This window comes from Xyrauchen texanus, chromosome 24 (genome assembly GCF_025860055.1).
Source record: "Xyrauchen texanus isolate HMW12.3.18 chromosome 24, RBS_HiC_50CHRs, whole genome shotgun sequence".
In the NCBI taxonomy this organism is placed as follows: Eukaryota; Metazoa; Chordata; class Actinopteri; order Cypriniformes; family Catostomidae; genus Xyrauchen; species Xyrauchen texanus.
The window spans coordinates 11,774,410-11,892,314 of NC_068299.1; the positions used below are offsets into that span (position 1 = coordinate 11,774,410).

The following is a 117,905-nucleotide window of genomic DNA, read 5'->3' on the forward strand; positions in this document are numbered from 1 at the left end:
TACAGTACAGTATGTGCTATTTGGGGTGTCTGTTTTTTTAACCATAATATTGCTTTTTTTTTTTTTTGTTTTTTTTTTTTTGCTTAATGATATCCAGTGTTGGGTCTAATCTGATTCATTAATTAAAATAATCCAGTTTCTTCCAAAAATGTAGCACATATTTAAACTTCTTATAAGAAGATTAGTTGTAATGAATTAAGCTGACTGTAAGCTGATTTATAATAAAGAAAAATACTTGGATAACACACATTTGTAAAATATAATTTATGATGAATACATTGATTTAAAATTTTATTTTAAACGCTATTTGCGTTTCTGTGTCAGCTGTTTTAATTTAGTATTATTTTAAATAAGTGGAAAAACTAAAAGATTTCTGTGAAAAGTGATTAAAAAATATCATTTTTAATGTGATTGCTTTGTCAATGAAGTAATCAGTAAATTAGTATTGTTTTACAATTTACAATTTGACTTTTTTTTTTTTAAATGTTGAGAGAAGTAATGACTCATTTGTAGTGGATTATTGTGGATAATACTACACTGTTGTGTAGTTGTTAGTAATTTAACCAACACTGATAATATTCAATATAGTATGGGCCTTATTAAAGTTGCACTGAGTACTACCTAGGGGCATGGATGCAGTATCATTCAAATAAAAGTTTTCAGTTACCAATACCATTGGAGAAATTCATTGTTCCCAGTCAGCCATACTTAATTTAATCCATGAGCGAGTGTCCAATAAGTGGGCAGTTACTTAGATTAAGCAAGAAGTATTTGGCTGGTCATGTGGTTCTATGGCAGCTCCCATGAGGGGACCCTCTCCATGTAGAATAAAACAGATTTTATAAGGTTATATTAAGGCTTTTATAAGAGTCCTCATTTCATATGAGTGGTCTTGATTTTATGCATATGTTTCAAAATTACTATTAATTTTTAAACTTTTTGAATGAGGAAAAAATTGCTAAGAGCACCTTAAGAATTATAGACTTGAGACTTATTGATGGGTGTGCATACTGTCTGTGTTATGTACTTGCGTACAGACAAAGAAGACAAAAAAGTTTGGGAAATGCTGGCTTAAAGCACTCTTTCCACTTTCTTTTCTTTACCACCTGTTTGTCTCTCTCTGACAGTCAGAGGGCGCTTTCCATGCCTCCCCTCCCTTCAAAAGCACAGACAGCACTGAGGAATGTTGCATGGCTGCCGCCACCCCCTGGAGCTCACCTGCCCAATTCAAGGTTGAACACACAGTCATGACCTAACCGCATACATAGCAACACCTCAGTGAGACTTGTGTCTAGTCCACACCTGTTTACTTGTTTTAATTATCTAATGACTTATTAAAGGAATGTATAATGTTGTTCCCAATAACATTACTATTGCAAATGTTGCTTGTTTCAAAGGGGCTGAAAGTGTACTCTATGTGCTACTAGTTTGAACTAGTTCTATATTCTTTTTTAAATTGTTTAGTGTTAAGAGAAAGTACAGTGCTTATGTCATACTTATTTTCGCTCCAAGAGACTGGAAATGAACAATATGTGCTATGTACTATTTTTATTTATTATTTTTGTTTTACTGTGTGGTAAGAGAGAGAGAGAGGAGAGAGAGAGAGAGAGAGAGAGAGAGAGAGAGAGAGGTTTTAAGGCTGAAAGGCTTGACTAATGTGTAGAATATATGAGTGGATTTTCACGTTGGAACATATCACTGACTTTTCTATAGTTTTTATATAAATCTAGTTATTATTACAATTGACTAACCAAACCCACACCCATACTCAGAGATAAAACATTTTATGCAGTTTTCAAAACAGTGTTTTATTTATGAATCGCATTTACAATTGAAGATGTCCCTAAATGTGTCAAAAGGTTTTGTCAGATTTAACTCACTTTTGGAGAGAATTTAGTCCCAAAACTATAGCTACTGTAAGTGCCAACACGCAAGCACACACACACACACACACACACACACACACACACACACACACACACACAGTTGTGTTTCCATGTTTTATGGGGACTTTCCATAGACATAATGGTTTTTATACTGTACAAACTTTATATTCTATCCCCTAAACCTAACCCTACCCCTAAACCTAACCCTCACAGAAAACTTTCTGCATTGTTACATTTTCAAAAAACATAATTTAGTATGATTTATAAGCTGTTTTCCTCATGGGGACTGACAAAATGTCCCCACAAGGTCAAAAATTTCAGGTTTTACTATCCTTATGGGGACATTTGGTCCCCACAAAGTGATAAATACACGCTCACACACACACACACACACACACACACACACACACACACACACACACACACACACACAGACAGACTGCCATATATAGAAAAGAGTTCAAAATCTCTCGTCTTTTCAAAATTATCACGTACTACAAGAGATCCAAATGACATACTATAACATGAATTTGTCTACATTTCTGTACCATTTAACTTTTTTCCCCTTGGTGCTTGAGGAGGCTGTCTTGAAAATCAGGTCAGACCCAGCTGATGAAGAAATTATGTGATTTAATGGCCCCTGAGGGTCAAAACAAATATAGCACTGCATTAACTCCGGCACAGAGCAGCAAGGACATCACCCATAAACATCAAGAGCAAGATGTGACATACACAGGCCTGTATACAATGCCTTTCATTTCAGATCACATTTTCAATTCCTTTATGAATACTATGATAAATGGTCATTTCATTATCTGATTAGATGCAGCACTTAACATATTCTATATTTTAAAAATCATAAAAATCCTCACTGGAATGTGAACTACAAAATTTCATCACTACTTTTCTTCTATTGAAAATACAAGTGCACAGGGTTGATTATGCACACTTAACTCTTTGCTTTGAACACTAGGTGGAGGAGAAACTCTTTCCTATATGTGCACAACTTTTTGACCTGTTGTAACTTGTCATAAATGACTCACCACAATGAATGTACTATGGAATCTCAAAGAAAACAAATTTAGTGTCATTCCTCCAATTTTTAAATTCATTATTGATTGCATAAAATTGAAAACATGCACTCATCATATATGAGCCGTTTTTGGAAGTGGCACAAATACTGTGAAATGAGGTCAGGAGGGCTCTAAACAGCAAGGTTTCCAAGAGTGTTTAAAGTGATAAACCAACTTTTTTTTTTAATTATTATTAGCATGACACCTAACTTACAAAATAGAACATGGAAGGGTTTGGTTAGTGGTCAGGCAGACTGACCAGCAAAATAGGAGTGTTTTCTGGTAAAAGCATGACAAAGACTTGTATTTCAAATTATGCATGTCTTTCAGTTCCTAAAAGCCCTCTGGAGATGGACTGATGCACGTCTTTGTAACTACTTTGAACTTTAGATAAAAGTTGCAATCAGTAATTTTTTCCCCATTGAAAATGTTTTACTCCTAAAGAAATTAATAGTAATTTTGAAACATATGTATAAAATCATATCCACTCACATGACATTAGGTCTCTAGTCATATTAGTAACCTTATTAAAGCTGTTTTATTCTACATAGGGGAGGGGCACCTTCATGGGGGCTGCCATTTTAGAATGACATGACCAGCTTAATCTCAGTAACATCTTGATATTGGACAATTTCACTCTTGGATTAAATTAATCATGACTGATTGTGAATAGTGAGTTTCAACAATGGCATCTGTAACTGAAAACTATTGATTATGAATGATGCTGCATCCACACCATTGGGTGTCATTGTCAGTCCAATATGACACAAACAAAAAGTTACTGAGTGCACCTTTAATACATTAGTTAAAGGTAGTATAATTTCTGTAAAACTAATGTCACCTAACGGAATCACAAAAGAATTGAGTCCTTTCAAACAGGTTTCCCAAATACTTCCCCCATCTGCTGTTGGTGATTCCAATACTTTAGATATACAGTATATCCCTGCTGCCCCAAACTTACACCATTGGTCGATCTATTGTTGCTATATTGGGCTGGTTGGGATGCTCAAATTGGCCACAGTGTTTTACTTTTTGGGGAAATCAACCTGTGAATAGCTTACTAATAGTTTTCTCTATATACTAATTTGAAATGGGAAAAAGTATTTTAGCATAAAAAAATTACATCACCTTTTGTGAAATTTTAAATATCTATAATAAATTAATAACAAACATAATAAAAACAATCAAGTGTCAAGTCCTCTGCCATTTCCCATTTCTGCCACCAGAGGTCACAAAACCTGCATTTTGACTGTGATGATTCTCAGGTGTTTCTCATCAGCATAATCAGTGTTGTCTATTTAATCAATGACTGCTTACTCACTCAGTGCAAAGTATTGTTTGTTTCACACTAATTCTGAGTGTATATATATAATTTTACCAGTTGCCCTCTGATATGGAGGAGATGAACAGACGTTTCTCTCCCTCTACACCTGCTCCCTCCAAAGGCAGAAAATATTCGTCCCGCTCCTAGCATATCTCCGCAAACTATATTTAATCCTCCGGCTCTGCCAGAGAAATGTAATCGTACCCCAGAGGCTTGTAGAGGACTTCTGCATCAATGCACTCTTTATGTCACCCACCAGCCGCATGCCTTTCCCACCGAGGAATCTAAAGTGGCTTTAATGTCATCTCTTCTCACTGGAAGATCTTTGATTGGTCAACCGTGATTTGCCGCAATTCGATCCTCATTGGAGGAATTTAAGAAATGCCTGCGAGAGGTTTATGATCATTCAAATGAAGGCAAGGAAGCTGGTGAGCAATTGCATGCTCTACGACAGAGACATCAAACAGCTACGGATTATGCGCTTACCTTTCGAACCCTGGCAGCTCAGTGTGGGTGGTCGGATGATCCCCTGAAATTGCTTTACCAAAAGGGATTAAACATGGACCTTCAAACAGAGATGCTTACCGAGTTGATAACCTGACTCTGGAACAGTTCATTAAACTCTCTATCTGTATTGAAAATCTTCTCCGTGCTCGCAAATCCATTGATGGATGCAATTTCCACAGTGAAGCTGGACTTGAAGTTTCTTCCGTAGAGCCCGTACAAATCAGATGGGCTCATCTTTCTTCTGAGGAGACAAAGAAATGGAGATGACTGGGTTTATGTCTATATTGTGGGTTAACTTGCCATTTCTCACTTTGTGCCCCACTCAACCAGCACCTGAGAGACTGAAGTGAGTACAGAATTAAATTTTCCACTAGAAAAAATACAATTGACTGTACTCACCACCCTAACTGGGGACGGGAGGGATCTCACTATTGAAGCTTTGACTCGGGTGCTGCTGGTAATCTTATTGATGAGGAGTTGGTGGCATGTCTATAGATTCCTTCTCATTCCTTTTCCTCTGTTCATGTTTCAGCATTAGATGGACAACCTCTCGACTCAGGAATGATTGACCGTTTTACCTCTCCCATAAAAACTCAAGTTAGTGCCATTCATGCTGAGAACTGTGTTTTTCTGGTCACTCAAACTCTACTACACCCTTTAGTCTTGGGATGTCCATGGTTGGTGTTTCCCAACCCCCAAATCTCCTGGAAGGAGGGACAGATAGTAAGTGGAGTTCCCATTGTCTTCGCTCCTGTATTCAGGCATCAGAGGTAATTTACAGAGCTGCGGTCAATTCAGACGATGAATCTGAGTTGTTCCTTCATATTCCCTCAAAATATGATGACCTTAAGGAAGACTTTAGTGAAGTTTGTGCCACTTAATTACCTATTCCCAGAATATATGACTGTGCCATTGACCTCTTACCAGGTACTGCACCTCCCAAGTCCAAGATTTACTCATTATCACTACCTGAAATTCAGCCCATGGAAAATTACATTGACAAGGCTCTGAGGCAGGGTTCCATTCTTTTCTCCAAATCCCCTGCATCGGCTGGGTTCTTTTTCATGGAGAAGACTGCAGTCTAAGACCTTGCTTCGATTACCGGGGTCTTAACAACATCACAACAAAGTATACCTATCCTCTACCATTGGTGACCACAGTCCTAGTACAGTTGTGAGGAGCCGTGTTTTTCACTACGTTGGATTTACATAATGCCTATGATTTGATTCAAATTTGAGAGGGAGATGAGTATAAGACAGATTTCAGTAAACACCGTGGGCACTATGAATATCAAGTAATGCCCTTTGGCCTGTCCAACTCACCATCTGTTTTTTAGGCTTTCTTGAATGACATCTTCAGAGACATGATTGGACATTTCATCATTGTGTACATTGACGACATCTTAATTTACTCAACCATTCTCGAAACCCATGTCAAGCACGTCCATAGGGTTCTAACCCGCCTAATTGAGAACCACCTGTACATCAAGGAGGAGAAATGTGAGTTCCACAAATCTGTCATTACATTTTTAGGGTATGTCATTGGACCTAATGGAATCCCATGGACTATTCCAAGGTTCATGCAGTCCAGAACTGGCCGACACCTAGAACTGTTAAGGATACACAGGGGTTCCTGGGTTTCGTGAATATCTATCATAGATTTCTTTGCAACATCAGCAGTGTGGCTTCCACTCTTACCGCTCTTCTCTGAGGCAAACCTCACAAACTTCAATGGTCTGACACTGTGTAACTTGCATTTGAGGATTTCAAGCACCGATTCATTCATTGTGGAGGTGGATGCATCAGAGTGTGGAATTGGCGCATCCTGTCCCAATGCCAAGAACCTGCTCACAAACTCTTCCCTTGTGCATTCTTTTCTCGCAAACTGAATCCCTCAGAATACAATTATGATGTGGGGAATAATGAGTTACTCACAATTAAGGTAGCCTTTGCGGAATGGAGACACTTGCTTGAGGGGGCTAGACACACTTTTCTGGTGTTAAATCACCAAAATTTCTAGTATATTCTGAGCACTAAGTGACTGAACCCACATCAAGCACGCTGACTGATTATTACCGCATCTCTCCCACTTTTCACGAGTCCCTCTTGAAACTGGTCTCTCGCGGGCGAGGCATAGATAATACCAACAACCCACCACCCCCACCTATCGGAGTTGATGGTGAAGAGACATTCTTGGTCAAAGAACTGTTGGACTGTAGTCACAGAGGCGGAACCATCCAGTAACTGGTGGAATGGGAGGGATACGGCCCCGAGGAATGCTCTTGGGTGGTTGCGGATGACATATTGGACCCCTCTCTGATATCTGAATATCTGAATTCTGAATGTGATGATTCTCAGGTGTTTCTCATCTACCTAATCAGTGTGGTATATTTAAGCAATGACTGCTCACTCACTCAGTGCAAAGTTTGTTTCACACTGCAGTTCTGAGTATTCACTACATAATTACTGTGTTGATTTTGTCCACTAACTTCGTGCCTTTTGGATTTTGTTCTTGGATTTTCCCAGTGTATTGTTTTGCCTCTCTTTTTGACTACTTGATCGTCAGATTTTCTTACCATTCTCTGGATTACCATTATTGTTTGGCTTAATAAATCTCTGCACATGGATTCCAGCACACACTCTCCGTCTGGTTCATCACACCAAGGCCTTGTGCATCACTGATTTAAGACTAACTGATACGTCATTAGAGGTCTACAGGGAGAGAGCTCAGAAACACCTGCCATGCAAATATGAGATATATGATAAATAATGAGTGCTAATATTAATAAACGTAATGATGCTTGACAGATCTAGTGCAGCTCCCTTAACACAGAAGCTCGGCAGAGGATTGGGGAGCTTAGTGGATGTGAAGAAATGAGGGATCGAAGTGGACAGAGGGGAGGGTTTAGGGCTCAGTGTGGAGAGAGAAGGGGAAAGAGGAAGATTGAGGGAGCTGTGGTTAATTTGCAATGACAGTTCCACGGTTAATTCAGACAGCTGCAGGCTGCTGCCAGCTACCAATGCCACACTCATTCTCTCTATATAGCCATTTATTTTTTCAATTTTTTGGGGTAAATCCAAGAGTCTAAACCTTTTGGAAAGACCAAAGGAATGTTGAGCCAGTGGATGCCAGCTCCACTTTATTAACACCTACAGTAAAACTCTTTCCTCTTTAAATCTCAGACACAACCGGTTTTACCATTTGTGCAAACACAATGACTTCCTTGTAATGTGGTTAAGACTTCCTACATTCTGCTGAATGCAGTTAGTGTGGCAGACATGGACAAGGCAGTAAAGAGATTCAAATAGTTGGAGCAACTGCAGTGACCCAGAGAAGAAAAGAATGTCGCAGTAGAAGACCTTTGCAAACTTACCAAAATCGATGAGTTTACTTTGGATGGATGGCTCCTTAAACTCCCACTTATATAAAAATGCCACATTTCTACAATGAGGAAGCAGTCTAGTATCAAATACTGTAATCTTTCCAAATTATTTTAAGATTTTAAAGATGGCCTTAGGTCACTTATTTAGAGGTTTCATCTGTCACAAAGGCAAGTTACACTCATCCCTTTAACAATGAAATTTTAATTTTAGAAACCAATCAACACAAAATACAACACTATCAGTTACCCAATATCACTAATGGATCTTGGCTTGTAATAGGATGGTTGCATGTTTAAAAGCTGCATGAGGTGACCCTAAAGTTGTACCTTTGTTGTGCATGTCTTAGCATCATGCTGACTACAATGTTCGCTGAGATTATGGACTGAGGGGCATGTTATGCTAGGCCTCATAACATATTTTAATTTATAACTGTTTTTATGCCCCTGATTTAATAGTTATTTTCTAAATATTAAACTACAAATGTATAAAAGGAGATATTTGTCAATGCAATAATACAATACAGGTTTTATTTTTGCAAGTCTTTATTTAACATTGGTAGGGTACAAGGGGGCTAAAGGCCTCCTGGGGTAAAAGGCACATTTGATAATACAGTATATCTCCCAAAATAAAAAGGAACGAAAAATACCTATTTGTTGCCATGCAATGCAAAATTTTCCTGATCCATGAAGTAATCACATGCATTATCTAAAGGTTGATATGGAGGTAATTTTACCTAACATTTAATATATTATATAGCATTTTATGTAGCTAATGAGAATCCCTGAAATTATATTTAATTCAAGACAGTGTACTTCATTTTCAGTTTTGTTCAAGATAAAACGTTTTTAATAACAGTCCAATATGTGGGAAAAAGCTGTATATTAATCTTTTGAACAAAACAACAAACAGTACATTATAGGCCTTTACAATTTTTAGGTGAAATAAAAAGTTTGAAATGTAAGCATAAAAGATTCTTCAAGACAGATGTTGTTTCTGTGTGAACATTTGCTAACAGGTAGACTGATCACCAAAATACACAAAAGAGATCAAGTTGAAAAATATATAGGAAATTGTTATTCATTTCTACATACCACATAAACCCCATTTAGATATCACAAGACGCTTCATGTAAGTAGAACCTAAATGGAGCACAGCTAGAAAGTGTTTGTTCTTAAGATGTTCTGAGGACATTACCATGCAATGTTCTAGTAATGTTTTCAGCGGCAAGTTCTTAAGTTGTTCCTAGAATGTTCTCCTAAATGTTAGGAGAACTTTCTCTAAAAACATTCTAAAAATGTTTAGTGATTTTTAGAACATTATCATATATTCAAAGTACTTACATACCCACGAATTCTTTCCAACTATCCGTGGTTTTCTTGGCTATGACTTTCATAGTTGCGGATGAAAAATGATGTTACAGTCACTGGAATAAATGTTAGTAAAGGTGTTGATGTGTATTGTGTAAAGTCTTATAACTGATGCCGGTGCTGGGCAGCAAGTGATTTCTCTTGCCCTCATTGGAGCTGTTCAGAATGGCGTTTTTCGCATTTTAAGGAGCGCCCGGTTGATGTGCTCGCACTGATCCCCTCACTGGTCTGGAGCTCACATTTCGCGGGAAGCCTGGTTAACGCACACAGGGATATCAGAACATAATTTCAAAGCTTCATAGGGCTTCAAAGACTCTGCAACATATCCTTGTCCCACATGAAAAGCATTTAGCGCTCAAAGTGAAATTAATAAGGTTGCTTTATTGCCTGACGTATGGATGTGGCTAACATGAGAGTATTAAAATAAAGGTACATCTTAAAATAAATTCTAGATCATTATTTACGCATTATATTGATAACATTGGATCGTTGGTTATTGGATCAATTAATCCTTTCACCCCTACATACAGGCCTGTTTTGGGAACCAAAACGAAGATAGAAAGAAGTTTAAGGTGTAAGGAGATCTAAAGTACATCCCATATGCTGATTAATGTGCTGTTGTAACTTCAGCTACAGGTAGGTGCTGCTGTAATGCTCCATGTCCATTTCTTGTCTTATAAAATGTGTAACACATTCTTGATGAGCACTGTTTTGCCAAATACGCCTCCAGACTATAGTGAAATTTTGCTAAAGTTAGATCATGAGAGCTAGCATAGCTTGTCCAAAGATGTTGGTACCTACAATAGAATTTGATATTAATTTAAATGAAGTTAAATCATCTTCAACTTTTCTTGCCATACGGCCAACTAAATGAATGAGATCCATCAAGTTTATTTTACAAGTGGAACTCTAGCATAACAGAAGCTGCTCAAACACGGAGTACAATAACGCTAGTTAAAAAGACATAACATACATAGCCTACAGAGCTAATGATATTAAAATTCAAAACCATACAATAGTCAGCCAACAGAAAAAGGCGAATGTCAGTACCTCAGGTGATGTCGTTACTTGCCGCTCAAAATAAGCCATACATTTTGAGGCGAAATACAGTGCAGGGAGCGGTGCGTTCAAAGGCAAACTTTCTAGCATTTTCTGCGCTGTGCAAATGTGATGTAATGTGAGGTTCTCGCAAAAGGGTCAGACAGATGAGTTGAATTTTGTGCTCAATGCAAGTCACTCATATGAGCATGACAGAAATACACTGTTGGAATCTTTAAAGAGATTGCCCCCATTTGGACGATTCACACAAGTCACACAAATTGACATGTACAAAGCAACATTTGCTGAAAAGTGAGTAGTTTGCACCCCTGTTTTTTGAACAAATTATTAAAAGCAACGTCTTTCGGATGAGACGTTAATCTGAGGTCATGGCTCTCTGTGGTCATTAAAAATCCCAGGACACTTCTCGTAAAGAGTGTCCAGGCCAAATTCCCCCCATTGGCACATATCTATCATGACCTCCTAATAGAAAGTAAAAGCAGTTCACTGAAAGAGCACTTACATTTTGACAGTTTCACTGGTATATAACCTAAGAAAGGCTCTACAGGGGCCGGCTGCACCATCTGAATACATAAAAGTCATGGGGAAAGCCCTAAACCGGCTTTAAATTTGACTATCATGTTTACATGAATTTGACAATTCATATTTACAACTGTTGCACAAATAGGTGTACTTGGTGCCAGGGGTGAAAATTTCATCAAAATGTTGGGGGGGACAATAAACATAACAATTCTCAGGAGCAATTTTTGAAGGGGACACCAAGGGGTTTTTTGTTGTTGCCCCGTTTGCATTTGTATAATTTTATTTCTTAAACAATTATTTTAAGAATATATCATTATATTATTTACAATACACATATTTTTATGATATTTTAGGGGGGGACAACCCTCAGATGGGGGGTTCTGACCCCCGACCCCCGCGATTTCCACCTCAGTAGAGCGCAAACCCCCACCAAGGAGACAGATCTGGTATTTGCCTCAACGCTGTGTATGGTTAACTGATGTCATGAAGGGGAGACGCAGAGGGCCATTTACGCTAATGTTAAAACTCTATAATAATGTTTTTATTAATGTAGTTAACAGTAGAATAGCTCATTCTGTCATTATGTAAAATCTACTTTTTCATTGTTTTTTAACATAATTAATTGTCCCCAGAGTGTCTAGAGACCCACAACATATGAGAAAAGAACATCCCCTCTAACACAAGAGTCTTCATGCACTCCCAGCATCTGAGAAACTGAAGACCCAGTGGATTACTTTTATTCTTGATGGCTGTGTCGCCACAACAATAGGAAAATCCCTATATTTCAGGTAAGATACATTCATAGCTACAGCCATTAAATAGCCCATTTGGAACAGAGCTAAAACCAGGGGTTATAAAAGTATAGTATAATAAACAATCTGTAAGGTATTTTGAGCTGAAACTTGAGAGACACATTCTGGCAACACCGGAGACTTAAATTAACTAGTGAAAAAAAATGGGCAAAATACGTCCCCTTTAATTTAGGTGGTAGTCTATTCTGATACATATTTAATGCCTGTCACAATGAGCTACCTTACTGTTAACCAAATGTATATATGTGTAAAAGCCCATTCTGATATAAGCTGGGCTACTGTACTATGATTTTTAATAGGGTATCTCACAGGATGAGCTGCTGGCTCATAGGCTCATAGCACAAAATGTCATAATACCAGTCCTTTTCATGTAGGCTACTGAGCACCAGCACAGTTATGCCAGGCCTATGCAAAATTCTGAGGAAAACAATGTTTTACCAATTCAGCAAACATAGACACAAAGATTATATACAGACATCAAACACTTTGTAGTTACTCAGCAACATTTACTTACAGGAAGGCATTGTTGGCATCTGTGGTACTGACCCATTGTGACAGATGTGAAAGTGTTTTTCTTCACTCTCTTGACTAAGGGCTCATCTATATCTGTATCTAATGGAGAGATGTTCATACATATCTATCAGGTAAGCATATACAGTAGATCTTTTCTAGAAAAAAAAACAACAAAAAAAAACAAAGATGAAAAAAAATATATATATTTTACTTGAGTCGAGGTAGCGAGCAGGAGTAACAATCTTCCTGCCAGTTGCCATTCCTGGTCACTCTCCAAATTTGAAGTTCTTGTTGCTTGGTTGACCTTGTCTCTGACTTTGTTGTAGGTGTCTACAAAATATGAGTAGAGATCAGAGCAGAAAAGCAGACAAAATATTACACATTACAGAATTACAACCGGTCAGTGCGTTAGTTGCTTATGTAAATTGTACTTTAAAAAGTTTAATGATAAACAGACATGTATTTGGAAAATTATTGGAAATAAAGGAATTTGTGGATTTCTAATGTCCCCTTTTGATATTTCTAATTACGATTAATTGTGATTAATTCTATTAATTAATTAGCATATCATTTAATTAATTTGATTAAAGATTTGATCAATATAATATACTAGTTTTGCCACTTGGTATTAGGCACAAACTATGGTTCTTGGGCTTCCCAAACTCCTATAGATTAAATTCCCACTACTTAGTAGGTCCTCATGGTGGTGCGGTTAATCACCTCAATCCGGGTGGTGGAGGACAAGTCTCATTTGCCTCCGCTTCTGAGACCGTCAATCTTATCACGTGGCTTGCTGTGCATGACACCGCGGGGGACTCCAAGCAAGTGGAGGCTCATGTTAAACTCTGCAATCCATGCACAACTTACCAGGCGCCCCATTTCCCCATTGCTGTTTCCTACCCGAATCTCTCCTCCTTGTGCTGTCAACGGACACACTGGGGGGATGTCTTCTTAAATGGCTCATCAAATTGGAAGTATTGACGCTAGCATAAATGTGGCACAGTGCTTGCATACAGCCGCTATTTTATCCACTACTTTTTTTTTGGCATTATCATAGGTAAAACTAAATCCGTACGGTTCTCATACAGCAGACTGAAACCATGCTGGCTGATCCTCTAACTGTACTTCCCCTTCTGTCGCTCTCTTACGTTGTGTCAGAGAACGACACTAGGGGTCTCTCTTGAGCGCCGATATTCACCTCTGTACTATGAAAAAAGGCCAATGAGAGTTGGCAGCCAGTATTTGCATGTCCCGCCCCCGGACATACGGGTATTTAAGCGGCGCAAATACGGGAGTTCATTCAGAAAATTTCTTCGGAGCCGATGGTCGTGTTTGCAGTTTGCTGCGTGACTACACACCGAGTTCCTGCTATCCTCTGCTGCATGCTGTTGGATTCTACGGCGCACAACAGCGGCTTTCTCCTGGTTGCACGGCTGTGCACTTCCTGCCCCTGAGCGCATCGACAGTTGCAGATAGAAAGATCTCTCACGAGTCTTTCATTCATAAAAGAGTGATTTTATTTAAAAGAGTAATTTCCTCTAAAAGAGCAAAACACAGCGGCGTGAACGTCCTTTTAAGGACGCCGTCTTTTTAAAGATGCCCTTCCGCCTCTGTGTTGTTCCTGGATGCGGTAGAGTACTCTCCGCTTCCGACGGCCACAGGCGTTGTCTCGTGTGTCTGGGCAGTGATCACACCGAGGCTGCGTTTGTGGATGGTTCATGCTCTCACTGCGAGAACATGACCATGACAACGTTAGCGGTCGCGGCTTGCTTACAATCGTAAGCAAGCCACTCCAGCCGCCCGTGTCGCTCCTTCTTCCCACGGGATTGAGGACGATGCGGCTGGCGATGGAGGCGATTTGGGGATGGCAGCGGTGCAGCTCGCCGGTACGCCCCTCGGACCACCAGCGCCCGGCACGCTCGTTGACTCCGTCTTCGCTCGAGGTGGCGGCGACTCGCCTCACAGCCAGTCTGCCTACCCTCAGGCGATGGAAGCAGATGAGTTCGCCGCGACATCGGAGGGCGTAGGCTCTGACGCTGAGGGCTCCTCTGGGCTGCCGCCTCGGGCTTGCACGCCCAGCAGGAGGCCGACAGCGCAGATGTCCGATATGCTTTCCGGGCAGCCAATAGCGTGGGCCTGGATTGGAACCCTCCATCCTCCCCGCAGCCATCACGGCTAGATGATTGGTTTTGGGCGTGGGCGCGCTCACAGCCTCGCCCCCAGTACCTTTCTTCCCGGAGGTGCATGATGAGCTGACGTCTTCGTGGAGAGCACCCCTCTCCACTCGCCGTGCCACCTGCTCATCCGCCCTCGCCACCCTCGACGGGCGAGCGCCATGGGTACACGGAGATCCCCAGGTGGATAGAGCTGTTGCGATCCATCTATGCCCCGAAGCACTACCACCTGGCGGGGCCGCCCTGTACTCCCTTCCCGGTCCTGTAGAGCAACATCCTCGCTCACCGCGAAGGCCTACAGCGCTACCGGACGCGCCGATTCCGCCCTGCATGCCATGGCTCTCCTGCAGGTCCACCAAGCCAAGGCACTCCGCAACATGCACGGGGTGGCCCTGATCCCGACACGCTGCAGGAACTGCGCTCAGCGACCGACCTCGCCCTGAGAGCTGACGAAGGTCACAGCGGGCACTCGGGCAGGCGATGGCCACTCTGGTGGTCCAGGAACGTCAGCAGTGGCTGGACTTGGTCGAGATGCGTGAAGCCGACAAGACTCGCTTCCTCAACGCCCCTGTCTCCCAGTTCGGCCTCTTCGGCGACACCGTGGAGGACTTTGCCCAGCAGTTCTCCCTGGTGAAGAAGCAGACGGAGGCCATTTCTCACATCATGCCGCGCCGCAAGCCTGCCGCCACGGCCCAGGCCCCATCTGCTCGCCGAGGGCGTCCTCCTGCGGCCAGAAGATCTTCTGCTCCGCCCCAACCTGGGCCCAGCTCTCAGCCCCAGCGTCGAGCAAACCGCAGGAAGCATACGCCCCTGCCTCACGGACCCCGCCGAGGACCCGGAAGGCTCCCAAACGCCCCTGAGACAGCGGACCCAGAGGACGAGAAGTTAGCTCCGGAGATGGTGAGACCGCTCCGTCCCCGGTGGAGGGCCGGGAGGAGAATCCTGTGTTTTTTCATTTGCCGCACTCCTGACGGGGCTGCGGTACCCAAATTCTCAATAAAAGAGCTATTTCCTTTACCTCTGGGTCACATGGCCCGCAAATGCCGTTCTCACGGCACTTTTGTTTCAGGCCTCAACAGTCCCGGCGCCCAGGATGCGGTGCTCCCGCCCTCAGCTCCACGACTGTTCCCCGGCCGGCCGGTTCAGACGAGCCCAGAGGACGCCGACATCAGACCTCCTCCTCTGTCACTGAACCCGCCCCTGCCGGGCGCTGGAACAAGGTAAGTGCTTTGAGCTTATTCTCAGCACCAGAGCCTCGGACGCCACAGAGCCTCCCGACCCTGCGTTACCTGTTCCGCACCGCTGCGAAGCCCCGCCGGGTACGCCCAAAATACTTGTCCCCTTGGTGCCCCTAGCACAGAGCGCAGAGGCATGGCTTTCTCTGCCCAGCTCGTCACGCTGGCTGCACCGACCATTCGACTCGGTTACGCAATTCAGTTTGCCAGGTCTCCGCCCTCTTCCTGGGCGTTCGTTCCTCCGCAGTGCACGGCGAACATGCCCTCTCCCTGCGCTGAGGAAATCGCCTCCCTTCTAATCAAGGACGCGATAGAGCCTGTCCCTCCAACCGAAACGAAGAAGGGTTTCTACAGCCCTTACTCGTTGTACCCAAGAAAGGCGGTGGCATACGTCCGATCTTGGACCTGCGAAGTTTTCAATCGGACCCTGTCCAAACTCCCGTTCAAAATGCTCACCCAGAAACAAATTCTATCTGGCGCTCGGCATCTAGATTGGTTCGCAGCGGTAGACCTGAAGGACGCCGTACTTTCACGTCTCAATTCAGCCCTCGACACCGACCCTTTCTACGGTTCGCATTCGACGGCCAGGCGTATCAGTACAAGGTCCTCCCCTTCGGCCTGTCTCTGTCCCCTCGCGTCTTCACGAAGGTCGCAGAGGCGGCTCTTGCCCCGCCACGAGGAGCGGGCATACGCATACTCAATTACCTCGACGATTGGCTTATTCTGGCCCCTCGCAGGAATTACTATGCGCACACAGAGACCAGGTGCTCGAGCACCTCCGCCGCTGGGGCTTCAGGTCAACTGGGAGAAGAGCAAGCTCACCCCAGTCCAGAGCATCTCTTTTCTCGGTTTGGAGTTAGACTCAGTCTCAATGACAGCACGTCTCTCCAACGAACGTGCTCAGTCAGTGCTGGAATGCCTCGCTTCCTTCAAGCCAGGCACCGTGGTCCCATTGAAGCGTTTCCAACAGCTCCTGGGGCATATGGCATCCTCCGCGGCGGTCGCGCCACTAGGGTTGATGCATATGAGACCACTTCAGCATTGGCTCCAGACTCGAGTCCCGAGATCGAGCATGGCGCCACGGCACGCACGGCGTGGAAATTACCACTGCCTGCCTCCAAACCTTCAAACCCTGGATAGACCTCTGCTTTCTTCGGGCAGGGGTACCCTTGCAGCAGGTGTCCCGTCGCGTTCTGGTTACAACCGACGCCTCAAATTGGGTTGGGGCGCCGTGTGCAATGGGCGCGCAGCCGCAGGCCGGTGGAACCAAGGCCGCTGCGCTGGCACATCAACTGCCTAGAGCTGCTGGCCGCTCGTCTTGCCCTGAAGAAATTTCTTCCGATGATTCGTGGCAAACATGTCCTGGTCAGGACAGACAGCACCACGGTGGTGGCTTACATAAACCGCCAAGGCGGAGTACGCTCCCCCCACATGTCACAGCTCGCCCGTCGTCTCCTCCTTTGGAGTCAGCAGCGACTGGAGTCGCTGCGCGCCACTCACATCCCCGGCAAACTCAATGTGATAGCGGACGCGCTGTCAAGACAAACCTTGCCTGGCGGAGAGTGGAGGCTCCACCCCCAATCGGTCCAGCTGATTTGGGACAGGTTCGGCAAGGCCCAGGTAGACCTGTTTGCCTCCCAGGAAACCTCCCACTGTCCGCTTTGGTATGCCCTCACAGAGGCTCCCCTGGGGACAGATGCTCTGGCACACAGCTGGCCCGTGGGGCTGCGCAAGCACGCTTTTCCCCAGTGAGCCTTCTTGCACAGGTGCTATGCAAGGTCAGGGAGGACAAGGAGCAAGTCACTCTGGTGGCCCCCTACTGGCCCAACCGACGTGGTTTTCGGATCTCACGCTCCTTATGACAGCCCCTCCCTGGCGAATTCCCCTGAGGAAGGACCTTCTTTCTCAGGGACGGGCACGCTCTGGCACCCGCGCCCAGACCTCTGGAAACTCCACGCCTGGTCCCTGGACGGACGCGGAGGGTCTAGCCGGCCTACCTTTAGCCGTCATAGACACTATTAACCAAGCCAGAGCCCCTTCGACCAGGCATCTTTACGCCCTGAAGTGGCGTCTGTTCGCGAACTGGTGTTCTTCCCGAGCCGAAGACCCACAGAAGTGCGCAGTTAGGTCAGTGCTCGTGTTTCTTCAGGAGAGGCTGGAGAGGAAGCTGTCCCCCTCCACCCTCAAGGTGTATGTTGCTGCTATCGCGGCCCACCATGACACGGTAGACGGCAAGTCTCTTGGCAAGCATGACTTAATCGTCAGGTTCCTAAAAGGTGCCCGGAGGATGATTCCCTCCCGGCCTAACCTATTTCCCTCCTGGGATCTCTCGGTCGCCCTGATGGGACTCGGAGACCCCCTTCGAGCCGCTTGACTCAGTTGGACTCAGGGCCCTCTCTCTCAAGACGGCCCTGCTGATCGCGCTCGCCTCCATCAAGAGGGTCGGGGACCTGCATGCGTTCTCTGTTAGCGACGCCTGCCTGGAGTTCGGTCCGGCAGACACTTTCGTGATCCTAAGACCGCGACCGGGCTACGTGCCCAAGGTTCCTACCACACCCTTCAGGGATCAAGTGGTGAACCTGCAAGCGCTGCCCCGGGAGGAGGCAGACCCAGCCCTCTCACTGCTGTGTCCGGTCGTGCCTTACGTATTTACCTGGACTGCACACAGAGCACCAGACGCTCTGAGCAGCTCTTCGTCTGCTTTGGGGGACAGCAGAAAGGGAACGCTGTCTCCAAGCAGAGACTCGCCCACTGGGTTGTCGATGCCATTTCCCTGGCTTATCACACCCAGGCTGTGCCCCCCCCTTTGCGGGTCCGAGCCCACTCCACCAGGAGTGTGGCGTCCTCATGGGCACTGGCTAGGGGCACTGCCCTAGCAGACATTTGTAGAGCTGCGGGCTGGGCAACACCTAACACTTTTGCGAGATTCTACAATCTCCGAAGTTGAGTCAGTTTCGATCCTGTGTTCTCTCAGGTACCGAGCCCGTAGAACTCGGTGACACGCCGACGATCTGACCGGGTGGATCGCTTGCACCCAGCGCCTTCCCCTAACCAGGGGAAACAGTGCGCCTTCTTCCCAGGAGATCCCAGGCTTGGGACACTGGTTGGCTCCTCCCCTAGCCCTTGCGGGTCGCAGTTCTGTGGAGGGACTCACGACCCAAACCACTGCGTGGTACCGCTAGCTACCCTGTACTGGTATAGGGGCCCCACAGGTAAGGCCTCCTGCTCGGACTCCCCTGTGTGTAAAACCACGGTTCTGTCCCCTCACGTGAGTTGACGCCGTGTTTCCCTTAGGCAGTCACAGCTGCCCCAGGTGCCGTGCTGTATGCTCCCCCTCTTTGAGGCTGGTGCTACCACCGCACTACTGTTCAGCATAAGGCCTAGGTATAGGCCATGCGATGTATGTGCCACTCAAATTTGCCTCCCCTCTGGGTAGGTGTGGCCTCCGCGAGGGTCTTCCCCGCCCTACCAAGGGCTAAGACCCCCTTCCCTCAATCGCGTAAGGGCCCCGGCCGTAGTTGCTCTATGCGAGAAACATAGAGAGAAAAGAGGCCCAGCCAGGCTGGCCCGTTCCCATGTTGGCGGCTGTCACCTTGTTCCCCCTCCGGGTAACGATAAGGAGTCCTGATGGCTTAAATGGGGCATTGGGGAAGGGTACGTGCGGCTGATACAGTTGGTCGTTCTGCACGTAGGAATACCTGCTCGCTCCTGTATCAGCGGATCACGTACACGGCTCAGCACATGGCGCTTTTAAGTGGACCCCTAGTGTCGTTCTCTGACACAACGTAAGAGAGCGACAGAAGGGGAACGTCTAGGTTACGTATGTAACCTCAGTTCCCCGATGGAGGGAACGAGACGTTGTGTCCCCCTTGCCACGTCGCTGAGCCGAGCCCCTGTTGTGGCCGGACCATTTCCGGCTCCTCAGAAAAATCCTGAATGAACTCCCGTATTTGCGCCGCTTAAATACCCGTATGTCCGGGGGCGGGACATGCAAATACTGGCTGCCAACTCTCATTGGCCTTTTTTCATAGTACAGAGGTGAATATCGGCGCTCAAGAGAGACCCCTAGTGTCGTTCTCTGACACAACGTCTCGTTCCCTCCATCGGGGAACTGAGGTTACATACGTAACCTAGACGTTTGTCTTGTCCACTTGCCATTTCCAAGACTGACTGACAACTGCACTCGATTCTTCATCCGTGCCAGTTGAGATGTTTCCTAGACGCAAGCCTTTTACCCCAATAACTTTATTTAAATTTTTTTTCTGTGCATGCCTCATAACCTATTCCAAATTAACCAAACAATACATACATGCCCTGAACCATGACTAGTGAACCGAACTGGTTGGATTTTTTGGTTGAACTGTTCCACCCTGAACTCCAACCTAACATCACTAACATCAGAGCTACATTTGATAAACCGGTGCATAGCATATTTTAAACTGAGTTTGTAACCACCTTGGGCTAATTTGAAAACATTTTATTGACCCATTTAAAATGGACAAAATCATCCCTGTTTACCTTCAAAAAAAAAACTGTAAAACTCACAGACAGATGTAAAGCATGACCAATAGCAATAATTTATGAAAAAAAAAAAAAAGAAATTCAGAAATTGGGAGATACGAGTTTTCTACCTGACAGCAACAATATATTGATAGGTAATAACTTTAATCATAACAAACATTTAGCAGAATTCATGAGAATGCTAATGAAGAATAAATGATCATCAGTTAGCATAACTTTCTGGAAGACTGCACAAGCTTGTATATACACATACATACATACACACAAGTTAGGAAATACCTTGTCAGCTGTCTTTAGCCAGTTAGTTGGCACAGCATCCATTGTGTTGGTCTTCAGGAATTTCACAACCGCAAACTGTTTGTCAGTGTTCTGGAAGTGACAACTGAAATGATGTTGTCACATTCTAGTCTTCCTGCCATGCACACCCCTGATTTATATTCATATAAACATTCATATACTTACTGCTTGGATATATGGGATCTGACAGTGTTTTATTTCCACATTTTGGAAAACGGGAGCAAAAAGTATATTTGAGGAAGGTATTAGATTGAAATTTGGGGGGGGGTTTAAAACACAGACACAAAAAAAGCAGACTGGCAGTTGTAAGTCACACAGCCAAGTGTCCTCTGAAACCACACTAGCTATCACTATTAATTAGAAAGCCATTGCTCAGAAAAATATTTGGTGAATGATACATAAACAACTATGTAACTATGTATTTATAGTACGGCTGTCAATTTAACGCGTTAATAACGTGCGATTAATTTTACAAAAATAACGCGTTAAACAAATTAACGCAATTAATCGCAATGCTTTCCTGAGAAATTCCTGAAAAAAATGCAAGCTTGTAGTACCACCATCAAAAAAAGAAATGTTTGACGCAGGTGTAAATTGACGGGTCCTTAAACAAGCCCTCCTAATAAATCTCCAACCGATTGACAAATTCACTTGTGTAATGGATTGCTGTGAACTGTGTGCCAATTATTGACTTATGAACAATAATATGGAAGTAAACAATACATTGTATTCTAAAGCCGCTTTTTGTATTGTCTTATCAATGATGAACTATTCTGCCACAAGAATGTAATGCATTTTAATTATCTGAATATTTTTTAATTTTATATATATATATATATATAATTTGTTAATATTTAAAGATAACTATGTATAATTATTTCATCATTATATATTTAATTATTGTTATATGAGGGGCTTTCTCAGCAAATATTTATATATGCGATTAATCACAATTAATTAAACAGGACACCATGTAATTAATTCGATTAAAAATTGTAATCAATTGACAGCCCTATTTTATAGTTAAATGAAGTCTGTGAACTCCTTAGAATGAATGGATCATGGTAACTACAATCCTCAAACCATTGTCTGCCTCAGTCATAAATGCTTGCCTGCCCAAATGGCTCTCAGGTAGTGATTTCATCCGAGTGTGACTGCCTTTGGCTATGTAGACACAAATCAACCTTGAGTCACAGGGCTGCATGAATTATGGCTCAAGTCGATCATAGACACGACAGAGCAACATCTTTTCCCCGTGCTCTGTCTCACCAGATACTGCAACAACTTCACAGCACTCTAGATCACTAAGAGTGTAGATATTGTTGGGTTTTTGTAATTTCTACAGTCTTTTTTGTTTCAGGATGTATCTTTCTCAGTTTTTCTGCTTCCCTAAACCGCCTCACAATCTGTGAGAGAGGATTTCTCCCTGAACGAACCAATCTTTTCAGCTGATGCAAGTAATTCTCAAAAGAGAAAGCACTGCACTCATCAAGACTACCATAAAGGTTTGCGTCCGATGCAAGGTGTACCAAACTGTGGACATTGTAGGCAAGGAACTCATCCCCATACAAATGCCTTCCCTGTGCAAAGAAGTCCACCAACAACTCCTCTGCATTGTGATTGTACTGTTTTGCCAGTCTTGGACAAACAAGGATGGATGATGCCACACTAAAAACCAGGAAGTGCTCATAGAGCTGTTCTGAAATAATGCCCTTAAGCACAATTTGTCCTGTATAGAGGGCAAACTGTCTCAGTTCTGTGGCCTTCCATCTGTCAATATCTTCCAAGCCTCATGGTTTCCTTGCATGTTCTAAGCTTCAGAAGCTGTAAACTGACCTGCTTAACATGCCCAGATGACAATCTGATTCCCAGTGGTCCCCTCAGACACAAAAGGATCATTTTGCGCATGACCCCAAGACAACACTGGTGCATATAATCTGCAGGGAATTACTCTATCATGTTTATCGGGAGCTGGCAAAATGGCGACACAACTGAATGCAGGTGGTGCTCCTCCTGAGACTGATCTCGAAATGTTGTATCAGTTCTCAAAGTTAGATTGGTGATTTCAGTATAGATGGCATCCCACACTCATTTTTGTGTACATTTGTCACACCCATAATAGCCTGAACACAGCTTTATGGACTTCACAAGAGCCATGGCTGAGGCATCACATGTAACACAAATGCAGCTTCACCCTAATCAAACCACTGTCTGTCTCTAGTCCATTTTCCATAATACAGCAAAGGTCACCAACAACATCATCAAGAAAGTCAAGATTAGTTGGCTTTGACAAACCAAAACAGAAAGCCAATGGGAATACTGAGGGAGGAGATGAATTCAATTGGCAAAATACTGGCCACAGTGTCTGCTTGCTACTTTTGAAATGTGGCAAGCCATCGATATTGATGTAAATGTAAATGATCAAATCTAACTACTCAAACATTACTAACTAATGAAAATAATAATATGAAAGGAACTTTTGAGTAGATTTCAGCTCAGATTTCAACACCATCATCCCTGCTCTCCTGTGGTCTAAACTGACACCTCTCCCATCCCTATCTGTCAGTGTATTACCAACCTTCTGACAGACAGCAGTCTGTCTGGAAATTCACTTCCAACACCTGCACTATCAGCAGTGGCATCCTCAGGGAAGTGTGCTCTCCCCACTACTCTTCTCCCTGTATACCAATGATTGCACCACCAAGGACCCTTCTGTCAAACTCCTGAAGTTTGCAAATGACACTACTGTCATCGGCCTCATCCAACATGATGATGAGTCTGTATACAAAAGGCAGTAGTAAAATTGTGGACTTTAGGAGGAACACCTCAACATTGACCCCCATCACCATTTTGAACAGCACGGTGGCAGCAGTGGAGTCATTCAGGTTTCTGGCACTACCATCTCACAGCCACATAGACTCTATTGCAAAAAAGGCCCAGCAGAGGTTGTACTTCCTCCGACAGCTTAAGAAGTTCAACCTGCATGCCACAAGCGCTGCTGATACAGTTCTACTCAGCAGTCATTGAATCTGTCCTCTGCATTTCAATAACATGTCTGGTTTAGTTCAAGTACCCAATTGGACATCAGAAGACTACAAAGGACAATCAGGACTGCTGAGAGGATTATTGGGGTTCTCCTGACCACCCTACAAGAACTTTACTCCTCCAGAGTGAGAAAAGGGACTGCAAAAATCATTCTGCCAACATGGACTCATTGTGCAATATATCTATTTGTCTATAATATATAATTCACATTTTTAATATAATTCATACATATTTATTCACTTATCTATCTCTGCACATTAATTTCACCTCCATTTGCACATAACTGTATATCATATCTGTCATTCTGTCTATTGTGTATTTTTATTTATTTATTTTTTTAATGTTGCAGGCAAAATGTTATTTCCTAGTTTATAAAAAAAAAAACGTTCTGTCATCTCAGGTGCAAATATCATCCTTTAAAGTTTTTCCGATTGTTGCAGTGAGAATGTTCTACCTTTGATATTATGAAACATTGTGCCAATGTTTTATAAAAGACCATTCTACAATCTGTTACCTCAACAACGTCCCCAAAACATTCTTAAAATGTTGTGGGCAAAATGTTCTACCTTTGTTAACACATCACATTACAGAAACATTTTTATAAAAACCATTCTGTCATCATAGCCTCAATAATATCCTCAAAACATTTTCCGAACGTTGCAGTTAAAACGTTATATCTTAGTTAACATTTAACCTTATGGAAACATTATTCGAAATGATAAAACATCCTTAAAACCTTCTTTACATTCGATTAAAATGTTTTCTTTAAAACATTAATAGAACTTGTAAGCTATGTGCGTCTGTGACGGAGACCGGTTTAGGATTCAGTTTGGGTGTGAATAATTAAATTGTCATGGAAACGACGCCAAAGTTCCTGTTCAGCAACGCCCAAGCTAGGTTGGGCCACACATTTGGACACGCCCCTTTACTATCTAACTTTAGTGATATTATGATTAGCCAACGTAATGATAGCATCTAGTTAATTTTTAACATTGTTAGTGTCCCGACTATACATTGTGATCAGTTGAATGTCACTTTGATGAATATAAGTAGCCTACCAATTTCTTTCCATTAGAGCAAAATCTGTACATTATTCCAAACATTTGGCCGCCAGTGTGTGTGTGTGTGTGTGTGTGTGTGTGTATTATAACTAATAAGCGTAATACTAAATAAGTGTATAAACAATCATATAGTGCCCCTCATGAAATTGATAGTAATTTCGCAATAATAACACCATCTGTTGTAGGCTAACTATGGTATTTTGGAATACATTATTTTGTCCTTACAGTAAATATTAAAAAAAAAAAAAAAAGATACCGAGTTGCTTTCAAACCTTGTGACAATTCTGCTCATCTAGTTTATAAAAATGGAGAAGTAAAATTAAAACAGCAGCTTTAACTGAAACTTATTGATGCAAAATTCCCATAGCTAGTGCAATTAGATGTCAGTGATATAGCATATTTTTGGGCAATATGAAAACCTTTTTTTTTCATAGTAAAAGTTAAACTGTAGTGGTATTTGTAGTAAAACTATAGTAAACACGTTTAATATGATGGATGGGTTACCGTGGTTAAATTATTGTCTGAGGTGTTTGTTATAACGAGTACTAGTCTAAATATATTTAGAAACAATAAGACATTTTCCATCACTCTCTTAAGCAACAATGTATCTGTACTGGACAACACTCGAACCCCCCACGCCATTATGATAAACGATCAGTCAATGGGAGCGTCCAGTCGCGTGGCGTCGCGTTGTCGCTCCTCTGATGACTGTGAACACTTCCTGGTCCAAAGTTGTATGTGTACATAAATCAAAGGAAATTGAGTATGCAGTCGGATGGTAAACTCTCGTTTGGGAATTACACCTCAACGGACCGGTTTCGCACACGCACGTCTCTAAACTGGGTGAGCGAGAAGAGAAGTTAAATGTTATAATTAATGTCTCAGTGTTGACACTTCGCGAACATGATACCAACAGCTGAACATCTTCCAAGCAACGGAGCCCTAAAGTCTCATTGTGAACCGAAACTACTGAAAAATTACATTGGTGTGAAAAATGGATATCACAAAAATATACAGGTATGTCATGGCTTCACCTTTGCTTCTTTACATAACAAATGACATAAACTTTGTATAAGGTAAAACTTGTTTTGAAAAAGAAAGTTAAAGAAAACCGCTGTCTTGTAAAGCTGAAGTTTTACAGTTAACACTGTAACTTTTCTACAACGGTAAAACGTATTCTTTGTTTTCAATTCCTAGAGTTGATACACTTGTCCTGTAGCGTCAGGGAGTCCGACTCGGTTCGCATGAACGGTTCGTTTTTACGGATCGCTTCAGAGAAATGATTCATCCATTCGTTTGAGTCATCGCTCAAAATTGTTCCCAGAAGTTATTGCTCGCGCATAATTCATTTACCAATATGAAAATGTATTTAATGCATAGTAATCTCAGGTTAACTGGCACTATGGATGACTTTTCATTACCATGGTTCTATCATTACGAGCCATTTCTACAAAACAAACTATGCTAATTGTAATGTAACAGCCTATGTGTAGGCTATTTTGTGTTATGAAACATTAAACACATTTAAAAGATATATGTTTATGTTGAAGTTATAAGTTAGGGTGCTCTAGTTTATTTATTTTTAGTATTTTGTGTAAATTTGAGTTCCATTTAAGTGCTGTCACCACAAGTGAGACCCTGACTGTGTTTGTTTGTTCCAGCTATATTACAGTAGCATCAACATGATATTAACCATGTTTTTGGATAATAATATCATCATCATCATCATGTTATGTTGCAGGTGCAAACAAATGGCAAGATTAACGGCTTTCATCAGCCTCGACCTAGGGGTGAAGATTCATTCGAGCAGGCCCCCATGTATGTGGCTGTCCTGACTTACATGGGGTTCGGGATTGTCACCTTATTTGGCTATTTCAGGGACTTCTTAAGAGCTGTTGGCCTGGAGAAGTGTAATCAGGCACTGGAGAGAGAAGAGCAAAAGGTAGGTTTACTCTTTATAAGAATATTTACCATCTTAAAGTTACCCTCATGTATGGTAGAGTTTACTGGAAAACAATGTTTTTTTTGCTATATAATTCATATAAATTGTATTCATGGGATTTCGCATTGGGACGTCAAGCAGTATTCTATGTCCTGATGAAAGCTGTATAGTCTGTCGATAAGTGATGGCTTTTTAATATTTGTTTCCTAATAAAATAACTTTGCATCAGAGATTGAGTGCCTTGCACATTTTCTACTTCAATTTGATGTTGACAGCTGCCCCACATGATGGCAGTGAGCACCTCTCCTTATTGTATTCTTTTTGGATATTTTTTAAACCAATATAGCAGTCTTCCAATTGGATTTTTATTCAAGCAATATTTTATATTTAAATATTTTACCTTTATCTAATGTAAAATCTAATGTGTACTGCATTTGAAGGAATGGGTTTATTCAACTTTATAGGCATCAATGGCAGAGATTCAAGTACCGTAGTTAAGTACTTCATATTTAAAAAAAAAACTTAATGGAAGTATGTGTATTTGGTCAAACAAAACAAACAAACTAGATTATTGATGCTATTCTGTAAATGTCACATTGTGCTGTCTTCCTGTCATTTCTTTAATTTGCACACTGAGTATTATGGAAAATCTCTATGGCTGCATTCACACCGCAGCTGAATGTGGCCCAAATCTGATTTTTTTCACACACACACGTGACACAGACCTGTAAATAGGACGACAGTGTGAACAAACCAAAAGCACTTCAAATCTGACTTTTTAAAATTTGATCTGGGCTACTTTCATATGTGGAAATAAATATGATGCGTATCTGATTTTTTCCAGATGTGTCATCAATCTGAACCATACCTGTCAACACTCCCAATTTTACTGGGTTTCTCCTTATTTTCCACCCCTTCTTCCACTGTACTCCCGATTTACAATTTCTCCCGATAAATTCACGATTTTCTGCATCCACACTTCACTCATACGGGATCGTCCCTTATTTAAATATCAAATGATGCATCCCATAATTAATAAATACGGGCCGAGATTTGTCCCGTAAGCTGGTCAGATGTCGTCACGCCGAAATCTTTCCAGATCGTTAATTTAACATTGATATAATTTGAATTTATTTTCTGGTGGGTAAGGGTCATCTTAAAAGTCCACACATTGTGCTAAAACTGTAGATTTTTTTTTTATTGAAAAACAGAAGGTTCAATATAAATGTTCAATAAGATTGGATCCAACAATGTATGTGAATGTATGAATACAATCACTGAGTCATAAAGACAAGAAGTACAGGTGAAAGATAAACATAAATAAAATAAATAACCAAAAAAACGTAAAATACATGTAAACCAACACAGATGTATACGTAAATAAGATAAATATGTTAAATGATCGAAGAAAATATTTTTTTATAGGTCATGGGACAATAAAGTTCTAAGCATATGTGAAAGGATATATACACTTTTTATTATTAACTCAAAAAGCATTTATTGCTATAACTGTGAAGGATGTGGAATTGGTCCATCTGAATACATGGTCAGTTTCTTGGTATTATTCATCTTCAATGTAGTATCACTGACCGGTACTGTCACTCACTATATGTAGGTTACAGTCTGCGTGGTGCACCTACTCCCTACAGGGGAACCATCTTACCCTAGGGGGGCACCAGAAACTCCACTGATTGCTGTTCCTCGCACCACGATATGACTGTTATGGTTTAAACCTTTCATTTCAAATCATGTCTTTTCTAGTTAATGCATTCAGTTCCTTTTATAAGATTCAGTGGTTCGTTTGAATTTAACGTGGTAAAAAATGTGCGTGATAACATGCAGATGTATATTTAGCCTAGAGGTAGATGTTACATTGCTCTTTGCTCATGTCATTCGTGCAGAAAATATAGTTTCTATTTCTCAAATAGTATCAAAACGTGAATGTAAGCAATGGTAGGCTAATCAGAAATAATTACAGATAACAACTCCGCTTACATATTGCCATTGCCATATTGCTGTTCTTTTATTTATGAGGTCTCGCTTCAGTGGTAATTAAATTCCAAATGACTATTTAAAATTACTTTATCCATCTGGTCTTCCATCACCTGCTGATATTTCATTAGATAGTCATTAAGTGTCCTATTCAGGTTAAATAATAATAATGATAACTGCCAATAACAATTTTAATATGATAATTCATTATACATATTAAAATAATTGACATGGGTTTGTTATACGCATGTTCAGGGAGTGTAATATGCATGCAGGCCAGTTAACGAGCATTGGCTGTTCAAAATTGTGTTTGATATGGGCTACATTTAAAATGCTGTGTGAACAACCTTACAAAAAAATCAGATTTGAGTAGAAAATCAAATTTGGGCCACATTCAGCTGCGGTGCGAACATAGCCTATATTGAGTTCTGTCTTCACTCAGATGCCTCTTTTATCATAATTCACTTGAGTCTTTTGACGTTGAGCTTGTAAGATTGTGAAATGATATTTCATTTCACGGGCAATATGAGCGCAAATCAATCATCTGTGTTCCGCAACAGCTTTCGGGTCCTTGAATAACGTATAACGTGCGAATAAGGGCAGCCGGTGGACTTTCTGGTGCCCTCCTAGGGTAAGATGGTGCCCCACTAGGGAGTTGGTGCCCTAAGCAGACTGCATAGTCTGCTAATAGGGAGAGGCAGTGCTTTCAACGCCTATAGAATGTAAGAAATGCAAGTGGCTTTAAAGTTTTCCATGTTGCTGTTGTGTGGATTTTGCTGTAGCTGACTTCTTCAACTCACTACTATGATGCAAAGCTTCAACTGGGAAAGGTATACGTCTCTTCCTCGGCTGACGTAATTTCTTCAGCGATTTGATTATGCATGGAGTCATGTATACTTGGACAGAGAAATGACTACTGTAGCAAGACAACTCAAAAAGGCAGTTTGATTATACCTGCCCATGTAAATGTACTAGGTGATGCTGGATATGTTGGCATCCCATTAGCATTTAAGAGAAAATGTAGGCTACATATGGACTCAAATGATCTCACAGCATTTCTATTCTCCCTATTTGAAATAAACGTTCTACATCAACGTTTAAGTCAAAACACCAGCAAAGCTTTAATTAGTGTACAGCTCTCTATTGTAATAAATTAGAACAAAACTTGGGTGAAGTAATGAGAGCACAGTTTTTTGTTTGAGCTTTAAATTTCATGTCTTGGTCTTTTAAAAGAATGCTTTCTAATGTGAATTTACCTGAAACAATGGGCAGATATCAGATACCTCCTAAGTGACCAGCAAAACTAATGAGTAACAGTCAAGAGCTAATGCAAAACATGTAAAAGTCACATCGCAATTTGTTGGGCCTATGTTATTATCTGTTTTCTTAAATGGATAATTCACCAAAAATGACAATTCTGTCATCATTTACTCACCCTCATAGTGTTCCAAACTTGTACGACTGTCTTTCTTTCATGAAACACAAAGGGAGATGTTAGCCAGAATGGAAGTCTCTGTCTCCATTCACTTTCATTGCATCTTTTTTTTCTCTCTATACAATGAAAGTGAATGGTGACTGTGACTAACATTTTGCGTAACATTTCCTTTTGTGTTCTGTGGAAGAAAACATTTAATAAGAGTGTTGAACAACATGAATGTGTGTAAATTATTACAAAATTTTTCTTTTTGTATGAACTATATTAACATAAGCTGTCTTCAGAGCAGTTCAATATGGTTAAATAAAGGAAACACAATGAGGAGTTTGCACAGCCTCTCCCTTGGAGAGTTTACTTAAGGGCAGGTAGACTGTGGGTGAGTTTCACAGGACTCTGATACTCACTGAATGGATGGTTTGAATAATTTACTAGTTTGTATCTCCCTCCACACAAACTATTTTTATGGCTGATCTGGGCTCATTGCCTCTTTTTTTATAATTGATAGTGCAGATTGAGGAAGGGCAGCACACAATGCTACTTTTATAATTGCATCTGGTCATTATGTTTAATATTGATTTCTTTGTATTACAGGACTTTGTTCCTCTTTACCAAGATTTTGAAAACTTTTACACCCGGAACCTGTACATGAGAGTCAGGGACAATTGGAACCGGCCCATATGCAGTTTACCCGGTCCAGTTTTTGATCTCATGGAAAGGGTCACTGATGATTACAACTGGACTTTCAGGTATATTAGGATTAATGCATTGCATTAAAACAAGCAGTTTTGAACAGGCCCAAATACAATCTGCACTTCTTTTTTTTTTTTTACCGCACAGATTTGGTTGGGAAATCTTAGGAATTCTGCAGACTGGAATGTCTTAAACACATTTTAAAGTACTACACTCATTAGTCACTTTAGGCATAATCGAATTAGCTGATTATACTTTTAAAAGCAGGCACGCAATATTGTATGTCAAACTTTGCAAACGATTGTCACTCCAATTCAGCGGAAATACGCAGAGTTGCCGTTACAGATTCTATGTGGGCCTGGTTATGAGGAAGTGTATTTGTGATAAACTGAAGTGTTAGATCCCAAATGAATTGTTTTGTCTCATTTCTTCCATTTTGTTTTGAAAAACAACACTGCAACATTTCTTGCACCAGCAACCCTAACTGCTTCCTCTGTAATACACACAGTTACTCCTTTATTATACCCATTGATTTCAGTTCCTGCCTGGGCTACGAAAGAACTATGTACACAATAGGCTTGTCACTCAGGATAAATCAATATTAATAACGGCTTGGTTGGTTGATATGTTACTACTTTGACAGGTTAACAGGGAAAACGATTGAGAACGTCATAAACATGGGCTCTTACAACTATCTGGGTTTCGCTGAAAACAATGTTGACTTCGTGAAAACCGTAGCAGAGAAGACCAAGCAGTACGGGGTGGGGGTCTGCAGCACAAGACAGGAACTAGGTATGTGTGTGGTTGCACCACAACTGAAATGTACTTACAATCACACCAAAAAAAAAACTGGTTACACAGCACCCAGTGAGTGTGTGTGCCTTTTTTATGTGTGCTTGCTCAAAAACAAGCATGGTAGGCTCTTTAGCATCTCATAGCAAATTCTTTACATTCAACATTCATGCCATTGTGGTTCAGTTAAAGATTTCATAAGCATGACAAAAGCATTTTTTCTGTTGTAATCAGACCAGATTTGAGCAGTCTTCACAGAATTCCTCCTTCACATTTAGATGTGAAAAGTTGTTCCTTGGTAATTTATTAAAAGGCACAAACTTCCGGTGGTTTTATAATGCAAGTTGATGATTGACTGGACATATGGCATATGTCTCTCCATAGATTTATTACATCACATTGTTATGATTAGACAAATGACCCTGAATTGTCTTTCAGGGGCTACCATGCATACCACTTTTTTTTTAATCTGGTGCAGTTTGTTTAGGTTAAAGGGTTATTTAACTCAAAAAAAGAAAATTCTATCGCCGTTTACTCACCCTCATATTGTTTCAAACCCATCTGACTTTCCCCTTTCAATAAAAATTTCACTGAATGGGAAAAAGAAGCAATGCAAGTAAATGGCGACTGAGCCCTATATTCTGCCTAACATCTTACTTTGTGTTCCACAGAAGAAAGTCATATAGTTTTTGAACAACATGAGGTTGAGTAAATTAATTAAAATTTGCAAACAAAATTTTGTTTGCACTGAAGGAAAGAGGTGGAATGGTTTTCTAGGTATATCTATTGTTTTGTTTGGTTGCATGTTGGGGTTGGCATCTGGACATAATTGTGGAATTTTAAAATTGTGTGTTCCAGGCCATGTCTTCAAAATGAATGAATGTCTTTGTTGAATATAATTATTTTATTTGAGCTCAGCAAAATAATAGTCATAAATAATCAAAGTGATTTTTGAAAACCTTTATCCAGTAATCACAAACCACTGGAGAAATAATGGAAAAATCATGGAAATGTGTTTGTTAAAAGGTTTGGGGCCCTATATGATGGTGGTTTAGATATTATCTGTGCAATGACACTGTTGGAAATACTTGTGATTGACGAATGGCGTGACTGGTGTTCTACAATCTGGTTATTCTTGTTTGAGTATGTGAAATTTTTTAGCTGCTTGAGAACTGTTGATACCTGTTCTGAGATCAGCAAGCCCAAAAAAATATCACATGTCTGATTCACGCGTGATCTTACACACACCCTTGCTCGTCATACATACAGTTGAAGTCAGAAGATTACATACACTTAGGTTGAAGTCATTAAAACTAATTTTATAACCGCTCCACAGATTTCATATTAGCAAACTATAGTTTTGGCAAGTTGTTTAGTACATTTGCTTTGTGCATGACACAAGACATTTTTTCAACAGTTGTTTACAGACAGATTGTTTCACTTTTAATTGACTATATCACAAATTCAGTGTGTCAGAAGTTTACATACATTAAGTTAACTGTGCCTTTCAGCAGCTTGGAAACTTCCTGAAAATGATGTCAAGCCTTTAGACAATTAGCTTAGCCTATCTTAAAACTCAGTGCCGCTTTGCTTGACATCATGGGAAAATCAAAAGAAATCAGCCAAAACCTCTAGTCTGAACAAGTCTGGATTATCCTTGGGAGCAATTTCCAAATTCCTGAAGGTACCACGTTCATCTGTGCAAACAATAGTACGCAAGTACACCTTGGGACAGCGCAGCCATCATACTACTCAGGAATGAAACACATTCCGTCTCTTAGAGATTAATGTAGTTTGGTGCAAATCAATCCCAAAACAACAGCAAAGGACCTTGTGAAGATGCTGGAGGAAACAGGTAGACAAGTATCTATATCCACAGTAAAACGAGTCCTATATCGACATAAACTGAAAGGCATCACCCAGAAGTTAAAACTCGACTGGAAATGGTTCTTACAAATGGACAATGATCACAAGCATACCTCCAAAGTTGTGGCAAAATGGCATAAGGACAACAAAGACAAGGAATTGGAGTGGCCATCACAAAGCCCTGACCTCAATCCAATATAACATTTGTGGGCAGAACTGAAAATGCGTGTGCGAGCAAGGAGGCCTACAAACCTGTCTCCGTTAAACCAGTTCAGTCTGGAGGAATGGGCCAAAATTCCAGCAACTTATTGTGAGAAGCTTGTGGAAGGCTATCCAAAACATTTGACCTAAGTTAAATTCTTTTTTAAAGGCAATACTAACAAAGTGTATGTAAACTTCTGACCCACTGGGAATGTGATAAAAGAAATAAAAGCTGAAGCTGAATCATATTCTCTACTATTATTCTGACATTTCACATTCTTCAAATAAAGTAGTGATCCTAACTGACCTAAGACGGGGAATGTTTTCTACGATTAAATGTCAGGAATTGTGACATGGTGCATGTAAACTTTTGACTTCAACTGTACACACCAATTGATATAATCTGATCTGATATCAAATCATTTCCCAACTAAAGTAGGCAATCTATGCAATGACTTCACTACTTTAGTTAACCTCAGCATGAATGTAGTCACAAAAACAGACTCAAAACCACATGTCAGGATCAATTGTCATGTTGGTATTATTTGTTATAAGAGTGTGAGCAAAGTCCTTTTCCCATCATTAATTATTTATTTGAGGGATTAATTTATTTTCTGCATCACTTTGAGGTTGACTGTGTATTTGGATACATTTCTGCTGGCACTCTGTGATATGAGCAATAACAGCTAACCCCATGACTCCTTATTAAGACTAATTTTTTAATTAGAAGGCTGTGTACTGTATGTGTACATTTGCATGTGCATTTTTGCAGATTTAGGAACCACAGAATGCATCCCCACTCTACATAAACAACTACTTCTAAATTTGTACTACAAAGTGGTACTTTATATCCCAAATTTACATCAGAGTACTGTTTTACAATGTTGGGTAATGGTTTTTTACTGTTCATTACTGTGACCGTTGAGACCGTGTTCCTACTGAAGGATCAGTAAGGTCCCTGTTTGCTTTTAGTGGTAGGTTTTAAAACTTTAGCAAGAATCATTTACAGAATTCTGCATGTAGTCGAGTCTCGTTATCTTTGGAATTCATTGTGTGTGTGTCTTTCAGTCGCCCAGCACTAATTGAATGTACAAGTAGACAATCAATTTTAACATTGCTTAGAGTCAGAGTTGTCAAATGGCAGCATCACCGACTCAAGTATGTGACACTTAAACATGGAGGAGTTGACAACATAATAAGCCATTTAGGTGTCAGATTTATTGTTTCATAAGAGCTGAATGTTTCACATGGTGATGTATTTAGTGTGCAATCAGTAAGTGGCAAATAACTTTCACAGATTTGACAAAAGTTGTCTTCCTGGAGGGGTGCATAAGCAGCTCAGAATGTTTGTTTAAGATTGACGTTTTTCTTTTTTTTATGTTGTGTGTGTGTTCTAGCTGTAAAGTTCTCTAAATCATCCTTATAGCTGTTGGACTGCTGTTCTAAGTGGATAAACCTCTGGTTTTATGTGTTACTTTCCTGTGGTTGGATTTATAATAAGGTTACCAGGTTTAAAGAATTTACATGATCACAACAAGACTCATTGTGATAAGTGCAGAAAAGATTAGGAAGTAATTTTATCACAATTCTCATGTTAACATGTATAAAGTCTTGTGGCAATGCTTTTGAGATATCTGTAACTTTCTGTATTTAAAGTTTATTCCAATGCATTGATGGACTTCCACTATGTGTATTACTGAAAACATGATATTTACTTTTTTGTACAAACTGAGAGACTGTGGTAATTGGTGGCATGCCACAGAAGCCATCAATATCATAGAGCGTAACCTGTATTGAACCAGGAACATTCTTTTAAGTTTTCAAAGCTGAAATAAAACAATTTCAATCCATTTAAGTTATTTACATACTTTGTTCCTTGGTGCTTTAGAAATCAATGATGTTAGCTTCAGATGTTCAGAGAACTTAATGTTTTATGGGAAATTTCTGCTGTTTCTGCCTTTGTTTACACTCCAGCCAGGTGAATGAGATCTCCGTGGGTTTTTCTCTCATTTCCCACGTAATTGGACTTCTATAATTCCCCAGTTAGAAGTCATTATACCCATGTGGGTTTCTTCTGTAAAGCAAGCTTCCTGATATCACACTCAAAGTGCAGTGTAGTTGCCCAGCATTGATTCAGGTTTAATCAATCACATCACGCTTCAGCATATGCTGTGAGTTGGAATGATCAGAGAACCTGGAGTAATTGATGGTGTTTGAAAGTCCAAAGCTCTCTTCAGGAATAATTTTAAGAGAAAAGCAGGGAGATGCAACATGTTCTCACAGCGTAACACTCAGTGTTCTATCCAAGTCAAGTCAAGTCAATTTTATTTGTATAGCGCCTTTCACAACACACAGTTTCAAAGCAGCTTTACAGAAGATCAGCATTAACAGAAGATAAAACTGTAATGTCTATAAGTTTGATGAATCATCATTCTGTAATTTAGATAAAATTCGATTGTAATCATGTTTAAAAATAAGTAATTAAATAATAATTGTATTAATAACCCCAGTGAGCAAGCTGAATGCAACTGTGGCAAGGAACACAAAACTCCATAAGATGTTGATTTAATGGAGAAAAATAACCTTGGGAGAAACCAGGCTCACTGTGGGGGCCAGTTCCCCTCTGGCTAACATCATGAATATAATGCTAATATTACTTATGTATAGTTAAAGTCATGGTTTAAAATTATTAAACTAAGTAAGTGTTAATCCACTGTTGGCTTCTTCAGTGAGAGATGCTCTTTGCCAGGTTTTATTGCTTTAAAGCACTTAAATGTTTTAGCTGGGTCAGATGGAAATTTTTAGCCTTTTTTTATGGATGGAGATTGTAGAGAGAAGACAGGAAATGATAGGAATAGAGGGGTGAATGAGAAATGTTTATTCAGTTAACATGCTCCATTAACATGTTCACAGGAAGTTTACAAGACAAAATGTCCTTATGCTGATGCAGTGCCATTTGGGATGAGTAAAGTTAAAGGAAGTTCATCCAAAAATTATGTGTAGGACTTTCTTTCCTCTGTAGAACACAAATATATGTATAATAATATCTCAACTCTCCATACAATGCAAGTGAATGTTGACCAAAGCTTCAATTGTTTCAAATGTTACTGATTTTTCTGTGTACATCTTGCCATTGCAGTCTTATACAGATAATACATCCTAGGGCTTGAAGCATGCACAGAGTGCTGGATTGCACTAGGAAGTGTTATCAAGCATGAAATCATGATTGCCAAGAAGACCACCAATGTCATGATTTATAGTGAAAAAGGATACATTTTGGCCTGTTCTTGCCCAAAACCATTCGGACCACTTTGGCAGACATGGATTAAACCACTGGAGGATTATTTTTATGTTGCCTTAATATGCTTTTTTGAGCTTCAAAGTTTTGGTCACGATTCACTTGTATTGTGTGGACCTACAGAGCCAAGTTATTCTTCTAAAAAGCTTTGTTTGTGTTCTGCAGACGAATAAATTCATACACAAATGGGATGGCATAAGAGTTAGTAAATTACGAGATCATTTTCATTTTTGGGTGTATTAATCCCTTAACATTAGTGGACTGAACAGCAAGATGCATTTACACTTGGTCGAGTTGTATGCATTTAGTATTGCTAATCCTCTTTAATGCGTCTTGAAGGGTATTTACGCTAGGTCTTTTCATGATTGGATAGCTTCAAGTTAGAAAAACAATAAAGTGAAGAATTGTAAATGAAAAACATTGCTTTCCATTATGTGCAGAATATAGGTTACCATTTTAAAAACAAGTTGAAGTGCTTTGACTCTTTATATTCTGTTTATTTGGGTCTTCCATTTAGGAAGATATCACACTGCTATACTCGTAGTAATAAAAAGAGAACACGAGAATATGGATATACGGTGCATACCTATAGCCTATTTATGTATCTATATTTGACCTATGATGTCCAAATTAGTCTGTTGGTTATAAGAGTATCACATGTTCAGATTTTTCTGTCTTCACGTTTAGTCACCAACATTGTGACAGTATTACATGTCTGGACATTATGTTGATCCCTGAAGGCACCTATAGAATGATTAATAACCTTTTACACAACACATTCTGACAGATCTAATGTATTTCCCCTAAGTTGGCTCTGTCTGAGAAAATTAGAATTACAAAAGCTAAAGGAGATGTGCAGAAAATTCCAAGCTATTTGACCTTTCGCGAAGCTCTGAGTTACCCAGAGAGGATACCCGCAGTGTTTTCTTTTAAAAAAAAGAATCTTTCAATAAATCTGGAGAAGAGCATGTTATGAATTAAACTGTAAAAGCCCTCATTCCCAAATGAACATATAACATCTGCAATGACACATTTGCTCCAAGGTAAATTAAAGCTAATAACAATGTTAATTCGTTTAAATATTGATTCAATTCACAGTCGCTACAGTTTTTAATCACAATTTCTTTCACTAAAAACTTTAGATAAATATGCAATACAATATCACTCTTCATACCAGCCCATGTATAAATATTATTCATTCTGTTTACGAGAATATATTGCCAAAAACCACGTCGTTCACGGCAATCACCCATTCATTCCAATGTGGAGTTCTGTAGGGCTTGTCAGAGCAAGTAACTGTAACCAAGGGGGGGCGGAGCTTAGCGAAGGGTCAAGCATAATCCGTCCAGGATTGTGAATGTGGTCAAATCCATTCTTAAAGTGCAATACTATAGAACTGTGTTTTCCGCCAGCTGCTCTGCTAGTGGTATGGAAGTCTGATTTTTCTTCTCCCACATCGTGCTTCGCTAACCTAAAGAGCTGCTGTGAGGTGGTTTCTATTGAAACTGACAGGTCCGAAATGGCTTAATTTATCTGTTTACCAATGATTGTTCAGGTGTTTTTAAATGTTATTTGTATTTATTTTTCTTCCAAGGAAAAATAAATGAGACTATTGTTCTTGATCCCATCAAAATGAACCCATCGTTCACGGGTATTGGTCCTGAATATCTTTTGTGCTGGATGTGGAGAGTTATGGCCTTGGATTGTATATGTTCAAAAGGGTCCTCGAGCTAAAAAAACCTGTTGACGAATAACCCATTTTCTCACATAGAGACTCTTGTAATTAGTGTAATCTAAGACACTTTAGGTAAGAGCATCTGCTAAATGACAACTTCTATTTCTTGATCAATTGTATCTATTTTACAGGCAACTTCAGCATCCATGAGAAACTGGAGCGACTTGTTGCGGAGTTCTTGGGCATGGAATCTGCCATGGCATTCGGAATGGGCTTTGCCACCAATTCCATGAACATTCCTGCTCTGGTGGGAAAGGTTAGTGTTTAAAAATTAACCATTAATCCTTGTCGGTGCCTCTTTTTTTTACATCTGTCTGAAATATTTCGGTTTAAGAAGTGAGCACACAACTGTAGTATAAACGTATTTTCTTGGGCTGTCTGCCATTTAATAGCACTATAAACAACTTTTCACGCACCACAGAATAACCCAGTGAACCAGTACACAAAACATACCCTTGTTAAAATTAATTCGTAATCAGATAAACCATTGAGAACTGACAGTGATTGTTTAGGGCATCTCATTAGTGTGTTTATGCTGGGCCCAATGATGTGTTCGCCGTAAGCTGAAATGAGAAGACCCCGGTCACTGATTGAGATGGGGACTGAAGGATCTTGAGATGTCAAGAAACTGGTGGGAATGGTGTTGAGGGGGTGTTTCTCCTCAAGGAAAGCCACCTTGCAGCCTTGAAGTATTGTTTAAGCAATGGGTCGTACTACTTCTGGCATGTGGAGGAGGGGTCAATTCAGAGCCTCTCAAGGTAAAGAGGAGGTGACCACAGCTGTTATTGTTAGATCAGGCCATGTTCGCCCAAGGGCAAGCTCTGCAGAAATAAGGACATCATCATCAGCCCTGCCTGTCCAGTTCCCATTGGCAAAGCCAAACTCTGGCTCACACAGAGAGTAAAGTGTCTACTTTGTCAATTACAGTGTTGGGGAGTAACTAACTAAAAGTGATGCTACTAACGTACTATATATATAAAAAAAGAAAAGAAAAACGTGTTTCTAGCAATGAGCTTTTTGTCTAACAAGTAGCAGTGAGTCATGACAGAACACTGCATTAGTGGGTTTTTTTGTCACATTGTATTGTACACACTGCCTTACAACAGAGCGTGCTGAGGCAATTATCAAATGCACTCTGCTGTGTCCTCTTATGTAGAATTATGATGTCTTATTCATTCTTGTGAAACAGTTCTTTAGATGGTAGCTTGGATGTAGTTTAAAGTCAATGTGTAACACCATTCGCAACGCATTTTACTTATGCAATCTAAACTATTGTACAGTGACACAATATATTCTGTGAGACTTTATTTTATTCATCATAAAATGATTGGAGAATGAAAAGTGGCTGTTACATGCCAGAATGGAGCCAGGTGGATGGACATATACATTTTTAGTTGGAATAACATGCATAGATAAATTGTGCACAATAAGACTGGGAATAAGTAAATCAGGTCCATGTTGACTTCAACTACTTTAAATAATGAGTAGTAGGTTTTGCAAACTAGCTTCCTCAACAAACCTCCCTTTTTGAAGTGCCATGTTTCATGGCTGTCACAAGTTTGCTTAGTGTTGGGTTTATGCTTAGAAGGACTTTATTGAGATGGTACAAAAGATGGTAACAATCACAAATCAACTCTCACAATGTGATTCTGTTACTTATAATAACACTACGTGTTATCTGTGCATTGCTGCTTCAATATGTGTTGCAGTAACATGTGTCTGTTTCCAGGGCTGTCTGATCCTGAGCGATGAGCTAAATCACACTTCCCTCATCCTGGGAGCCAGGTTGTCGGGGGCAACCATTAGAGTCTTCAAACACAACAGTGAGTACAAACACACAATATTATTTCACAACAGGGAGGAAGAGCACTAGAGAGAGACTGTGTCTGTAATTATGAGTGTAATTATCTATGCACTGTAAAAATGTTTTCCTCATTGTTATGGCATCATCTCTGTTTCCATGCTTTTTACTCGTCACTATATTCTGTCATTTAGTTTCACTGAGTTGTAATCAAGTTGTCATCCGGTTTTGTTTTCATACCTGTGTTAGGCGCAGCACATAGTCGTACCGCAAGGCTTATCCAATTGAGAGCAAGTGCCATTTTCATGCCTGGGTAACACACAACAGGGCGTGGTTGGTCTGTGGATGTATGTGCACAGGTCCATGGGTGTTATTTGTGAAAAATAAGTAATTGCGCTTAAGACGTCTATTTTCAGAGTCTAAAATCAGTCAGTGCATCTTTACTCTTTCCTTTCTTCATGTTTGCTGAAAACTGCTGTTGCAGTAAGTGTTTTTAATCTTAATTTTAAAGGGATAGTTCACCCAAAAATGTAAATTCTCATCATTTACACACCCCATGTCATCTCAGATGTGTATGACTTTCTATCTTCTGCAGAACACAAGTGAAGATCTTTAGAAGAATAGTTCATCTCTGTAGGTCCATATAATAAAAGTGGCCAGAACTTTGAAGGTCCAAAAAGAACATAAAGGCAGCATAAAAGTAATCCATAAAACTCCTGTGTGTCCAGAGCTCCACAACACACATGGTTTCAAAGCAGCTTTACAGAAATTCATGCATTAACAAAAAATGTATAAAAAATTATATCTATAAATTCTTGGATTGATCATTGTGTAGTTTAATTAAAAATAATTGTAAATTGTGACTAAAATTTTAATTAAATGTTTTTTATAATCAAATAATTCTTTTTTTTTAGAACCCCAGTGAACAAGCTGAAGGCTACTGTGGCAAGGAACACAAAACTCTGTAAAATGTTGTTTTAATGGAGAAAAATAATCTTGGGAGAAACCAGACTCACTGTGGGGGCTAAACAAAATGAATATGCCAATATTAGTTATTTGTCTGCAGTGCAAGTCATGGTTTAAAGTGTGTAAATGAAGTAAGCGTTAAGGTCCAGTGTTTAAAAAAAAAAAAAAAAAAAAGGACAAAACGGGACATGTTTGGTGATTTGGTGACGGTTTGGGGATTCCAACTCAGGAATTTTACTTTTTATTAACAGAAAATAAACGTGATCACTTAAACCACAACGTCGAAGCTTCAATTTAAACACTCAAATGTTGAAACACTGCAGCGGCCAATAAACAAACCGCACCTTAGCTGGGCTCTCTCTCCCTCCTTCGGTGGACTGGGCTGTCTTTTCTCCCCCAACTCTCACTGTGAACATGGAACAGGTAATTAGTGGCAATTCATCTCAGGTGGATGTCCTTACTGCTTTCCCTCTCCCCAGATGGGTGCTTGACCACGCCCTCACCTCCACAGTGACTAATGTCTTTGAAGTCCATCCTGGATTAACTGCAGAAGATGGCATTGATGAATTGTCCTTTGTTAGGTGGATGATGAAGGCTTTTGTTGGCAATGTTTCATGCATTCAATTTCAAAAGTGTAGTCCATCAAAAGACAAAGGTGATGCAGGCAGAGATCAATGAGGTGTATTTAAGTCCTTTTTTTACTGTAAATCTAAACATTTACTTCCAGATTCTGGTTTGAAAGTGACTTAGACTTTCACATTCCACCACCTACTGGTTGGGGCTGGCCAAAGTTAGAGATTTATAGTAAAAAATTTTATAAATATTGAAATGTTTCTCACCCTTGTCTATCAGATCACTTCTGAAGACATGGATTTGACCACTGGAGTCATATGGATTACTTATTCGCTGCCTTTTATGTCTTTATGGACCTTCTGAGTTCTGGACCAACAGAGCTGAAATATTCTTCTATAAATATTTGTTTGAGTTCAACAACAGAAAGAAAGTTATACACATCTGGTATGGCATGAGGGTGAGTGAATGAGAGAATAAAATTTTTTTTGGTGAGCCATCCTTTAAATTTGATAGAAGTAATCTTTTTATTTCAGTCTGAATCCTCTTACCAGTTAAACTTTATCATGTTAAGTATAATGCCTCACAATTCAGTTGGTATCTGATCCAGGATCCTCTCGATTGTTCAGAGCACCCAGCTGTAAGGACATAAATCGGAACCTATGCATATAGCCCATTTACACAAGCTACCAACGTCTAATGAAGGAATGTCTTCATTTATCGCTTAGCGTGCACTTTTTCGCCAACCCACTTACACCTAACCATAACCCAACTATTCCTTTGAGGCAGCATTTAAAATGTTTTCTTTCTGGGTTAAACAGTTACAATGTACAGTATGCATAATCGTTTCAGTGGGTTCACTTATAACTGTTCAACTGAAAATCCAAGGCATTTGTAAATACTGAGGTCATCTTTTCTAAACGTATAATGCTGAATACAAGCATTAGCCTGCAGCAAGGAACATATTTGGTATTCCTTGTTTTTGGATTAGCTGTGCTTTAGGGAATCTAGTGGTTAATGGTGTTCTTGTGTAGCTGTAGGAGAACTGTTTTGCATCTTTCTCCAGAGGAATGAGGATAATACATGATGCATGAACAACAGAAGCTGGAATGAATTCTGACAACTACATGTAAGACTCGCTAAGGGCTCCTCACAGCAAACCCCGGAGACGCCACTGGATTCTGTCTGACCTGGAAACAGTCTTGATAACAAAGTTCAAAGATAATTTGCAACTTTCTCAAATTTTACGGCAGAGAAAGTTTTCCTTTTTTTAAGGAAAAAACTTCCTACAAAGTGCTTACTCTTGGAGATCTACATTCTGGCAAAAATTTTGAAGCAGAAATTGAAGACCTTGATTAGCTGGTTCAGATGTATTAGATTCGGTGGAACTAATGCTGTGTCCCATTTTAAGTTAATAGGCAATATTCCTATATGGGATATTGATATGGTCTACTCTACATTCAATTATAAATACAAGAGAGCATAGAAGTTCATGTTTATCATTGTGTACATCTCGCTAGCTGCCTCCATGTTTGTAATACATCAGACAACCAGAGTTAAGTGGTATTCTAAAGCACTTTTCCAAATAAGTTGGAAATTCTGACTTTGACATATATAGACTTAATCCAGCATGAATATTTTACCTGATAGAGCATTGGATTGGAGTCTAAGGGCTGCGGTTCAAGTTCAGCCATGAACTCAAGCTGACACGTGACACAACAGTGTCATAGAAGCGGTGCAAAATCGGGTGGTTGCTTCAGAAAATGTTATTTTAATTTCGCTTCTGCATTTTAAAACACTAATGGTTAGATTTAGGCATTGGTAAGGTTTGAATGTATTTTTTAATGTCACATTCATATTTTAAAACACTAGTTAGGTTCAGGCAAAAGTTCTAGGTTAGGGAGGTACGTTTTAAAAACATCTAAAATTCACCTTAAAACCTTGTCTGAATATGACACCATTTTACTCGCCCAGCTGGATATTTAACTGGAAAACTGCAGCCAAATGTGTTATGCAGCATGTCAATTTTGAATTGCAAAAATTTTGTCATGTTCACATACATTTTATGAGATCAGGCTGCAAGTTTGCATCCATATGAATGGAAGTGAATAAAACACAACGTCTAGTGTGATCAAACATTCCTTAGATTAGATATTCCATCATACAATGATTCTTGCATACATGGCTGTGGCAACAGCCATAAATGATTGCTTCTGCATGCTGTTTTCTGAATTTAAAGGTGTTGTTCACCCAAATAAATTCTGTCATTATTTAGTTGCCCTAATGTTGCTCCTAACATGTATGATATGTATCCCTGAAAATAGTGTTTTTTGTTTGTGCTTTTAGGAGCTTAAAGCCCTGTGTTGCTATTCACCTCTGTTAAATGGCAAAAAAATAAGTATATATATTTTTTAATTTCCCCTTTGTGTTACATGAAAGAAAGGATTTCATGCAGGTTTGGAGTGACATTAGAATAAGTAATAATGACAGAATTTTCATTTTTGGGTCAACTGTTTCTTCGATTCGATTTCCCTTTCCTTATGTATTATTAAACACTCACAGGAGTTGAATGAGAGTTTAAACTCCAACTCAATTCCTGAATTTGAAAGGTAGTCTCACTTCACTTCTCATTGGTGTGTTAACCTGCTGTTCACATGGCATTGTTCATTTATTGGTTTATTTTTCCTCTTGGTCTTTTACATGCATGTTAGCATTGGAACCAGGAAAGATGATGTCAGAGCATTATTTGTCACCATTTGCCTGATTGGTGTCAGCTGCTGCTCATTTGCAAAAGCACATTTGGATGCAAACAGCCAATTTGTTCAAATTACCATTACACTGAGAATGTACTGCTGAAAATGTGGAACACATTGGAAATATTTCAGACATTGTTTTAGCTTTTTACTTTTAACTTAAACTTACACAAGGTTGCTAAAACTTGCTGTTATTCTTTAAGGAGAAATATTACAGCTGTAACATATTTTACATTTTAGACAAAGACATTGAGTGTCAGTTTGCAGTTTCATTTAGAAGCCCTTGCACTTCACTGTTTTAAATTACAATATTTTTAAATTGAGTGGGTCAGTTTTAACTGCACGCTAAATACATTGTTGTATTACAAACATAATTCTTCTGGCTCAGACCTCCTTTTTCCATAACCAAGCCATAACTTACTGCCATTTTTAAATAACAAGTGACCGCATAACACACCTGTAGACAAAAATGTAGACCCATTTTATAACTTTTTTTCATTTAAAACTGAAATATGTGTGTTTATGTGAGTGTAATATTTGGACTGCTGGGGCATTTTAGATGTTGAAAACAGGCCACATCCATTTGGCCTTCACTGGCCTAAATTCATCCACCTGTTTGAAATTAGGCCACTTTAATGGGAGACCATATGGAACATTAATTTATTTGGGCTTTTTGACACTTTATAGAGATAGTACAGAAAGGCATTCAGGGTAAGAGAGGAGGAATGGGATAAACAATCAAACCTCCACCTCATTTCAGTGTCTACAGCACATGCTCGACTACTAGAGCATAGCTCGAAAAAAAAACAATTACGCTGGCATTGTACAAACATACTGTACATTTAGGGTTGGTGATATGACTTAAATTAACTGTTTCTGGGCTGTATTAATCTACTTTGACTGATTGGTTAGTCTGTCATACATGTACAAGTGTTGTGTGCTGTAAGTCTCAAACAGGTGTTTTTGTTGTTGTTGTGATTGTTTTTTTTTTTTGGATGTTTTGTATTTCAACTTTGTATTACTGTAGATATTTGTTTGTCAAGATTCAATATGCAATATCAATATGCATCTTGAGATCTCAAACCTTTCTTCATATCCTTTATATAACAAGTTACATGTTAATTCCTCTGTAGACTTGCGTAAGTGTGAAACTGCTTTCAAAATCTCAGATTTTTGTAGTTGAACTCTGCCATCTGCTGGCCAGTTTGTGTTCTAGCGTCTGTAAACATGAACCTGAAATCTGTGTTTTTCAATCCTGCCCCTCAGCGTTCCACATTTTAGGTGTCTCACTAATCTGACACATGCAGTACAGGTTATGGAACCTCTACTAATGAACTGATGTGTTCAATCATGTGTTCGATATAGAAGACAACCAAAAGTACAGAGCTGGGGGAATATACAGGAGCTGGATTGTCCTACATCCAAGAACAACAGCGGATAGCCACACACTGGCCAACATTAGCCATTAGGTTAGGGGTTTGTTCAAAATCCCTAATCCTATATATTAAACTTCTGTAATTAATTTGGCCAGAGCTCCATTTAAATGAAATATATTATTAATTAATATACCCTATTGACTTGCATTCAAAACCTACATGGCACGTTATTGTGACATATTTGTAATGCATAAAAAATTGCAATTGGTCTTTCAAATTACATTTCTGAATTGTGATTGGTCTTGTCTTCCTTGCATATATTTAAAGGAATATTGAACTAAAAAAATTAAAATTCCATAATTGACTCGCCTTTAACCTGTTTCAAACCTGTTTCTTTTTTCTGTGGAACACATAAGATGTTAAAGGAATAGTTCACCCAAAAATCATTAATTATCATTTAATTACCCTTATGCCACCCCAGATGACTTTATTTCATCTGCTGAACTCAAATTAAGATTTTAGAAGTGTTTCTCTTTTGGTCTATACAATGCTAGTGAATGGGTTCCAAAATTTTGAAGCTCCAAAAATCACGTAGGTCATTTTATCCATAAGACTCCAGTGGTTAAATCAGTTGTAACCTTAATAGTATATGATATAAGAATCAGTATGTCTCAAATGGTAGTATGTTTAGAAAAAGGGTTCCGAAGCAGCCCGGATGGTCTTCTATTTCCAGCAGATTTGCGATGTGTGGATCTGTGCATGCTTTTTTTTGTCTAATATTGCCCACAATCCCTTGCTTGACAGAAGAGGGGTTTGATGGTTTACTTCAGAACTACAACTGTGAGATGTGAAAAACTACAAACATGGTGGTTCATCAATGGTGCTTCATCAGTTCTTAAATGTTTTCACATCTTAAGCGTCAAGTAAGTTTATTTGTTAAATGATGTGAAAAGAAACTTCATTGACACTGTAAGACAATGATGCTCCCATTTATTGTATTACACTGAAATAGCAGAGATCAGATTCCCTTTAAATGGACTTGAATGATGTAATCGTGTGCAGGGGCGGGCTTAGCGCTAGGCAAAGGTGGGCAAATGCCTATGGCCCCTAAAAGAAGAGGGCCCCCTAAAAATTATACAAATTTTGTTTTTTTTATTATTATTATTTATTTAGATTTCTCCTCAATTTGGAATGCCCAATATGCTCTAAGTCCTCGTGGTGGCCTAGTGACTCACCTCAATTCGGAGGACGAATCTTAGTTGCTTCCACATCTGAGACAGTCAACCCACGCATCTTATCATGTGGCTCGTTGAGCACGGTACCTTTTATCCGCTCTCCTCATGCTACTGCAATTAGACACAGGTGTTAGGCTTAATTTTGCTCAGGTGTAAGCGCCCTTACCGCTTTTCTCTCCCGGACGGGCGCTTGACCATGCCCCCGCTGCCACATTGCCAAAGCTTGAAAAGTGTATGGCCTTGGTTGATGAAGCAACTTGTGTGATGAAGTGATTATTTGAATGAGCTACCACTTTTGATGGCATAGCACAGTAAATAATAATAATAATAATAATAATACAAATAGATGTGGGTTTGAAACCGATCAATATTTAAGTCCTTTTTTTTTTACTATAAATTAACCTCCCTGCTCGATCAATCTCCACTTTCACATTCCTCTTGTGTTTCTAATGATTCACATTCTTCATGCATATTGCATTTCATTTACGGTGAAACAAAGTCTAAAACCTTAGCTTATGTACAACTTTAACACAATAGTTTTCTGTTTTGTAAAATGTAAAAGCACAGTCAAAAATATTCCTTACAGTGCTTTCCATTTAAGCAAATGTCCTCAGTCTGTGACTGCCATGAGACAATGTCAAAGTCTAGTCTATAAATGTGTCTTTCTCACTTTGCTTTGGGAAGACCTAAGAAATAAGCTGCATCATTTTGATTAGGGTACAACACCAAACAGCAGTGTGTATTAACTTTAATACCTGATGCTGTCATAAAGTTTGTTTGTTCTTTCTGGCCACAGATATGCAAAGTCTAGAAAAGCTGCTGACGGAAGCAATTTGCTCGGGGCAGCCTCGTACCCATCGCTCTTGGAGGAAGATCCTCATTGTGGTGGAGGGTATTTACAGGTAAGAGGGCACACTTGAGCCTAGCATGCACTGGACTCAACCAGATGTCTTCTGGAACTGTTTATTAGTCTTTATTATTTGGTGTCATTGGGGCCTTCTGAAGCATTATCCACTTTTCTGTTGGAGTCATTTTAGTCGAGCAGTTATGGTTAGTAGTCCTAACCAGAGAGTGTAACTTTGGTGTGGAATGTCACCATTCCTTATTGTTGATTTATTGAGGCCAAGGTCTTTAGTCATGGTTGAATGACCCTTTCTAGACTCCCTTTTGCCAAGGTCATGTATTGCATAAATCTGTAAAATTACCCTGTAGGTTCAAATACAGATGATTGTGAATGATTCACAGAACTGCAATCCTGCCACTATATAGGTAGTCTATATTCATAAACATCAATTCAACAAGTTTTGTTTTAATATTGCATATTATTTTATATTATATTTTCAGCAGTAATTAGATTGTGTATGTTTCTATGCATCTGTGTGCATATGTGAGTCCAATACAAGGCCAAGGACTATGTTGAATTTCAAGCTGGAGGACATGAGTTTTTGTTGGTAGTTACTTAGAGTTTTAAATATTACAGATTAAAAGTTAACCCTTTATTTTAATACTCTCTAATATACCTATTTTTTACCTTATTCTTGTGGTTAAAGGTGTAATGTGTCATTTCTGTGCCATTAGCATCCACTAAAAATTACTGATTTCAATTATGTTTTACGAAAAATTAAAAACAGTCTTCCACTGCAAACAGATAGTCCCACTCTAATCTAACATCATTGGTTGATCCAATATTGCTATTTCAGACCACTCAAGCAAGCAGAGCAATGATGTGATGGCACCACAAATCCAGAGTGTTTACACTTGTTTCTCGCTGCTTATTATACTGGGATAGTGGAAAGTATACCACAGTGTGTGGTCAAACGTTTATGGACACATTTGGTGTTTCAATTCACCCCAAATATGTTCACTGGGATTCAGGTCTGGGCTTTGTGCAGGCCAGTCAAGTTCTTCCACACCAGACACAGTAAACCATTTCTTTATGATCTCATTTTGCACTTAGTGGCATTGACATGCTGGAATAGAAAATTGTCACAAAATTGGAAGCACACAATGCCCTAGAATACCATTGCAGGAAGCAGCATTGAGTTTTCTTCACTGGAATTAATGGAGTAACCAACCTCGTTAATTAGTAAGGCTCATCCATATACTTTTGGGCATAAAGTGTATTTTATCACTGACACATTTTTTTTAATCACTTTTTATTGTGACTAACCTTTTATTTACACTGCTAACTTAACTCGATTCGTCTCTGTCTGTCTTTCTTTCAGTATGGAAGGCTCTTTGGTCCGGCTGCCGGAGATCATAGCACTAAAGAAAAAGTATAAGGCATATCTCTACCTTGACGAGGCCCACAGCATTGGGGCAGTGGGACCCACAGGTCTGGGAGTTACAGAACATTTTGGGGTGGACCCGAAAGAAGTGGACATTCTGATGGGGACCTTCACTAAGAGCTTCGGAGCTGCTGGAGGGTTCATTGCTGGCAAAAAGGTGGGCGCAATGTAATGCTTTCAGTAGCCTTTTTACAAGGCATGTTTCCTAAGGCAAAAACCATGCTAAAGTTATAAAGAATTATGTCTCTTTGAGCTAAATTGAATCAGATTTGTTTAATTGCTAAACAGTTAAGCATTAAAATATGAGAGGCCATTTATGTTGTGAAAATGGTCACAGATAAAGGGCATTTGTTAGGAACAACACTCAGCCCAACCCCTTTAGCCGTGATTATATTGACAATACAAGCCAGCGTGGCATTGAGTGCGTTATTGCTCTTATAAAACTACATAATTAAAGGACATATTTAGGACACAATTTTTATTTAACTCACTAATTTATTAGTCAAATGTATTAAGTGCCATCCTTCCACTATTTTTCTATGCTTACTGCACATTAATATACACCGTAACTAGTTGCACAGGTGTTTTGTGTCATAGCCATTACTATTTCATGTATTTGAGTTCAGCTGGGACTGTATTTTAGCATTTGTAAAAACTTTATTTCTGCTCCTAATTGAATCATTTTAACTTTGTTTTATACTCCGCTTTTTTATACTCCACTTCCACACCATACTACCTTCTTCACACACACATGCTCCCGTTTTGTCTACATATGTTCTCCATATGTCTCTGAGGCTCCTGTCACATCACCTCTCTCATCTCATTACTCCATTAAAAAAGACCACTTCAGTTCATAACCACATCACGGACATGGCAGTTGATTATAAAAGAATGAAAATGAAAAAGACTGCAGGTTTTTTTAATTACACATGCATTAGAATGGGAAAGAAAGGGAGAGAGACCCCCTCCATGTGTTGTGTAATATTAAGATTTTAATAAGGTGAGTTTTGGCTGATTGCCAGCTCTGTTTTATTGAAAGAATCAAAATTACAGGCTTTCATGGTATGCTTCCTAACACGCAACTTGTCTATAATGTTTAGTGCAGTGGTTTTCAACTTGTTTTGCTTCAGGACCCAGATTTTACATTTGGAAATTAAGTAACAACCCACCACAGCACCAACATATTTTTTAAAATACAAAAGTAAACATATACACCCTTGAAATAAATAGTGAAATGTAATGTTACTATGAACTTCACACAGCCAGCATTTTATTGATGTTTGGTTTGTAAATGTCTCTTGAATTTTGAGGGCCTCAGCAGCCTTTAATTCACTGATTGATCAGATAGATTTGTTTTAGGTTTTCGAGAATGAGGGAATATTATGCAACCTGTCCATATTGGCATCTGTGTAATTTGGCTAGCTTCTATCAAATTTGATTTGGATGCTTGGGCTTTGAGATTAAAGAGTTACTTCACCTAAAAATGAAAATTCTCTTATCATTTACTCACCCTCATGTCAACCCAGATGTGGATGACTTTCTTTCTTCAGCTGAAAACAAATTAAGACTTTTAGAAGGATATCTCACCTCTTTTGGTCCTTACAATGCAAGTAAATAGGTGCCAACATTTTTAAGCTATAAAATCTACATAAGGGCAACATAAAAGTACTCCAGACATCTGTCGTGGTGAAATCCATGTCTCCTGAAGCATTATGATAGGTGTGGGTGAGAAACGGATCAATATTTAAGTCCTTTTTCCTTCACTTTCACTTTCTCTTTCTCTTTTTTCTTTTTTTGGTGATTCACATTCTTTGTGCATTTCACCCCCTACTGGGCAGGGAGGAGAATTTATGACAAAAAAATTCTTCAATATTGATCTGTTTCTCACCCACTACGATTATATCATGTGAGTGATATGGATTAATTTTCATATGGATTTCGGAGCTTCAAAAGGTTGGCACCCATTCACTTGCATTGTGATGCCCTTCAGAACAGAGATATTCTTCTAAAAAGCTTCATTTGTAGTGTGCAGAAGAAAGGCAAACACATCTGGGATGCCTGGAGGGTGACTAAATCACGAGAGAATTTTCCTTTTTGGGTGAACTACCACTTTAGCAACAAAAGATATGGGATTTGCTATCTTAATTATGCATCGTTATATGGTTATTAACATTTTATTATTTACATGGTCCCTGTTGACTGGCACTCTATCAGAACATAACTGCGGCTAAGTTAAGAACCACCTATTAAGTGTATTGCGAACAAATACACATGCACACATAGTATGTTTGATGGGAAAGGATGTGGGATAAACAGATCACGGTTTTGATTTGGCTTATTTGTTGTTGTGTACAAAATCTCCAAATCCTCTGCATAAGCAGATTCTCTTTCAGCCTCCAAAAGCACAAGAAGCAGATGTGCCTTTACGGGCAGCCAGTGTTACGAGTTGTTTTTTCATGTGCGGCCTAAAAATGAGCATGTTTATGATCACGCTTCCGACTGGCCTGGGCTGTAAATAGTCCCCAGATCTTTTTGATCATACTTGTCAACTTGGGCCTCTAAAGGAATTTCTTTATCCTTCCTTGTTGGTTTACTTTTTCCCTTGATAAAGGTACACAAAAACATATTGTTCATTTTCTTCTCACAATAAATTGAGAAACAGGTTTGAATGATTGAGCTTGAAGAATACAAGCAACAATATCATGGTCAAGATGCTCTGAAGTAGGACAGGCCAAAATCACCATTTTAAGGGTTGGTGGGGCGTTTTATCGTGCACTTAAAATCAGCTACTTTTTATGCCATGTTAATTTTAGAAAGAAATGTATTAACATACATAATAGTTCTCTTAATATAAACCAGGGGATTTGTGCTTCTAATAACAGTAGAGTACAACACATACTCTCTGCAGCAATAAGAAAACTATACACAAGCTCAGTGGGAGGTACACGAAGAGAGCCGCCAAATGGCCACAGCCAGTCCCTTACTGCACAGATGTGGGTGGATTTCGAACACGTTCTCTTAACTGAGTTATCTTGTGTTGTTTCCACAAAGCTCCCAGGACCTAAAGCACTATCGTGTGCTCTGATTGGAACCAGATGTTTGGTTTGCAGTATTTTCCCCTGAACCCCCCCCCCCATCATCATCCTCAAAGCAAAGCAGTTGACACATCTGGATGGAGAGGCCCATTGCACTGCGAGGTGCGTCCCCTCCCCTCACCCATCCACAGTGGATGCAGATGTCGAAGGACAGAGATTAAGATCTGGAGATTGGCCCCGGCTTCTGCTCAGAAGCCTTTTAATGGATGCAGGTTGGGCAGGGCTAAATCTCCAAAACCGCTTGTTTGAGATACAGAATTACAGAATAGGTCACCTGCTTAAGTGACAGCTACTATAAATATGCAACAGATAAGGCTGTAATAGTGACTATATGTACAGTATGTGTAATTATATGCCTATTCTGGTTAGTGTAATAATTCCACAGACTCAAAAACAAGTGGTTTGGCAAATCTACATCCTGAAAAGTTGGTATGTAAAAACAATGTATATACAGTAGAAGCTGTCGTTATCAGTGGACGGTCAGTGCCTTTAGTGTGCTGTGCGGTTTCATCTCCTTTAGTGGTATAATTTGGACGGAACAGTGTTTTCTAAATGTATATGTATGAAGTAGTCATTTTAAGTGACCTATAATACACTTACCACTTTAGTTCCTCTGAAGCATCTGGTTGCTAAATATCTAGCTCAATGGTGCAATTGATCATGTATTAACATGGGTTTTCTTATAATATCCCTTTGTGTTCAAGGGTTCAGACCTACAACCAAATCTTAAACCACAATTCTACTCCAGCTTGTGAAGTATTTATATTGATGTATATAGTTCACCACCCACCACTCTATTTGATCATAACATTTTTAAAGTAATTGTGTGTGTCCAAAAAAGAAACATTTTGTCATTCACAGAATCGGGGCCAGGATGAAATATGTGGGGGGCATGTGGAATTTGAGAGGGGGCCACATTTTGAAAATGACCTCACCCCCACCCTCCCCCAACGCACAATGCTTTTCTTTGGCCGAACAAAGTGCATATATGCATAGAGATATACAGTACTTGATACTTAGCACCCCTTAATTATTTATTTGAAATAGACTCCATGAGAGCTAAACTGTATGATCATTTAATACCATTATACATATGTCAGAGAAAGAAGGAAAACATTTTAATTTTAAAATTTTTTAACTTGCAGCCGTGCACGAAAATAGTATGTATATTGACTCCTCAGCCTCGTCTCCTCTTCATCTCTGACACTCAATGGACTCTCACCCGCACCATGCATTGCTGTTACCATTATCGATTTTGGGAGTAAAATGCAGTCCTCTTTGATTGGTGAATGTCCCTAAAGTGCAGCTTCCATGTGTCTCCTTATTTTGCACTCTACAATAACCGTGAACCACGTTAGATTCTAGTTAGAATCAACTAATCAGAGATTATATCTGCTCTGTGCTGCCTCCATTGGTGATGCCATTGCATCTACACCACACACTGCTCTCTCCCACCTGGAAAAAAGGAACACACATATGAGTGCTGTATGTAGACTACAGCTCAGCATTCAACACCAGGTCTCTGGGCTAAAACAGATCACTGTGTAGCTGGATCCTGGACTTCCTGTCAAGCAGAGGCCAAGTGGTTAGAATGGGCAGCAACATCTCCATATCACTGACCCTCAACACTGGAACCCCGCAGGGCTGTGTTCTCAACCCACTCCTGTATTCCCTATACACACACACATGACTGTGTGGCAACACATAGCTCCAATGCCATCATTAAGTTTGCTGATGATACGATGGTGGTAGGTCTGATCACTGACAATGATGAAACAGCCTACAGAGAGGAGGTGCACACACACTCTGGCACGGTGTTGTCAGAAGCACAACCTTTCCCTCAACGTCAGTAAGACCAAGGAGCTTGTGGTGGACTTCAGGAGAAAAGACAGAGAACACAGCCCCATCACCATCAATGGAGCACCGGCGGAGAGTCAGTAGCTTGAAGTTCCTCGGTGTTCACATCACTGAGGAACTCAGTGGTCCATCCATACTGAGGCCGTTGTGAAGGAAGTTTGGAATGAACCACCTCATCCTCGCACGGTTCTACACCAGCACTTTAGAGAGCATCCTGACTGGCTGCATCACTGCATGATATGGCACCACCCTCAACCGCAAAGCCCTATAAAGGGTGGTGCAAACTGCCAGACACATCATATGAGGTGAGCTTCCCTCCCTCCAGGACATCTATACCAGCAGTGTGTGAAAGTTTGGAGGATCATCAGAGACTCCAGCCACCATGGTCTGCTCTCACTGCTACCATCAGGAAGGCGATCGATCTGACTTCATGATAGCTTCTTCCCCCAAGCAATCAGACTTTTGAACTCTTGATCGCTCAAGATACCATATCAGCACCACACTTTATTAGCCTCAGACTGGACTCACATGTTATACTTCTCTTAATAACACACCGGCAACTGACCACTTAATGTCAACACAACACTTCATATTTATTTCCACTGATTACATGGGGGTAACAGTGTATTTTGATTGTATACAAATACTATTTTTTCTTATTTTGTGTATACTGTATATTTTATATTATTAGGTCTATATTGTACAGTGTTGTGTAACAGATGTGTAAACTTGATATGTGTAAATCAGATGTTTATTGTATTTGTCATAATGTTGCTTCGAACTGCACCCAATACTTTCACCCACTATTGCACTTGTGTATATGGTTGAGTGACAAAGGGATTTGATTTGATTTGATAATGCTTGTCATTGGCAGGACCGTACACAGGGACTCTCTCGTACATGGACATAACTCAAGAAGTACTTATAGCGCATCCTCATGCGTTTATATTAAGTGCAGTTTTGGGAAAGACATGTAAAAAAATAATGAACGTTTGTAAAATTGCTCATCGAAAATGCTCTTAAAAACTAAGATCATGATTTCATTATCGGGGCCCAGATCAGAACAGTGCCTTTTGTAATACAGTTTAGGACTCAAAATTCAAAACGCACCATATAACTAGCCTAGCTAATCATTCACAGCAGTCAATTCAGTTCACCAAATCATATCACATATCAAACTAACCAATAATGCTGTGCAACTGCTATGATCTATAGTCCTGAACACATATTTTTCAAATGTATTCCCACCGTTACTTGAACACAAATTCCATGCATCCCGCCTTGATAATCTCCGCAGATTTGTTTTAAAAGTTGTTATGTTCGCCTCTTATCTATTGAAATCAGAAATTAGCCACAGCTGACAGCAACATGTTGTCTTTCTGAGTGAAAAGGCCCTTTTAGCTCTGAAATTAACATTGTTTAATTTCCCTCGTATTAAAGACGAGCAGTTAATATTTTCCATTTTATTTGAATATATGTTTTGTCTCCCCATCTGTTAAAATAGACTTAAATAAAATTAAATAAGCATACTTAAACAAAAAAAAACAGGAAAATCAAAGACAAAATACTTTATATATTTTAAGCTAAATATAATTAACATATATAATTTACCTACATGACTTCAGCTGATGTGAACTGCGCTACAGCGTGACAAAGAGCTCAAGTTCAAACACTCAATTATTTCTTTCTTGTTTTTAGGGGTAAGAAACTGAATATCAATGTATGAAGACTGTATGCACATGGGGCACATCTTATTTTGTGATTTGATTATCTTTTGATTATCCCTTTGTTCTCTACAGCTCTATTATCATCTTTTCTTTTTTTGCTTCTATTAAAGAGACTTTTTCATGGGCAGACTGTTAATTTTAAGTGGTGTAGATTTATGTTTGAAGTTCGTTGTATATATGCCTATAAGGGACCATCTGAAAAGTCCACCCACTGCACTAAAACGTCAGTGGTTGAAATGTGGTCGAAGTTGGGGGCACAGTGGTTCCCCCCAGCGCCAACACTGTTACGTGACCAATCGTGACCATTTGAATCTTGAACCATAAATTAGATTTGAGAGCTACGGTCAGACTTAATGACTTCTAGACTTTTTGGTCTGTTCTTTGCACAAAGCTAGCATATGGCTTCAAAAGACTAATTGGACTAATGTTATGATACGTTTATGGTAGCTTTTTGTCTTTTTTTGATCTTGGCAGTTTAAATCACGATCAGCTTTCCTCCTTGTAAGGAAAAGCATGGACGTTATACCTTAAATCATCTTTTGTGTTTTATGAAAGAAAAAAAATAATGAAGGTTTGAAATGACATTGGGGTGAAACTTTTCCTTTTAATGATGATTGTATTTCTGTGTTTGTGCAGGAGTTGGTGGATTACTTGCGGTGCCACTCTCACAGTGCAGTCTATTCTACAGCCATGTCCCCACCTGTCGTTGAGCAGATCATCAGAGCAATGAAATGTATAATGGGAGTTGATGGTACGACAGAAGGTGAGTAACCCAACACCGGTACAAGACATGAAAAGAACATCAAGCCATATTTTATCAGTCGGAGGTATAAAAAATGTAATAAGGGCTTACCAGATGGACCCTGCAAAAGCAAATTTTTAGATGCTCCACTTTACACATCCTTGAACATTTTTCACAGAGACCATAATTCAAAACAGTCAGTCAGCATGTTTTCATGCACGTTTAAAGTTTGATTTCAGTCCAAGTATTTATAAATGTAATGTTAAAAGTCAATGTAGCTTCAGTCCAACTGAAATCGTAGCAGTCCGATTTTTGCAAAGTTGGACTAACAGACCTAGACAAATAAGATTGTAGCTTGGCTTCACCAAGCCTGTATACATGTTAATCGCTGCACATGTACATGAAATGTCTGGAGACACTGAAATTGTGGATTCTTCACCCTAATACTCCTCCTGAAATGTGGGGAACAAGATAGGAGGGCCATTCTTGGGATTCGGTAATATTTTAAAACATTGTGGTGGTTGACTAAAATGACTTGTTAACATTTTTTTTCAAGATGTCCAATATAAGGAATAAGATAATTATTTTAAATTATCTTAAACATAAAATAATAAGTTCTTTCTTTCTGACACCAAGCATTTTCACATGTCCCTGAGGCAATTCACTGAATTAGCTTCTAGAAAATAAATAAAATGTGCACACTATCTATAATTTTTGTCATTTGCAAAAATGTTTTGTGTTCCTATGCTGAGAAAGATATTTTACCAAAAAATGCACGTTTTTATATATATATATATATATATATATATATATATATAAAAACAGACTATAAAGATTTGTTGAACTCAACACTCACACCAATAACTTATTAGCCATAATAATGTTAATTAAGAAATTATGGTATTAAATCAGTTCACTTCAAAATTATTTTTTAATCCATAAATATATAGAGATAATTTATTCATTTCAAGCATGCTATGTAGTGTTATGTGTCGCAATTTTCAGAAAAAAATCACAACTCCATCACACACAACTGTTCACTGTCAACCTGAGTTATTCACAACATTAAATATTTGTTTTACAGAAATATGGAATAGTCAATATATTATACATTACAAATTGTATATATTTAATTGACTTAAGCATGATGTGTTAAACAAATGTGGGTGCAAGTCACTTACTGGTGGGAGAATTGTGACGGGGTTGAAGTAATAGTGAAAATATTGGATGATTAAAATTGGAGCACAATTTAAAAAAAAACAAGAATCATCTTCAAACCCCTTCCATTATGTCCATGATGGGGTTGAGAACAAATGGTGTTCAAATCCAGAAAAAATACAAATAAAACTATAATAAAAGGGCATTGATGTCTGAAGTGGGAAATATGATTTGTTAGAGGTTTAAATGTGCATAATGTTGTGGAGTATTCACACAAATCAAATAAGTTAAAATATATATAGTATTATTTAAGTTGAAATATTACCAAATTCCAAGAATGACCCAGGAAAGAAAATCACATGGGTTTAATTACCACATGAATGTATTCTGCAACAGCATATAACTCATGGAAAACTGACTTCAATAAAGCAAAGGGAAAAGTCTATAGATCCTCCAGACCTTTAGTCAAGGAAAGATCACATATTTCCAGGTATTTAAAGTCAGCAGAATGGCACCAGATGTTATAAAGGTTTTCCCAAGCTGCCTTCTGTTTTTGATCTGTGTTAATCCAGAAATGTATGTTTTTAGAAAAGACATCATGTTTCATTTTAGTTGAAATTCAGTTAAAAAGCTGCAATTCACAACATACTATAAGTTCAGACCATTATGGAAGGCAGAGCTAAGTGAGGTGCATCAAGCGAAAATAAATTCAGCAACGTTTCATTTTTAAAAGTACGAATTGTGCATTTCCAATAAAACTTGTCTTGAAACTCAAAAATAAATTGAAAATGTTGATGTCTATATCTGACTTGGACAAGATGCCCATGGGTGTCATTACTAGCACAATGTGCTGCTCTGTGGGATGTGAGTCTTGCTATTCAGAGAGTTCATGTTGCAATCCACCATCATTACTCCGATGCAATCCAATCTTATTCTTTTACATTGGTTACATTTACATTTATGCATTTGGAAGACGCTTTTATCCAAAGCAACTTACAGAGCCCTTATTACAGGGACAATACCCCCAGAGCAACCTGGAGTTAAGTGCCTTGCTCAAGGACACAATGGTGGTGGCTGTGGGGATCGAACCGACAACCTTCTGTTTAGTGCATTTGCCCACTACGCCTCCACCACTCCAACACAATCCTGTGTCCTTTTGCAACACAATAGGTAGCTTCTGCCAATGTTCAGTGTTTCTTTTAAACATTTTCTAATGTAATGAGGGTTAACAGGGGTTTGTTCATTCTGCTGAGATAATGTCTTTTGTATATTTTTTTTTAATTTATTTTTTTCTTATTGAAGCAAAAAAGTTATCCAGCACCTTTATCACCCATGCGAAAAACGAACTGCCCCCTTAAACTTAATAGCTGGTTGTGCCACCTTTAGCAGCAACAACTACAGCCAAACGCTTCCGATAACTGGAGATCAATCTTTCACAACGCTGAGGTGGAATTTTTGCCCACTCTTCTTTGCAGAACTGCTTTAGTTCAGCCACATTGGAGGGTTTTTGAGCATTATCTGCCTGTTTAAGTTACTGCCACTGTATCTCAATTGGGTTCAAGTCAGGACATTGACAAGGCCACTCCAAAACTTTAATTTTGCTTCTTTTGAGCCATTCAGAGCTGGACTTACTCCTATGCTTTGGATCATTGTCTTGCTGCATAATCCAGTTGCGCTTGAGCTTCAACTCAGACTGATGTCTGGACGTTCTCCTTTAGGATTTTCTGGTAGAGAGCAGAAATCATGTTTCCCTCAATTATTGCAAGTTGCCCTGGCCTCACACCATCACACTACCACCACCATGCATGATGATCTTTTTGTGGAATTCTGTATTTGATTAATGCCAGATGTAACGGGACCCCTGTCTTCCAAACAGTTCCACTTTCGACTCATCAGTCCACAGAACATTCTTCCAAAAGCTTTAAGGATCAACAAGGTGTGTTTTGGCAAAAGTAAGATGAGCCTTAATGTTATTCTGGGTTAGCAGGGTTTTTTGCCTCGCGATTCTTCCATGGATGGCATTTTTTGCCAGTGTCTTTCTGATAGTGGAGTCATGAACAGTGACCTTTATTGATGCGAGAGAGGCCTGCAGTTTCTTGAATGTTGTCCTTTGCTTTTATGTGACTTCCTGGATGAGTCATCGCTGTGCTCTTGGAGGAATTGTGGCAGGTCGGCCACTTCTGGGAAGGTTCACTACTCTAAATGAACTAGCTCTCACTGTGGTTCTTTGGAGTCCCATACTGATTTATTTCACCTTTTTCCTCATCATTTCTGGAATTTCTTTCATCCAAAGTTGAAATTCATAGATTTAGTAACAAAGGGGGTAAATACTTTTTCACATATGCCCAGTTGGTATTGGATAACTTTTTGTTTCAATAAATAACATTATCATTTAAAAACTGTATTTTGTTTTTACTCAAATTGCCTTTTTATGTTAGATTTTGTTTGAAATATTAGATATTAAATAGATCATTAATCAACCAAAAATGAAAAGTCTGTCATCATTTACTCACCCTCATGTTGTTCCAAACTCTTTGTTATGTTAAAATATGACTTTGTTTTATTGGGCACAGTAATCTCAGTCACTATTTACTTTCTTTGTTTATAAAAAACATGGAATGAAAGTGAATGGTGACTGAGTCAAACATACTGCCAAACTTTCCCATTTTTGTTCCATGGAAGAAAGTCATGCGGGTTTGGAACAACATAAGTGTGAGTAAATTATGACTGAATATACATTTTTGAGTGATCTTTACTGTGTTACTGTTTTTCTTCCTGGTTTTGTTTGTTACTATATTTTTGTATTGTTTTATTAATGGATCTGCTCTGTCTCACCTAACTACTTAATGGTCTTAATGATGGGCTATTAAAAGACTGATCCTGGGATTGGAACAGCAAAGCAGATGATGTCATTTCCCGGCTCCTCCTTTGGGCCTCTTTCCTAGTCTTTCACATTAGTTTAGATAATCACTGTGTGCCAAAAAACAACATGTATCATGTATTAAACATGTAATAGTTTATTGGATAAACTTCTGTATTCCTCTTAAACATATTAAAGCAGAAATATGAAAAATACTTTTTATGGGGAAATTGTAAAAGGAAATCTATTCTAGAAAATTTAATCTATTATTTACATTGTAGTATGCGTAGGAAAAGTAAAGTTAAGCTATTGCTAAAAAAAAAATGTGTAACAGTAACTGCTGGTTATGTGGCTTTATGCCACTACACTAAGTCGAAATTCCATGGCCATTTTCCCATTGTTATCATCTATATTTGGTAAAACAACCATGAACTTGCAGGAAAACAGTGAAGTCAAAAAGAAAAAAAAGAAAAGAGATGGACTGATCTTTGTGCCAGCAGTTTTTAGGAACATTTTTTAGACATATTTGTTCTATGGTTTTGCATGCTTTGCCTGACATGGTCTGTTTGGCATTCATGCTACCGCAGAATGGGCAGAGTCTCTCAGTGCTACAAATTACTGTGACAACTACTCAAATGTATTTTCAAATCACCATTCTCCAGAATCATTTAGCTCTTGTTTATACAATATATCAAACAAGACCATTGGATATCTGATTTCTGACATCTGAAGACAAAATCATAACAATACATTACACTCTGTGCATTCTAATAAGGTTACTTTGGATGGAAGGCATCTGGCAGAAAATAAATTGTTATAACTGTACCAAGTGTGGAATTGGCTTTTTACAAATTCAAGATGACAAGACTGGTCTAGATCACAATCAGAATTCTGATTGAGATCTACACACTTGAACATTGAGCATGGCTGACTGTTTATAATGTTGCTTAGCCATTTAATTACTGTTAAAGAATAGTTGATCCAAAAATGGAAATTCTGTCATATTTACTCACTTTTCATGTCGTTCCAAACCCGTTTCCTTCTACTGTGGAACACAAAGTAGTGCACATCAAAGCTCATCTTTTCAATACAATGGCAGTTGATAGTGCTTTACTTTAAGGGCCGAAAAGTGTGGACATGATGATTAGAGCTGAAAATGTACTTACATTTTTGGTTACCACCAAAAACTACTGTATGATTTCAAAAGACTTGGAATATGGCACACGTGCCGCTTAGGCTACTTTTATAATACTTTTGGGTCCTTTTTTTAAGCTTTAATATGAGGCACTATCAACTGTAATTGTGTTGAAAAGACAGCTATGATATTCATCAAAACATCTCCTTTGTGTTCCATGTAAGAAAGTCATGTAGGTTTGTAGGCGAGTATATGATGACAGAATTTTCATATTTGGGTAAACACTTCTTTAAAAACAAAACAAAAAAGTTTCTTTGTTGATTGATTGGTTGCATGGTAAAGTTTATTAAGTTTATTTGGCATTTAAATTTTAAACTGTGTTTGCTAGTGCATGTAAATGCTCATAAGGTTTCGCTTTATCTTGGAAATCGGTATATAAATAATAAGAAACATCTTTTACTAAGATTTTCATAACCTGTATCCTGTCCAGTAGAGAGTAAAATAATTTTGTCCTTTTGAGATCATTTGCACTTTTCCTTTTGACCCACAATTGTTCTGTTGTAAATCATGGCCTTTATCGTAGACTCCCCTTTTATGTCTCTCTTCTTTTCCAATGAAAGCAAAATAATTCTACATGATGATGCCTCTGTCTGCATCTCCCCCACAGGCCAACGTAGAGTTCGGCAGCTGGCTGAGAACACGCGCTACTTCAGATCTCAGCTGCAGGAGATGGGCTTCATCATTTACGGCAACCAGGACTCTCCCGTGGTACCACTCCTGCTCTATCTACCAGGGAAAGTTGGGTAAGCAACTTCCCAGCCAGGGGAATCTATACACTCACCTAAAGGATTATTAGGAACACCATACTAATACTGTGTTTGACCCCCTTTCGCCTTCAGAACTGCCTTAATTCTACGTGGCATTGATTCAACAAGGTGCTGAAAGCATTCTTTAGAAATGTTGGCCCATATTGATAGGATAGCATCTTGCAGTTGATGGAGATTTGTGGGATGCACATCCAGGGCACGAAGCTCCCGTTCCACCACATCCCAAAGATGCTCTATTGGGTTGAGATCTGGGGACTGTGGGGGCCATTTTAGTACAATGAACTCATTGTCATGTTCAAGAAACCAATTTGAAATGATTCGAGCTTTGTGACATGGTGCATTATCCTGCTGGAAGTAGCCATCAGAGGATGGGTACATGGTGGCCATAAAGGGATGGACATGGTCAGAAACAATGCTCAGGTAGGCCGTGGCATTTAAACGATGCCCAATTGGCACTAAGGGGCCTAAAGTGTGCCAAGAAAGCATCCCCCACACCATTACACCACCACCACCAGCCTGCACAGTGGTAACAAGGCATGATGGATCCATGTTCTCATTCTGTTTACGCCAAATTCTGACTCTACCATCTGAATGTCTCAACAGAAATCGAGACTCATCAGACCAGGCAACATTTTTCCAGTCTTCAACTGTCCAATTTTGGTGAGCTCTTGCAAATTGTAGCCTCTTTTTCCTATTTGTAGTGGAGATGAGTGGTACCCAGTGGGGTCTTCTGCTGTTGTAGCCCATCCGCCTCAAGGTTGTGCGTGTTGTGGCTTCACAAATGCTTTGCTGCATACCTCGGTTGTAACGAGTGGTTATTTCAGGCAAAGTTGCTCTTCTATCAGCTTGAATCAGTCGGCCCATTCTCCTGTGACCTCTAGCATCAACAAGGCATTTTCGCCCACAGGACTGCCGCATATTGGATGTTTTTCCCTTTTCACACCATTCTTTGTAAACCCTAGAAATGGTTGTGCGTGAAAATCCCAGTAACTGAGCAGATTGTGAAATACTCAGACCGGCCCGTCTGGCACCAACAACCATGCCACACTCAAAATTGCTTAAATCACCTTTCTTTCCCATTCTGACATTCAGTTTGGAGTTCAGGAGATTGTCTTGACCAGGACCACACCCCTAAATGCATTGAAGCAACTGCCATGTGATTGGTTGATTAGATAATTGCATTAATGAGACATTGAACAGGCGTTCCTAATAATCCTTTAGGTGAGGGTATATAACCAATGTGATGCTTCTCTTTTGAAGATTCTGGCAGTGTCCAACTTGAAAAGTGTGTATCAAAGAGTGTCAGTTTACACAACGGCATCTCTTGGCTTGCATTTACACAAAAGCTATTTAGACTGTTTCAAAAATCTTAGCTTAGATCGTTGGGGCAGAGAGAAACACAACATGAAGGTTCTTTGTGAGCTTAATCGTGCCTATGAGTCTTCTTTGTGATTAAGGACAGTTTCCACTGTCTGGACACTAAAGTAATCCCCCTTTGAACTTGTGAACCTGCCCAGATTTTGGGCTGCCAATAAAACAACAATGTGAGGCTTACAAAGGTGATAGCTTTGAATGCCATGTGGACAATGTACTGACTGCATGAGGACACCACAACAAAAGCTGCAGTCATCTCCACTGGTCAATCCAAAGGAGGTGATGTGGTCTTTTCAAGAGGACATTGGACCGTGGCCATCTTGGATGGTCTGGTTGATCCATGAATCAGTGGTGAAGAAAAAAAACAAGAGAGGCAGAAAGAAAACATGACATGCAAGAGGCTCATCACTGCACAGGCGTTTCAGACTCCTCCAAAGATAACAGCTTCCTGGCACACCAACAAAGACGACGGCAGCTGTGAGGCCTTTTAAATCCAGCTTTCACTCTCCGCTGCGTCTCTGTTCTCTCGCTGCTGTCTTCTCTGCTGACAAAGTGGAGGCCTTCTCCTCTCGCTCTCAATCTTTTCCTCCTCCATTATACCTTTGCCTTTCTCTCCTTGTCAATCCATTTCTTTTTCTCCCTCTTGGCTAATGCAAATGACAGTCCAGCAGTGCGGTGTAGAATGGATTTGCCTTCAGTCAAAGGGTGAGGAAAATGTAGCAGACAGTGCACAAATGAATGGGAATCTTAACAGCTTTGCCCTGTAAAATGTGTTTACTTGGAGTTCTACTGTAGAAATGCTAAAAGACACCAGGCAAACAGGGCAATATCTGGCCTGGTATCATGAACTTATCTGGCCATGACCAGGTGATCTCTGATCATATCTATGTTCTATCCGTGTGTAAATAACAGACACTGTTAAAGATTGTCATACTAAGAGTATGTAAACTCAGTAAAACAGAAACGTCCTTTCACTTTTAACTGCATTTATTTTCAGCAAAGTTAAAATGTGTAAATATTTGTATGAACATAAAAATATTCAACAACCAACACATAAACTGAACAAGTTTTACAGACATGTGACTAACAGAAATGGAATAGTGTGCCCCTGAACAAAAGTAACAGTCTGTATCTGGTGTGGCCACCAGCTGCATTCAGTACTGCAGTGCATCTCCTCCTCATGGACTGCACCAGATTGGCCAGTTCTTGCTGTGAGATGTTACCCCACTCTTCCACCAAGGCACTTGCAAGTTCCGGGAAATTTCAGGGGGAATGACCCTAGTCCTCACCCTCCGATCCAACAGGTTCCAGACGTGCTCCATGGGATTGAGATCCGGGCTCTTCACTTGCCATGGCAGAACACTGACATTCCTATCTTGCAGGAACTCATGCACAGAACGAGCAGTATGGCTGATAGCATTTTCATGCTGGAGATTCATGTCGGGATGAGCCTGCAGGAAGGGTGCCACATGAGGGAGGAGGATGTCTTCCCTGTAACGCACAGCGCTGAGATTGCCTGCTATTACAACATGCTTAGTCCGATGATGCTGTGACACACCGCCCCAAACCATGATGGACCCTCCATCTCCAAATCGATCCTGCTCCAGATTACATTCCTTCAACGATAAACCGACCATCACCCCTGGTGAGACAAAACCACAATTTGTCAGTGAAAAGCACTTTTTGCCAGTCCTATCTGGTCCAGCGAAGATGGGTTTGTGCCCATATGCGCCATTGTTGCCAGTGATGTCTGGTAAGGACCTGCCTTACAACACGCCTACAAGCCCTCAGTCCAGCCTCTCTAAGCCTATTGCAGACAGTCTGAGCACTGATGGAGGGATGGTGTGTTCCTGGTGTAACTCGAGCAGTTGTTGTTGCCATCCTGTACCTGTCCCGCAGGTGTGATATATGGATGTACCGATCCTGTGCAGGTGTTGTTACATGTGGTCAGCCACTACGGGGACAATCAGCTGTCCTTCCCATCTCCCTGTAGCACTGTCTTAGGCGTCTCACAGTATGGACATTGTAATTTATTGCTCTGGCCACATCTGCAGTCCTCAAGCCTCTATGCAACATGCCCCTAAGGCACGTTCACACAGATGAGCAGGGACCCTGGGTATCTTTCTTTTGGTGTTTTTCAGAGTCAGTAGAAAGGTCTGTTTAGTGTCCTACGTTTTTATAACTGTGACCTTAATTGCCTAACGTCTGTAAGCTGCTAGTGTCTTAATGACCGTTCCACAGGTGCATGTTCATTAATTGTTTATGGTTCATTGAACAAGCATGGAAAACATTGTTTAAACCCTTTACAATAAAGATCTGTAAAGTTTTTTGTATTTTTACAAAATTATCTTTAAAACACAGTGTCCTGAAAAAGGTTTCTTTTTTTGCTGATTTGAATACTTCTGGAAACTTGAAAGCTGTAGTTCTAGCTTATTAACGAAGATACAATGACTAGAATATTTCTAGTGGTGCTTGGTAAGGCATCACTGTTACTGTTGCTCATAGGGGATAGAGGTTTAAACAAATCCTTTACATGAAGTAACTTTGGTATGGAAATTGTTCTGCCTCATTTGTGTTCAAGTACTTAAAATCGATTGGTTTATTAAGGAGAGGTCTGCTAATACTTTTCTAAACAGTCAGACTTCAATAAATAAAACTGTATAACTGGCGAACAAATCCCATAGACTTTGGAGGAACTTGTGTCATACGTATGGACCAGAATAAAGTGCAGTAAAAAGTAAAGTTCCCATTCATTTTCTCCATAGGGAAATTTATTTTTAACAATATAAACCTTTAAAGACAGACGTACCATGTGCTACGAGGTTGTTAATTGACGGTATATACTTTTGTTGAAGCCATTGGCCCCCATTGTTTCTTTTAAAATTTTTAAAGCTGTGTTTAATTGCAGACTTTGTTGAAGAACTACTCGACCCATGATTCTGAAGAGAAACGATACACCAATCGAAGAATCGCGAATGACAAAGCTCGCTAAACTCTCAAACTGCCATATTTATATCTGGATATTTTGTTATGGAATGAAAATATGTTGCAGCTATACTTGCAGTCAACAAGGTCAAGTGAAAAAAATTATATTTTCATTTGTATTTCAATTACACATTTCACAATGCTTCATGGGATTGTAGTTAATTATGTTAAAGTCTTGTATCTTTGTCATTTTGTCAGATTTTAAACACATTTTTCAAAATTTTATATCAAAGTTTGTAACGTTGTGATTCACCTCGGGGTTGGTTGATTTGGTTCATGGTTTAGTATTCTTTTATTAAGGATTTTATGAAATCTCCATAGGAAAAGGAATGGGAAAAATACTTCAGGAACCAAGATGCTGAAGAAGTTGGGGGTAAACAACCATGTAACAACCACCCAGAATTTCCCAGCAACTGCATAGCAACGTGCTAAAACCCATTCAGAACATTTTAACAACTGTACAGCAATGCCCCAGCAACCACTCTAGCATTATGGCAGTGACTCAATTATTTATTTATTTTTATTTCCCAAAAAAATGTTCAGAAAAAAACCTTCAATTATACATCTACTGTTACCATGAATCCTTTAGTTCTCCCTTTGTTTATCAGTCACCATGACAGTATATAAAAACAAAATGGGAGATGAAAGATGCAAACTGTTCTAGATTATTTGATTGTTTGGCAATTGAATTTTTTTTTGTGAGTTTGCATGTTCATTTACAGTCATACTGAAGGTGAGACAAAAAGTTAACAAGTAATTGTCTGCTCACAGGGCGTTCTCACGGGCCATGTTGAAGCGAAAGATTGGTGTTGTAGTTGTTGGTTTCCCAGCTACACCCATTACAGAAGCCAGGGCTCGCTTCTGTGTGTCTGCCGCCCACACTAGAGACATGCTCGACAAGGTAATAAACTACACCACCCAAGCTCTCATAGACCCATCAATCTCTCTTTATTGTTCTTCATCTGTTTTATTTTGGTTTGAACCCTTACACTTATACTTACATTATTACTTTGGAAATGTGTGCTGATATAAGTGTTAATGTCAGTGTTAATAAAACATTGCAATTATTAGCCAAAAGTTAACAAGAAAATTGTCTGCTCACAGGCTGCTCTCAAGCAAATATTGTCTCCTTTTACCTGTAACATTCCTCACTGTGGCATCTGACAGTGGTAGTTATGGCATATTACATGCTGTATTTATTATTGCACATTTTCTTGTACCTCTCATTATTTGACAGTGTACATTTCTAAATGATGAACTAGCTATAATGCCATTTAACTTGCTGTTAAATTGTGTTATATGCCTTTGTCTGTACTGTTTGCATATTAACAAGTCAAATTCATCGTTTATCTTACACTTGTTGAATTAAGTCTAAAGTTTTAATACCTACTGTACAGAGTGTTAGACAAGTAATGAAAGTTAATCTTTGAATAAACCACAAATTATAATAAAAAAAAAAAGTGAGTTTCAAAAGTGTTAGTGGAGGAAAATGGTGTCAAAATCAGTCAGTTTTCAAACTAAAACGTATAAGTGTGGATGTGGCCTTATTTACAAAGGGAAACTGTTGGAAGTTAGAGTGATTGTGGAGTGTAGCCAAAGCTCATTTCCAACAAACACCAAAATGGCTTGACACCTCGAAAGTACTGACTGATAGAGTGAAAGTAACTACTGTTTGACATGTTTGCAACTAAAACTGAGGGCTTTGCTATGCAGACATGTAATTTAGAACATGGCTAAGGCCACATCCACACTAATCCATTTTCATTTGAAAATGCATTTTCTTCCAATGAAAATGAAGACTTTTGTTAAAAGCTCTCCATAACTGCACAATTTGGAAGGAAACTTGAGTTTCAAACTCAAACAGACTAGTTTTCATGTGGCCTAAATGATCCCAAAACCCAGAATCCTTCGAAACTAAATCTGTGTTAGAATGTGATATTGGTCTGAAACATTTTTCACTCTTTTCTCATCTGAATAGGTGTATTTTTCATTGCTTTAGTCTCTCTTTAACCTCTGAATGGCCTCATTTTTTACTCTTGCTTGTTACAGGTTCTCCAGAGCCTTGATGAACTTGGGGACGAACTCAGGGTGAAGTTCTCTCGCCACAGACCTTCCATTCGACCAGTGCTGTGCAATAAAATTGACTTTGAACTGGACCGCTGATTATTGACGCTCACTGCTGTAAGAGTGATCACTTGTCCTCCTTGAGAAACTGCCCCACAGCGAGAACGCCTGGGTAGTCTTACTGTTCCACACAGGACAGTTCTGCTTTACCAAAAATGTGTTCAGTGTTTGTAATTAGCTTGTCAAATTTGTCCTACCATGTTAAACAGGACCTTACACGTTTTATATATTTTAAAAAGTTTTATTTAATTTAATTTTATTTTCTTTTTTATTTCTTTTTGTGAAGTTTGTTAAATTATCTTTTCTCAGAGGATTTTGGGGAAAGGGAGGGGGTCATGATGGCTATGTTTGTAGAACATATATCAAAAGCTACTCTAAATATATCAAACGATTAACTCCCTTAACACTGACCTACATCAAAACCATAGCGGTGGATAAGAAATCCCTTGATGTGGCCCTATTTTTTACCCTGCTGCTAAGATGGTCTGATGAAAGACCTCCGTGCTGTGCTGGATTATGTGTTTGTGTGATCCAGAAGTACTGTACATTGATTGAAGGAGATTGAACAAGGCTGGGTGTTGCAGACCAAGTCCAACTCATAGTCATTAAACATTCCTGAATTGCATCTTGCAGATCTCAGCCCTTATGATTTACACTGTCAGACATTTATTTGAATTTCATGTGAAGGGAAGTACTACTGATTATAAAATGAATCAAATTACTTTATGAACTAATTATATGTACATGTAAAGCATGTAATTTATTTGCTCTGAAAGTTTGAAGGTGTTTCATGTAATTGTGTTACCACATTTCAAACACAAGGCTTCTGCACATTTGCAAGCATAGTAATTTGAGTGTTTACTTAGCAAGCACCACTAATTAAGGCAAAGATTTTTGATTGGCAAATGATAAGGTGGGTAGAAAAATCCCATAGAAGGATTTTGTCATTGAAGGATGGACCCGAGCCATACCTAGGGACAAGAATATCATAGAGAAAACACTAACAACCACTTAACAATGCCCTGGAAATCACCCACAATGCCATATCAATAATTAGATTTATATAGCACCTTTTAGTGATTAAGAACAAAATGCTTCACAAAACATAAAATCAAATGCTCACAGTAAAACCCAACATATTCACATTGTAATAAAAGCAACACACACAGTAAAACAACACATTCATAGTGGTCAACTTTTGCATGGGCAAGCACCACTCACGTTTTCTTTAGAAAATGTAAAAATATAAAATAAAAGGTTAATGGGATAGTTCACCCACACATTATTTACTCACCCTCATGCCATCCCAGATGTGTATGACATTCTTTCTTCTGCAGAACATAAATTATTATTATAAGAATATCTTGGCTCTGTTGGTCCTCATAATGCAAGTGAACAGTGACAAAATGTATAGTTAAAAAAAAGGATTTAAATATTGATCTGTTTCTCATCCTCAACCATCATATCTCTTCTGAAGACATGGATTAAATCACTGGAGTCATATGATTTACTTTTATCCTGTCTTTATGTCCTTTTTGGACCTTCTGAGTTCTAATCACCATTCACTTGCATTGTTTACACCAATAGAGCTGAAATATTCTTCTAAAAATAATTTGTGTTCTGCAGAAGAAAAAGGCATACACATCTGTGATTGCAAGAGGGTGAGTAAATTATGAGATAGGTCACCTAAAAATGAAATGATCTCTTTAATAATAAAATCTTAACAGCTCCTCTAAGATCTAAACAGGCTCTGCTACCAAAGTAAATAAAGTATATAGTAGAATTAAATCTTTAACATTCATTCTGTGAAAAACTATATTTTTTCTAACGAAAGATGGTGTTTGGTCAGGTTGTACTAATCTTTAAACATCTTTGCTTTGGATGAGACAAAACGTAAGTGTGACATTTGAAAGAAACCCAAAGACCAATATCCTCCTCTGATACTTTCCTGTCTGAATGTGCTGGAGCCAAACATGCCAGCTATGTTTTGCATGAGCCAATATTCACCTTAACCTAGCAACTGGTGCCAAGATTCACATTCTGCAGGTGTGGGGTAACCACTTGATTAATGCTGGGAGGAATCTAGACAGATAGTAAATGCCGCAGACAGATGAGCTCTAGTCTGCACTTGTTTCACCAGTGTTTCAAACAATGTTTGTTATTTGAAGAATACCGACACCATAGTGATGAAGATTTCTTAAGAGGCCAGGAAGTAGGTAGATGTCTCGGGGCCTAGGCTCTGTATGTTTTTGTTCCAGTTGAGGGATGCATAGGGGCTAACTTCACAGAAAATCTTTCTCAAATAGATGGGAGAATATTAGAACCTCACTGCTAATGTAATTATGGTCTGAATGCCTCCCTTGTTAAGAATTGTATTAACGTGAATCCAGCATCTTGTTTTCTTTATCGGACTCTTGCACAATCAGTAAGTTTACATGCACAGTTATAATCGAGCTACAACAGTTTTTTGTGTTGTCAAGCTACTATCTTTACCCGTATGTCCAAATTTACATGACACAACACATAATCAAATATTTGAAGGACATCAGTTATGGCACTTTTCTACTGCACGTTACGGTTCGACTCAACTCTACTCGCTTTACTTTTCTTAGCTTGCATTTACATTTCAGCTTAATGCCACCTCAACGTGGGTGATATTATAGGCTGATCGTCATAGTTGCACCGCTTCTACTGCCGTGACATCATTTTCAACATGACACAAACTGACCAAAACAATAACACGACCGCTAGCTGTTGGCTACTAGCTCATTGTGCTGCATAAAGCAGATGTTGCATGGTGATTTTACACAAGTGTAACAGTTAAATTGGCCTGGTTGTTTTAGAAGCAAGCTTCCAGTAGCTGGTCAACTAAATAAAGTAAAGCTTTCAAGCAGAGTATAGAGTTAACATAACAAAACATACCATCCTCCATCATGAATCAATGCCAGTCCAGGGCACTCTCCCTCCCATTGCTCGCCGGTTTAGATAGCGTCCAGTTGGTTGAACCACTTCCACTTTTCCTTGATGGTTCTGTAGTCACTTTTTTTAAAAAATTACTTTCCCTACACTGTTGGTAGGTCCGGTGGTTGCCGTGTGCGGCCAATAGCTGAGACACTTCCTGAGAGACTTTTTAGTTTTGTTTAAAAAAGGGTTTAAAAGCCTTGATACTTCTACCTTGTTTGTGTTGCGTTTGACTCCCGGGTTAATACAATTAAAGTCAGAAGTTTACATAAACCTTAGCCAAATTTATTTCAGGTTTAATTTTTTTCATCACATTTCCAGTGCATCTGAAGTTTACATACACTGTGTTAGTATTTGGTAGCATTGCCTTTAAATTGTTTAACTTGGGTCACACTTTTTGGGCAGCCTTCCACAAGCTTCTTACATAAATTGCTGGAATTTTGGTGCAGTCCTCTAGACAGAACTGGTGTAACTGAGTCAGGTTTGTAAGCCTCCTTGCTCACACATGCTTTTTCAGTTCTGCCCACACATTTTCTATCGAGTTGAGGCAGAGCTCTGTGATGGCCACACCAATAACTTGACTTTGTTGCCCTTAAGCCATTTTTCCACAAATTTGGAGGTATTGTCCATTTGGAAGACCCATTTTCCACCAAGCTTTAAATTACTGACTGATGTCTTGAGATTTTGCTTCAATATATCCACATAATTTTCCTTCCTCGTGACGCCATCTATTTTGTGAAGTGCACCAGTCCCTCCTGCAGCAAAGCACCCCAACAACATGATGCTGCCACCCCAATGCTTCATGGTTGGGATGATGTTCTTCAGCTTGCAAGCCTCACCCTTTTCCCTCCAAACATAACAATGATGATTATGGCCAAACAATTTTTGTTTCATTAGACCAGAAGTAATTTCTCCAAAAAGATATTTGTCCCCATGTGCACTTGAAAACTGTAGTCTGGCTTTTTTGTGGAAGTTTTGGAGCAGTGGCTTCTTCGTTGCTGAGCAGCCTTTCAGGTTCTATCGATATAAGACTTGTTTTACTGTGGATATAGATTCTCGTCTACCTGTTTCCTCCAGCATCTTCACAAGGTCCTTTGCTGCTGTTCTGGGAATGATTTGCACTTTACGCACCAAAATAAGTTAATCTCTAGGAGACAGAATGTGTCTCCTTCCTGTGCAGTATCATGGTGTTTATACTTGCATACTATTGTTTGTACAGTTGAACGTGGTACCTTCAGGCATTTTGAAATTACTCCCAAGGATGAACCAGACTTGTGGAGGTCCACAATATTTTTCTTAGGTCTTGGCTGATTTCTTTTGATTTTCCCATGATGTCAAGCAAAGAGGCATTGAGTTTGAAGGTAGGCCTTAAAATACATCCACAGGTACATCTCCAATTCAGTAAACCTCCTATCAGAAAATAATTGCCTAGGCTTAACATTTCTGGAATTTTCCAAGCTACTTAAAGACACAGTTAACTTAGTGTAGTATGTAAACTTCTGACCCACTAGAATTGTGTCAATTAAAAGTGAAACAATCTGTCTCTAAACTATTGTTGGAAGAATCACTTGTGTCATGCACAAAGTAGATGTCCTGAATGACTTGCCAAAACTACAGTTTGCTAATATTAAATCCATGCAGTGTTTAACGTTTTAATGACTTCAGCCTAAGTGTATGTAAACTTCTTTCTTCAACTTTACATGCTGGGCATCACCTCTTGTCTTTCGGAGCATGCGTAGAATGCAAAGGCCAGTTGTGGTCTGATTAATCCGTATACATGCTGGAAGAAGCCGAGCTACAGTTACATTATATTGGTCTATTTGTCCGACTTTGCAAAAGTCGATTTCAGTCAAACTAAAGCATTTACATGACATTTTAAAAAGACAAATTATTCTTTTAGCAAATATAAAACTTTTAAAGTGCATTTAAGTATACCGATTGTTTTGTTTTTTATATGTGTTTGGGGTAAAACATTTGGGCTAGTAACCGAAAGGTTCTAGATTTGAACCACTAAAAGGTGACCCATAACCTTGAGCAAGGTACTTAAGTTAACCCCACATTGAACACTTAATCTTTGAGCATTTAAATGAGGTGATTTGTAACAGCCCAACCCAAACTTCCCCTGTTTATGTGGAAAATGAAAGGCAGACAGATAGTTCAGCAGAAGAGCACAAATGGTGGAGAACAAACACATATGTACATGCACAGGATGGGCCTCTCTCCATCAGTTTACCCCCACCCCTGTGTCAAAGGGTCTAGCTGATCTGGAGAGCAGATGTCCAGCCAAGTCTTCTTCCTTCTACTTTGCAAACAATCCAGCGATATGCTATAGGAAAACATCTGTCTAAGCATTGAGCATCAGTGAAGGGGCCCCACTAGCTGGCTCATCCAACCTTTGATACCACAAGAAAATGTGTGCCACACTAACTACAAAGGTATTCTGAGTCATGCCAGTGGATCCTTGGTTGTTAATTCCTCTTTGTCCAGATTGTGCTTGAGAGATTTGGAGATGAACAGTACCAAATGCAGACATTATGCATTGTAAATAGACTGAATAGGATAATTGAATTTTGTTACTGAGAAATTCAGTGTAACATAATCATTTAGTGAAAAAGCTGAGCATATTAACTTTTCATGGTTGCAAATGTCTAAGGTATCAATGTTTCCAAGTTAAGCCGTTCCTGAAAAAAACTAAAAAACATTTAAATGAACGCCTTTGAACTACACAATGCACAAGTTCAGGCCAAGTGCTAAACATTTGTCACTCCTCATGTGAGCTTCCAGACGAGCTATAAAGAACAAACAAATGCAAATCATGACACACCTCATCTCCTTCTCTCAACATTCCTTGAAGTGTGAAATTTGGACAAGGAGGAATATAGACCCTCAATTTGTTAAATCAACTCTCACCACTTTCACAACCCACAATCTACAATGAGTTCATTAGCACTACAATCATTCAAATGTAATGCCTATTAGACTTTACAAACTACAGTATGACCCATCAATCATTTTTAATTGAATTAATCACTCTAAATTGTTTGCAGAAAACATAGGGGTTGAATTGTCAAATAACCTTTTTTATCCCAAGGTTAGGTTTCAGTAGAGTAACTCAATTAAACCCTTCATTTGTAAATATACACAAAATAGTCTACCATAAAGCGAAAATATAATGGCATACAATATAAGACTAATTGATTTTTGTGTTCCTCATTTGTAAGTCGTTGGATAAAGGCATCTGCGTAATGGCAATGTAAATATAAAACATAACCGTAGTAGTAAGAGCATGAAGACATTGTTGCAATAGTTTGGTTTTAAGTCTAAAGTCCAATTTCATAAATCAAAATTTTGTCTGGCAGTGGTTTTCTATGTAGTTTTCAAATACCATTTCTTAAACTTGGACATTTTTATGAATTATATCCTCCAAACTTCAATAACATATTTTCAAAATAGTTGTTTGTTAAACACTGGTATACATATATATATATATATATATATATATATATATATATATATATATATATATATATGTATATTATCTAAATGTATACCAGTAATATACACTAATATATATATTAGTGTATATTACTGGTATACATTAAGATTATATATACATACAATTTTACAATATATAACAAGTTTAAGTATGCATACCCTTGACTTGTTGATTAAACCCTCAATACAATTACAATTATTGATATATAATCTAAATTTATACCAGTAATATACAGCAATATTAGTGTATATTACTGGTATACATTTAGATTGTTAGATTATTTAGATATATATATAATTGTATTGAGGGTTTAACCAACAAGTCAAGGGTATGCATACTTAAACTTGTTATATATTGTAAAATTGTATGCAGCGAATTACAATGTTTGTTGGCCAAAGCAATTGTTTGATATTTTTGTGTGTTACTGTATGTTTGTTGTATCATTTTTGCTTTTTTCGCTCTTTAAAAGTATGTTCTGTGTGACAACTCCACAATAACGATGAAAACTTTCAAAAGCTTTTTTTGTTGTCAAAATATGAAGGTAGTTAAATATACACAACTGTATTTTCGAAGTAAACCCTGAGAAATGTTCACTGCAGTAGAAAGTGTGACAAGTAGCCCCAGTCTGACAGTGTAGGCTACAGTACCATACATATGGTAAGCTAGCTATGTTTTTAACCTTTTTTTTTTTAATAATCTACTGTACAAAGGTTTCTTATATGTATGTATATTTGCTACAATCGCTGTATTCAAAATAGATCGCACATAAGAAAAAGAGCATCTCGCGAGTGTGCGAGTGCGTTGGGTGGGATGGGGAACGTGAAGGGTTAAATCAGTGGGGAGGGGAGGTGACAGCAAACTAAAAAGCAGAGGGGGATATAAAATAAACAAAGTCTTCGTGGGCACGAGTCTGACTAAGTTTGTGCTGGACTAAAGACACACAACCGACAGAAGGGAACACACACTTGATACTTGACAGTGCACTTTTACGCAGAAGGTGTGTGTGGATACTCTTGCGCAAGAGCGGCTCATACACCCATTCCAGAGGACAGCTCAGTGGAGTTAGACAGAGGAGAAACATTTGATCTTGATCACATTGAAGATGTTCTTTTAGTGAACGAGCCTTCATCCCTGAAGACACAGTAGCGCTGGGAGAGGATGACAGCACACTTTGCGCAACTCACTGGAACCCATTAATGTTTCCAAACTCGAAGTTTTCTACTAAACGTGAAACAGGAGAGACAGCAAGGATCTGAATCTGTTTGAGTTGGGGATTTTATTGCTTCTATGTTTTTTTTTTTGTTTTTTTTTTTTTTTTTTTTATGTTATAAAAACTAATGGGAATGTTGCAGAGTCTCAGAATTGTATGTCCTGTGGCCAATTTACCTGATATACCTGCGCACCATTAAAACTCAACTCCGTTTTTGAATGGAATGAAGTAAATATGGACTGCTTTCAACATATAGTTTTTTTCATGTGTGTGTATCACTTTTGCATTTTAAACTGATGTTAAAAGCAATGTGAACACCCCCATGGAATTCTACTACAAGGCTTTGGAGTATGAAGTTCATATTGGGACATATATATATGTTTTTGCAAAGTAATTCTACTTCTTTTTGGACATCAGCAAAGCATTTAAAGGATTAAACTTTCTTTTCATTATTATTATTATTAATAATAGTAATAATAGTTATTATTATTTATTTATTTATTTAATTTTAAGCCGAACCACCACCTAGGACCTAAAATCACTCGATCTGATCAGTTTTGTCAATCCAACGTGGAGTGATTGGGCTTTTGTAGACCTTTTCCAGCCTGTTACTGTTTTCCTGTGAATATTGTTCTTTTGGACCCAGAGGTGGCTCCGCAGTGGTGTTGCGGCTCCTCGTCCGCGGCGGATCCGGAGATCGGAGTGTCTGCGGCGGCAGGAGGCGGCAGCGGGAGCCCAGCCGCACCGCAGGGTCCTGAGAGCGCTCGAGTGAAGAGGATGGTGCGGCTTGCGGCGGAGCTGCTGTTGCTGTTGGGACTCCTTCTTCTGACTTTACACATCACGCTGTTGCGGAGCAGCCCGGTTCAGCAGGGGAATGACACTGTGAGCGTGGAGCAGGACTCGCAGGTGGCGGAGGTGAGTTTTTTGGCTCTGTAGCCTATGGGTGAATAAAAGGAAAACATTCCCAAGTCACATTTAGGCTAGTCCCCAAAATTAGGAATATATTTTATGTAGGAATATATCAAAAATATTTTTGTTTTTACGTAATCTTCATGAAAATTTCTGCTTAAGTAAGGCAAGTGTAGTTACTGTAATACATGTGTAATGCAATACAATGCAATGTAATGTATGTCTATGCAGTGTATATATTTTATATTGAAATGCAACGCGCGCGCGTGTGTGTGTATATATATATATATATATATATATATATATATATATATATATATATATATATATATATATATATTACACTGATCAGCCACAACATTAAAAACCACCTGCCTAATATCATGTAGGTCCCCCTCGTGCCGCCAGTACAGGTCTGAACCATCTAGGCATGGACTCCACAAGACTTCTGAAGGTGTCCTGTGGTATCTGGCACTAAGACAGATCCTTTAAGCCTTGTAAGTTGTTAGGTGGGGCCTCCATGGACCTAACTTTTGTTAGGTACTAACCACTGCATACCGAGAACACCCCACATGTCCTACCATTTTGGAAATGCTCTGGCCCAGTCATCTAGCCATCACAATTTGGCACTTGTCAAAGTCACTCAGATCCTTACGCTTGCCCATTTTTCCTGCTTCCAGCACATGAAATTCAAGAACTGAATTTTCACATGTTCAACCTAATATATCCCACCCCATGACAGGTGCCATTGTAATGAGATAATAAACGTTATTCACTTCACCTGTCAGTGGTTTTAGTTTTGTGGCTGATCAGTGTATATACTGTTTATACACATGTGTGTATGTATATATATATATATTGTATTATGCCTGTAAGAGTTTAAGGGGGTGGGGGGAATGTTCATTCATTTGTATGCTTTGCTGTGTCTTTCAGCCAAATTTTATTTTGTATTGCTTTCTTTTGATTTTTGGGTGCTATATGACCTAGACATAGATTCACTCAAACTTGTGCATATGCAATATTAGTTTATTGGATTAGACAGACAGATAGAAGGGAGGGAGGGATGGATGGGTGGATAAATAAAACTAAAGGTTTTTCAAGAGTTAGCACAGAATGATGCACAGATCATAAATTCCTTTATTGAGGTGGTATACCTTCAACCTTTTTGGACAGTCTCATTATGGTGTTTTATAAAAGTAATGTTAGCATGTGGTAGTATATGGTCAGGTAGATCTGACATAGCACAGAGCTTAAACTGAGCTGGGGTGCAGGGTCAGAGTTGGACTCTGTCTCTCCTTTTAACAAACTCCTAGCTGCAGGCTATCGTTAATCACCACTGGTCCATCTGTGTCACCCAAGCATTCTGTTAATATGGGCTTGCTTCAACCGCACAGTTGCCAATGTAAAAAAATACAGACTAGGATAGCCAATTATTGATGCATACAACATGAATGTATCTATTAAAACAGAGTGATGGTGACTTTAAGGCTACAGAAAACATGCTCAGTTTAGACTGTCCTTAAGAGCAGTTAGACAAGATTAGATCTGGCTGTAATGAGTCTGTGCGGATTTAGTTAAAAGTGTTCAAGCCATCTGTTTACATAGCAAGTGCACTGCTCCCAGAGACCAGACCCTGGGGTCAAGAAGGGTTTGAGATTAACAGGATTTTGTTGGGTTCATTAAAAACCCTGCGGCTGCCTTTTTTAATGTATTTTTAGCATGACACTGAGATGCCTTTGTCAGTCTGCGAACGTTGGCATAACTCCATGATGAATGTGCTTGTCCACTATTGTAACATGCTTGGAGAGGTTCAGTGCCAATGGAAATTCAGTTTCAAAGTTAAATAAGGATCAATTGGGGAAAAAGCAAGATATACGTTTTGTTTTTGTGTCATTCTCAAACATTTTGATGCAAGAAATGTAAAGAAGTTCTCATTTATGTTTAATCAAAGTTATCAACATTGTCTCAGATGTTTCTCCTAAAATTGCTTAGGATAAATATAAATGGACACAAATACAATGGAGATAATTGTCAGCATATAGTAAGAGTATATAGATATAAAAGTAAATATAGCATATAAGGTTGCCAACTATCCCGTATTTGCAGGGGCATCCCATATTTTGGCCAAAATTATGATGTCATCAATTGTCCCATATTTTAGCAGTGACACCTCTCATCCATCAGGTGACACCTGACGTACGGGACACCTATTGTCCTGCATTATAGTAGTGAGGTGCACAAGGGATACCCCCATCCCATAGTGAAGCACTCAAATCCCGTATTTTTGTGGGGAAAGGTTTTCAACCCTTGTAGCATAGCTCAGGTCATTTTGTTTTGGGAGAATTTAGAAGAAATGTTTGAGTTCATATTGAAATATATGACTTTTGATTGCAGACTTTGGTACCTTGGCAAATCAGAGTGCAGTTTGAGACATTTTTGGCATCTCTGAAACTCCAGAGGAGACATGTGAGATTACCAGGTCTTTTTCTCACAAGAAATCCCTGAGAAGCAGGAGACTTCAGCAAAAGTCTGCTTTCAGTCTCCATTTATTCTCACTTGCAGTCTAGGAGAAACAATACAGTTAAAGAGAACCTATTTGTGATTTTTCTTTCCTTTTGTTTCCTATGAAATGCTGTACACACTTTATGCTATTATTTCCAATGTATTAAAACAGCATGTTCAGTGGTTTTACTACAGTCAGTGGCTGCAGGAAGTGAATGAATCCCGGGTGGGTCTTTAAATGTCTAATTGTGAGTTTGCAGTGTAGTCTAGCCCCGGAGGTCAAGTCTGTGGTTTCGTGTGGAGAGTTTGGGGACTGTCTTGAGACTCACTCTGCTCAGAACACATTTATGATATACACGGCTGTTGGAAATATGCCAGGAATGTACCTAGAATGTGTCAAACGTAACTAGGTTTAAAGAAAGGTTGGGGGCTATGGAGAGGTTGGGGGGGTCGTAGGGTTTGGTGATGACCAAATGAGCCTCACTGGCAGCTTCTCAAAGGACTTCATGCATGAACGGACACAATCACAAGCACCTGCATGTCTTACAACATCCATTTGGTCACAGACTGAATCACCATGTCTGTCCAGCTTCTTGTTTTGGAGAGCTTTCAGAGAATACAAATGCTGAGATCATATTTGTTTTTTCTTTAGAATGATTTTAGAAATGTATGTTATATGAATTAACCTGTGCGCTTAAAAATTCCTAAGCATAAAGTCAACATGATTTCAATTTATGGTAGTAAAGAACACAATTATTATATTATATTATAGTTATGAAGTTAAATTAAAGGGTTAGTTCACACCAAAATTAAATTTATTTTTGAATTTATTCAGCCTCATGTTGTTTCAAACACATATGACGTTCTTTCTTCTGGGAAACACAATAGGAGATGTAATGTTAGCCTAAGCAAGGATGTAGCAGCATCCCCCGCACTCTTTAACAAGGTGATTTTTGTCCCCCGCACTTTTCCAAGCTAAACCCATACCTAGTCCAAATGTTGGATTTGCATACATGTTTCTTTTTGTTTTGTTACTTTGTGCTGATTGAGCGACCATCCAGCCAATCACAGGTGAGTTTCATGAGCCTAAACAACCCTTACGTAAGATGCTGTCAGTATCAACGTGGCTCTGTTTATTTCTAAAAAGTTGCGTTCAACAATGCTAATTTATCCATGTTTTTTTATCGCCATTGACATTGATCAAAATGAACAATCTAGAGATGAAGAACTCTCAAATGAGAGTTATTTATCGGCATATCGATCCTGATTGGCAGCATTATGTGAAATGCACTGCAGAAAAAACAAAGGACAATCCTTCTTTTAAGCACACATTGTAAGTAGAGTTTATATCAGAGCACGAGTCTTTATTAAGTTATGCTTTTTACATTATGTTAGTGAGGTAATAGTTTGATTTAAGCAGATTACTAGATCTGCTTTAAATATGTAAAGCTATTTTTAATATCAGCTCCTGCTTTTTATCTCTATGTTGGTGCCCTGCTGACATACTGTCTGAAAAAAGATAGATCAACTGTGATCACACTGTGTTGTTGGAACACTTAGGCATTTACATACTTAGTTTTTATACATAAAAACGTATGGACATTATTGAAACATAATTATTATAAGACTATTATTGTTGTCTTTTGATAAAAGTCATGCTCCGCAGCCAGGGCCGTCTTAACGCACAGGCTTATATGATCTGAAGCCCAGGAGCCCACAACTCCCACAGGGCCCAGGTTGTGGCCATTGGGCAATGCGTGAGGAGCGCGTTTAAATGCTTTCAGTGGAAGACGCTGTTAATGACATGTTTACAGTGCACAGCTGTTAAAGGTGTCCGTGTATTGCTTGTTTCACACAAGACACTAATTTTTCACCACCTTCTGGCATCACCAGAAATGGTCATTCAATCATTAAATGGATCTGAAAATTTTTATGGTGAGCCACTTGGATACATTTAAATCCCACAATGCACAGATTAAAATATAAAATTGCATTTCCCAGACATTGAAAGGGACATGATCAGTCAATATGGGTTTTTAAATGATCCAAAGATTTGCATTTTATTCCCCCCAAACTTAAATATGTGTTTACATCCTTGCCCACACTAGAAGGAGCATTGTTCCTCAAATAAAAAGTCAAAAAAGCAAATTCTTCACTTCTTTGTATAGGTGTTGCATTGAAATGCCCTTTGCACTATGTGTTCAGCCTTCGTTTCCTGTCCAGTCTCCTAGGAAGACCCCCTGAGAGGCTCCCAATTGAAAATGGTGTCATGCTCCTTAAGCAAAGGAGGAAGTGATGGAGGGGGTCTCTGAATGTGACTTTCATTCATGTTTCCTTTTTTTATATGTAGAGGGGCGTGTAAGAGGCCTGAATGGTATGAAGGATGGTGTGTTACTTTTAAACAAGAACTGTTTTAGAAAAAATTTAAAAATGACCTACTTAATCTTAACCCTACTAGGCTATGAGATCTATGAAAAAAGTTGCTAAGGCCCTGTTTGCATCTGGTTTCAACATCTGTCTCAGGTGATCCAATCACAGATCCAATCACATCTGGTCAATCTGATCACAAGGGGTCAGCTGAGACAGATTGCTGTGTACACCTGTGATCAGACTTTGAAAGAACTGGTCTCAAATTTCGTATCTACTTTACATATATTACTTAGATCCTTTAATTACAAAAGTTCAAAAAAGTAAAAAGGAACAAAACTCTGTAATACATCTGAGTGGAATGCTTATTGTTAGTTGAATAACTATAACTAAATTAGATTCTGCATGCTTACATAATTTGTCACTGCATGTATCTGTCAGGCATGAAAGGGGTTTTGCAGGGGTAAAATGCATAGTGTGTGCACAACATTTTGCAAGCTCTTTCATAAAGATTCTCATTATACACTGTACTGTGGTGCAAGTGCAATGAACATATCAGATCAAAGCCTCTGAAGGAAGGAGCCCCTGGCCAAGTGACTAACTCTTATAATATTTTATTTTTGTTTGATCATCATTGGCCATGTCAAGTTAATTCTAATGACATCATTGGGATTTCTTAAATAACCCTCTCTTACTCTCTCTTACTGTCTTGTAAAAGCAAGACAACAACCTTTGTTTTCTCATGATACTGCTTTGAGTATTGTGTTTCGACTGAAAAAGTCTGACTAAATTTGTAAGCTAATATGAACCTTGCAATCAGCTGCATGACATGACAAACCCATCATATTTTGTGTTATTGGTGTTTTTGTGGTAACAGTAAGGTTTATATGTCAGTAATGCTGACTTGTTTGATGTAAGATTTTGATCATACTTTAAACCACAATGTGCTTCTAGGACCATAGTAGCTTATTGTCTCTAATTTGGCTCTCCCATAGCTTATCTACGTTGTTCCCCAATGCTTTGGACAACATTGTCCACTTTGTACCTAAAGCGAAATGTATTCTACATTGCAACAACCTATGGTGCAATGTAGAGCTTGGGCAGTCAAACAAATGGCTTGGGTGAAAGAGAGAGAGAGGAGGCGAGAAAGAGACAAAAGATTGATGGTGCCCTTTGATCTTAGTGTCTAGCTCAGTATGCATGATTACAAGCTACTTATAGCTGTCCAATTGTGGAGTAATTGCCCCCTCTGTGTAGATGTGACAGTGAACACATGCCTTAGCAGTCTAAAGGGAAAACAATTATAACCCTCTTTGTCAGGGAAAAGTGTATTTTTCTGTCAGGGCAAGTGAGGCACCCAACAATTTTGCAATGTGGGCTCCGGACTATATCTGTTTCAGCTGCTCCAGAAAAATACAGTGTAACTGTGTGCCAAAACTCCTCTCTTGATTCAGGGGTAGACAGCAGCAAAACTGCCTTTCTTACACTCCTTACGAGTAACCAAAGAAAATATTTTAGAAATTTAAGAACAAGAGACAGAAGACTTGCTTCCTGATTCTGTTGAGTTGGGTTCCACGTTTACCCAAAATGAAAAATCTCTCATCCTTTGCACATCCTCGTATGGCTTTCTTTCTTCTGCTTAACACAAACAAATATTTAAGAGAAATATCTCAGCTCTGATGGTCCATTCAATGCAAGTAAATGGTGACCAGACATTTTAAGCTCCATAAAGAACTTAAAAGCAGTATAAAAATAATCCATACGACTCCAGTGGTTAAATCCATGTCTTAAGAAGCGATAGGTGTGGGTGAGAAACAGATCAATATGTATGTCATGTTTTACTGTAAATTCTCCTTCCTGCCCAGTAGGTGGTGATATGCATGCAAAATGTGAATCGACAAAAAATAATTGTGGACATTTATAGTAAAAAAGGACTTAAATATTATTCTGTTTCTCATCCACACCTATCATATCACTTCTGAAGATATGGATTTAATCCTTGGAGTCCTACAGATTGCTGCTGCCATAGGTGCCATACGCTGCATTTATGTGCTTTGTGGAACTTGAACATTCTGGCCACCATTCACTTGCATTTAATGGACCAACAGAGCTGAGATGTTTTTCTGAAAATCTTTGTTTGTGTTCAGCAAAATAATAGAGTCATACACATTTAGGATGGTATGAGGGTGAGTAAACAATGAAAGAATTTTTATTTCTGGGAAGACTATTCCTTTAAATATTTCTTATTACTTTTAGGTTTTTCTATTTAGTTTTATCATTTTCCCCCTGTTTAGCTATTCATTTCTAACAAACTTCTATGAAACACAACAGAGGTCATTGGATTAATATTATCTGCTCTCGTTGCATTTAGATGGTCATTTTTGGATTTTAAAAGAACTTCTCCAGACCCAATTACATTCAGTATTCTCATGTGTTTGGTTCTTTGTGAATTGTCCCTTTTAAAAGGATCTCTAATGGCAGTTTATTGTTAAAGGCTCTCTTTTCTCAGAATGTCTCGTGTGCGTTTACATTATGGGGTGATAAGGAGCAATGTAGCACCTGTGGATAATTAAGCCATTTGAGGTCAGATTGAGTGAGTCGAGCTGCTAATATCTCTAATCTCTCTCAGTGTAAACAAACAATGCTGGGAGAAACTGGATGAAACCAGTATCGTTTCCATTGATCTCCATCTTTAAGGTCTTTTTCATGAACATATGGCTGGTTAAAGTGGTGTTAAAGGCATTTGGGTTTCAATCACACCTTTCAGGCGAAAGGAAAGAGATGGTGGTGTTTGAGTGACCCTTTTTGGAGCAATTTGTCTTATGAATCCTCTCTGATTGACTAATTCAAATACATATCTATATCTACATAAACATGTTTAGCTCTACACTGCTGAAAAGAGAAAAAAAAAAACTAAAATCTGCCTGGTTGGACTTTGATGGTTTATGATGGCCACCAAACCCGGACAAATCAAAAAAAAAATAAAAGACCAAAACGGCTCTACAGCCAACCTATTGACCAGCTAAAAAAAGCCAACAAGCTTGGGATGATTTTAGCTGATTTAAATTTTTAATTGTATCTGTATTTTAGTTGTCAACCAGGTCAAAACCAACTGATAGTCCATCTGATTGACCATCTAGACTGCCTTGGTCCAGCTAATGACTAAGTATTTTCCAGCAAAAAAACACCATTGTATCACATGTGTTCCTCACCTTCCTCATCGACAGTGACCTGAGAGTTTTGTGAAGTGATTTCTGCCATTTTAACCAATGCCAACTAATGATGCTAAGCAGTTCTAATCACTCTCATCTGTATTTATGCAGTTTTTTCTTCCTTGTCGGGAGGTTCCACAGTGTAAATATACCTCTGTATTTAGTAACTCTGACAAAAAGTCTAGTACAGCCATACAGACCTGGGTGAAATCTGCAGACTTTTTAGCATTTTCTTCATTGTTTTTGTGGTGAAATGTACAAGCATACTACACACTTATTGGTAGTTGAAAGCATGATCAAATTAGACAAATATTTTGTAAATGTAAAGGGCAGAGAATCTGTACCTGAGTTTGTGAATGATGGATGTTAGAATTCCATATCAGGCCCTCTGTCAAGAAAATTATTATTTTATCCAGTTTGCCAGTAGTATAGTCATTTGCATTGTGTTATTACTCTATATGCAGAATAACGGCAATGCAGAAAGCAGCTCTTCTGATCAGCTGGGACCTGGTGGTAGACAGTCCAGAGTGTCTCATAATCCAGCATCTAAGCCCTGGGTCCAGAGTCATGGGACAGGGGGCAGCCTGCAGAGAGATGGCCCAGGAGCTTTTCTGCTGGACTTGCAGAACTTCCCTGATCTTTCAAAAGCTGACATAAATGGGCAGAACCCCAACATACAGGTAGGAAGATGCTCAGAATGAATGCTTTTCCCTCAGTTTTACCAAATCATTCGCAACATGTGTCAAGCATGACCAATATGCTGAGTATGACTTAAAATCAGCTTAGTCAAAAAAATCGGACAACTCGTTTACATGACATTTGAAATGATCAGGTTTGACATCAAAACGTAAACAGGCATTCACACAAAACTTGCAACATAAATCTAAGTGTCGAACATTTTAGGCTTAAACCTTTTATGACCCTAACCCAATAAAGGCGCTCACATAATGTTGTCAGCTTATTAAGCATAACCAAAGTAAGACTGTGCATTTTATTGCACTCACTGAAAACAATCACATAGAGTATTTTAAAGTGTTTCTTTGCACTGAATGGTAATTAATGTATTGTGTTCTCTAAAAAATGGAAAGCAGTCCAACACAAACACAATTAGACAAATTCACCAAACAGTTTTTGTGTGTTATATTATACTTTAACCACCCACAATCCATTTTAGGTGCTTAATGCATTGAAATAGCACTGGGCAATGACAATTTTAATTGTTTTTAGTTTTTTAAATATAGAAAATAGTATTTTTAAAAACGGATTGACATTGATTTCAGTGTAAGTACACACCTTCTTTTAATGTAAATTTAAATATGACCATATTACAAATTACAGTTTGCAACTTATTCACAAAAGTCAGCACTAATGGATGGAGCAAGTAATGTAACATTGCACTATTACAGAAAGCACGCTGTCATCCATCATGCCAGCAGTCATCCATCAAATGATGATCAAATGATGAAGAAGAGCATTACAACTGGGCACACACATCTAGACGTGCGGTGGAGACAAGCACATTTTCAGCATTTTAAAGAGCTGATTCGGATAGCTGTTCATTATTGGTGAAGCTGTGCAATCTTTGCAAAGTTTGCAAGATAGTAAAGGTCTGCCACACCTTTCATAACCTAGCACTCAAAAAAAGGCTGCAAGACCCGAAATTGTGTTGTGTTTGTGCCGTTACCCTATTTGCATAATTTCTTTAGTGAATCAGGCACTAAAACAAAGCAGAGTTTATGCAAAAAGATGGCGCTATCAACACTCTTAGTGAATTCCCCTCCAAAGAATTTTAAAGGAGATATGGCTGACCAAGCACATAATAAAGCAAAATCTTGGCAAACAGAAAGTGGCAGAATGCCCTGTTGCACATCAGCACCTCTTTTCAAGAACAGAGCCTTTTGGTCCCCTAAGCTTTCATTGCCCCACTCTCAGACACATACACACACACACACACACACACACACACACACACACACACACACACACACACACACACACACACACACACACACACACACACACACGTTGTGTTTCCATGTTTTATGGGGACTTTCCATAGACATAATGGTTTTTATACTGAACAAACTTTATATTCTATCCCCTAAACCTAACCCTAACCCTAAACCTAACCCTCACAGAAAACATTCTGCATTTTTACATTTTCAAAAAACATAATTTAGTATGATTTATAAGCTGTTTTCCTCATGGGGACCGACAAAATGTCCCCACAAGGTCAAAATTTTCGGGTTTTACTATCCTTATGGGGACATTTGGTCCCCACAAAGTGATAAATACACGCTCACACACACACACACACACACACACACACACACACACACACACACACACACACACACACACACACACACACAAACACAAACACATAACCCTTAACATTCACCTAGCTGAGTCTCAGTAACCACATACACCTGTACATCACTGTTTCCAAGTAATCCACCATTAGCTCGGTCTACATCAGAAAGAAAAACATTGGCATCTTGACCATGAATCGCTGAAGGAATAAAGTGTATCAATGTCCCATGGGTATCTTTGATCCAAGGCATCATCTAGCTTTCATGGTCTTAAGGATGCTGAGAGGCCCTTTGAACTTGATGTTTAGGTGGAGAGAGCAAGAAATAGAGAGGCTGGAGAGGGGAAGCCCACTCCCCTGCCCCAGTCTGGGAGGCAAATATGTTGCTGGTGGATGGGGTGGGGGTGTCAGTGCAGAATGGCAGCCTCTCAGACCCATGGAGCATGACCATGACCTGAGCCAACATCCATCTGAAGTGCCACCAGATCACAGTGCCCTTCACCGTTTGATGTTCCACCAAAAAGCTTCTCTCAGTACAACAAACACACTTGATCTGTGTGATCATTCTCAACATGTGCAAGTAAACAAATTGCAATTTGATTAGGTTTTATAGCATAAAATTCCCTTTCAAAAGGGAATAATTTACCTTTCGCTAAGCCCCGCCTTAAAAGCGCTTCTGACCAATCCTGTCTTTGCAAATGTTGCCCTGCCGCCATTACTCTGACACACATTTGCTATTTGCTAATGACAGCCTGTGGAAGTAATGGTTGTTTGGATACTTTTAGTCAGGATTTTATCAAAATAATTAAAAAAATGTAAAGAACGTTGTTGCTGGGTTATTTGTAATAGTGACACAAGTTACCTAGAGAGGATACCCACAGTGTTTTCTTTCTTTAAAAAAAATGTGGAGGAGAGCATGTTATTGATTAAACTGTAATAGCCCTTATTCGCAAATGAACATATAAAATCTGCATTGACACATTTCCTCCATGATAAATTAAAGCTAATAACTGAATGCTAATTTATTTATGTATTGATCCAAGTCATAGTAAAAGCCATAGTAAATAAACAGCTCACAGCATCAAAATGCGAGTGTTATGAGATGTTATAAACAGCTCTGTTCACTTACGTTAATTTTATTAGATGTATAATCGTTTTTACCTTTTCAAGTGACTGTAATAATCATTTGCTTTGATTCTGATTTACAGACTCCACAGTTTTAATCAAATTACTGTGTAATTTAACTACTTCTTTTACAATACAAACTTCAGATAAATATGCATAACAATGTCACTCTTCATACCAGCCCATGTATAAATATTATCCATTCTGTTTATGAGAATATTTAGCCAAAAACCACATAGTTCATGGCAATCTCCCATTCATTCCAATGGGGAGTTCTGCAGAGCTTGTCAGAGCAAGCAACCGTAACCAAGGTGGGTGGAGCTTAGCAGGTCCACTAATTTGATTGTACAAGCAGCAGTCTTAAATAGGTAGACATTTTACTGTTTTGTATCACTTAGTTTGTCTGTGTTTGCTACATATAATTCTAATTCTGTGCATTGTAACCCAACTAGTTTTGTTGGCTGAGCAAAAGTAAATATAACTGGCCATACTGTGTCTGAAATGTCAGTTTCTTAATATTGATATTCATATTTTGAATCTCAGTACTGTTTAATACTTAAAGCACTCTTGCCCATATGATATTGCTTAAATATACCATGGTATTTACATGGAAAACCTAGATACTTTAAATATAATAAACTATGTAAAATAACATGGTATTAAAAAGTGGTGGTCTTTTAAAAATGAGAGACCAAAAACAACAAATAAAAATAAAACATGAACATACCAAATTTGTTGTGTTCTTGTATTTCAATTAAAAGGATAGTTCACCCAAAAATGAAAATTATGTTATTATTTACACACCCTCATGTTGTCTTAAATCCGGTGGGCCTCAAAAGAAGATGTAAGGTAGAATGACAGACTAAAGCCCAAAGTACACTTCGGTCAGACCCGAACGCTCAGCATTCACGTACAGGACGCGTGAAGCATATCTCTTTATCTTGTCGAACACTGAACACATGCAGCCCAATTTTTCTAACCATATTTGGACGTGCAGAATGTGCACGCACTAGTGATGGGTCGTTCATGAACGATTCATTCCTTTTGAATGAATCTTTTATGTGAACGAGTAGTCTCAGAGATTGATTAGTTCATTTTGTTTTGGACGCGCATTGCGCGACCTCCGTTTGTTTATTACGTGAAAACCGTATAGGCACTGTAAAGGAAACAGAAATGATTAGTTCACCTTTCAACTCTTTTAGTCCAAGTCGTTCGTCCTTTTGTCACGTGACACCGTATATGCTATGCATTTCTCGCACAGGAAACTAATTATTAGTTCACCTCTCGAGTAATTTTGTCCATGTCGTTCATTCTTTTGTCACGTGACAGCCGTATACACTATGCACACACACAGGAAACAGAAATTATTAGTTCACCTCTCGAGTCATCTGGTCCGAGTCGTTCATTCTTTTGTCATGTGACAGCTGAATACACTACATAGCATATACGGCTGTCACGTGATGAAAGAACAAATGTCTCGGACAAGAAGATTCCAGAGGTGAACTAATCTTTCTGTTTCTCATAATTTGTCCTTGGCTGCATTATAATTATTTCCTTATCAGGACTATAATCAAAGTTTGCGTAAGTAGACGTGTTGGGGGGATTTGGCTATTGAAAATGTAACATTTTAATTTAATTCTGCTCAAATGAACGAAATGATTTGAATAAAGATTCATTCATTTTGCTGAACGAGACCCAAAGATCCAAGTCAGTAAAATGATCCAGTCTTCCCATCACTAGCATGGAGTTATTTGCACGAATAAGTGGCTGTACAAGGTGGCAAAACTCACAACAGCCATTGCTGTCACGAAGAAACGCTAGATGTTATCGAAGGTAAATACAGCAACAGTAGATATGCACATCAAGAGCGTGTGTGTGAGGAGGTCAGGAGATACTGAAGGAACATAAAGACATCTTTATCGGTCTAAACTCCTGAAGAAAAATTGATCGGCATCTCAGTGCAGTCATAGTGCACATGTGCTATGGTGGTTGACCTATATGCGCACACCATCAAACGAAGTATACTTTGACAGGCTCGTGTTTGACTGTACTCCGACGCTGAGCGTTCGTTTCAAAATCGAAGTATACTTTGGGCTTTAGTCACCATTCACTTTTATTGTATAGAAAAAGAGCAATGTAGTAACTTCCTAACATCCCTTTTTGTAGTAGTAGTAGTAGTAGTAGTAGTAGTAGTAAAATCTTTATTTGTCCCTTTACAGGGCCATTTAAGTAGCTTCGACCTCACAAACACACAAATTTTTAACAAAAAACAGAAAACAGCAAAACATCACAAAACCTTAAGAAAAAACATCACAAACCCCTGGCATTTATAATAATTTTCATATAGCTACTATTTAAAATTTACGGTACCTTTTATCTTTGTTTCAAATAAGTATTTACACTCATAAAGTGTTCTACGGAAGAAAGTCATACAGGCTTAGAACAACATGAAGGTGAGGAAATGATGACAGAATAACATTTTTGGGTGAACTAGGCCTCTAAATGCTTTATAACAACAGCATGACAATATCTCTTCTAGGTTACCATAGAAGTGGTGGACAGTCTGGAAGGTTCTGAGCCAGAGAAGGGAATACGTAAAGAAAACAAGCCAGGCTGGGTGGCTCCTAACTGGAGGAACTGGTGGCAGCATTCCTCTTCGTCATCTACATCCTCTGTGTCCACACCAAAGGGGCCTGACGAACAGGACTACCCCTACGAGAGCAAGACAGAGGACAGTAACTTCCTTAAACCACTGGGAGACTGGGAGCGAAGAGGGGCAGGCGGCACAGGAAGCAGAACCCAGGCTGAATATGGTATGCTGCATGTGTTAAGGCATATTATGAGTTATATTCTGAATGAAGGGCTCTGCAAAGCTTAAATATGGATCCGGCGTGAGGTGCTGGAATCTGTAATTTGCATGGTAGACAATTTAAAGGGCTAATTTTGAGTGTTTGGGCGTGTTTGTGCCGTTACCTGATTTGCATGATTCCTTAGTGAATCGAGTACTAAACAATGCAGGCAGTGCATGCAAATAAGCTATGCTATTAGCTGCAATTCATTCTCGGTGAATTCCCCCCTTTGTATGTCCTGTAAGAGACAGATTCCTATGTGGAGGAGTGTGTCTGCTTGACAGAAAACACTCTTGAACATCAAAGGAGAATAGAGAGAATCCAGAGCATCTGTTCCTTTAGCCTAATAGCTCTCTTTCTCTGTCTATCTCTCTTTTTTTGCTAAAGTGGAGCTAAATAAGTGATTGTCTGTTACTGTCAGACTAGAAATCTTATCAAAGATATTTTACCCTGTTGCCACTTGCATGATAACAGAATTTTCATTTTTGGGTGAATTACCCTATTAACATCTCATATGGCTATTAAGATATCACACACACACACACACAAAAAAACACAGAATATTAATCAAAAGCTAATATTTGTAAAATAAAGTGAACCTGGAGCCCTTTTGTGTTCACATTGCGCATTTTAACCATGAAAATGTGATGAAGATAAGATCGCATGGATTGTACACAAATTGCAAACTGCTCTGAGAAAGCTGAAAACATTGTATCACAAACCCTTTTCATGTAATATGGAATATGGTTAGTTGACTAGTTCACAGGGTGCTGGCCCTTCACTCTAAAGTGTGCAGCGGATGCAGGCTATAATTTATTTGATTAAAAGGATGTCTTTTGTGGTTTAATAATTGCATTAAGCCAAATCACGATTTAGATGTTATTTAAATTATTTGTGGAGGTCTAATTTTCAGTGTCCATTCCTCATGACTAACACACAGTTTGTCATATCCATGACACATTCCTGAGGTTTTGCCATATCTGCTCTTGATTGGCTCATTAGTTTGCTTTAGTGGTGTGTGTGCATGTGTGCGTGCATGCGTGCGTGCGTGTGTGTGTCTGTGTGTGTGAGTGAGAGAAACTCTGGGATGTGAGGGTTTCAAACATGTTGTTGTCTGTGAGTTGGACTGCACTCAAATATGACTGCGCTGAGCTGGTAATATTGTCTTTTTAAGACCAAAACTCTATGTTCTCTCATTAGGGGCAATGGATATAGATTGTGGTTGGTTTGGTTTGTGTGTGTGTGTGTGTGTGTGTGTGCATGTGTATATATATATATATACATACAGTATACAGTGTGGCTTTAGCAATACCGATGAGTTATGCCAAGGATGTAACCACTATATAGGATTGGGGGATGCTTTAAGGTTGACAACTAATCTAAATATGGGGGGATATTTGAATCTCAATCTCTATTGTTGTTACAGACCTGTATTCATACTGTTTTTCTTACCATTTAAATGCTTCTAAATCCCACTAAAAATGACAAAAATAGTCCCAAAATGCCCTTGCAATGAATCCTTTTGTTTTTTATTTTTAACATCTGCTTTAGTGTTCAATATTCTATAATACAGTAGTTCTAGTTATACATATAATTACGTTATATGTTTTGCAACACCCACTTTCCAACACCGTACTCTCTCATGTTTGAAGCGTGAGAACATACATTGGGCAAGAGAGCTCCTGGTTTGGCCCAAGTAAAAAATGCCCCTGAAAATCAAATCTATTGGCAAATATTGGCCCTTTATGTAAATGTTCATTTCTGACACTGGTTTCATGCCATCTCCAATTGCCAAAATCCAATTTGAGCGAGAGACAAAGCAAATGTTGATGGCTTTGTTGACAATCTAAAACCTAAAAACCTCAACAATTTAATTTCAGAAAAAGACATTTGTGTTTTCTAGAATACTCCACCCTTCCCAGTTGCTTCTTGGTGTTTGAAATAAATGTGCATATTTACATGCACAGTCTTCCACCGATACTGCTTAAAAAGCCGACAACATGTAAGGCAATTTAAATACCTAAAATGGTTTTCTTTTATCAGAGTAAGGTCATTAATTATTTTAGCATACTTTTGGCTCAAGTAGATTTTTGCCCATTACCCAGATTTCACTTTGCATGTAAACACCAATCCAATATGTGGAAGTGTTGTGTACATATCTGTTCACGTTTTGACTTGTAAAACCTAACCTTTTTAACAAATTATTTCAAATCTCATGTAAACGCGGTTTTCTAGCTTTTTCAGATTTTGTTTAATACGCTGTTTTTGATAGTTATCAGTGTGTTGTTGTGCAAGTAAACACACTTACTGTCTGTTAAAGTAACTCTTGTATATTGCCTTCAGATTGTCCCTCATCACTGAATCTCAAGTTTTGGGTTAAAGTGTAGTACTTGCAGCTGTATGTTGTTTAAAAAAGAGTTAGAAGTTGGCGTAAGTATGCTGACTTGGCTCATTCATTCACCCCTTTCCATGTGAATCAACTAATTAAAGAGTTATGCTAATGGGATAGGCCAGCAATCAGAGTATGTGTGTCTCAGGTATTTGAAACATATGGTCTGAATCACATCTATACAGTGGGACAGAAGGAGCACCACACAACCTGTGCTTCATAAGTCACATCATACGTTTTAAAGCTCTAGGTCAAATGCCTCTAAATGTGTTAATTTTGACTGTTTTCTTGCCTCTAACAGACTACATAGATGGAGAAGGTGACTGGAGTGGCTGGTCACCATGCAGCGTAACATGTGGAAATGGCAACCAGAAGCGGACTAGGTCATGCGGCTATGCCTGCACTGCCACAGAGTCACGGACTTGTGACATGCCCAGCTGCCCAGGTGAAAAAGAATCCCTTAGTTTCTTTATTGGAGATTATTATGCAAGCATATTCTTTTAAAAAGTGCCATACAGTGGCCCCCAAAAAAATTTAAGATACACTTAAAATTGCATGTATGTCACTGCATCATATTACAAAATATCAAACCAAGTGGCATTTTCTTTAAAGAAATATAGCACAATTTCTAACAAAATTTCAAACAAAACGTTTCACAAAAGACGTTTGTTAGGTTTAAGATTATTAAACAGTAGATTTATAGTTAAAAAGGTATTTGGACACTTTCTGGTAGTCACACTTTATGGAACAAGTCCATACAGTAGTTAATGTAATGAACTGCACCTGTGGTTACTCTGCTAGGACACCTGTGGGAACTTAAGTAGAACTGACTTCATACATTCATACAGGATTGTGGGATTTTTATAGCCAGTAGTGGATGCTGCCTTCAAAAATCTATCAGATGAAGGTATCACAGAAGACAGGATGTGACATGAACACTGGATTCCGACATGCCTTGGTCCATTTTTACCTCTGTATACAGCATCAGGAGGCAGCATTTTCTTGGTTTTGGATGCAGCAAATGACTTAAAAGACCTTGGGACCATTTTGTTAAAAGTACTAGCAAAAATGTTTAAGAAAAGTGAATTTAGTTCTGAGAAAAGCTGCCACTTGATTTGATATGCTCTTTCTAATTTAATGAAATCCATACATTTTTAATGGTTGCTTAAGGGTGGACAAATACTTATATGTGGTCAAAACAGGGATTGAGGATGCCTTCAAGACAGCTGCAACAGAAGTCAGTCTGCTCGCCGGCTCTGGAGAGTTTAATGCAACAGAGCTCTTCGGAGTGGGTAAGTTGTTATTTTGTAGTTTAACATCATTTTATGTTCAACTGATGACTCCTGCATGGCCAAACTAACTAAACACCATTAAACAAGCAAAACAAGATTTTGAAAGGTTTTGAAATGGTTTTTGAAATGCACCATATTTAAGGGGAAAGAGTTTGGGTCAACAGGAGCACATCTGCCCAATCTTTAGTTTTCAGAAATACCCCATGGCTCAGACTTTGTATTGGGTACTAGCTGCATTGAATACACAATTAAAAGCTAGTGGCTTATTATCCTTAATGTAGAAAAACCCATGGACAGTGTAGAAAATAGTGTAGAAATAAAAGTTTGGTTTCCGAGCTGCAAAAACGACCCTGCTGGAAAAGAAAAAAGCTTACTAAACCAGCTTAAGCTGGTCATAGATGGTTTAAGATAGCCTGGTATTCAATTGGTTTGGCAGATCGGCTAGTTGGGGCATCTCAGTCTGACCAACTGAAAAAGGGCCCACAACTCTAAAACCAGCCAACAGACCAGCTTAGGCAGTTAGTTCAAAGTAAGTTCAAACCATTTTTATCAAGCAAGGCAAAAATTCAAGCACTTCCTCATTTCCTGCTCCCCTTCAATTGTGCATACTTGAGACATAAACAGTGTAATCACACTTTTAAGCACTACTGTAACTCTGCAATAACATTCTGATGTCGGTTACTCTTCAGATACAGACAGTTGTGAGCGTTGGATGAACTGCAAGAGTGAGTTCCTCAAGAAGTACATGAGCAAAGTGGCCAATGACCTACCCAGCTGCCCCTGCTTCTACCCAACCGAGGTGGCCTACAGCACCGCAGATGTCCACGACGCCACCACACGGCGCAACTTCCGCTGGAAGGATGCCAGTGGGCCAAAGGAGAAGCTGGAGATCTACAAACCCACCGCACGCTACTGCATCGGCTCCATGCTCACCCTGGAATCCACCACGTTGGCAGCCCAGCACTGCTGCTATGACGATAACATGAAGCTCATCACCCGTGGCAAAGGAGCTGGCACGCCCAACCTCATAAGCACAGAGTTTTCTGCTGACCTGCACTACAAGGTTGACATTTTGCCATGGATCATCTGCAAGGGCGATTGGAGCCGTTACAACCAAGCTCGGCCACCCAATAATGGGCAGAAATGTACAGAAAATCCACAGGATGAGGACTTCTACAAACAGTTTGAGGAGGCCAGAGAATTCTGAGTTGAAGGTGGATAGAGAAGATGCTATGAAACTTCTACAAACAAAATCAGAACTAAATAGAACTAATTGTTATTGGACAAAATATGGGAAAAATATGGCTGTGTGTTTGAACAGGACGTGAAACGAGAAACAGACATCACAGTCAGTAAAAGGCACATCAAAGTCCCATCTTGGTCTTATGGTCTCCCTCAAAATCTCTGGATGCTTTTTGAATAGTTTGAAAGTATCTTCATGAAAATAATTTACAAGATAATAATGAAGCAACTCTTCATGGTTCTATTTGACATGTTTATATGTACGACTTGGGGCATTTCAACATTTGCCATTATGACTGATGTTTTATTGTTGTTGTTATAAGGAATAAAAGGGAAAAAATATATTTTATAAAGGGAAATCATGTCAGGAATTTCCATGCTACATTTTGTGTACTATGTAACATTATGGACACAAAGCTTCATGTTTTTGAAGCCCAACATGCAAATGGTAATCCACTTTTCAGGATTTTTGGATAGATCCAAGAACATTGGACACGATATTCAGGTTTCCATGTCCAGCACGCAAACATTGTCCAATTAGTATGAACAGAATTCCTATAAGATACCCTGTTATATCTCTTTCCTTTTTTGATAAAAACAGAGGAGTCAAACAATCTCAGCATTATCTTTGCAAAGTATTTATTGAGTAATAGTTATGTGTCAGTGGTAAGGGTTCATAACAGAATTTGTGCATATAGATGTATGGTCACATTTTGAGTGATAAATAAACAGGCCATGCCACATTAAACATCACCACCAAATGTCATTGACTCTCATTGTTGTCAAATATGCAGAATTTTACATATATATATATATATATATATATATATTATTTTATTTTTTATTTTTTTATTATTTATTTAGAGAAACAGGGACAGCGTACAATAAACATTAACTTCAAGGGGAAAGATGCATAGTACCAGGTTTTAGCTCAAGAGCTAATTTCCACCTGTAGTCCCTGGGCAATATTCTAATATTCTAATATTCATTAAAACTGCTGAGGTCGAAGGTTTTTTGACCTTCTGTGGCAGCCAAATAAGATCCGTCCTCAGATATTAAACCCATCCAAACACTTTAAGCCATTCCACAAGACTCATATTAGCCCCATCCAGAACCTAGCCTGAGCTCTGCTTTTGATGTCTGATGCAAAATACTCTTCCCCATCCCCCTTAAACAGGGCTCAAATTCTTTCTTTTTTCATGTATGCCCGTATTCTCAAATTTCTTAGTAATTTCTCTGACTATGATCATGCAATCACATGAATAGTGGGCTGCATTCTAAGGACGAATAGTGAAACCTCAGACCATCCCTTCAGATGATTGTTCTGATGTTTCTCTGATGTTTTCACTGCTTTGTGCTGGACTGATCCAAGGCCAACATTTGACCACTGCAGTGACAATATGTTAAACAAGTAGACCTACTGTGCCTTGCTTATAATGGTTTCCTGTAAAACTTAAAATGTAGAGAATTTGCTGCTGCTTCAGTAATGTACATAAATACATTCTATGAATCGCGGACATACTACAGTACATTCGCCATGTTATGCAGTGTTGTCCTTTGACCTGTGTATTCCTTGACATATACAACATAACAACAACCATGCAAATAATGCACTTAAACAGTATGTGTTAATCAAGTCCAATTTAAACACGAGGAACAACTTCTTAAAAAGAGCCGCCCTACTCACATTTTTCCCCATCAAATCTAACGGCTCTTCAGCTCCTGTGGCCTTATGGGAACGCAAAGTGTCCAATAGTTGCACTCCTCAAAATCTCAGCAGATGCAATATGCTATCAGAGTATTGATCACCTACTTGTTTAGAAAGGTGAGCATTTGGACATCCTAATCATTTAGCATACTGCTTTTTGCATACTGTGTTGAAGGGAAGTATGCATATTTGGAAGAAGGATGTGATTTGATACATCACTGCAAAACAATGAATACATATAAAATAAAATATTCTTAATTATTATTATAATTTTTTTTGTTTGAAAGTACAAACAAGAGGAAAAACAAGTGATACAACAAAATACACATATGTTTAAGAAACATTCTTTAAAAACAATTGTCAAATTATTTATAAATATGTTATGCAGTGTTGCTTCTGAGGTACATTTATCTACAGTACAGTGTGTTTTAAGGATTTGCTGAAATTTTACTGGAAAACAAGACAACTAGATAGGTAACATTTGTAAAAGTTTTTTGCTGTATTGTATTTTGCAGTGAAGAACTCCAACTTCCTAGAATATGTTTCCATTACAACACCTAATTCAGAGGAGCTCCCACTTCCATGCGCTTGGTGATTGGCAGGTGTTCATTCCCTAGCCTAATATAAATTACAAATAATATAAATACAAAATTTTGGAGATGATTTTACACAAGAGCCCCAATAGTTTGAAATTCATCACAGCAGCCCAGGGTACCTGGGTGTTCTCACTTGCTATGCGGAAATACTGACACTGACAACAACCATGCCATGATCTTCTCAATCTGTAGACGATAAGCAGGACACAGATCAAGAGGGGTATAAAGTATGTCTGCTGTTAGTATCAAGTGAATTCTCATGGTCTTCTCCCTTCTCACCTTCATAAAAGCACCTCAGAGTGGAGAGGGATAAGCAGTGGTGATCTTTATTGAATCAGACCATCTGCTTCAGAGGCCCCCCGACATCAAAGCAAACAGCCTGCTTTATTTTAAAACATCAGGCCTCTGTTAAAGTGGCAGCAGATCCTGCCCCGTACCAGTGCTCTCTCTCTCTCTCTCTCTCTCTCTCTCTCTCTCTGTCTCAGACACACACAATCCACATGTCCTCAGAGAATGTTGTGCTATACCAATTCTATTTACAGCTCTGACTTATTAGGAACAACCTCTGTGGATAACAACAGGCTTCTGCCTTCACAGAAAGTGTGCACTGGATGTTGATTTGGTATTAACATCATCTCTTTAAAGCTGAAGTCAGTCATTTCTGTGCCACTAGCATCACCAAACGGAACTTCAAAAAATTATTGTTTTCAGGTTTGGTGAACACTTCACCCTGTCTTCCATTGTTCGCTGAACAGATTGTCTCATCCCAAACTCACATAATTTTTAGAGCCAATGTTGCAGAGCAAGAGGGTTTAAATCTTTCTGGAGAATTAACCTACAAATGGCTTACAATTTTCTCTACATATTAAGTTGGGACAGGGTACTGCATAGGCCTTTTCTGTAAGTCAGTGCCCAAAAGTAATGGTTAGATCATTCTATAATTGCAAAAAAAAAAGAAGAGAAAAACACTTAAAGCTCAGGCCCAAACAATTTGCAATGAGGCAGAACCATTAATTGGTTTTTATATAAGAGATCCCACAATGTAACTGACCACCCTCTTCTCATTTTATTTGCCCTCCTCCAGAGAGAGGTGTAGAGTTGTGGTTTAAAATAAGGCTGTTTTTAGACCCAATCCCATTTGCTTTTTCTCGTTTCTCTCAGCACTGGCATTTTAGGGATGGTGTAGCACATTTCAGGAAGTGTCTGGCCCACAATGCTGTAAGGTCCGCGGCTGCATGGCTAGCCTAATTAGAAGGTAGTCTCTGCTGCGTGGAACCTGGAATAGCTGTCCTGAACTGCCAGAACACTGTTTGGCGAGGACTAGCTTGAATGCCTGGGCTTAAGGGTTGCTGGAGAATGGCATATTACCTGGCCCGATGCCTGACCTACAGTCAAATTGTTGGCACAGGGCATATGAAAATGGGGGGGAGGGGCCAGGAATGAGCTGCAAACAGCTGAACAAACAGGTCAAGTAGCTGGCAAACACCTCAAAGGGTTCTGGTGCTCAGATTAACTCTCGCAAAGGTCTGTCCATATAAGAAAGGTATAAAGGGGGCTGAAAATGCACACATGACCTTTTGACCTCAGCCTTGACCTTAACCTTACGCATCAACACTTCACAAGTGTGCAGCATTGCAGATAAGAGAGTGAAAAGAACAGTATGGACTCAGGGGAAACTTTTCTACGAAAAGAAGTAGAAAACATTTGCAGCTCTGTATTTCAGATGTTACAAAGTTACGCAATGTTACCATGTTGTGAACTTAGTTTTGAGTGTTGACCAAAAGTCTGAGACCACTAGTGAAAATGTATCTATTTTGCATTGTTCTAATTTCATAGAAATTGTTTTCATTACAAATTATTTTATTAGCATGACAAATGGAGCGAAAAGATGAAATTTGTAGTATTTAGTGCAACTCCCTTTTGCAATAATGCGAGTATACACTCGAGCTGGCATGGACATGCGGTGACAACGTGACATTGTCCATTATCTGTCCCAGTTTTCATAATCCTGAAATCATACGTCTGAAAGTTCTAAACTGTTTTCCGAAGGAGCTTACAGACGATATCAAGCACAGAACGAGCAGTATGGCTGGTGGCATTGTCATGCTGGAGGGTCATGTCAGGATGAGCCTGCACGAGGGGTACCACATGAGGGAGGAGGATGTCTTCCCTGTAACGCACAGTGTTGAGATGACAACAAGCTCAGTCTAATGATGCTTTGACACACTGCCCCAGACCATGACGGACCCTCCAACTCCAAATCGTTCCCGCTTCAGAGTACAGGCCTCAGTGTAACGTGAGTCCGACCATCACCCCTGGTGAGACAGAACTGCGACTTGTCAGAAAAGAGCACTTTTTGCCAGTCCTGTCTGGTCCAGCAAAGGTGGGTTTGTGCCCATAGGCGTCTTAGATGCCGTTGATGTTTGGTAAGGACCTGCCTTATAACAGGCCTACAAGCCCTCAGTCCGGCCTCTCTCGGCCTATTGCGGACAGTCTGAGCACTGATGGAGGGATTGTGTGTTCTTGGTGTAACTCGGGCAGTTGTTGTTGCCATCCTGTACCTGTCCCTCAGGTGTGATATTTGGATGTACCGATCCTGTGCAGATGTTGTTACGTGGTCTGCCACTACGAGGACAATCAGCTGTCCTTCCCATCTCCCCGTAGCGCTGTCTTAGGCGTCTCACAGTATGGACATTGTAATTGATTGCCCTGGCCACATCTGCATTCCTCATGCCTCCATACAGCATGCCTAAGGCACGTCCCGCAGATGAGCAGGGACCCTTGGCATCTTTCTTTTGGTGTTTTTCAGAGTCAGTAGAAAGGTCTCTTTAGTGTCCTACATTTTTATGACCTTAATTGCCTACCGTCTATAAGCTGGTTGTGTCTTAATGACTGTTCCACAGGTGCATGTTCATTATTTGTTTATGGTTCATTGAACAAGCATGGAAAACATTTTTTAAACCCTTTACAATAAATATCTGTAAAGTTGTGTCCTGAAAAAGAGCAGTTCCTGTTATTTTTCTGAGTTTATTTCAAATCAGCAGTAAAATCAAACAACACTTGTATCATACATTGTGCTTGTTTATCTCAGATTACGCTGAAAAACACAATTTTAACGGCTTGTTTTGCTAATGCTCATGTGCATTCTCTGGTTGATTGACAGGTGATGTCTGTATCTAAAAGGCTATTTGCTCTTTTACCTGTAAGGTGGGACTTCCTTTCTACATCCGTTTACCATTGGGTGCGATCTCCTTGGTTGGGCATGCATTTTTCTCCCATTACAATGTAATAGTAGTTGCCCGTCTCTGCTAAATAGTCTCTGAGGATGCTCAAGACTACAATACATGTAAAACATCAACCAAAATGACATTAAAATGTGTTATCAATGACCTCATGCCTCAATGTATGAGTAGAATTTTCACAAGATCAGTAAAAGAAGCTTGTTTAACTACTCAATGATGATTTAAAGTAATATTTATACAATAGATAACGCATATGTGATAATGTTTACCTTCAGCATTCATGGTGCTAATGCGCTAACAAGCTACACCATACTATGCTCTGGTTAGCGGTTCTTGTATTTTATGATGACACTGATACAAAGATGGGTGTATAAAAGAGTATCAAAGGTGCTCCAAGCTATGTTTTATGGAAAGGTATGCAAACATTTTTCCTACTGAAAGATATTAATGAAATAATTGTCCTGAGATATCTCACCGGTCACTGTGACAGCTCTACACTGTTAACAGCAAGCAAAAATGTGCCTGCGGGCCATGGTTTCTGACGTTTCTGAAGTTTAACTTGAAATCTCCAACCATAGTGCATTTTCCAACAGGATACAAGTGTATCAACTTAAGGGATAATTCATTTTTTTTTCTGGAAAATCCTTCTCTCAGATACTGGTAGAGCTATAGTTTCTGCACTTCTTTATTGAACACATGTTCAGAGATAAAGAGCTCAAAAGCTAAAAGAACAAGATTTAGGTTCATTAGTTAGAAGGAACACTAATCTGATAAACACAACTAAAGCCCTTATTAATTACCAACAACTAAATTATGTATGCTTACCATAAGTCCACAAAATGTTATATTGAGGTACAAGAGCCTGTGACCACTCACCCAAACACATCTCAGCTGAAACTACTTAATTTTGTCTGATTGACATTACATTCATTCCAAACACTGAGAACACATTTACAAACCATGCATTATTAGTAAAATAAAAACAATTAATGTAAATGAACCAAAAGAGCCAAACTTGATGATATATTATTATTTTCAGTGTAACAGGTTAACAGCATTTCAGAAAATACTTTTAACTTGTGAACAATTGAACGAGATTCTGTTCTTGTTTTCTATACATTTGTTTTTGATTAGATCTTTCTGCAAAAAGTTTGTTTTCTGGTTTTGCCTATATTCATTTCAAATCTCTGCCTGTTTTGCGTTTTAGGTCTCGCTGAGCGCGAGGCATTGGATACACCTTGAATTGCCCTGCCACCCCTTAAAGACCCAGTATCTCTTTTCAAAGCTGAAGGGGCCCTCTATAACCCCACTGCCACAACTTCACAAATAACATTTACGACGCACATGGCATGAAAGCACCAATAGAATTGAAGGATTGCAATTGAAAGTGACATGGTATATGGAATATGTATCAAGTCTTGGGCTTCAAAGTGTGCTATGTAACTTATGTAATGCTGAGGTGCCATGCAGAGAAACAGGTGGAGAAAACCAGATCTGCAATCCTTCAGGCTCCTGAGCAATATAACATGCTATTTTTGTCCCCTGCAATGTACAATGAAAAGCACTTAGATTTTTTGACAAGTCCCTTGATTTCATCCTTGCTGGATTATAAAGAAAACTTTTCAAAATGCCTTCAGGAGAGAAGAGAACCTTTGCTTATGAACTTAAATATAATAATATTATATCTTTCACACATTCCTTAAAGACCCAATGAAATCACTTGATGAGCAAATTTTTTCACCAGTGTTCAGTCCCTTTGAAACATTTAAGGCGGAGCGTATTGATGGGCTTGTCTCTTTTCTTTGTTTATAGTCAATACGCTTTAGTTACGTCACAGCCAGGAACCATGATTTGCTATTTGCTAGGCATATGCAGGTGGAATTATAGGGGGAGGGAAAATTCAATTATAGAGAAAATCTGATTTGTCTAAAATCGATGTAGTGCAAGACGAATCTGTACTGCAAGACCAAGTCTGTAATTTTAAATGCGTATATAAAGCTAAAGGTTTTTTCAACGTTTAGGACCATACTACAATATACTGCAGATAGCCTTAACCTTTTGCGACTCCACGTCCAAAGGTGTGGATGCTTATTTTGGTTTTGCTATACGCAATGCATAATTTAAATGAATTTAAACTGACTCAATACTGTTCACAACACTCCAGACTGTCATTTAAGGGTTAAACATCTGTTGGCACACGTCACGTGAGACAACAGCATGTAGTCGATTTCCTTGAAGCACTGATAGGCCACAGCGCCAACAAAAGTGCCTCTGGTAAGAAACCTCTAAGTTTTTTTACTGAAACCTGTTTGGTTGAAAAACGTAGCATCTCTAGTTTCGTTTTATATGCCGCTTTAAAAAATCCATTAATTTTTCGCCCATCAGCACACTGATAAACATGAAGTCCACATACAGATATGTGGAAAATGGGACCTTATTCCCTCAAAAGTTGAAAAAACATGTTAACAACTTGCATTAAAACTTCATTAGGTCATTTCACTTTATTTCAAAATAAATGTTGTTATAATTTATTTTTTTATCACTGTACAATATGGTTCTATTCATTATCGGTAGTGAATGGATTCTTATATATTTACTATGCATTTCACATTGAGAATCAGTACATTCATCCAAAAGCTGAACAATTTTGCTATCAGAGGCTTTTTATGGAGATAGCATGAAAATAAGGTACATTTCGAACTGTTCTGAGACCAGTCAGACAGACACCACACTGGAGGTTAAGTCATTCACTAAATAGGGAGCAAGGGTGCATCCTATAGCTTTCTATTCAGAATTTCTATAGTTTGGTATTATTTAAACTTAGTCCCGCTGTCCACATATGTGGACATAAATGTTTAGAAAAACTGATTGTTCTAGAAATATATATATATATATATATATATATATATATATATATATATATATATATATATATATATATATATACATACACACTACAGTTAGTTCAGGTTCTCGAATCTGATTGGTCTGACACCATCAGCACTCAGATGCTTCACTGTGTGTATCACTCCGCTTGTGTTTGTCATCCTAAACTAAAGTGTAAGAGCAGTGCATATGTGTTAAGAGCTAATGTAGGCTGTGTGTCTCTTTTTACTTATATTTGTTCTTTATATTACATGTTAGACAGCAGGTTGTGGCAAAAGATAATTTTTTTGTGTAATATGAGCCAGTTGGTGACGAGAAGTGAATCTGTTTGTCATTGTTTACAAAGATCAGCGCTCTGTGATCGCTCGTATTACTACTACATTAATAAAGCTAGGAAATAGCTTTAAACTGCTTTAAACAGTTTCCACATTGGATACATACTATATAAAATGGCGAATGTCATCGCTGTTTCTATAGGGAATGACTCTTGCGCACCGGCTACCTCAAAATAGAGAGGAATACCCCTGATTGGATGGCTATTTTACCACTGAGAAAGCTGTCCTTTAGAAAGCTGACTGCATCTCTGCTTGGGTGTGGCAACAGCTAATGAAGGCTTGGATGCATCATTTGTTTTGAACCAGCAACGGCAGATTCTGATAAGAAAGTAGTTCCATGCACAAATGCGTTTTTATGACCGTACTCACTATTTCCTGATTTAAAATAATTTACTTGTTCATTGAACTGTTGTTGTGGCAGGGCGGAGGGCGGGGCCGGGTCGTGATCCTACGCACCCGGTCCCATATTGGGCTAATCAAGCCTCTGAGGTTTAAAGGTCGACTGCAGAGGATCGTGCGGGAGAGAGAGATCGTTAGCGGACATGTCCGTTATGTGTGTGTTTATGTTGTCTTTTGGGTTTCTCAATAAAATATTATTTATTTTGAAAAGCCGGTTCTCGCCTCCTCCTTTCCATTGATCACGTTACACTGGTGCCGAAACCCGGGAAGGAGGAGGGATACGCCGTAGTAGAGTTCTCGCCACTACCGTCCACCCCAACGGAGCAGCCGCGGCCATCTGCCGCGGGACGAGGAGCCCAGCCACCTGAACGAGGACGATGGCCGCCGACCTTTAAACCTCAGAGGCTTGATTAGCCCAATACGGGACCGGGTGCGTAGGATCACGACCCGGCCCTGCCCTCCGCCCTGCCACAGTTGTATATAAGCAATATCACCTAAATCAGCACTGCTGTGATTACCTACGGCACTCGGTCTGTGGCCTAGTGCCGCTACATATAATGTTAATAATGTTTAAAAGTCTTTCTGTTGCTGTTTTATTAACTTCAAGTTATTTTGTCCGTGCCATATTATATCCATATCATTTTTTTTGCTCTGGCCAAAAGAGTTAAAATTGCACCAAACACTACATTGAGATAAAAAGCCATCAATCTTATAGGTAGTGAAAGAAACCAAAAAACAATGTGGCACTGGGACAGCTATATATCCAGGGACACCCTGTTGGACACATTTCTGCAAAACATATGGAATTGCTACGGATTGTTATTACTGTAGCTTTCTTGAAGAGCTTGTGTGCTAACTCAAACCTTCCAACCACTGACTTAATGACAGCCATCTAACTGTGATCTGACATGAGACAAAAACATTTGTGAGCTCTGTTGTTTCTCTAGCTCCTCTTGTGAATTTATATTTTAACCCCTGGGTTATTGTCCAGTGTGTAAATCATTCCTAGACTATAAATCTTTGGCAGCCCACAGTTAAGATTATATGATAGGTGGGTAGAGGAATGGCAGGGGGAAGACAAGGATAGAACTTGTGCTGTCTATTAGAGCCTCACAAAAATGTGATGTTACAAATGAGCAATGTTTTTGTTTGGAGCTCAACAAAGGCTCTTGGGATGTGGAGACTAAACAAAAGAGTGAGACAAGTACAGATAAAGACACAGCAATGGACTGTCAACAACAGATTTCGACTCGGTTACTAACGTAACCTCGGTTCCCTGAGAGGAGGGAACGAGTATTGCGTAAGTAGCTTACGCTATGGGAAAACTCCGTTTCTCGAGAAATATTGAAGTCTTTATGTAAAACGCATTGCAGCTGCACAGCAGACAGTAATGAGCGAGGCAGCTCGGTCATTGGCTGTGCTGCGGCAACTGCTCGAACCAATGACGGGCGACTCTGAACGCAGCGACCAATGGTAGCGCCTGCCATCGTCGTCGCTCAGAGCCGCCGAAATTAGCATAGCCAGGCTATATAATGGGCACCCGTCATACGAGTTCCTTTAGGTTCAATCGACTGAAGCGAACTGACCAAGCACAAGCACGGCAGCTTACGCAATACTCGTTCCCTCCTCTCAGGGAACCGAGGTTATGTTAGTAACCGAGTGGTTCCCTATCGAGAGGTCTCTGATATGCGTAAGTACCTTACGCTATGGGAACACCATGTAAAATGCTGTGCGTGCTGACTTAGCTCTATAAAGCCAGAGGCAGATGCCTCAGCCTTAAAGCAAAGTGATTATTCCACGAGCCGACCAACGGCGAGCTACATAATGGGATAGTATAGCGCCCTTCCAAGGTGGTCCATGGTGGGGCTCATAGTACAAACACAAGCACATATCTTATGTACTGAGTTTTCTATGTGCTGATATGCATAAAAAATCCTTTAAGTCAGTCAGAGACGGACCTTGTAAGGGAGGAGATAATGCTCAGCATATACATACTCCAGTCCATTCTACAGTCAGGCTGATAGAATGTTGGAATGCAATGAGGGGACCTGTAGGTTATAAAACCTGATAAATGTCGAGGCGAGGCCCAGCCAGCTGCCGCACAAATATCTTAAATGGGTATCCCACTTGACCAAGCCCACGAGGAGGCCATGCTCCTCGTAGAGTGAGCTCTGACGCCTAAGGGGCATTGAAGGCACTTGGCTTCATAAGCTAAGCTATAGCATCCACTATCCAGCACGATATTCTTTGCTTTGAGACTGCGAGACCTTTAGTGCGGCCGCCAAAGCATACTGAATAATTGTTCCGTCTGTCTGAACAGGGCAGAGCGTTCCAAATATACTCTGAGCCCTGGCGGGCAGAGTAAATTAGCGTCACTTTCGTCTGCTGGGGACGATAGCGCTGCCAGAGATATCACCTGTGCTCTGAAGGGTGTGGAGAGCACTTTAGGAATATACCCGTGCTTTGGCCTAAGGATAACTCTGCAGTCGTTAGGTCCAAATTCCAGGTCACCCACTCTCTTGACTGAAGCGAGCGCCAGCAAGAGTGCAGTTTTGCTGTTTAAGGTGCACGGTTCAGAGAGGTTCTAACGGGGCACTCTTGAGTGCGTCCAGGACCGTGGCCAGGTCCCAGATCGGCACCGAGGGGGGGCGAGGAGGTTCATCCTCCTAAGCCTCTTAGGAAGCGAATGATTAGATCGTTTTTCCCTAATGAATGTCCTTTATCAGGATTGTGCGATGCCGCTATGGCAGCCACATAGACTTTGAGCGTGGAGGGTGTGCGGCCCGCCTCTAGCAGCTCTTGCAAAAAAGGCGAGTACACTTGGTATCTCACACGATTTGGGGTTCAAGCTCTTGGTATCACACCAGTCACTGAACACTTTCCACTTTTGGGCATATAAAGCCTCGTAGAGGTGCTCGCGCCTCAGTGATGGTTCTCAAAACTCCACTGGGGAGGTTCTCGGGAACCCGTTGAGGGGCCATGCATGGAGGGCCCTCCATAGAGTGCAGGGAGCTCAACCTAAGTCCACCCTGGCGATTTATATCACGAAACTACCGTCATGTTGTCCGTTCGGACCAGGGCGTGTTCGATTTTCAGGTACGGAATCAGGGCTCTGAGAGCCAAGGCGACGCCTTCATTTCCAGACAGTTTATATGTAGGCGCTTTTCCGGGTTTGACCAAAAGCCGGAGACAGGCCTGCCCTCGTAAAGGGCCCCCCATCCTATTTTGGAGGCATTTGTCGTGATCATTTTTCTCCGCGTGTTCACGGGCTTTTATACAGCCGTGATTCGCTCTGATCAAAAAGTGGCCCGAGCGCCACGCGTGAGTGGGGACACGGCTCTTGAGCCAGCGCTGGAGAGGACGCATGTGCAACAATCCTAGCTGGAGTACAGCTGATGCCGAGGCCATGAGACCGAGCATTCTTTGAAATCGTTTGACGGGCATGCCTTTCTGAATGATGTTGCAAGGCGTCGAATAGAGAGCGCGCGCTCTGATGAGAGGCGTGCTGTCATCTGCACTGAGTCTAGCACTATTCCCAGAAGAGATATTCTGGCTGGGGGATAGCATGCTCTTTGCAAAATTGATTCTCAGACCCAGGCATTCTAGATGGCTGGTAATCCAAGATCTGTGCATCGTTAACTGACCCTCTGATTGTGCTATGATTAGCCAGTCGTCGAGGTAATTCAGTATTCGCACTCCCCGCTGTCTCAGGGGGGAAAGTGCCGCGTCCATACATTTCGTGAATGTACAGGGGGCCAATGATAGGCCGAATGGTAGTACTGTGTACTGGTATGACTGTCCCTCAGGCGAATCTCAGAAAAGGCCTGTGATGAGCGCTATCGAATGTGAAAGTAAGCGTCTTTCAAATCCACTGATAGAAACCAACCCCGGGCTGAACTTGCGCGAGGATATGTTTGGTTGTTAACATTCTGAACGAGCAAATCATAAAAGCTTTGTTCAGATGTCTGAGATCTAGGATGGGCGGAGGCCACCGTCCTTTTCGGAGACGAGAAAATAGCGGCTGTAAAAACCCGCCTCGCTCATAGAGGGAGGAACAGTTGCTATAGCGCCCTTCTCTATCAGTTCGAGCACCTCGGTGCGTAGAACATGTGACACATCTTTCCTCACTTTCGTCTCGACCACCGCTGAAAAGCGGGGTGGTCTGCGAGCGAATTGAAGTGAGTAACGAATCGGTTACCTAACGTAACCTCGGTTCTCTCTAGATGAGGGAACGAGTATTGCGTAAGCTAGCTTACGCTACGGGAAAGATTAATCTTTTCTGAGATATTGAAGCCAAAAAATTATCCTTAATTTTGTATCCATTGTCAACGCAGTGCAGCAGCTGCATACCTTGAGCGGGCTAGCTAGCGAGCTCATTGGTTGCTCTGCGGCAACTGCTACAGCCTATAGACGAACTTGAGTGAACTAGCGTCCAATGACAGGCGCCCGCGCCGTCACTGTATCAAAGGCCGCCAGAATGGGCGTGGCTAGAGTGCATATAAGCGTAAGTTCGTAGGCTGGAACCCTGGTTTTCATTGAATGAAGCGAAAATCGCTCGTGGGGCGAGCAAGGCCGGCTACGCAATACTCGTTCCCTCATCTAGAGAGAACCGAGGTTACGTTAGGTAACCGATTCATTCTCTTACGAGAGGTTCTCTCATATTGCGTAAGCTAGCTTACGCTACGGGAACCCATTGTCAACGCCGTGCGCGCCAAGCATCCACTGTATGAGCCCCGGGGTTGGGGGGACCCGGGGAGCCCTTGTGAGTGGGGAATAATATTTGGCCGGCAAGAGTGCGGGCCAGTGTGTGTGTAATACATAAGCACATAGTGGGAAGGGAAAGACACAGCGGCGGTGCCGGTCTGTGTGGAATGTGTCCCGTCAGTGCAGCTCACCAGGGGAGCTGTAGCGTATTAAACCGCTAGTAGTTTTGCCTGCAGGGCGGGCACTTCCAGATTGTAAAATCTGACAAAGGTGGAGGGGGAAGCCCAGCCCGCTGCCACACATATGTCGTGAATGGAAATCCCGCTGGACCATGCCCACGAGGAGGCTATGCCTCTAGTGGAGTGAGCCCTAATGCCTAACGGGCATGGTAGGTCTTTTGACGCGTACGCGGCAGCAATAGCGTCCACTATCCATCTAGACAGTGTCTGTTTTGAGGCGGCGAAACCTTTGGTGCGCCCTCCGAACGAAACGAAAAGCTGCTCAGAGCGTCTGAAAGAGGCGGAGCGCGCAGTATACAATCTCAGTGCTGTGACTGGGCAAAGGAGATTGGCGTCGCGTTCGCATCGGATGCTGGCAGCGCCGATAGGGAAATGATTTGTGCTCTGAAAGGAGTACCGATCACCTTGGGGACATAGCCGTGTCTAGGCTTTAAAATGACCTTGGAGTCACTTGGTCCAAACTCAAGACATGAAGCGCGTGAAGGTCTCCCACATGTTTAATTGATGACAGGGCAGTTAGAAAAACGGTTTTGAGTGAAAGGTATTTCAAATCCACGGATTGAAGCGGTTTGAAAGGGGGGGCTTTCATAGCTTCGAGAACTACGGAAAGATCCCAGATAGGAACCGATGGGGGGCGCGGGGGGTTCATCCTTCTAGCTCCCCTGAGGAAGCGGATGACCAGTTCGTTTTTTCCCAGTGACTGGCCGTGCAGGGGTTCAGCGAACGCCGCGACGGCCGCACATGTACACTTTGAGCGTGGATGGGGATCTGCCCTTATCCAGAAGCTCTTGTAAAAACACGAGCAGCGACGACACCCCACATGTCCGTGGGTCCAGGTCTCTGTCGGTGCACCATTTTGAAAACACAGACCATTTGGACGCATAGAGTCTTCTCGTGGAAGGGGCTCTAGCATGTATGATAGTGTTTATTACTCCTTCTGGCAAAGCGACGGGTAGTCGTTGATCACTGCACGTGCAGCGCCCAGCGCTCTGGGTGGGGATGCCAGATCGTGCCGCGAGCTTGAGAGAGGAGATCTGCTCTCACTGGAATGGGCCACGGGGCTGTCAGTGACAGCTGCGTAAGCTCCGGGAACCATGTCTGATTCTCCCAGCCGGGGCTATGAGGAGCACCGAGTGGCGCGTTCCCTGATCCTCTGCATTACCAGTGGCAATAGCGAGACGGGAGGGAAGGTGTAAAGCGGGCGGTTGGGCCAGTCCTGGGCCAGCGCGTCTTCGCTTTTCGAGAAAAATACTGGGCAGTGAGAGTTCTCTTCTCTGCCGAATATGCTCCATAACTTCTGGACTGTTTGAGCGTGCAGGGACCATTCCCCTGGGGAAATATTGTCTCTGGACAGTCTGTCTGGGCCGTCGTTCAGGTGGCCTGGCACGTGCGTCGCCCTCAGCGGCGCAGGTGGCACTGGGACCAACTCAGTATGCGTTTTGTCAGATGGAAGAGGTTGCTGGATCTGACACCGCCCTGGCGGTTTAGATAGGATACCACAGATCTGTTGTCCGAGCGGACAAGGGCGTGGTGACCCTGAATGACTGGGAGGAAGCGCTGCGGCGTACTCGACCGCTATCATTTCCAGACAATTTATGTGAAGGAGCTTTTCCTGAACTGACCATAGGCCAAAAACCGGAGAGCCCTCGCGAGACCGCGCTCCAACCCGTGTTGGACGCGTCTGTCGAGATGACTTTCGGCGAGATACAGCTCCCATCGTCACTCCCCGCTGATACCATTCGGCCACTGCCCAGGGCTGCAGAGCTGAGATACAGGTCTGAGTCACTCTGATCGGCTGGCGGCCCGTGGCCCAAGCCCGGCGAGGTGCGCGGGTGTTTAGCCAATGCTGAAGCGCCCTTCGTGCCCTTATCCTCCGCCTCGTCATCCGAGATGGCAACAGTGCGGCCGCTCGGCGGCAACTGCGCATCCCGGGGGGGGGGCGGGGAGGGTGAAAGCGAGGCTCGAGGGAGTAAACCCAGCTGAAGTACTGCTGCGGCTGAGGCCATGTAACCTAGCATTCTCTGAAATTTTTTCAGAGGCGTGAGGCTGTTCATCTGAAAGGACGCGGCTAGTCGCTGAACACGGCGCGTGCGCTGTGTAGATAAGCGAGCCGTCATCGCCATGGAGTCTAGTTCTATTCCAAGGAAGGAAATTGCCTGACTGGGCTGTAGTGAGCTCTTGGTCCAATTGACTGCAAGACCCAAACTGTTCAGATGACTGAGGAGAACTGTCCTGTGAGACAGAAGCTCCGTATGTGACTGTGCCAAAATCAGCCAATCATCCAAATAGTTCAGATTTCTCAAGCCCTGACTCCGCAGGGGTGCGAGCACCGCATCCATGCACTTCGTGAAAGTACGGGGTGCTAAAGACAGGCCGAACGGAAGGACGGTGTATTGATAAACCTGGCTGTCGAAGGCGAATCTCAAGAATGGCCTGTGACGGGGATTTATCTGAATCTGAAAGAAGGCATCTTTCAGATCGAGAGAAATAAACCAGTCCCCCTGGCGCACATGCGCGAGGAGTTTCCTGATTGTAAGCATTTTGAACAGTCTTTTTGTGAGCACCTTGTTCAAAACCCTGAGATCTAATATTGGTCTGAGGCCGCCGTCTTTCTTGGGGACAAGAAAATAACGGCTGTAAAACCCTGACTCGCTCAGAGAAGGTGGCACTCTCTCTATGGTCCTTTTGCACAGAAGGTTTGCTATTTCTGAACGAAGCATGCAGGCTGCTTCCGTGTTCACAGTAGTTTCGAGCGCAGCTCTGAAGCGGGGAGGCGGCGATCGAACTGTAGCAAATAGCCCTGTTTTATTGTGCTTAACACCCATTTGGATATCCCTGGGATAGCTTTCCACGCTTTGAAGCGTAACGCTAGAGGGTGAATGGCCAAGTCGCCCTGATTGCCGCACACAGCGAGCTGAACAGAATGTGTGAGCGCACTTACTGTGCTTATGCATGACTGCTCGCAGACAGCAGGGACAGGCTGTTCTGTGAGTGACTTCCCAATTGAGGTGAATGGGGAAAGAGTCACATCTGTGAAGTGATGCACGAGCATAGTCACGGGCATGGGACTTACACACAGAGAGGTGTTTGCTTGGCCGTGTGACAGAGCGGGCAGAGAAGGGGCGCGCGCATGGATTCGTGGGCGCGTTTATTGACTCTAACACTCGAGCTGGCTGTGCCCGCTTTATGTGAGTAGGCTCTGATAGGGACACGGGAAGTGTAATGCTTGTGTGTAGGGGTGAACACTGGTCTGCGGCGGCTGTCTGAGCGCGTTCTAGGGCGGCCGCCCTGTCGACGCTGAGAAGTCTGGCTTTGCTGAGCTGGGCGCTGTGAAGAGGCTCGTGCAGGAGGCTGGTCACATGGGCGGCCTGCAGAGGAGCTAGCGCGACGAGGCAGGAAGAGATTCATGGCTTGGGTGGCTTTCTGGACTTCCGAGAAACGGTCAACAATGCCACTCACCGCGGAACCGAAGAGACCAGACGGAGAGAGCGGAGCGTTGAGGAACGTGGAGCATTCAGCTTCTCCCATGTCGGCTAGCGTTAGCCATAGGTGTCTCTCGGTCACAGTCAGCGCGGCCATGCACTTCCCTAGGGCTTGAGCTGCAGCTTTGGTGGCGCGAAGGGCGAGATCCGTCGCGCTCCTTAGATCTGAAATAGCCTCTGGGTGCCTGTCTTTCTCATCCCACTCTCGAAGAAGGTCCGCTTGGAGGATCTGTAAAACGGCCATGGAATGCAGAGCAGATGCGGCTTGGCCGGCGGCGGCATAGGCGCGGCCAACACAGGCGGAAGTAGTTCTGCAGGCCTTAGATGGGAGCACTGGCTTAGACCGCCATCTCGCGGAGGCGGGCAAAGGTGTGCTGCTACCGAATCCTCGACCGGGGGATGGAAGAGTAGCCCCTCTCGGTGGCGCCGTCCACCGAGCGAGAGAGGTGGAGACATGGGATCGGTTCCTGGCCAAGAGAGGCGTTCCACGATTTAGAGAGCTCGGCGTGGAGTTCCGGCAAGAAGGGGCGGCCGGACCGCGGCGCCAGCGGTGACGGCTCTGAAGAAAGCAGCCGTCGAGTCTGTTGGGAGCCTGCTCAGAGGCGGTGACCACTCGAGCCCGAGGCGGTTGGCGGCCTGTGTGAGGAGGCGTTAGTTCTTCCTCGACTCGGAGCGGGTCCTGCTGGATTCCTGGGCCGAGGAGGAGGCTTGGGAGCCTGACCACTCCTCGCTGTCGAAGCCATGATGGAACAGCAGCCCTTATCCTCCGCCTCGTCATCCGAGATGGCAACAGTCGCGGCCGCTCGGCGGCAACTGCGCGTCCGGGGCGGGGAGGGTGAAGCGAGGCTCGAGGGAGAGGCTCCAGCGAGGTAGTCGCTTCTAACACCGGTTCCGGCAGCCTTTGGGAGCGGCGCTTCTTTCTGCTGTGGCGAACGAAAGCGCGGCGGCTTCGGTTTTGAGTGCTTCGAGTCGAGCCCGCAGGGTCGACATCGAAGCTCCTCGCAGAGGTCACATCCGCCGTCAGCGAGGCGAGCTCTGCATGTTCCAGTCCCAGGCAGAGGCGCCAGATGAGGTGGCGGTCTCCGGCGCTGAGAGGGGCGCGGCATGAGGCGCAGGTGGTGCGAGGCATCTTTAAAAAGACGCTCGTTGCTCTTTTTGTGAAGTTCGCTGAGGAACTAGCTTGCTCTAAAAAGGATACGTTGCCGGATGGTGTAGCTCGCAGGATGGCTGAAGGTGGTGAAGACGGCCGGCTTCTTCAAGCGCTGTCCAAGCTTGCTAGATGCCCCTCGAACGGCGACGCGGCTTCTGCAGTTCAGAGATGCGAAGAGCTTCGCTGAATAGATGAAAATCAGGGTTCCAGCCTACGAATAGATGAAAATCAGGGTTCCAGCCTACGAACTTACGCTTATATGCACACTAGCCACGCCCATTCTGGCGGGCTTTGATACAGTGACGGCGCTGGCACCTGTCATTGGAGTTCACTCAAGTTCGTCTATAGGCTGCAGCACTCGCTAGCTAGCCCGCTCAAGGTATGCAGCTGCTGCACTGCGTTGACAATGGATACAAAATTAAGGATAATTTTTTGGCTTCAATATCTCAGAAAAGATGAATCTTTCCCGTAGCGTAAGCTAGCTTACGCAATACGAGAGAACCTCTCGTAAGAGAACCATGTTTTATTATGTTCAAAACCCATTTTGGCATGTCGGGGATTTTTTCCCAGGCTTTTGCTCGCACAGATATGGGCTGAATGTTGGCTGGGGGCGTGTCGCAGTGACGTATGGGCCCCACCGGCAAATTGCCTTGTGCTAACACTGAGTTTACAGCTCCCAGAGGCGCAGGTGCGCGCTGAGCAGCCGTGTTGAGTGCAGGCACGCACGCTATCTCCGTAATGCTCGCATCGTGAGCTGGAGAAATGTTTGAAACTGTATAGACAGTGTTTACAGGTAGGGGTGCATACATTGTAATAGGCACGCGCGCCACTTTCATAAAGCTTCCCGCTCTTAGCGGGGAGTTTCTTGGCTCGCGCGTCGCATCTGTGATGCTTGCGGCATGAGACAGAGAACTGTTTGAAACTGTATGGGCAGCGCTTATGGGTGGGGGTGCATCTACTGTAGTAGGCACGCGCGCCACTTTCATAAAGCCTCCCGCTCGCGGCGGGGTGTTTTTGGCCATGCATACATTGTTTGTAACTGTGGGAATGCGCACTTTAGTGTGGACACGTGACCCCTTAATAACACAGGCAGAAAATGTGCTAACACTGAGCTTACAGCTCTCAGAGGCGCGGGCGCGCGCTGAGCAGCTGTGTTGAGTGCCGAGTGCAGGGGTGCGTGTGAGATTACAGGCACGCGCGATATCTCCGTAATGCTCGCAGCCGGAGAAATGTTTGAAACTGTATAGACAGTGTTTACAGGTGGGGGTGCATACATTGTAATAGGCACGCGCGCCACTTTCATAAAGTTTCCCGCTCTTAGCGGGGAGTTTCTTGGCTCGCGCGTCACATCTGTGATGCTCGCGACATGAGCCAGAGAATTGTTTGAAACTGTATGGGCAGCGCTAATGGGCGGGGGTGCATATACTGTAGTAGGCACGCGCGCCACTTACATAAAGCCTCCCGCTCGCGGCGGGGTGTTTTTGGTCATGCATACAGTGTTTGTGTGTAGGGGTGCGTGCAGGACAGCAGGCACGCTCGCTACATTTATAGTATTTCCCGCTTTTACTGGGGAAGTGTTTATAACTGTGGGAACAGTGCTTGTGTGTAGTGGTGCATACATGACAATAGGCTCGAGCTGGGAAAGTATTCGGCACTGTTTGGACAGTATTGATATGTGGGAGTGCGCACTTTAGTG

General features: G+C 40.4%; 2 protein-coding genes across 2 annotated transcripts; both read left to right on the forward strand.

Annotated features, from left to right (window-relative positions):
- The first annotated feature begins 25,495 nt into the window (after positions 1 to 25,495).
- Positions 25,496 to 70,228, forward strand: LOC127618277 (serine palmitoyltransferase 3-like). Its single transcript, XM_052090652.1, has 12 exons — positions 25,496 to 25,796; positions 26,521 to 26,721; positions 30,740 to 30,894; positions 31,482 to 31,630; positions 38,862 to 38,986; positions 40,460 to 40,553; positions 48,228 to 48,333; positions 49,657 to 49,876; positions 57,035 to 57,161; positions 62,961 to 63,096; positions 68,251 to 68,380; positions 69,529 to 70,228. The coding sequence occupies exons 1-12, from the start codon at positions 25,683 to 25,685 to the stop codon at positions 69,640 to 69,642; spliced, it is 1,671 nt and encodes a 556-aa protein (XP_051946612.1). The 5' UTR covers positions 25,496 to 25,682; the 3' UTR covers positions 69,643 to 70,228.
- A 6,752-nt stretch (positions 70,229 to 76,980) lies between these two features.
- ism1 (isthmin 1) lies at positions 76,981 to 98,214 on the forward strand. Its single transcript, XM_052090661.1, has 6 exons — positions 76,981 to 78,185; positions 86,725 to 86,940; positions 92,236 to 92,509; positions 95,236 to 95,379; positions 96,137 to 96,226; positions 96,916 to 98,214. Exons 1-6 carry the CDS (start codon positions 78,048 to 78,050, stop codon positions 97,431 to 97,433), a joined length of 1,380 nt encoding a protein of 459 aa, XP_051946621.1. The 5' UTR covers positions 76,981 to 78,047; the 3' UTR covers positions 97,434 to 98,214.
- Positions 98,215 to 117,905: the final 19,691 nt, after the last annotated feature.

Bases quoted from the DNA above. Each gene is read 5' to 3' on its own strand.
- ism1 (XM_052090661.1), top strand. From the start codon at position 78,048: ATGGTGCGGCTTGCGGCGGAGCTGCTGTTGCTGTTGGGACTCCTTCTT. The intron at 78,186-86,724 runs GTGAGTTTTTTG...CTCTATATGCAG, and splicing joins AGGACTCGCAGGTGGCGGAG to AATAACGGCAATGCAGAAAG. The intron at 86,941-92,235 runs GTAGGAAGATGC...TATCTCTTCTAG, and splicing joins GGCAGAACCCCAACATACAG to GTTACCATAGAAGTGGTGGA.
- LOC127618277 (XM_052090652.1), top strand. From the start codon at position 25,683: ATGATACCAACAGCTGAACATCTTCCAAGCAACGGAGCCCTAAAGTCT. The intron at 40,554-48,227 runs GTGAGTACAAAC...TTCTGGCCACAG, and splicing joins TAGAGTCTTCAAACACAACA to ATATGCAAAGTCTAGAAAAG. The intron at 57,162-62,960 runs GTGAGTAACCCA...TCTCCCCCACAG, and splicing joins AGTTGATGGTACGACAGAAG to GCCAACGTAGAGTTCGGCAG.